This window comes from Ornithorhynchus anatinus, chromosome 2 (assembly GCF_004115215.2).
Source record: "Ornithorhynchus anatinus isolate Pmale09 chromosome 2, mOrnAna1.pri.v4, whole genome shotgun sequence".
Taxonomy (NCBI): Eukaryota; Metazoa; Chordata; class Mammalia; order Monotremata; family Ornithorhynchidae; genus Ornithorhynchus; species Ornithorhynchus anatinus.
Window position 1 is genome coordinate 585190 of NC_041729.1, and position 140285 is coordinate 725474.

Below are 140285 nucleotides of genomic sequence, written 5' to 3' on the forward strand. Positions count from 1 at the left end.
CTTCAACTCCATCTCTATGCGGATGATTTCCAAATCTACCTCTCCAACCTTGACCTCTCTCCTTTTCTGCAGTCTCTCATCTCCTCCTGCCTTCGGGACATCTCTAGTTGGCTGTCCCCCGACACCTCAAATTTAATATGTCCTAAACAACACTCATTCATTCATTCAGTCGTATTTATTGAGCGCTTGCTGTGTGCAGAGCACTGTACTAAGCGCTTGGAATGTACAATTTGGCAACAGATAGAGAAAATCCCTGCCCAAAATGGGCTCACAACACTCCTCACCTTCCCACCCAAACCCTGTCCTCCCCTTCTTTCCCTTAATTGTAGACAATACCACAATCCTCACTATCTCACAAGCCCTTAAGCTTGGTATTATCCTCGACTCATCTCTCTCATTCACCCCACATATCCAATTCATCACAAAATCCTGTAGATTCTACCTTCACAACATCGTTAAAATCCACCCTTTCCTCTACATCCAAACTCTGCCCACCATCAAAGCTTTATGAAAAGAATATCTCCTCCAAGAGGACTTCCCCAACCAAGCCCTCATTTCCTCTTTTCCCACTTCCTTCTGCGTCATCCTGATTTGTTCACCCCTCCCTTGACCCCACAGCACTTGTATACGTATCTGAATTGATTTACTTATATTAATGTCTGTCTCCCCATCTAGACATAAGCTCACTGTGGGCTAGGAACGTGTCTACAACTCTGTAATATTGTACTTTTTCAAGCGATCAATACAGTGCTCTGCACACAGTACGAAATCAGGGAACATACGATTCATTGATTGCTGCTGATCCAAGCACTTATCCTAACCCACTTTGACTATTGCATCAGCCTCCTTGCTGACCTCCCAGCCTCCTTTCTCTCCCCAATTCAGCCCACACTTCACTTTGTTTCCCAAACCATTTTTCTAAAAAAATTCAGTCCACATCTCCCGATTCCTCAAGAACCTCCAGTGGTTGCCCATCCAAATCTGCTTTTAAGAGAAACTCCTTATCATCAATTTTAAAGCACTCAACCGTATCTCCTCCATGAAGCCTTCTCTGATTAACCTCCTTTCCCCACCCTATTCTCTCTCCCTCTGTCACCTATGTACTTAGATCTCTTTCCTTTAAATCCTTAATACTCACCCCACCTTCATCCTGTGGCCCTTCTGTCCATATCCTTATACTCTGTGGCTTCATCTAGCTGTAATTTATTTTAATTATCTGTCTCTCCGACTAGGCTGTAAGATCCTTGAGGGCAGGTACCGTGAATACCAACTCTACTATATTGTACTCGCCCATGTGCTTAGTTTCATGTTTCGCACACACTAAATTCTCAATAAATACCATTGATTGATGGACTGATTGGGAGGACGGGGCCGTGGGGAAAGACCAGAGGGCACTGCTGCTTCGGTTTGGCTGGGACGGTCCGCATTCTCCAAGGCCTTCAATTCCATCACCGCAGAGGGGCAAGGATTTGGGGATGGGGGTGGGAAGTGAGGATTAAACTCCTGCAATGTGCTTTGAGGCCCTCCAGCCCCTTGTTCTCTGTGTTTCCCCACGAGAATCCAGGCTGCCAGCCAAGCAGCCACCTGGACACCAGGGAGCCTTTGAGATCCATTGGTGTCATCCTGGGGCTTCTGGAGGGCTCTGTGCAGACCCTCACGGGTGAGCAGGGACCTTCCCCAAACTGACCACCAGCTGGCCTCACCCAGCCTGGGTTCACCCCCTTCTGTCCCTTGCTTCAATCTCCAGCGCCAGCCTCCTTCGGCCACGTCTCCTGCCATCCGGTCCGAAGGTACCCATGTGGCACCCGGAATCATGGGGCTGGGGGAAGGGGACACAGTAGCTCTGGACCTGGGCTCAGGGAGGGAGGGAAAAATGGAGAAAAGGAGGGTGGAAGTGGAGGTGGGGTGGTTGCACAGTGAAGGACACTCAGCTCTGTAACAGTTCCAAGTAGGAAAGAGGCCTTTTTGTGCTCTGCACATAGTAAGCACTCAATAAATACGATTGAGTGAATGAATGAATTGTCCAGTTCTAGAGAGACCCCACAGCACTTGAGTCCATCTCTGTAATGTATTTTCATATCTGTCTCCCACTCTGGATGGTAAGCTCCTTGTGGGTAGGGAAAGTACCTACCAACCCAGTTATATAGTGCTCTGCATACAGTAAGCGCTCAATAAATACGATTGATTGATTGATTGACTGAGAGGTTCTCTATTCCTTCCAAGCCGGCAAAGGGGCATCGTGTCCACCAGAGTCACCTGGGAGCAAAGATGGCTTCTCCCACACCTGAGCTGGCAGAGGGTGAGGAGGTGGGCACAAGTGTTCCCCGTGACCAGGGGGGGAGAGGGGACCTGAAACCCCAGAGGATGAGAGGAGAGCTGGGAGAGAACACAGGACGGGGGGAGGGAGCAAGGGCTGGAGAGAGAGGGCTGGGAGGACGAGGGATCAATAATAATTGTGATATTTTTTTAAGCGCTCACTGTGCCAGGCCCTGTACTAAGTGCTGGGGTAGATAAAAGCAAATTGGGTTGGACACAGTTTCTGTCCCAGGTGGGGCTCACAGTGTCAATCCCCATTTTACAGATGAGGTAACTGAAGTGTCTTGTCCAAGGTCACACAGCAGACAAAGGAAGGAGACTGGCAGAACGAGGGCATAAAGGTTGCCTAGAGCCACATGAAGCTCAGGCCCTCAGCTTCCCCAGCCTGGGGGCGGGGAAGAAAACATTCCAGAATTTCATTCCCGCCACGCCCGGACCAGTGGGGCGGGGGCCAAAGATCTTTTGGAAAATAAGAAGGATGACTACCCCCGGGCATTCCCAAAGCCCTCGAGTCCTCCCCCCAGTCGCCCAACTCTGAGCGCCCCGCAAGACCCCCCCACCCCTTCTGGGCCCGCGGGCTGGGCGAGCAGACCCCCTGCCCCCAGGCTGGGGAAGCTGAGGGCCTGATCAGCCTGGCCAGAACGACGAGTGGTCATTCCCGGAGGTAGCGGCCCTTCGGGGCTTCCACTAGACCCGGCTCTCCACCCACCCCCACTCCCAGTCTGGGCTGGAGAGATCCAGGGGCAGAGGGCGGAGCCACAGCCCCAACCCAGGCACTGCCATCCACCCCCGAGTGATCACAGGATGATGGAGACCGGTGGGCCCAGGGGCCAGGGGCAGCAGAACCAGGGCTGAGAGTCTCGCACAGAGTCAGGGGAGTCCTCCAGGCAGGGCAGGGGTCCGGGGCCTAGGCCGGGCTCCGGATTCAGAAGTCCAATTTGATCTGTTCACGGTCGGTCAGCTCGATGTGGCTGAAGGGCTCGGGGCGGCTGGAGGGGGAGAGGAGGGGATGTGTATGGAGGTAGGGGCTTTGAGGAGAGGGAGGGGAAGAGGAGAGGGATGAGGGGTGCTCTGGAGAGGAAGGGCTTGTTGGAGGCGGAGAAGAAGGGGGAAAGGAAGGGGGAGGAAGGGAGGAGGGGAAGGGGAAGTGGGTGAGAGGGGAGAGGAGGGGGAGAAGGGCCGAAGAGAGGGGAAGAGGAGGGGCAGGTGGGGGCTCTGGGGAGGAAGGGTATGTGGAGAGCTCTGGGGAAGAGAAGGGGGAGAAGGAGGGAGGGGGAAAGGAGGGGGAAATGGGAGGCTTGGTACGAGAACAGGGGACTGGTGGAAGAAGGGGACATAAAGGTTGGAGGAGAAGAGGGAGAGGAGGGCAAGGGACGGGGGGGAAGGAGGGGGAGGAGGGGGCTGTGGGGAGGAGAGGAGGGGAGGAAGAAGACTGTGGGAGGTGAAGGTGTGAGGCTGTGGGTGGTGAGGGGATCGGGAAGGGTTGGGCAGGGGGCGGGCCGAGAGTCGGGCATGGTTAGTTGGGGTCCCTACCGTCTATGCAGGTAACAAAGGGCTCCCAGTAGCGCGAGGACCAGCAGGCTCCCCAAAACGATGAGACTCGTCTCCCAGGCCCGAAGAGAGGCTGCGGGGCCCCAGCGGGGATGAGCGCCCCCGGACCCCGGACCTCCACCCCGCCCGTCCCCCAGGCCTCCAACGCCCTGAATCCCTGCCCCAGTCCGCCAGCTTCCGCCCCCCCAAACTCCGTCCCCTGCGCCGCCAGGGGTCCCCGTCCCCTGCAGCCCACCCACGCTCCCAGCCCCCCAACTCCCGCACCCCCCGCCCACGGCCCCACACCCGGCCACCCCGCACATACCGCGGCTTGGAGCCCTCTCGGTCCCCAAAGCCACACAGGCAGGGCCCGCGCTGGCCCCGCCCTCAGGCGGGAGCTGGGCAGGGAGGTCGGTGTACCAGCCGGACAGTCGGCCCCGCTGCTCAGGGGAGCGGGCCCACAGCTGACCGGACACGCGCAGGGCGGCCGCCGAGCACGAGAAGTGGGTCTCTGTGGCGGGGAGAGAAATGGGTGGCTGTGGAGGGGGAGAAATGGGCATCTGGGAGGAGAAGTGGGTGTCCTTTGAGGGGAAAAGTGGGTATCTGAGGACGAGAAAGAAGTGGGTGCTTGCTGGGGGGAGAAGTGGGTGTCTGTGGAAGGGGGAGACGAACTCCTAGGGACCGGGCGGGCCGGGGGAGGGAGCAGGCTCTCCCCAGGGTCTCGGCTTACCCCGATCGCCCTTCCCACCCCAGGGTCCACCCTCCGGCCAGTCCCAGCTGACCCTTCCGGGGGCCGGTCCCGGGCACCTGGCGGCCGCTCACCTTGCAGGTAGAACTCGGAGATGCCGCAGGAGCAGTGCTGGTTAACTGCGTTCACAAGAGCGCGCTGCGCGGCCGTCACCGTCGGCGCGGAGGGCTGCGCCTCAGCCAAGCAGTCTGGTGCGAGGAAGGGGGTGAGGGGCGAAGGGGGAGAGGGTGGAGGACAGGTCGTCGGGCAAGGGCCGGTCCCTCCTTCATCCCAGCAGCTCCCCTTTCCCTCCCAGCACCCGCAGCCACCCTCCACGCGTCTTCCACGTGCTCCCCACTCCCCGGCTCACTGGGCGCCGGCAGACACAGGTCCAGGGCGAGGGCGAAGAGGCGGGTGGGGCAGCTGTTGACCGAGCCGGGAGTGGGGTCCGAAGAAGCAAAAGCCAGAGCATCGTAGCCGGGCGGGGAACAGCGGCTCAGGGACCAGAGGCTGAAGGACAGGAGTGGGAGCGGGAAGAAGTCGGCTCCATCCAGCGGGGCCCGGGAGGGGAGTGGGCAGAGAGGGTGACCGCGAGGGGCCCAGGGCCATCTAACGGGGGCTTGGCGAGGAACGGGTGGAGGGTAACCCGGAGGGGCCCCGCGCCACCCAGAGGGTCCGGGAGGGGAGCGGGAGGAGGGTGACCGGGAAGGATTCGGCACCTTCTAGCGGGCCCGAGAGGGGAACGGACGGAGGGGGCCCGAGAGGGGACCCCGGCGTAATACCCCATAATAATAATAATAATAATGGCATCTGTTAAGCACTTACTATCACAACCTTCCCCTCATGGAAGCATTGCAGGAGGGGACTAGATTAGACTTTGAGCCCGTCACTGGGCAGGGATTGTCTCTATCTGTTGCCAAATTGTACATTCCAAGCGCTTAGTACAGTGCTCTGCACAGAGTAAGCGCTCAATAAATACTATTGAATGAATGACACTACTACCAGGGTTGGGCGAGAGGCTCAGTCCCCGGCCTCCTGAGAAATACCTTCAGCTCTGTTCCCTCCTCAAAGCCCCAATCCTCTCCCGTGGCTTCTCCTCTCTCCTTCTCCTCTGCCCCCTCCCCCATCCCAGTTCCAGCGGCTCCGCCAACCAGGCAGCCCCTTACCTTCCTCTCTCACTGGCTAAGAAGTGAGTGGGCCCCAGGAGGGCCAGTGGGCCGGGTTCTGCTCCAGCCTCCCTCCCGAACACCACAGCATCCAGGAGCCCAGCCCGAGGCCTCGTCTGGCCCACAACCACTCTGGCCAAGCGGCTGTCGTACACGGCCAGTGCCCCGGACCGTGGCAGGAGCGCCGAGCCCGGCCACTGCTGGTCTGGAAACGGGGGGCGGAGAGAAGGGAGGAGAAAACTGTGAGCGAGGGGTCAGAACCTCAGGTGACCACCCTGCCGACAGTGGGCTGGGACCCCAGAGAGGTCCCGGGGTGGCTGGGCTTGAGGGAGGGGTCAGCGTGGTGACCAGAACGAGAGCCTCCCCCATCCCCCCGCCCACTCAGCTGTAGACCCTGACCTTACCTGGCAGAGGTTCCCCTTCTTTGGGGGCGACGAGGAAGAAGCCGGGGGTCCGGACAAGGCCGCGCAGCGGGAGGCTGGTCTGCACGATGCCATCTGGCCCCAGCAGCGCCAGGACCAGCCCATCCATCCTGGTTCCAGTCTTTCCCCGCAGCTCCACAAACGGAGTGGAGCTCAGCTCACTGATGACCACGGGGGCCGGGGGCCCAGAGGGGCTGGGGACCACGAGTGGGGGGCAGGCGTTCTCCGAGAGAGGCGTCACGCGAGTTAGCTGGGGGTGAGTGGACAGGGAATGTGTCTGTTTATTGCTCTATTGTACTCTCCCAAGCGCTTAGTACAATGCTCTATATGAAGCAAGCTCTCAATAAATACAGTTGAATGAGTGAATGAGTGGGAGGATTAAGATTAGGGTGCGGGCCTTGAGAGTCCCTGAACCAGGTGACCACTCTGATTGGGACCAGACCCCCTCCTCCATCCCGGGGCCCTGCTTGTGCTGTGGTTCCGACCCTGCGGGAGAGAGAGGTGAGGCCGCGCGGATCGGAGCTAACAAGAATAATAATAATAATGGTATTTGTTAAGCGCTTACTATGTGCCAACCACTTTTCTAAGCGCTGGGGTAGATACAAGGTTATCAGGTTGCCCCACGTAGGGCTCACAGTCTTCATCCCCATTTTACAGATGAGAGAACTGAGGCACGGAGAAGTTAAGTGACTTGCCCAAGGTCACACAGCTGACACGTGGCGGAGCCGAGATTAGAACCCATGACCTCTGACTCCCAAACTTGGGCTCCTTCCACTGAGCCACGCTGCTTCTCATGCTTTATCTTTTTTAATGGTCTTGATTTGACTTCAAAGCTCTCCATCACCTAGCCCCCTCCTACCTCACCTCCCTTCTCTCCTTCTACAGCCCACCGCGTACACTCCGCTCCTCTGCCGCACACCTCTTCGCTGTTCCCTATTCACGCCCGTCCTGCCGTCGACCCCTGACCCACGTCCTACCACTGACCTGGAATGCCCTCCCTCCCCACATCCGCCAAACTAACTTTCTTCCCCTCTTCAAAGCCCTACTGAGATCTCACCTCCTCCAGGAGGCCTTCCCAGACAGAGCTCTCCCTTTCCCTCTGCTCCTCCTCCCCGCCCCATTCCTTCTACTGCCTCCCTCTGCTCTTCCCCTTCCCCTCCCCACAGCCCTTGTGCATATTTGTATATATTATTTATTACTCTATTTATTTTGTTAATGATGTGTTTATATCTATGATTCTATTTATTTGGATGATATTCACCCAGACTACTTGTTTTGTTTTGTTGTCTGTCTCCCCGTTTAGATTGTGAGCCCGTTGTTGGGCAGGGATTGTCTCTGTGGCCGAATTTTACATTCCAAGCGCTTAGTACGGTGCTCTGCACATAGTAAACGCTCAGTAAGTACGATTGAATGAATGAATGCCTGACTACTTGTTTTGTCTTGCTGTCTCCCCCTTTCAGACTGCAAGCCCGTTGTTGGGCAGGGATTGCCTCTAACTGTTGCCAAATTGTACATTCCAAGCGCTTAGTACAGTGTTCTGCACACAGTAAGCGCTCAATAAATACGATTGAATGAATGAAGTGACTTGCCAAAGGTCACACAGCGGACAAGTGACAGAATCGGGATTAGAACCCACGTCCTCTGTGTCCCGAGCCCGTGCTCTTTCCACTAAGCCACGCTGCTCTGGAGGAAGGGGCCTCAGAGAGAAGAGGAAGACAGGGACAGGGAGAGTCAGAGAGCCGGAGCCACGGACAGGTCTAGACTGAACTCCGCTGCGGGTCCCTCTGCCAGACCCCTGCCGGTCCTCCCGCCTTGTCCTCCTCCCGGCCAGCCGCGGGTCCTCACCTGGAAGCTGGCCTGGCTGCGGGGCTGGACGCTGTGACAGCGGCTGAGGGACATGTCCCCGAGGCTCTGCTCCGGGCCCTTCTCCAGCCGCAGCTCCTGCCCGGGGGTCAGGAAGTCCAGCAGGCGCTGGGCCCGCTCTCCGGGCCAGGCCGAGGACACCAGAGCGTCCTGCAGGCCTCGCGCGGTGACCAGCTCCCCCTTCTTAAAGGCCCCCGGGGGCCCCCGGAACAAGGCCACGGCGTCGGCCCCGTTCTGCAGCGAGCTCGGGGGCAGGGTCAGGCCGGGGGTCAGCCTCGCCGAGCCGACCAGGAACAGGCCGGCCGCATCCGTGCGCTGTCCCCGCAGGTCCAGGACGCGGTAGGCCCGCCCGTCCCGCCCGTTGTACAGCACCAGCCAGAAGCCGTCCAGGGCCCGGGGGCCCGCCGGGCTCCACAGCTCCACGAACTCGCCATCCTCGTCCACCCCCGGGCTGTCCGCGTTCACCTCATTGATCAGGAGCTCGGGGACTGGACGGGGATCGCCCCCGCCCGACAGACACGGTCAGCTCCAGATCCGGCCGGCCGGGACGCCACCCTCCCGGGGAAGACGGACCCGGCTAAGGGGCAGCCCCCTCCCCCTGGGGCCTCATCCCCCAGGACAGAGCTCGGCTGGCCAGGGCCGGTGGTCACCTGCCTCCTAATCCAGGAGGCCCTGTCCACCTCCCGCGGGGCTAGCGAAGCAGGGAAGAACGACGGGCCCCTGGTGATCCTCCTCCCAACCCCTCGCCGCCCCTGACCACACCGGCTACCTGGCGAGGGTTCCAAGGAACAGGGCGACGCGAGCGTGGCCTTCTTGTCGGTCCCGGCCCACCACGGCTCCGGAGAAGCCAGGACGCGTTTCAAAGCCAAGTCGAGGCCTTGCTGCTGCTCAGAGGACTTGGCGACCAGGAGCGCAGAGACCATCAGCTTCAGGCCCTGGCACTTCAGAGTCCAATCTGGGGAGGCGGCGAAGGGGGCCGGCCAGAGGCAGGTTACTCTATCGGGCCCTAACTAGCCCATTGGCCCTCCCACAGGAGCTCAGGAAAGTCTGTGAGGGGGACAAACTGGCCCCCACCAAAGCCCCCTCCCTCTTCTAATAATAACGATGGCATTTGTTAAGCGCTTACTATGTGGCCAAGCACTGTTCTAAGCGCTGGGGGAGATACAAGGTAGTCCCACGTTGGGGCTCACAGTCTTCATCTCCCCTTTACAGCCTCGCACCTTTAAGATAGGCAGAGGACACCCCACCTCCCCCCGCCGCCCGGAGTCCCGCACCTTTGAGGTAGACAGCGGTGACACCGCAGTGACACTCGGCCTCCAACCGCAGAGCCAGATTGACCTTCAACGTCGATTCTTCCTTTAGCCACGCCGAGCAGTCTGGGAGGGCGAGGGATGTGCGGGTGTAGGGGAAATCGGTGACCCTCCGCCCCGCAGCTTCGCCCTCCCAAAAGGCCCCGCCCCTCCAAAGTCCCCCCCCCCAAAAAACCCCGAGACTTTGCAGCTCCAGTCCCCTTCTCCCCGCAAAGCTGCCGTACTCTCGGCCCCTCCCCTTCAGTCCTGAAAATCTCCCCCAGCTTCACCTCCTCCTCCACATCCCCAGATAGTAATAATAATAATAATAATAGCGATGCCTGTTTACTTGTATTCATGTCAGTCTCCCTCCACCTTCTAGACTGTGAGCCCGTTGTGGGCAGGGATTGTTTCTCTTTATTACTGCACTGTACTTTCCAAGCGCTTAGTATAGTACTCTGCACGCAATAAGCACTCAATAAATACGATTGAATGACTATTTGTTAAACGCTTACTGTGTGCCAAGCACTGTACTAAGCGCTGGGGTGGATACAAGCAAATCGGATTGGACATAGGTCCTGTCCCACGTGGGGCTCACAGTCTTCAGCCCCATTTTACAGGTGAGGTGACTGAGGCCCAGAGAAGTGAAGTGACATGCCCAAAGTCACCAGCAGCTAAATGGAGGAGCCGGGATCAGAAGCCAAGCCCGAGGTTTTGCCACTGAGCCAGCTGCTTCTTCCAAACGCAGACCTCCCTGCCTCCCCGGCCCGTGTCCCGAGCCCCCGAATTCCTTCTACGTCCCCGGCCCGCTAAGCCCTCCCCCGCCCCCGGTCTCCCTGCTGGCGGGTCGGGTGGGGGTCGGGTGGGAGCTTACTGTGGTCGGGGCAGGATTCGGGACACGTGTGGAGGCAGAAGGCCAGCTGCAGGCCGTGGCGGCGGGAGGGGCAGTCGTTGGGCCGCTCGGGGGTCGGGGTCCCCGCGGCGAACAGCGTGGAGTCGCGGGAGATGGAGCAGCAGCTACAGCGGCTCAGAGAGGTGGCCAGGGCGGCGCCGGACCCTGCGAGCGGGGGGCTGGGGGGCAGCAGGGGGGAGGGGAAGGGGAGGCGCACACTGTTGGGCCGGGCCGGGCAGGGTCGGGCCCAGAGACCACCTCTCCCCCGCTCCCTGCACTCACCCGGGGGTGACCAAGGCCGGACGGCCCGGCGTCAGAGCCTCCAGCAGGGAAGCGGGCACGGTGCCCTCGGGACCGTACACCAGGGCGTCCAGCAGGCCGGCAGAGGGAGGGGGCTTGCCCGGCTCCAACCTCTGCCCCGCTTCCCGGTACAGGGCGACGGCTGCGGGGCCCGGGGCCAGGAGGAGGGGCCCGGGGTCGTCGGGGCGTCTCTGATCTGTTTGGGGAAGGAAGAGGTCATGGCGAGGCCTGTCCATCCGCCCTCTCCCACCCCATCCCGCCCCTCTCTGAGCCTCCGAAACCCCAACTCGGGGCTTCCTTCGGGCCCTCGCCCTGCCTGGTGGAGTCAGCGAGTAGTGGGAACCTGGCCGATTGTCCTGGCCCCGGCTGTTTTTTAAAGCCTGCCTCGGTTTCTCCCGAAGACCTGCCCCGACAGAGCCTGGAGGGTTGAGGGCCGTCAGGGTGGCAAGGGGAGAGAAGTTGTCCTCGTGTGAATCGTCCAGCTTCGAAGTGCAAGTTCGGGCTGGACCCACTTGCTTGGAGCAGAGGCTGGTCACTCAGAGACCCCGGACGAGGCTGGAAAGGCTGGTCAATCAGAGGCCCGGGACCAGGTTGGGAAAGTTGGTCAGTCGGAGGCTCTGGGCAGGGCTAGGAAAGCTGGTCAGTCAGAAACCCTGGACAGGGCTGGGAAGGTTGGTCAGTCGGACGCCCCAGGACGGGGCTGCCCAGTAAGGCTGGTCAGTCGAAGGCCCCTGGACCGGGCTGGGAAGACTAGTAGGCCAAGCGGGGGCAGTAAAACCTGGGCACTGTCACCAGCTGGAGTGTGGGGAAGGGCAGCACAGCCCCCGGGACAACGCCCTGCCCCACTCCCAGCCCAGGACCCGACCCCTTTGGAGGGACTGCTTTGGCCCCAAACCGGGAAACACCACTGAGTATGGAGTGGGAGGGTTGTTAAGTGCTTACTTACTTGCCAAGAACTGTTCTAAGCTCTGGGGTAGATACAAGTTAATCAGGTTGGACACAGTCCCTGTCCCACATGGGACTTGCACTCTTATCCTCATTTTTCCAGATGAGATAACTGAGGCCCAAAGAAGCGAAGTGACTTGCCCAAGGTTACACAGCAGACATGTGGCAGAGCCGGGATTAGAACCCAGGTCCTTCTGACTTCCAGGCCCATACTCTATCCATTAAGCCACGCTCAGTACAGTCCTCTGTACACACTGTAAACTCCCGGAGAGGAGGGATCGTAACTACCAACTCTTTTGCATTCTCTCCATCACCCAACACAGTGCTCTGCGCACAGTAGACCGTAATCTCCTCAGGGCAGGACTAGTGCCTGCTAAGGCTTTTGTACACTCTCCATCACTCAAGACAGTGCTCTGCACACAGTAGACCCTAAACTCCTCGAGGGCAGGGATCGTATCTACCAAGTCTTTTGTACTCTCTCCATCACTCAATACGGTGCTCTGTACACAGTAGACTCCTCGAGGGCAGGGGCTGATTGACCTTGCATCTGAGCAACAGGAGGTGAGGTGAAGCCTGAATCCGAGAAGCTGACCCGGAGGGTTGCATCGGTTGGGGATGGGGGCGGGTGGGGGGCGCTACGTTGGGAGCAGGGAAAAGTTTCAGCTGTCGGGGAGTGGAGGGGAGAGGGTGCGTCCCTGTCGGGGATCGGGGTTCGGGGGCGGGCTGGCACCTGTCCGCAGCACGAAGAAGCCGTGGGCGTCGGTGCTGCCGCTGAGGTTGAGGGAGGAGGCCACGGAGCCGGTGCGCCCGTCCACCAGCACCAGCACGGCGCCCCGGAGCGGGCCGAGCGGCGGCCCCTGCAGCTCCACGAAGCCCGGCGCGGCCCCCGCGGGCGGCAGCACCTCGCTGACCAAGAAGGTGGACCGGTTGAGCTGGGCGTACGGGATGCAGGGGTTCTCTCGGCCGGGGGACGGCTCGGCCACTTGGAAGGTCCAGCTCCCTCCCGGGCCGGGGCAGCGCTCCACGGACTCATCCCCGACGTGGAAGGACGCGTCCTCCAGCAGGGGCTCCCGGCCGGGGGTCAGCACCCGGAGCAGCTCCTCAGGCCGCCGCTCCCGCCGCGACGCGTGGACCCAGGCGTCCACCAAGCCCCGGGAGGTGACCGGTTGGCCCTCGCGGCAGGCCGAGCCCCCGCGGTGCAGGGCGATGGCGTCCGGCCCGTTCTGGATGGTCCCGGGGGGCAGCGGGAGGGCAGGAGGCGGCTGCAGGCCCGTCGAGCCGGCCAGGAAGAAGCCGGCGTCGTCGGTGGCCAGGCCGGTCAGCCGCAGCGCCCGGTAGGCCGTCAGCTTGTGGCCGTCGTAGAAGACGAGGCAATAGTCATCCAGCGAGACCCGCCCCCCGCTGCTGTGCCACAGCTCCACGAACTCGCTCTTGTCCTGCCCGGGGTTGTCCGCGTTGATCTCGTTGATGAGTAGGGATGGGGCGGCCGTGGGGTCGGGTCCGGGGGAGGGGGGCGCGGATTCGGGGCTCGGGGAGAGGGTTAGGGAGGAGAGGCCGGGTAGAGGAGCGGGGGGCGCGGGCCGCGGGGATGGGGACGCGGGCTCGGGGAAGGCCAGTGGGAGCGAACACAGAAACAGGACCGTCAGCGGGGCCGCATTCGCCATGACCAGGCCGTGGCGGAGGTGGCTGCAGGCACGGGGAGCTGCCCGGAGGAGGAGGAGGAGGAGAAGGAGCCCCGCTGCCTCAGTCTGGAGAGGGGAGAGCGAAGGAGTCAGAGTCCGTTCCTATCCCGGCCGCCCGAGGAGACAGTCGGTGGGAGAGTCCTGAGCCTGACCCAACCTGCTTCATGTCCTCCCCTCCTCCCCCATCGCCCCCTCACCTGCCCAACAACCCCCCGTCCCAACCCCCGAGAGCTTGTCCTCACTGTCCGCAGGCCCCCCAGGACGGACTCCCGCCGCTGGGTCCGTCCACTCCACCTCGGCCGGGGCCCCGAGCTGACCGGGTCTCAGAAGGGCGGGGGCGGCCGTGACTCAGTGTGTGTGTGTGTGTGTGTGTGTGTCGGGGGGAGGGGGTGCGTGACCAGCCCCTTCCTGGAAAAAGCCCGGACATCTTTCCGGGTCCCGGCCGCCAGCCGTGGGTGACAGATCAAGCCTGGGCCCTGCGACCCCCGCCCCACGGGTCGACAGGAAAGGCGGCCCTTGCCCCCCTCGCCAGGGTGACCCCTCTGCCCTCCCCTCCGGGGGCTCGGCCCTCGCTAGCTGGACAGCATCTGGACAGCAGCCGGCCTCGCATCCTGACCCAGGCGCCCCCCTCCCCGTTTTTCCCCCGGCCCCCCTCGATCCGTTCGGAGTGCTTCACCCGGCGACTGCGAACCTCCCGAGGGTTTGACGGCTTCTCTTTCTCTCAGCCTTAGGGGACGGAGAAGTGGGGGGCTCACTTCTGCCCCACTGGACGCCGAGGGCAGGGCCTGGGGGGAAGAGGGGCAGAAAGTCGAGGGCGGGGTCAGCCACCCGGATCCTGGATTTCTAGAATGGGGGATGGGGGATGCCATCAACTGTGATTTCTTTAAAGGGCCGGGAGGGTTGGGGACGGGCGACATAGTAACTTTCCATTCTCCCCCGGGGCCCCCAGGAGCCGTTGCTAAATCAGGAAGGAGAAAAAAGAGGGGAAGAGATTTCTGCTGGGAAGTAAGACTCACACTCACTTACTCACTCGCTCAGTGCCAGGGAAGTGCTCAGCAAATAGCATGGGTTGATCGGTTCCTGCTCCCTTTCTGGCTGCACTGCCTGCTCACACGCGGGGCATCTGGCTTCGACACCTCCCCACTTCTCCCGGCAGGACACGGTCACTTCTAGAGGGGTCTTCTGGCCGGTGGGGTGGACAGGGCAGAGGGCCACTTGCCAGGGGAACCTGGGCAGAGCTGAAACTAACTGGACACCCCCACAGGAAGTTGCAGCATCCCAGGGGTGGGGTGAGTCTGGATTTCCTGTTTTTCCCTTGGGGCCCTGCCATCCATCCTTCTTCTGGGCAACTGCTTTCCTATCCCTCCCTTCTCCCCCACCCCCTCACTTCTATTGCTTCTTCTCCAGCCAGGGGCTGGGCACTGACCCAGCCTTAGAGGGGCAAGGGGGGGATGGGACAGATGACTCATATGGAGACCACAGCTCTGACCAGGCCTAGGGGATACTATCCACCAGAGCAAGAGGGACAGGAGCTCCCTGTAGACACTCTAAAGGTCCCCACTCAGACACCCTAAAGGTCCCCACTCCAAATAATCAAGCCATGGCATTTCCTGAGCACCTGTGTGTAACACACAGTACTAAGTGCTTGGGAGAGTAAAATGGAGTTAGTAGACACAACCCCTGGGCTCAAGAGGCTTAGTCTAGTCAGAGACAGTAAAATACACAGACTCCTTCATAGACTATGAAGCCGTGTGGCACAGGAACTGTATCCGACCTGATTATCTACCCCATTATGATGCCTGGCTCAAGGTAAGTGCTAAACAAATATCACAATTGTTATTATAACTGAGGTAGAAGAAACCAAAGTTTAAAGATATGTATAAAAATTCAAGTGAGGGTGGATATCTAAGTGCTTAAGTGATACAGAAGTAGCAATAAGCAGGGAAATATTGCATGGAGATGATAGGTTAGTTAGGGGAGGTCTTATGGAGAAGATAAGTAGGGAGGGTGGTCTGCTGGATATGAAGGGGAAGGGAACTCCAGGCAGGGCGTGAACAAAGGGTCAATGATGAAAGAAATGAGACTGAGGCATGGCAAGAAGGTTGGTGTTAAGAGGAGTGGAATGTAGTGGAAGGGCAAATTTAGGTAGAGAGGAGAGCTGATTGAATAAATGCCTTTAAAAAGATGGTTAGTGTCTGTAGGATATATAGAGAGAAATGGGCAGCCACTGGAAGCTTGGAAAGTGTGTGTGTGTGTGAGGGGGTGGGGGAGAAATACTCCCTGCCACTGAGGCTTCACATTGTGCCATCCCTGTGGCTTTGTCTGACCAGGAAAATAGGAGCCTGACCAGGCTGCAGCAGCCAAGATTCCTGGGGGCAGACCGACTAGGCAGCATTGGGACTGCAGGGTGCCTGTCCCTTATACACTGGGCCTGGGAAATGTGTCTGGGGGTCCATGTGGGTGAGCTCTGCCAGCCCCAAGAATGCCATTCACCCTGTAACTCTTCCAGGGGAACAAACTGCCCCAACCCTAACAGGTCCCCTCCCCAGGAGTGGCATAGAGACTTCGCCTCCCTGCTTCCTTCTACCCTGGCCTATGCCAGGCTATGCAATCTTTGACACCTGGGGCCACAGCAACTGAAGAATGACCAGGGTGGGGTTACCGGTCCCCACCAGAGACCTCGTCTCGACCTACCATCCAATCTTTTGCCTCAAAAACCTGACCACAAGCTTTGATAAAATTGAAACCTCTAGGTGTGACCTCCCTAAAATCTGCCCTGTTCCTCTCCAGTCTCTCCCTCCTCATGTCCCTTTCAACTCTCCCATCTTTCCCCACAGTATCACAAAGAGACCTTTCGATCAATCCCACTCCCTGTCAAAATCCAACCCCTCCAACTGTTTCTGACCCCATTCGTTTTGCATCTTATCAAAACACTTGCCCCCTCCCTTCTTTGCTGTGAGTCAGCCATCCTCAACCATTCACTTTCCAAAGGATTCTCTCCTCCACTGCTTCAAAGATGACCATACATTGCCCATCCTAAAAACAAAAAACAAAAAAAAAACCCTTCCTTGATCCCAGTTACTGCCCCATGGCTCTCCTACCATTCCTCTCCAAATTCCTCAAGCAAGTTGTCTACACCGGCTACCTCCCCTTCCTCTCTTCCAATTCTCTCCTTGACCCCCTCCACTCCACAGAAACTGACCCTTCAAAGGTCACCAATAACCTTCTTCCTCCCAAATCCATCAACCTCTACTCCATTCTAATCCTTCTTTACTTCTCGGCTGCCTTCGACACTATGGACTACCCCCTTCTCCTGGAAACATTATCCAAACTTGGCTTCACTGACACTTTTCTCTCTTGGTTCTCCTCCTATCTCTCTGGCCATTCATTCTCAGTCTCTCTCTTGGGCTTCTCTTCTGTTTCCTAACCTCTAACTCTGGGAGCCCCTCAGAGCTCAGTTCTGCGTTGCCTTCTATTCTCCATCTACACCCACTCCCTTGGAGAACTCTTGTACCCATAGCTTCAACTCCCATCTCTATATTGAAGATTCCCAAATCTACCTCTCCAGCCCCAACCTCTCTGCAGTCTCACAATTCCTCTTTCCTTCAGGACACCTCTACTTGGATGTCTCAGCAACACCTCACACTTAACATGTCCAAAATAGAACTCATCTTCCCACTCAAACCCTGTTCTCCCCTTGATCTTACCATCATCACTAACCTCCATCTCATAAATCCATAACCGCAGCATTATTCTCGGCTCATCTCTCATTCAATCCTCTCACCATTCATTCATTCATTCAATAGTATTTATTGAGCGCTTACTATGTGCAGAGTACTGTACTAAGCGCTTGGAATGTACAAATCGGTAACAGATAAAGACATTCCCTGCCCTTTGACGGGCTTAGTCTAATCAGGGGAGACGGACAGACAAGAACAATAGCAATAAATAGAATCAAGTATCTACTAGAAAAGTCATGAATCGGCCCATCCTCCAGAACTGAAGTCTATTTAGAGTCATGGTCCATGTGATTATTGAAAGGGCAAAATGCAACTGGACTCAGGGCCTCTGGGAGTTCCCCCTCAGCAAGATCCAGCCCCGTCATCTGTCTCTCTGGGCAGGATATGACTCTCCTCTTCCTCTTCTTTGTCCTCCAAGACTTCACTCCACTCACTCGAGTGAATCCTTACTCTTGCCCCTGCAGAAGAGTCTGAGGCTCCCTCACACTTCTTTAGGATCCAGCTGGGGGTGAAGCACAGGTTGACTCCCTACAAGGATGAGGGGAAGTCCTATCAGTTCCAGAGGCCGTATTAGACGAGTGGGTCCCAAACGCCCCACCCCGAACTCCACGGGAGGGACAACCAATCCGGACGGCTGTCGGAACCCTCCCAAGAGATGCCCGTGGCCACCAGTCCGAGGGTTTTAACGCCCCAATAATCTAATGGTTCACCGGAAGCACCCGAGCAGTCACCATGACCTGACTGGGTTTCAAGCCCTGGGTAAAAATCCGCTCCACCGAACTGCAAGCGAGCCCTATCTCCTTGGGTGTGGGCAGGACAGTGATCGTGTAGTTTTCGGTTCTGTCTTCACAACATTGCTAAAAATCTGCCCTTTCTACTCCATCCAAACTGTTACTACACTGATCTAGGATCCTATCCTATCCTGCCTTGAACTGCATTAGCCTCTTCGCTGACCTCCCTGTCTCCTGTCTTTCCACATTCCAGTCCACCCTTCACTTTGCTGCTGGCATCGTTTCTCTAAAAAAATATTAAAAAAATAAAATCCACATCTATCTCACTCCACCTCTGCATCAAACAGAAACTCCTTCAACTCCTTATCATCAACTTTAAAGCACTGACTCATCTCTCCCCTTCCTACCATACCACGTTCATCTCCTACTACCTCCCAGCCCACAAACTTCATTCCTCTAACACCGACCTACTCTCTGTAATGCGATCTCATCTATCTTGCCAATGACCCTTCCCCAAGCCCTCCTTCTGGGTTGGAACTCCCTCTCCCTTCCTTACACAAAAGACCATCACTCTCCCCACCTTCAAATCCTTATTAAAATCCCATCTCCTCCAAGGGGTCTTCTCCAACTAAGCCCTCATTTCCCCTATTCTCTTCTCCCTTCTGCATCACCCTAGTATTTGCATCCATTTAAGCCCTTGATATTCACTCCACCCGCTGTCCCCAGCCCCGCGGTATTTATGTCCATATGAGTAATATATTTATTTCTACTAATGTCCAACTCCTCCTCTAGACTATAAGCTGTTGTGGGCAGGGAACATGTCTTCCAACTCTGTTTTATTGTACTCTCCCAAGCACCCAGTACAATACTCTGCACACAAATACCACTGACCGAGTCTCTCTTGGTCTGTTCTGGGTTCTGCCATCTCTGACCCTCAGGGCTGAGCCACCCCAAGAGAGGTGGAGTGAGGGCAGAAGGAGGGAGTGGGTAAGGGGCCTGTTCCCCTCTCAAGGGCCTCAGCCACACCACCCCCATCTCGGACCCTGCCTGCCCTGCCAGGCCCCGTGCAGCCTCCAAAGAACCTGAAGAGACAGACTCCCACCAAGTCTCACAGTGGCTTTTACTGAGCAGCCCCCCAGAGAGAGGCACACACCACTGGGGAAACTGAGGCACAACAGGGATAGGCAGTGCCCAGAGAGGCAGCTGCAAGGGAATTCATGAGTCCAGCTCCCAGCCCCAGGCTGTAGGGTGGAGATCTTCCCTCGCAGGACTCCAAGCTTGCAGTCAATCCGATGGTCAATGTGGCGGTTCCTTGTCAGATCACGGCTGAGCAGGGCCGGGCTCCGAACCTGATCCTCTCCGCCCCAACGCTCAGTGGGCTGAGCCCTCGGGTAGACAGTCCATGCTGCCAACTAGAAGAAGTTGAAACAAAACTCATCCGGTGAGGTGGAGACAGATATTTCAATGGGGCATCTGGGGCCGGGGCCTTGATGTTTCCAGGCGCTGGGTTCCCCTCGTCGCCGGCACACCTGGCCGCTCCTCCTTCGGGCAGCCGTGTCCACTGCCAGCACCCGGGCTGACTTGGTTGCTGAAGAGATGAAGAGGAGAGAAGGGGCAGAAGATATGGGGCAGAACCAAAGAAAGGGGGAAGCAGGTGGAGGGCAGAGCCCAAGGAGAAATAGGAAGGGGGAGGTGGGGGATGAGGGAGAACAAAGGAAAGGCAGAGACAGTGAGCTCTGGTGACAGAATCCCAAGAACAAGCCTGCATCGTCCCCCTTCACCAGCCAAAGTCCTGACACTGGTTGACCCCCAACCTCTGAGCCCCCCTAGACCGCTCCCTTTCCACACCCCCTTCTCCCTCCTCCATCTCAAGCCCCCAATCTGAGTTGGAGACCAAGAAGCTTCCTTCTGTGCTCCCACCCTCAGGCCAGGGAGACGGAGGGTAACCTCTGGCTCCAGGCCCAGTGGGGCCTAGCAGCCCATTGGGCCCAGGCTGAGGTCCACCCACTCCTCTCCTACCTTCTCTGCTGGGCCAATCCTGCAACTTTATCCACTTGTTGCTTCTGTAACTGCCAGGACTTCTCCTCCTCTCTCCACCTCCCCTGGCTGCCCATACCTGGGACTCTATTAACCCCATCGCCGCCCACCCTAGGGGCTCTAGGAAGCCCTGTCTTCTCAATCACTGCTATATACTGAGCATCTGCTGGGGCAGAGCTCCCAGAGAGCTATTAAACACTCCGGTGGGCAAGTGCAAGAGGTGAGATAAGACACCCACTCCCACTACCATCTGCGTTGCCCTGATTCACGTCCTTTACTCACTGTCCCCTCAGCCCCACAGCACTTACATCCATATCTATAATTTATGTATTTATATTAATGTCTGCCTCCCCCTTCTAGCCTGTAAGCACGGTGTGGGCAGGGATTGTCTCTCTTAACTGCTAAATTGTACTTTCCAAGCGCTTAGTGCAGTGCTCTGCACACAGTAAGCTCTCAATAAATACGACTGAATGAATGAATCTACCAACTCCATTATCCTGTAATCTCCTAAGTGCTTAGTACAGTGTTCTGCACCCAGTAAGTGCTCAATAAATATGATTGTCACTCAATTGCTGTTCTCAGAGAGTTTACAATCCCTACTCTCACTTGCTCCTGCTCCCCTCCCCTTCCTGCTACCATTTTCAATAATAATAATAATAATAATAATAATAATAATAATGGTTTTTGTTAAGTGTTTACTATGTGCCAGGCAGGCACTGTACCGAGCACTGGGGTGGATACAAACAAATTGAGTTGGACACAGTCCCTGTCCCATGTGGGGTTCACAATCTTAATCCTCATTTTACAGATGAGGTAACTGAGGCACAGAGAAGTGAAGTGACTTGCCCAAGGTCACACAGCAGACACATGGCAGAGCCGGGATTAGAATCCATGACCTTCTGGCTCCGAGGCCAGTGTTCTATCCACTATGCCATGCTGCTTCAACATTTCACCCCCTGCTGCCTTCACACATGCTCGAGTCTCTCCCTTGTTCAGAAGCCCCAATCCCAGGCCCACTGCCCCCTTCAGCGATGGCCCTATAGCCCTGCCCCACTCCTACCACCCCACTGCCCCCTCCAGCTACAGCCCCAACCTGACCCCATTCTTGGTCCAACTCCTAGTCCCGGCACTTACATCCTCTGCCCTCACTTCCTCATCCCCTGCGCCACACCGAGGCTGCACTCTCCAAGGTCTCCAAGGGGTAGGCTGATGGGTCCTACCCCTTCCTGCTCCCCCTGGACATCTCAGCCATCCGGCGCCGAGGTCCCACCCCCACCCCGGGAGTCGCTGCCGGGCCTCGTGGTTCTAACCTGGTTCTCCTCCTTCCTCACTGAGTGCTCCCACTCAGCTTCGCTCCTCGGCTCCTTCCTCTTCCCCTGCAGCCCCTAAGCATCAGCGGCCCACAGGGCTCCAGTCTGGATCCTCTGCTCTTGTCGCTCTACACTCCCTCTCTGAAAGTTCAACCCCCTCCATAGCTTCTGAGACCTCCTCTATAAGGACAACTTCCATGTCTACCCTGTTCAGTCCCGGCCTCTCTCTTAACCCGCAAACTTGCACCTCCTCTGTCCTCCAAAACCACTCTGCTCAAACTTGAAAGGTCTAGAACAGATCTATTCCTCTCTAACCGTTAAATCCACTCCTCCCCAGACTTTCCCACGTCAGTTGACGCCACCAACTTCCCTGTCCCAAAAGTCCACAACCTTGGTGTCATCCAACTCCTCACTGCCCTTCGCCTCTCATAGTCAGTCCTCTGCCAAATCCTGCTGGTTTTTCCCACCCACTTCCCCCATCTGGCTTTTTCTAATCAATCGTTTTTACTGAGCATTTATAATGAGCACTGTACTATACAACAGAAAGTACAATACAACAGAATTAGCAGACACGCTTCCTGATCATAACAAGCTTAACTCCAGATGCCTCGTACTACCTTAGTCCATGCTCACATCATATCACAGGTTGGCTATTCAATCAACCTCCTTGGCCCTTCTCCTGCCCAGGCCCTGGCTCTGTCAGACAGACAGACCACCGCTTCCCGCCCCACCACCCCCCCGGCCTAGCCCGGCTCAGCTCCGTACCAGCCTGCATCAGCTGCAGCTGCCGCCTCCGCTCCGCCTCCATCTTGGCCCGGTAGTCGCCGAACAGCGAGCGCATCAGCTGCCGCTTCCGGGCCAGCACAGCCTTGTCACTGCGCAGAATGTGCAGCGCGCGCCGGGCGTCCTCAGCTGCGGGGGGACGGCCAGGATGGGACACGCCGGTCAGGCGCCGGGACCACCCGGCCTCACCGACGTCCCCCAGGACCGTGGCCCCTCTCCTTGGCAGCTGCTGCCACAACCCAAACCCCACCTTTGCCCCCCGCCACGCACACATGCACACACACACATGTGCAGGCACACACACACACACACATTCTGGGTGGTGCACACGCCCCTTCCTGCTTCTTACTTTGCTTTGGAGTCGATTTCTGATTCCTCAGTCCCAGTTCCAGCTGCTCCACACACCAGTCCACCTCCCTCTGCAGCTGCTCCTCCAGCTGAGAGGACAGAGGGGAGAAGGGCACTAGCATTAGTGGGGTGGGGAGGAAGGATTGTACATTACCCTGGGATGGGGAAGGGGTAAAGAAAGGCAGGACAAGGATAGAAATAGCAATAACAATTACTGAGCACCTACTGGGTGCACGGCACTGTCCCAAATCCTTGGGGGAGTATAAGACAAACAACATATTCCCTGTTCACAAGGAGCTTCCACCCTAATGGGGGAGGACACATAAGGAGTAATTCAATTAAACGGCTGAGTAAACTCACATAAATAAGCACAGAGATGAGAATAAATCCATAAGGGTTAGGGAGCCAGAAAGGAAAAGAAGCAGGGCAGGAGAAGAGAGCTTTTCTCCTATTGCAGCCTGGAGATTAGGGTCAAAGTGGAGGTCAGGGGAAGGGTCAGGGATGGAGATGGGGCTCAGAGTTAGAGTAAGTGCTCGGGTGAATGAAATACAATTGAATCAATGTGGAGCTCACGATCTAAGTCGGGGGCAGGGGGTAGGATTTAATTTCCATTTTTTACAGATGAGGTAACTGAGAGACAGAGAAGTTAAATGACTTGCTCGAGGTCACAGAAGAAGCTCCTTGTGGGCTGGGAACAGCTCTACCAACTCCTTTGTCTTTCCCAAGCACTTAATACAGTGCTCTGAACCTGGTAAGTGCTCAATAAATACCAATGCCATACCAGGGGGAGGGGCACCCCCAAGTCCTCTGCTTACCAGACTACCTGTACCTGAGGGTCTGGACACTGTGGAGGGGGTGCTGTCTCCAAGCTTGGCTCCCCATGGCTGGGCTGCTTTGCTGGTCTCCCAGGACTACCCAGCTGATGCGGCTGGGGCGGCTGCCGTGATTGCTGGGGCTTCTGGGGCTGCCGTGACTGCTGGGGCTGCTGGGGCTGCGGTCGCCCCACCTCCTCCTTCTTCTTCTTTTTCTTCTTCTTCTTCTGATTTGAGACAGCCACCTCTTTGAGGCCGCCCCCTGCCCCAGGCAGACCACTCACCCCAGGCTGCAAGGCCCCACATTCACCCAGACCGGGCCGGGCCCCCTCTGGGACGAGGACGCCGGTGACAGCTGGGGTCTGTGGTCTCACCGAGGTCCGAGCAGGGGGATCGCTCTGGGTGAGGGGATCCCTGGCGGCAGCACTGTTCTTTTCAAGTTCTTCCGGACAACCGAGCTGGAAGTCACCATTGGTCGTGGCGGGGCAGCAGCTGGAGGTGAAATCAGAACCTGGAGAGGAAGGCATGGGTCAGGGAAGAGGAGAGCTGCAATCGACAGTTTAGACCACCCCCTTCTCCTGAAAACACTATCCAAACTTGGCTTCACTAACCACTGTCCTCTCCTGGTTCGCCTCCTATCCCTCTGGCTGCTCATTCTCAGGCTCTTTCACAGCCTCCTCCTCTGCCTCCCACCTCCTAGCTGTGCAGGGTTCTTCGAGGTTCAGTTTAGGGTCTTATTTTATGTTTTTGGTTTTACGGTATTTGTTAAGCGCTTACTATGTGCCAGGTACTGTATTAAGCACCAGGGTAGATACAAACTAATCAGGTTGAACAAAGTTTCTGTCCCACTCTAGCCTGTAAGCTCACTGAGGGCAGGGGATGTTGTAAATACTCTCCCAAGCACTTAGTACAGTGATCTGAACACAGTCAGTGCTCGGGTGAATGAAATACAATTGAATCAACATGGGGATCACGATCTAAATCAGGGGCAGGGAGTAGGATTTAATTTCCATTTTTTACAGATGAGGTAACTGAGAGACAGAGAAGTTAAATGACTTGCTCGAGGTCACACAGCAGACCGGTGGCGGAGTTGGGATTAGAACGCAGGCCCTCTGACTCCCAGGCCTGTGCTCTTTCCATTAGGCCATAATGGGTCCCCTTCTAGTCTCCATCCATACTCACTCCATTGGAGAACTCATTCACTCCCACAGCATCAACTCCCATCTCGATGGTGACAATTCCCAGCCTCTCCAGCCCTGATCTCTCTCCTTGTCTGAAGTCTCACAAATCCTCCTGCCTTCAGGACAGCATGACTTAGTGAAACGTGCATGGTTTTGGGAGTCCAAGGACATGGGTTCTAATCCTGGCTCCGCCACTTGTCTGCTAGGTGACCTTTCATTCATTCATTCAATAGTATTTATTGAGCACTTACTATGTGCAGAGCACTGTACTAAGTGCTTGGAATGTACAATTCAGCAACGGATACAGACAATCCCTGCCCATTGATGGGCTTACAGTCTAATCGGGGGAGACAGACGGACAAAAACAAGACAACTTAATCATGATAAATAGACTCAAGGGGATGTACACCTCATGAACCAAATAAATAGGATAATAAAAATATATACAAATGAGCACAGTGCTGGGGGGGGGGGAGGAGCAGAGGGAAAGGGGGGAAAGGGGGCTTAGCTGAGGGGAGGTGAAGGGGGGGCAGAGAGGGAGCAGAGGGAAAAGGGTAAGCTCAGTCTGGGAAGGCCTCTTGGAAGAGGTGAGCTCTCAGTAGGGCTTTGAAGAGGAGAAGAGAATTAGTTTGGGGGATGTGAGGAGGGAGGGCATTCCAGGACAGCAGGAGGACATGGGCCAGGGGTCGACGGCAAGATAGGCGCGAACAGGAGACTGCGAGGAGGTTAGTGGCAGAGGAGCGGAGCGTACGAGGTGGGCAATAGAAAGAGAGAAGGGAGGAGAGGTAGGAGGGGGCAAGAGGATGGAGAGCCTTGAAGGTCAGAGTGAGAAGTTTTTGTTTTGTGCGGAGGTTGATAGGCAACCACTGGAGGATTTTAAGAAGGGGAGTGACAGGCCCAGAGCCTTTCTGTAGGAAGATGATCCAGGCAGAGGAATGAAGAATAGACTGGAGCGGGGAGAGACAGGAGGAAGGGAGATTAGAGAGAAGGCTGACACAATAATCCAGCAGGGATATTATGAGAGCTTGTACCAGCATGATAGCCGTTCGGATGGAGAGGAAAGGGCGGATCTTGGCGATATTGTGAAGGTGAGACCGGCAGGTGTTGGTGATAGATTGAATGTGTGGGGTGAATGAGACAGCTGCGTCAAGGATGACACCAAGGCTGCGGGCCTGAGAGACGGGAAGGATGGTCGTACCACCCACAGTGACAGGGAAGTCAGGAAGAGGACAGGGCTTGGGAGGGAAGACAAGGAGCTCAGTTTTGGACATGTTGAGTTTTAGGTGGCGGGCAGACACGCAGGTGGAGACATCCTGGAGGCAGGAGGAGATACGAGCCTGAAGGGAGGGGGAGAGAACAGGGGAGGACACTTGGCTTCTCTGTGTCTCAGTTGCCTCATCTGTACAATGGGGATTAAGACCATGAGCCCAATGTGGGACAACCTGATTATCTTGTATCCACTCCAGCACTTAGAATAGTGCTTGGCACAAAGTAAGCACTTAACAAATATCACAATAATAATAATTATTATTACTTGGATTTCACACCAATATGAGCAGCAGCACGGCGTAGTGGATAAAGCATGGGCCTGGGAGTCAGAAGGACATGGGTCCTAATCCCAGTTCACCACATGTCTGCTGAAAGATCTTAGGCAAGTCACTTCACTTCTCTAGGCCTTAGTTACCTCATCCGTAAAATGGGGATTGAGACGGTGAGCCCCTTGTGGGACAGGGACTGTGTCCAACATGGTTTGCACTTAGTACAGTGCCTGACACATACATGGTGCTTAATACTATTATTATTATTATCTCAAACTTAACACATCCAAATTGGCCTCCTCATCCTCTCACCCAAACCCTGACCTTCCAATGACTTTCACTTCACTGTAACCACCATCAGCAGCTGTTCTCAACTATCCCACCGTCGCCCCCTGGGCCACACCCTCCTATGGTCCTGGAATGCCCTCCCTCCTCACCTCTGCCAAACTAATTCTCTTCCCCTCTTCAAAACCCTACTTACAGCTCACCTCCTCCAAGAGGCCTTCCCAGACTGAGCTCCGCTTCTCCCTCTACCGCCCCCCTTCACCTCTCCACAGCTAAACCCTCTTTTCCCATTTCCCTCTGCTCCTCCCCCTCTCCCTTCCCATCCCTTCAGCACTGTACTCGTCTGCTCAACTGTATATATTTTCATTACCCTATTTATTTTGTTAATGAGATGTACATCGCCTTGATTCTATTTATTTGCTATTGTTTTAATGAGATGTTCATCCCCTCGATTCTATTTATCGCTATTGTTTTTGTCTGTCCGCCCCCCCCCCCCCCCCAATTAGACTGTAAGCTCGTCAAAGGGCAGGGACTGTCTCTATCTGTTACCAATTTGTACATTCCAAGTGCTTAGTACAGTGCTCTGCACATAGTAAGCGCTCAATAAATACTATTGAATGAATGAATGACAGGGCGGGGCTGGGCTGGGGAGTCACGGAGTGGCGGAAGCAGGATGAGAACCCATGACCTCTGACTCCCCAGCACGGGATCTTTCCAATGATCCATGAGAAAAGTGAGGTGGGTGGCAGAGAGGTTGCTGGAGGGTCTCGGGCTGGGGAGAGAAGCAGTGCAGCTCCGTGGAAAGAGCCCGGGCTGGGGAGTCAGAGGTTGTGGGTTCGAGTACCGGCCCCACCACTAGTCTGCTATGTGACCTGAGGCAAGTCACTTCACTTCTCTGGGCCTCAGTTCCCTCATCTGGAAAATGGGGATTCATAATAATAATAATGTTGGTATTTGTTAAGCGCTTACTATGTGCAGAGCACTGTTCTAAGCACTGGGGGAGATATAGGGTCATCAGGTTATACCACGTGAGGCTCACAGTTAATCCCCATTTTACAGATGAGGTCACTGAGGCCCAGAGAAGTGAAGTGACTTGCCCACAGTCCCACAGCTGACAAGTGGCAGAGCCAGGATTCGAGCCCATGACCTCTGACTTCCCAGCCCGGGCTCTTTCCACTGAGCCATGCGACTTCTCTGAGTCTGTGAGCCCCACGTCGGGCAACCTGACTACCTTGTATCTCCCCCTGTGCTTAGAGCAGTGCTCGGCACATAGTAAGTGCTTAATAAACACCAACATTATTATTATTATTATTGTTAGAGAAGCAGCGTGGCTCAGTGGAAAGAGCCCGGGCTTGAGAGTCAGAGGTCATGGGTATGAATCCCGCCTCTGCCACTTGTCAGCTGTGGGACTATGGGCAAGTCACTTCACTTCTCTGGGCCTCAGTTCCCTCATCTGAGCCTCATGTGGGACAACCTGATAACCCTGTATCTCCCCCAGTGCTTAGAACTGCGCTCTGCACATAGTAAGCGCTTAACAAATACCAACGTTATTATTAAGTCACTTCACTTCTCTGTGCCTCAGTTCCCTCATCTGTAAAATGGGGATGAAGACTGTGAGCTTCACGTGGGACCACCTGATGATCCTGTATTTCCCCCAGCGCTGAGAACAGTGCTCTGCACATAGTAAGCGCTTAACAAATACCAATATTATTATGATTACCTGCGGCGGGGCCGGGCCCGGGCCCCCGCTCCAGCTCCAGCCTTGCGATGCACCGGTGCAGCTGGTCCGGGAAGAGGCCCTGGGCGGCCCCGTCCCGACCCCCGGGGCCTGCCATTCGGGGGTGGGTGGGCGGTCGGGGGCGGGGGGTGGGTCCCGGGACCTCCCGGCCGAGCGCACGTGGCCCCGGCAGCGGCTCCGCCCCGGTGCCTCCGTCCCCTCCTTCCCCAGCCTCGGGAAACCGTCGCCCGCAACAATGTTCCGCCAGGACCCACGGGGCCGGGACCGGACAGACGGACAGCCCTTCATCCATTTATTTATTCAGTCAGTCATTTAATCTATTGATTGAGCGCTTACGCTGTGCAGAGCACTGGACTCACCGCTTGGAATGGACAATTGGGCCACAGATGGAGACTCTCCCTGCCCAACGACGGGCTCACAGTCTAATCGGGGGAGACAGTAAAGCAAAACAGAACAAGACAACATTATCAAGATAAATAGAATCAAGGGGATTCATTCTTTCTATCGTATTTATTGAGCGCTTACTCTGTGCAGAGCACTGGACTCAGCGCTTGGAATGGACAATTGGGCCACAGAGAGAGACCCTCCCTGCCCATTGACGGGCTCACAGTCTAATCGGGGGAGACAGCAAAGCGAAACAGAACAAAACAACATTATTAAGATAAATAGAATCAAGAGGATTCATTCTTTCTATCGTATTTATTGAGCGCTTACTCTGTGCAGAGCGCTTGGAATGGACAATTGGGCCACAGAGAGAGACCCTCCCTGCCCATTGACGGGCTCACAGTCTAATCGGGGGAGATGGCAAAGCGAAACAGAACAAAACAACATTATTAAGATAAATAGAATCAAGAGGATTCATTCTTTCTATCGTATTTATTGAGCGCTTACTCTATGCAGAGCACTGGACTCAGCGCTTGGAATGGACAATTCGGCAACAGATGGAAACCCTCCCTGTCCAGGGACGGGCTCACGGTCTAATCAAGGAGACAGCAAAGCAAAACAGAACAAGACATCATCATCAAGATAGAGGACAGCCCAAAGACGGGCTCACGGACTAAGCGGGAAAGACAGATGGCAAAACAAAACAAAACAAAACAAAACAAGACAACATTATCCAGATAAATAGAATCAAGAGGATTCATTCTTTCAATAGTATTTATTGAGCGCTTACTTTATGCAGAGCACTGGACTTAACGCTTGGAATGGACAGTTTGGCCACAAAAAGAGACCATCTCTGCCCAATGACGGACTCAGAGTTTTGCAAAGCAAAACAGAACAAAACAAAACATTATCAAGATAAATAGAATCAAGGGGATTCATTCCTTCAATAGTATTTATTGAGCGCTTACTCTGTGCAGAGCACTGGACTAAATGCTTGGAATGGGAATGTACAATTGGGCAACAGATAGAGACCCTCCCTGCCCAATGACGGGCTCACAGTCTAATTGGGGGAGACAGCAGAGCAAAAGAGAACAAAACAAAAACAAGACAAAATTATCATGATAAATAGAATCAAGGGGATGTACACCTTATTAACAGAATAAATAGGGTAATAAATAATATATACAAATTAGGACAGTGCTGAGGGGAGGAGGAGGAACAAAGGGTGGAGGGAGGGGAAGCAGAGGGAAAGGGGGCTCAGCTGCAGGGATGGGAAGGGGATGTATACCTCATTAACAAAATAAATAGGGTGATAAAAAATATATACAAATGAGCCCAGTGCTGAGGGAAGGGGGAGGAGCAGAGGGAAAGGGGGAAGGGGTCTTAGTTGAGGGAAGGTGAAGGGGGAAAGGGGAGGAGCAGAGGGCGGAGGGGGAGCAGAGGAAAAGGAGGGGAGCTCAGTCTGGGAAGGCCTCTTGGAGTAGGTGAGCTCTCAGAAGGGCTTTGAAGAGGGGAAGAGAGTGAGTTTGGCAGAGGTGAGGAGGGAGGGCATTCCAGGACAGTGGGAGGAGGTGGGCCGGGGGTCGAGGGCGGGATAGGCATGACCAGGGGACGGTGAGGAGGTGGGCGGCAGAGGAGCGGAGTGTGCGGGGTGGGCAGGAGAAAGAGAGAAGGGAGGAGAGGTAGGAGGAGGCAAGGGGATGGAGAACCTCGAAGCTTCGAGGCCTAGAGTGAGAAGTTTTTGTTTCGTGCAAAGGTTGATAGGCAACCACTGGAGGATTTTAAGGAGGGGAGTGACAGGCCCAGAGCCTTTCTGCAGGAAGATGATCCGGGCAGCGGAATGAAGAATAGACTGGAGCGGGGAGAGACAGGAGGAAGGGAGATCAGAGAGAAGGCTGACACAATAATCCAGCCGGGATATTATGAGAGCTTGTACCAGCACGATAGCCATTTGGATGGAGAGAAAAGGGCGGATCTTGGCGATACTGTAAAGGTCAGAGCGGCAGGCGTTGGTCTTCAGAGCACTGGACTAAGCGCTTGGAATGGACAATAATAATAATGTTGGTATTTGTTAAGCACTTACTATGTGGAGGAAGAGCAGCGTGGCTCAGTGGAAAGAGCAGGGGCTTGGGACCCAGAGGTCATGGGTTCTAATCCCGGTTCTGCCACTTGTCTGCTGTGTGACTTTGGTCAAGTCACTTCATTTCTCTGGGCCTCAGTGACCTCATCTGGAAAATGGGCATCAAGACTGTGAGTTCCAAATGGGACCACCTGATGACCTTGTATCCTCCCCAGCACTTAAAACAGTGCTTTGCACATAGTAAGCACTTAAATGCCATTATTATTATTATTATGTGCCAAGCACTGTTCTAAATACAAGGTAATCAGATTGTCCCATGGGAGGTTCACAATCTTAATCCCCATTTTACAGATGAGGTAACTGAGGCACCGAGAAGTGAAGTGACTTGCCCAAAGTCACACAGCTGACAAGCAGCTGAGCAGTGATTTGAACCCATGACCTCTGACCCCCAAGCCCTGGCTCTTTCCACTGAGCCATGCTGCTTCTCTGCAAAACTCAGCAATAAAGAGAGAACATCCCTGCCCACACAGGGCTTAAGAGAAGCAGCGTGGCTTAGAGGTAAAAGCGCGGGCTTGGGAGACAGAGGTTATGGGTTCTAATCCCAGCTCAGCCGCTTGTCAGCTGCGTGACCTGGGGCAAGTGACTTCACTTCTCTGTGCCTCAGTTACCTCTTCTGTAAAATGGGGATTAAGACTGTGAGCCCTATGTGGGGCAACTTGACTACCTTGTATCAACCCCAGGGCTTAGAACAGTGCTTCACGCATAGTAAGCGCTTAACAAATACCATTATTATTATCAGTGCTAAGAAGTGCTTTGCACATAGTAAGCACTTAAATACCATCATTATTATTACAGTCTAGAAGTTGAGACAGACAACAAAACAAGTAAAAAAATCAATATAAATAGAATTATAGATACATATACAGCAAAACAAGTAAACAGGCATCAATATAAATAAATAGAATTATAGGTAGGAACATATATACACAAGTGCTGTGGTGAGGGGAGAGGGAGGTAGAGCAAAGGGAGGGAGTAGGGGCGATGGGGAGGGGAGGAGGAGCAGAGGAAAAGGGGGGCTGAGTCTGGGAAGGCCTCCTGGAGGAGGTGAGCTCTCAGTAGGGCTTTGAAGAGGAGAAGAGAATTAGTTTGGGGGATGTGAGGAGGGAGGGCATTCCAGGCCAGTGGTAGGATGTGGGCCAGGGGTCGGCGGCAGGAGAGGCGGGAACCAAGCCCAGTGAATATGTGGGGTCTGAGGGCTGGGGATGGGGTTTAATTCCTGTCTGTTCAACGTTCACAACATCACTAAAATCGGCCCTTTCCTTGCCATCCAAACTGCTACCACGTTAATCCAATCACAAGACAAACAGAATTGCCACTTTTTTATTGCTATATTGTACTCCTCCAAGCGCTTAATACTGTCTTCAGTACATAGTAAGTGCTTAATAAATACGATTGAAAAAGTGAATGAATGTATCTTCCCACCTAAACCCTGTCTTTTCCTTTCCCATCACTCTAGACGGCACCATCCTCCTTTCTGCCTCACAAACCTGTAACCTTGGTGTTATCATTGACTCCTCTCTCTCATTCAACCCCCATATTCATGGGTTCAAATCCCAGCTCTGTCACTTGCCAGCTGTGTGACTTTGGGCAAGTCACTTAACTTCTCTGTGTCTCAGTTCCCTCAACTGTAAAATGGGGATTAAGACTGTGAGCCCCACGTGGGACAACCTGATGACCTTGTATCCCCCCCAGCGCTTAGAGCAGTGCTTTGCACACAGTAAGCGCTTAACAAATGCCATCATTATTATTACTAAATCCTGCCGGTCCCACCTTCACAACATCGCCAAGATCCACCCTTTCTTCTCCATCCAAACCGCTACCATGTTAGCACAATCACTTATCCTATCCCTACTGGATTACTGTATCAACCTCCTTTCTGACCTCCCAACCTCCTGTCTCTCCCCACTTCAGTCCATACTTCACTCTGCTACCCAGATTATCTTTCCATGGAAGCAGCGTGGCTCAGTGGAAAAGAACCTGGGCTTCGGAGTCAGAGGTCATGAGTTCGACTCCCGGCTCTGCCCCTTGTCATCTGTGTGACTGTGGGCAAGTCACTTAACTTCTCTGTGCCTCAGTTACCTCATCTGTAAAATGGGGATTAACTGTGAGCCTCACGTGGGACAACCTGATTACCCTGTATCTACCCCAGCACTTAGAACAGTGCTCTGCACATAGTAAGCACTTAACAAATACCAACATTATTTCCATAGAAACGTTCTGTTCATGTCACCCCCCTCCTCAAAAATCCCCAGTGGTTGCCTGTCAACCTCCATATCAAGCAAAAACTCCTATTGACTTCAAAGCTGTCCCTCCCCTTGCCCTCTCTTACCTCACCTCCCTTCTCTCCTTCTCCAGCCCAGCCCTCACACTCCGCTCCTCGCTGCCAGTCACCTCCTCACTGGGCCTCGTTGTCACCTGTCCCGCCGTCGATCCCTGGGCCCACGTCCTACCTCTGTCCTGGAATGTCCTCACTCCTCACATCCACCAAACCACCACACTCCCCCCCTTCCAAGCCCCCTTCATCTCCTCCAGGAGGCCTTCCCAGACCAAGCCCCCCTTTTATCAGCTCCCCCTTCCCCCAACTCACTCCCTTTGCTCTACCCCCCTCCCCTCCCCACAGCACTTGTGTATATATGTACCTATCTATAATTCTTACTATTGCCTGTTTAATATCTACAATTCTATTTATTTGTATTGACGCCTGCTTACTTATTTTGATGTCTTTCTTCCCCCTTCTAGACTATAAGCCCAGTGTGGGCAGGGACTGTCTCTATTGCTGAATTGTACTTCCCAAGCGCTTAGTACAGTGCTCTGCACACAGTAAGCACTCAATAAATAGGATTAAATGAATGATTTATTTTAAGGTTTGTCTCCCCCTTTAGACTGTAAACTGATTGTGGGCAGGGAATGTGTCCGTTAAATTGTTAATAATACTTATAGTACTTGTTAAGCACTTATTATGTGCCAAGCACTGTTCTAAGACTGTTCTCTAGACAATACGCTGGTTATGGGCAGGGACTGTGTCTGCTTGTTGCTGTACTGTACTCTCTTATCACTTAGTACAGTACTTTGTACACAGTAAGCACTCAAATAAAATTGATTGATTCTAAGCATTGGGGTAGATACAAACTAATCAGGTTGGACAAAGTCCTGTCCCACATGGGGCTTAATACCATACATTTAATCTCCATTTTACAGATGAGGGAACTAAGGCACAGAGAAGTTAAGTGACTTGCTCAGGGGCACATAGTAGACAAGTGGCGGAGTCGGCATTAGAACCCAGTTCCTTCTGACTCCCAGGCCTGTGCTCTATCCACTAAGCTACGTTGCTTTTACTCTACCAAGTGCTTAGAATGGTGTTCTGCACACAGTAAGCACTCAATAAATGCTCCTGATTGATTGGAGGTAGGGTCTGGGGGCTGCAGGCGGGTTCTGAGGACCCAAGAAGGGGGCTGGGAGCTGGAGTTGGGGCCTAAGGGCCAGACACAGGTTCTGAAGGTTACAGGCAGGGTCTGGGGACTGCCCCCACAAGTACAGATCCATCTGTAATTTATTTTTATATCCGCCTCCACCTCTACTCTGATAGTTCCTTGTGGGCAGGGATCGTGTCTACATCTGTTGAACTCTCTGGAGCATTTAGAACAGTGCCCTGCACTCAGTTAGTGCTCAATGAATACCACTGATTGTTTGACTGAGCCTTATGGGCCCATCTCTGGCCCCAGCCTTCAGAGGGAGCGCTGCTCAGGCACCAATAGCAGAGAGGGGAAATCAGTGTCCCATCACCAGCACAGCCTGTGCAGGAGTTGTGCTTCCAGCAGTGGGGATGGTTTCCTTGGAGCCAATCCACACTCTCATCCAGTCGGCCAGGTGAACAGGTGCTGCCCCTGTGGCCACTGCTGTCTCTGGTATGATAGCACATCCTCATCCTTCTTTCCACTTTCTAGCTGCCCCCCAGTTGGAGCTCTTCTCTTACCTTTTGTAATTAGTTTCTATCTGCCTCCCCTTCTTCCCCCATTAGACGGTGAACTCCTTGAGAGCAGGCCCTGCACTTTCTACTCAATATTCTCCAGAGCTTAGAACAGTGTTTTGCCCACACTAAGTACCCACTCATTAAAGGCCTCTGACTGATCAATCTCCATGTCTCACCTGACCTGGCCCCAGCAAAGGCAGGACCCCTCCCCACTCCCTCCGCCGACGGCTCTCCCTCCCTGTACACACTCCCAGGTGACTCTGCCTCCTCTGCTCGGCCCAAATTGGAGCCCTGCTTCTGCCGGCCTCTTCTCCGGCCATCCTCCCCCGAGCGACCCCGTCCCCTGGCTAGAGCTGTTTGCTGACCACCCCGCTGCCTCCCGAGCACCCAGTGTTTGCCAGCACTTTGTCTCCACCAAGACACTCTCATCCCCCCTCTCAGTCCCAGCTTCAATAAGGAAGGACAACTGGGCCCCTAACTTCCAATGAAAACAACGAAGCTGGAGATATGTGCCCCAGCACGAAACTGTGGTTTTTCCCATCTTATTTGTTTGATTGGAGGGTCAGACCCGGGCACGGGGAGGGACGGTGCAGAGGGAGAAAGGGGGCCCAGCCCCAGGCTCAGTCCCTGGAGCCCAGTTTTGAGCTGGTGCTGGAGGGAAGGCAGATCCCTCAAGCCCCAACCCAGTGACAAGGAGTTGGGCGGAGGGGGAAGGGCAGCCCTCCCATCTGCCCTCTGGGATGTGGACACTTCTCCCTCCCCGAGTTGAGGGCCGGTTCCAGCCCCAGTCCCGGTGGTCCACAGCGGGAGACTGCCTGCCCAGTGGGGGTGCTGGGAGCCTGCTGCTGGAGGCCAAAAGAGTCTGGCCCTTGGGTGGTTCAGGACGAGGCAGAGGCACTGAGCAGGAGGCAGGGATGGGCGAGCAGTCCTGGGGTGGCGTTGGCTCCAGTTTCCCACTTCCAATCCTGGTTCCCAGTGGCCCGGGCAACTAGGAAAACAGTCCGGCTTGGAACCCGTCATCCAAGCTGTCCTGGGGTCAGAGGGCTTGATGGGACTGGAGAACAGACTAGGGAAGGAAGGATGGACAGACACCTAAGGGGTTTCTGAGAAGGGAAGGAAGACCCATTCACACCAATCAGAAGGGATGGGTGGTTTAGGCTGAAGCCTCTAAACCCATGATCCTCTGAGAGAGGAGGATCGGGTCCCAGCACCTGTGCAATGGAGGCCAGTGATTTCGGGGGAGTGGTCCGGCCACTCAGCGTGTCCTCTCATCACCCCCGATCCTGTGGCGGGTGTGGAGTCACCAGTATGTGTATGTGTGGGTGGAGGGGCAGGAGGAGGGGCAGGGGGCGAGACTTTCTCTACAGCAGCATCACCGAGCAGATTCACCAGCTCTCCAGACCAGTTCCCCGGCAATGTAAGTCGCTTGGACGTGCAGGGAGTCATCCAGCATGACGAAATCTGGGAGGGCAAAATATGGAGGACCGGGGGAGTGATGATGGGCGGCTGGGGGAGTGATGACAGAAGGCCCCTTCGCTGTCCCCCAACACCACTGTAGAGCACATCTCCCACCCGTCCCACCAGTGCCCCTCAATGCCCCCCCACCTCGGGGTCTGCTCCCCTCATCCCACAGCCCCCCGGCTCTACCTGCATCGGCGCCATAGTCCAAGGTCCCTTTTTGCTTCTCGATGCCGAGCAGCTGGGCAGGGTGCAGAGATGCAGCCTCGAGCGCCATCTCCACACTGCAACCTGTGGGGAGGAGGGGAGACCCCGCTGGGCTGGGCTCCTCAGCCCCTGCACCGGCCTGCCCCCAGACCACCCCCGCCACCACACCACTCCTTCCACTCGGCCCAAATCAAGCATTAGTGTGAACTGAGGGCAGAGGATCATGGGTCTGGAACACTGCACTGAGCGAGACTCAGCAGGCGGGGCAGGAGCTCCGAGACGCCTGCCCCTTCCCCAGTTCCCGGAGACGCTCGGCTCACCTGAGGCCTCCCGGAAATGGCGCACGCAGGCATCCATGGTGGCCACGCTGCCGCTCAATGTCTTCGTGCCTGGGGGGTGGGTATGGGTTGGGAGAGGGATCAGGGTAGGGTAGGGTAGCAGGAGGAGGAGGGGAAGTGTGAGGGGGGAAACAGTCCTACTTAAGACTGTGAGCCCTATGTGGGGCAGGGACTATGTTCGATCTGATTAACTTGATTTTAGCTGAGCACTTAGAACAGGGCTTGATATAGAGCAAACGCTTAACAAATACCATTTAAAAAAATTTTAAAACAAAAGTTCAGGACGAGTTATGAGGAGAAAAGGAGGACAAGACTATAGGAGAAGAGACAGGGCCAGTTTCCTCAGGGTACATCACCTGGTCCCCAAAATTCAACAATAATCATCATCACTATGGTATTTGTTAAGCTCTTACTATTTGCCAAGCACTGTACTAAGCGCTGGGATAGATACAAGATAATCGGGTCAGCCCAGCCCCTGTCCCACATGGGCCTCACAGTGCAAGTGGGAGGGAGAATGGGTATTGAACTCCCATTTTACAGATGAAGAAACAGACACAAAGTAGTGACTTGCCAAAGACTGCACAGCAGACAAGTGGCAGAGTTGGAATTAGAAGGCAGGTCTACCAACTGCCAGGCCCATGCTCTTTCCCCTAGGCTGCGCAGCTTCTCCTCTGGACTGTAAACCCGTTGTGGGCAGGGAATGTGTCTATTTATTGTTGCATTGCACTCTCCCAAACGCTTAATAGTGTTCTGCACACAGTAAGCGCTCAATAAATACAACTGACAGAGAGGTGAAGAGGCAGACCAATAGGCCACGGGCCACAAACACCCCCACCTCCCACCACCTGAGGCTGCTGTACTACCGAACCCCATCCCCTTCCTCCCCATCACCCCAGCCTCCTCACCAGCCACAAAGGCGGTCAGTCCATCCACTTCAACCACTTGCTGGCCCAGCGTGTGGCGTCCATTGCCCAGACCCATGGCCTGGATGGCATCTGTCACCAACACCAACCCTGGGTAGGGGACACGCCCGCCCCAGTCAGCAGGTCCCCCGACTGCCCCCGTGCCCTGCCCCCCAGCTCTCCCCCGCCTGGCAGCCGGCCCTCACCCCGGGGGTCAGCACGGTGTGCGATGCGCAGGGCTGCGGGGTTGGTGTGGACTCCATCTGCAATCATGCCGTAGAACACCTGCCTCCCGGCTGGGATCCGCTCACTTGTCAGCAGCCCCACGATGCCGGGGTCTCGGTGGTGGAACTGACACGGAGAGACCCGACAGGCAGGGTTGGGGGGACCCCACGGATGGGAAGGGGGGAGGGACCCAGGGCCAGGGTGGGAGGAGGAGGAGACACCCAGGGGCTTGGGGAAACACCCCAAGACCGGCAGGGAGACGCTGGGGAGGGTAAAGCCCCAACAGACAATCTGGGGTGGGGGCCGGAATGGTCAGCGGAGGTCACTCACGGGCAGCATGGCGTTGAAGAGGTGGGTGATGAAAGAAGCTCCCTGCAGCACAGCCTCCTCTGCCTCACGCAGGTTTGCCACAGAGTGACCTGGGGTTTGGGTTGCGGGGGGTGGGGGCGGGGTGGGGGGACTTTCAGGGAGACAGACAAGTCTGCACTTCCTCCTCCCCCAGCTGGAGAAAATTCAACCCTACCAGCTCCACCACGCATCCTGGGGTTGGTCCTGAGGCCCTGATCCTTCCGCCCCACCTTGCCTTCCAAGAAGGCTCCCATAAAAGGGAAGTGGTCCATGAGGCAGCCTCAGGCACCCCACAAATCGCTACCTGTTACCGAGGGAGATTGGCCCACTCACACCCAGTCCCTGCCCATCAACAAAGGAGATTGACCCACCCCACCCAGTCCCTGCCGGTGGTTACCAAGGGAGACGCAGATTCCACGGGTGGTCAGTGCCCGGATGACCTCTCCGCTGCGGTCGAGCTCGGGGGCCAGGGTGATGATGCGGACCGAATCCAGGTTTCCATAGGTGGCCAGCACATCCTGAAGGGCCCCATGGGTGAAGGAGCGGAGGCAGGACTCGGGGTGCGCGCCTCGCTTTTCCCGGCTGATGAATGGCCCTTCCAGGTGCACTCCTGCGGGAGAGGGGAAGGAGGTGGGACCCCAGAGGGCCGGGCCAGATCCCAGAAGGCCCCACGGGTTCCTCTGGCCAGGCCAGCCTGGCCCCCAAAAGGACAGAGGGATTCCCCCATGTAGACTAGAAAGCACACTGTGGGCAGGGAACATGTCTACCAACTCTCTTGTAGGGTAGTTCCCCAAGCACTTACCACAGTCCCTCTAGACTGTGAGCTCCTTGGAGCTTATTTTATTGTCTGTTTATTGTTCTATTGTACTCTCCCAAGCACTTAGTACAGTGTTCTGCACAGAATAAGCGCTAATAAATACAACTGACTGACTGCAGTGCTCTGCACACATAAGCGCTCAATAAATATGACTGATTGAGGGATATTAGGAGCTGCAGCAGGAGAGAGGGAGGAGCAGAAATGGTATTTATGGAACATCCCCTGTGGATGACACATCTGGGAAAGTTCCATATGAAGAGGAGGAGGGGGCCCCATCCCCAGCCTTCAGGCCACTTGTGCTCTGGAGGAGGAGAATCTACTGATGCCTCTCTACTAGTTTTGTTTTATGGTCTGTCTCCCCCTTCCAGACTGTGATCCCGTTGTTGGGTAGGGATTGTCTCTATCTGTTGCCAAATTGTACTCTCCAAGCACTAAGTACAGTGCTCCGCACACAGTAAGCGCTCAATAAATACGATTGAATGAATGAATGGATCGCCAAAGAGGGAGAAGCGAGAGGGGACTGAGGGAGGAGCAGAAACAGAGGGGGTCGTTACCACTCACCAAGGACCCCTGCCCCGTGGGGGCCGCCGCGTCTCACCTGGATCTGAGGAAGCACCTGGAGGTTGGGGGGCGGGGGGTGGGGGAGGCGACAGGGATGGGCAATTACCACCACCAGGGTCAGCTCCCCTGCCCATGAGCCACCCCCTGCTCCCAGGGGACCTTTGAGAAAGCATCACAGTCTAGCGGAAAGAGCCCGGGCCTGGGAGTCAGATCTGGGTTCTAATCCCGGCTCGGGTGACATTGGACACGTCGCTTCACTGGGCCTGTTTCCTCGTCTATAAAATGGGGATTGAATAATAATAATAATAATGTTGGTATTTGTTAAATGCTTACTATGTGTCAAGCACTGTTCTAAGCTCTGGGGTAGATACAAGGTCATCAGGTTGTCCCACGCTGGGTTCACGGTCTTCATCCACATTTTCCAGATGAGATAACTGAGGCACAGAGAAGCTAAGTGACTTGCCCCAGGTCACACAGCTAACAAGCAGCAGAGCTGGGATTAGAACCCACGACCTCTGACTCCCAAGCCCAGGCTCTTTCCACTGAGCCATGCTGCTTCCCTTAATGTCTTGTTCTCCCTCCTACTTAGATTGTGAGCCCCAGGAGGGATAGGGACTGAGCCTGACCTGGTTAGCTTGTATCTACCCCAGAGCTTAGTACAGTGCTTGAAGCATAGTAAGCACTTAAAATACTTTTGGGCTTGTAGGACATTAGCGCGAAGAGAATCGTGGGAAAGCCCTACTCTGAAGAGGGGGAGCTTGGCCCAACTCCATAATCCCAGAACTGAGAAGTGGCCTGGCCTAATGGAAAGAGCATGGGCCTGGCAGTCTGAGGACCTGGATTCTAACCATTGTTCTGCCTCGTGCCTGTTGTGTGACCTTAGGCAAGTCACTTCACTTCTCTGTGCCTCAGTTCCATCATCGGCAAAATGGGGATTCAATACCTGTTTTCCGTCCTACATAGGCCGTTAACCCGATGTGGGACCTGATTATCCTGTATCTACCCCAGCACTTAGTACAGTGCTTGGCACACAGTAAGCACTTAACAAATACCACAATTTTCATTATTGCTTTTGAGCTCAGTGCTGGGGCAGTTTCAAGGTAATCAGGTTGGACACAGTCCCTGTCTCACGTAGGATTCGCAATTGGAGAAGGACAGAAGTGATCTTTTCCCCATTTCATAGAGGAAGAGACCGAGTTCCAGAGAGGTGCAGTGCCTTGCTTGAATCCGGGAGCAGAGCTGGGACTAGAACCCAGATCACCCGACTCCCAGCCGAGGGATCTTTCCACTAGGCAACATTGCCTCTAGAAAGACCTGAAAGGGGAAAACCCAAAAGAAGGAAACCTGGCCAAATGGCTAGGAATCTGCCAGTAGCAGGCCCAGTGACCACCTACTATGTGTGGAGCACTGAGAGAGCACAGCGGAGGGTAGAGACGTGTTCCCTGCCTTCAAAGAGCTTACGTTCTAGTAGGGAAAACAGAGGGCTGGAAATTATTTTCAGTTCATGGAAATGGGAGGAGAATCAAAGATATACCTGGAGTAATTAATCAATCAATGGTATTTATTGAGCACTTACTATATGCAGAGCACTGTACTAAGCACTTGGGGAAGTACAAGAGTTAGTGGACCTGCTCCCTGCCTATAAGGAGCTTACAATCTAGAGGGGGAGACAGACTTTAAAAGAAATTATGGATATTACCAAGAGTGCTGTAGGGATAGGGTAAATATCAAAGGCTTAAAGGAGTAGCGAGAGTAAGGAAAGAAAGAATCAATAAGGAGAGGGACACAGACATTTATTGGTGCTGAAATACAGTTGAACAATTGATCGATTGAAGAGAGCCTGGTGGCCACCAGTGCTAAGAGGGATGATGGTGTTGGGAGGGCCAAGCCAGGAGTGGTAGAAAACCACCAGGGAACACTTCCTGGAGGAGATGGGCTTTTGGGAAGAAGATGGGAAGGGGATCCAGGACAGAGGCTTCTGGGGTCCCCACATTTAGCAGATGAGGAATGGGGGAGAATCCAGAAAGGAGCTGGAGAAGGTGCAGTTGGTGAAGTAGGAGGAAAGCCTTGTGAGGACTGTGTGGGTGAAACCAAGGCTGGACAGGGTTTTCAAGGGGAAGGGGGCCGAGCGACCAAGGAGGACAGAATGGAGCCCCTTGGACTTGGCTAGGAGACAGTCATCAGAGACCTTGGAGAGGGTGGTGTTGATGGAGCAAAGGGGGCCACAGCTAAAGAGGGGAGCTGGGAGAGAAGTCAGCGAGGCAGAGATAATACATCTCTCCACTCTTCAAAATCCTCCCAAGGTTGTCTCTTAATCATCAATCATCATCATCATCATCATCCATGGTATTTATTGAGCACTGTCTGCAGATCACAGTGCTAAGTGCTTGGGAGAGTACACTATGACAGAGTTGTTAGGCATGTTGTTAGCCTGCCCACAATAAGCTTACAGGCTAGAGGTACAGACAGACATTAATATAAAGAAATAATTTATAATAATATATAAGGTATGTACATAAGTGCTCTGGGGCTCCTCTCTCTATCAAATCAACACTACAGATCTTCAGCTCTAAGGCACTCACTCCTTCAACTCTCTCCCTTACTACACCATAAGTTCCTTGAGGGCAGGACTCAGTTTACTGACACTCTCCCACCTACTTATCAATCAATCATATTTACTGAACTCTTACTATGTGCAGAGTACTGTACTAAGCACTTGAGAGAGCACTACAGAAGAGAATTAGTTGAAACGTTCCCTGCCCATAGCGTGCTTCCAGTCTAGAGGGGGAGGCAGACATTAATATGAGTAAATTATTTATAATACATCATTTAAAGATATGTACATAAGTCCTCTCTTCTCCCAGCAGTCCACTCTGGGCTGTACACTTTACTCCTCTCCAAGCAGCCTAATGTTGGTATTTGTTAAGCGCTTACTATATGCGGAGCAGTGTTCTAAGCGCTGGGGTAGGTACAGGGTAATCAGGTTGTCTCACATGAGGCTCACAGTCTTAATCCCCATTTTACAAATGAGGGAACTGAGGCACAGAGAAGTGAAGTGACTTGCCCAAAGTCATGCAGCTGACAAGTGGCAGAGCCAGGATTCGAACCCACGACCTCTGACTCCCATGCCCGTGCTCTTTCCACTGAGCCACGCTGCTTCTCATAGCCTTCTCAGTATGCCCCATCCTCGTCTCTCCTGTCACACACTACTTGCTCACACCCTACCTTCTGTCTGGAACTCCCTCTCCCTGCACATCCGGCTGACTGCTGCTCTCGCCATCTTTCAAGCCTTCCTGGCATCACATCTCCGGGGCAGGGTGAGTGGAGGGAAGAAGAGAAGGTCTTCCCTGATCAATGCTTAATCTCCTTCCCCCTACCCCTTCACTGCCCACCATCGCTTCAGCACTTTCCTGTCACCTAAACACTCGGTTCTCTCACTTTTGTAATGATAATAATAATAACGTTGGTATTTGTTAAGTGCTTATTATGTGCCAGGCGCTGGGGTGGATACAAGCAAATCGGATTGGACACAGTCCCTGTCCCACATGGCGCTCACAGTCTCGATCCTCTTTTTACAGATAACTGCGGCTCAGAGAAGTTAAGTGACTTGGCCAAGGTCACACAGCAGGCAAGTGGCAGAACCGGGATTAGAACCCATGACCTTCTGACTTCCAGGCCCGTGCTCTATCCACTAGACCATGACGCTTCTATTCAGACTCTGTCACCACTTCCTATCTACAATTGATTTCAATGTCTATCATTCCTACTAGATTGGAAGGTCCTTGAGGACAGGGACCTGTTTTCCTAATTCCGCTTAACTTTCCTCAGCACTTAGTACAGTGTTTTGCTCCTAGTAGATGCTCAATAAATATTACTGATAGATTAGCACATAATCCATTTGAGAAGCTTGGAGAAGCAGCATGGTCTGGCGGAAAGAGCACAGGGCTAGGAATCAGGAGACCTGGGTTCTAATCCCAGCTCTGGCAATTTGTCTGCTGTATGATTCAGGACAGGCCATTTCATTGCTCTGGGCCTGTTTCCTTATCGGAAAAGTGGGGGGTTAAATAGCTTTTTGTTGTTGTTTTTAATGGCATTTGTTAGGAGCTTACTATGTGCCAGGCACTGTACTAAGTGTTGGAGTAGGTACGAACTAATTAGGTTGGACCCAGTCCCTGTCCCACAGGGGGCTCACAGTCTTAATCTCCATTAAATGAGGTAACTAAATCCCAGAGAAGTGAAGTGATTTACCAAGGTCACCCAGCAAGCCAAGGGCAGAGTAGGGATGAGAACCCAAGAGCTCTGACTCCCAGGCCCGGAATTTCCATTAGACCATGTGTCTGATCTGATTCTCTTGTGTCTACCTCTCAGTGTTTAGCAGACAGCACTTAAATACCACAGTTATTGCCATGATTATTATGATTATTTTGACGTGGGGCAGTGAAATGAGGTGATAGCTAGAGGGGCCAGTGGGATCCTGACAGGGCTTGTTGGTGAGGGGAAAGAGGCTTGAAAGAGAACAGTTAAAAATGGTGAGGAATCTGTCTACTATGTTGTTGTGGATAGGGAACACGTCTGCCAACTCTGTTGCACTGTACTCGCCCAGGTGCTTGGTACGGTACTCTGCACACAGTAAGTGCTCAATAAGTACCATTGATAATAATGATTGAAAATAGACAAGCCTCCGTGTTGGGATCTTCAGAACGGAGACCCTACGCGGAGGAGTTAATTCTAGTGCCAGTGACTCGCTCACCTTCTCTCATCCCTGCCTGATGTGCTTCCGCTGGAACCCAGGGGGAAACGGTGACTTTAGTGTCTGTCTCCCCTGCTAGACTGTAAGCTCCCTGAGGTCAGGGTTCATGTGTACTAACTTTACTGTCCTCTCCCGAGTGCTTAGTACAGCGCTCTGCACACAGTAGGTGCTCAGGAAATGCCACTGAATGATCAAGAAGATGAGCAGGAGTGGTTCTACTCGAATTGACCAAACCATTTACGACTTGTTGGATATGCTGGAGGTGTGTATGTGTTGGGGGAGGCGGGAAGGGAAGTTTTGAAAGGCTCCTGGGCCCCAGCCCCATAGGAAGCTGGGCTTTTACGCTCTCTCGGACAGAAGCGTGGGTCAGCGCGGACCTTGTTCTTCTTGCCTGCAGAGCCCCCTCTCCCCCAACTGGTGTTCCCACCTCTTCCCCAGCCCGTGGAAGGTCACAGGTGATCAGCCATTTCCTGGCTCCTCCCCAGCCCCAACCTCACCTTGTGGTAAACTTCTGGTGGAGAAGAGACCAGGGTCGGGCAGAAGGAAGTGACCCCATGGGACAGGATCTTGTGGGCAACCAAGGCAACCCCTGACCCCACATCTTCACTGGCCAGAGAGAAGTCCACCCCAAAGCCACCTGGAAGCAGAGACAAGAAGTGACCTCGTACTCCTCAGAACCTCCCCTTCCTTTGGGGCGCCTGAGCCCCCATGCCATACCCTGCTTCTCCCCTGCCCCAGTGCCCAGCCACCCCTCCCCACCAGTGCCCAGCCAACCCCTCCGCCCAGTGCCCAGGTGCCTCCTCCCCCCCAGTGCCCAACCACCTCCTCCCCCCCAAGTGCCCAACCACCTCCTCCCCCCCAAGTGCCCAGCCACCTCCTCCCCCCCAGTGCCCAGCCACCTCCTCCCCCCCATAGTGCCCAGCCACCCCCTCCCCCCAGTGCCCAGCCACCCGCTCCCCCCCCAGTGCCCAGCCACCCCCTCCCCCCCAATGCCCAGCCACCCCCTCCCCCCCAGTGCCCAGCCACCCCCTCCCCCCCAGTGCCCAGCCACCCCCTCCCCCCAGTGCCCAGCCACCCCCTCTCCCCCAGTGCCCAGCCACCCCCTCTCCCCCAGTGCCCAGGTACCCCCTCTCCCCCAATGCCCAGGTACCCCCTCCCCCCAATGCCCAGGTATCTCCTCCCCCCCAGTGCCCAGCCACCCCCTCTCCCTCCCCGCCCCCGATCACCATTGATCTGCACATCGATGAATCCGGGGGCCAGGATGCCGCCCTCACAATCGAGCCGCCGGTCGGCCGAGGCCTTCTCCTCGAAGAAGAGCTTCTCGGGATCCAGGATCCGGCCATCCCGCACCCACAGGTCCTCCCTGCAAGGCAGAGCTCGGCCAGGACCGGCCCTCCCTCCCCGCCCCGGCCCCGGGGCCCCCGCGGATGCCCTCCGGCTGCGCCCCCCGGCCGGACCTGAGCAACGCGTGGTCCCGCAGGATCCTGCAGTTGGTGAACTGGATGATGTGGGAGCCGGAGCCGGGGCCGGAGCCGGGCTGGGGGGAAGGCATCCTGCGGAGGGGGGAGGGAGAGGGGGAGGGAGAGGGGGAGGGGCGCGGCCGGGCAGGCGCAGTCACGTGGCTCCCTCTCCACCTCCCCCTTCCACCCCCGTCACCTGACCAGGGCGGGGCCCCCGACACGTGACCCGGGCCGGATTAAGCCCCGCCCCCTTCGGCGCGGCCCAATGAGCACCCGGAAAGGGGCGGGGACACGGGGCGGGGACATGGCGGGGGATGGCCAGGAGGGGGCGCCAGGAAGGGGGCGGGAGGGGCCGGTAGCTGACGAGAACATTTTGTTAGTGAGGTGTACATTCATTCATTCATTCAATCGTATTTATTGAGCGCTTACTATGTGCAGAGCACTGGACTAAGCGCTTGGAATGGACAAATCGGGAACAGAGACAGTCCCTGCCCTTTGACGGGCTTTATTGTTCTTGTCTGTCCGTCTCCCCCGATTAGACCGTAAGCCCGTCAAACGGCAGGGACCGTCTCTATCTGTTGCCGACTTGTTCATCCCAAGCGCTTAGTCCAGTGCTCTGCACATAGGAAGCGCTCAATAAATACGATTGAATGAATGAATGAATTCTGCTCCCCCGCCCCACCCCCTGCTCCTACTGAGACCTCACCTCCTCCAAGAGGCCTTCCCAGACGGAGCTTCCCCTTTTCCCTCTGCTCCCTCCCCCTCCCCTCAGCTAAATCCCCTTTCCCTCTGCTCCTCCCCCTTCCCCTCAGCACTGTGCTCATTTGTATAGATTTTTATTACCCTATTTATTTTGTTAACGAGGTGTCCATCCCTTTGATTCTATTTACTGCTATTAAGTTGTCTTGTTCCTGTCCGTCTGTCTCCCCCGATTAGACTGTGAGCCCGTCACTGGGCAGGGATGGTCTCTATCTGTTGCCCAATTGTCCATTTCGAGCGCTTAGTCCAGTGCTCTGCCCATAGTAAGCGCTCAATAAATACTATTGAATGAATGAATGAATGAATGCTCCTCCCCTCAGCATAGTGCTCATTTGTATATATTATTTATTACCCTATTTATTTTGTTAATGAGGGATGTACACATCCCCTTCCCCTCCCCTCAGCAGAGCCCCCTTTCCCTCTGCTCCCCCTCCCCACCTTCTGCTCCTCCCCCTTCCCCTCAGCACTGTGCTCATTTATATATATATATTATTACCCTATTTATTTTGTTAATGAGGTGTACATCCCCTTCCCCTCCCCTCAGCTGAGCCCCCATTCCCTCTGCTCTCCCTCCCCACCTTCTGCTCCTCCCCCTTCCCCTCCTCTCAGCACGGTGCTCATTTGTATATATTATTTATTACCCTATTTACTTTGTTAATGAGGTGTACATCCCCTTGATTCTATCTATCGTGATAATGTTCTCTTGTTTTTGTTTTGTTCAGTTTGGCTCTGCCGTCTGTCTCCTCCGATTAGACCGTGAGCCCTTCATTGGGCAGGGATAGTCCCTATCTGTGACTGAACTGTCCATTCCAAGCGCTTAGTCCAGTGCTCTGCACAGAGTAAGCGCTCATTAAATACGATTGAATGAATGAATCCTCTTGATTCTATTTATTTTGATAATGTTGTCTTGTTTTGTTCTGTTTTGCTTTGCTGTCTGCCTCCCCCAATTAGACTGAGCCCATCGTTGGGCAGGGAGGATCTCTATCTGTGGCCCAATTGTTCATTCCAAGCGCTTAGTCCAGTGCTCTGCACCGAGTAAGTGCTCAATAAATACGATTGAATGAATCCCCTTGATTCTATTTATCTTGATAATGTTGTCTTCTTTTGTTCTGTTTTGCCTTGCTGTCTGTCTCCCCAGATTAGACTGTGAGCACTGGGCAGGGAGGGTCTCTATCTGTGGCCCAATTGTCCATTCCAAGCGCTTAGCCCAGTGCTCTGCACAGAGTAAGCATTCAATCAATACTATTGAATGAATGAATGAGGGGATGGGCGGGGGGCGCCGGGAAGGTGACAAGAGGGTCCCCAGGGTCCAGGGGCGGGGGTCGCCGGGAGGTGTTCCCGGAAAGCCCCGAGGCAAGGAGCTGGGGGAGCTGAGCTGGACCGGACAGGACCGGACTTGTCAGCTGTGTGACTGTGGGTAAGTCACTTCACTTCTCTGTGCCTCAATTCCCTCATCTGTAAAATGGGGATGAAGACTGTGAGCCTCAAGAGGGACAACCTGATGACCCTGTATCTCCCCCAGCGCTTAGAACGGTGCTCTGCACATAGTAGGGGCTTAACAAATACCAACATTATCATTAAGAGGGGTCTGGGGGGCGCTTCTTGGGGCTCCAGGGAAGTGGAGGTGGGTGTGGGGTCCGCACGGCTGGGGAGCGTGGGGGCTCTAAGGGGACCGGCCTCCCCGCCCCCGCCCCTTCCCCCCAGGACCTGCGTTTGAAGGTCGCGGATGGGGATTGTCCCCCGCCCGCTCCCATCCCATCCCGTCCTATCCCGTCCCATCCCATCCCGGGCCGGGCCGGCGAGGCCCCGGTACCTGGGCCGGAGCGCTGCAGGGGTCCGAGGGCCGGGAGAAGGGGGTCCGGGAGCCGGGGTCCGAGGGCCGGGAGCAGGGGACAGGGAGGGCAGAGGCCACAGCCGATAAGACTGCGGGAAGGGCAGGGCTGCAGGGCGGTTAAGACGAGTAAAATGCTAATGACCGTGCTATTTTGCGTGAATGTACAACCCGGGCTTGGAGTTTCAGAGTGCGAGGCAATAAAGTTTAATGGGAGGAGGGCGGAGGGCCGGGCCCCTGGAACCAGCGCGAGGGGGTGGGAGGGCAGGAGGAGGAGGAGGAGGAGTTTGGAGAGGCCGAATCCTGTGCCCGGGGGACCTGCCCGACCTTTTCCAGGTCACCCTCCCACCTCCCCCCCAGTCCAGCGCCCCTGGATTTCCCCGAATCACTTCCCAGGACCCTGGACTGTGGCATCCCTTCAGCCACTCGAGCCTTTTAGCTGCTGTGCGACCTTGGACGTGTCACTTCACTTCTCCGCGTCTCCAAAATGATCGACGGATTTAAACCGGAGCACCACCCTCCCCACCTTCCAAGCATTATTAAGATCACACTTCCTCCAAGGGGCCTTCCAGATTAAGCTCTCTTAATCCCAGCGCGCTCTCCCTTCTGTGTCATCTATGCACTTTTATCTATGACCTTTGGGCATTTGATATTTGCCCCAGCTGCACGGGACTTATGTAATAATTATGGTATTTGTTAAGTGCTTACTATGTGCCAGTCACTATACTGTACGTATCTTTAAATGACAAGTTATACTTATTTATATTAATGTTTGACTCCCCCTCTACAGTCTAAGCTCATCTGGGGCAGGAACATGTCTGCTACTTGTTGTACTGTACTCTCCCAAGCATATAGTACACTGCTCTACATGTAACATGCACTGAATAAATACCCTTGATAGGTTGAGCACTTAGTCTGTGCAGAGCACTGGACTAAGCCCATGGGAAAGTGTATTAATTGGTAGACGTGATCCCTGCCTACAAGGAGTTTACAGTCTACAGGGGGACATTTATTCATTCAATCTCACTTATTGAGTGCTTACTGTGTGCAGAGCACTGTACTAAACACTTGGAATGTACAAATCGGCAACAGAGACAATCCCTGTCCAACAACGGGCTCAGGGACACAAACATTAAAGTAGAGATAGGGTATTTACATAAATGCTGTGGGTTTGGAGGTGAGTATTGACACAAAGCCAAATGCATAGGTGATTGCTGGGGGGTAGATAGGGGAATTGAGGGTTTAGTCAGGGAAGGTCTTTTGAAGATGTGATTTTATGAGGGTTTTGAATGTGGGGAGAGTGGTGGACTGTCTGTGAAGGGGGAGGGAGTAAATAGGGTTTAAATACCTATTCTCCCTCAGGCTGTGAACCCTATTTGGGATAGGATCTGATCTGATTATAGTATATCTAGTCCAGTACTCAGAGGTTTTGGCACAGTGTAAGCATTTAAATACCACAATTATTATGCACTTATTTACACCATCCTCAGCACTCTCATATACATATATATACTCTTTTTATTTGTGACCACCCTAATTGTACATGTTTTTATACCGGTCTCCCCAGAATGTAAACTCCTTGTGGACAGGAAACATGTCACTTTCTACTTCCTGAATGCCTACTGAAGGCACCATACTAAGTAGGTACTCAAATACTATTGCTGTGTATATTATATAACTGTCTTTTTTATTTGAAGACACTACAACTACTGACCATGAACTTCACTTATGAGGGCACAATAGTGGTGGTAATGGTATTTATTAAGTGCTTACTAAGCACTACAGAGCACCACATTAGGGGCTGGGAAAGGACATACGACCCCTCCCTTGCAGGGTTCACAATCTATTCTTCATTCAGTTGCTCGGATCATCTTTCTACAGAAACGCTCTGGGCATGACTCTCCCCTCCTCAAAAACCTCCAGTGGCTGCCTATCGACCTAACTCTTCACTCTTGGCTTCAAAGCTCTCCATCCCCTTGCCCCTTCCCACCTCACCTCCCTTCTCTTTCTGCTACCCACCCTGTACCCTCCACTCCTCTGCTGCTCACCTCCTTACCGTCCCCCATTCACGCCTGTCCTGCCGTCGACCCCTGGCCCAAGTCCTACCGCTGTCCTGGCATGCCCTCCCTCACCTCTGCCAGACTCTCTTCCCCTCTTCAGAGCCTTACTGAGAGGTCACCTCCTTCAGGAGGCCTTCCCAGCCTGAGCCGCCCCTTTCCCACTGCTCCTCCTCCCCTACCCACTCTCCCCTCTGCTCTTCCCCCCTCCCTTCAGCACTGTGCATGTTTGTATATATTAATCATCCTATTTATTTTAATGATGTGCATATCTCTATGATTCTATTTATCTTGATGATGTTCTTTTCTTTTGTTCTGTTTTGCTTTGCTGTCTTCACCGTTTAGACTGTGAGCCCGTTACTGGGAAGGGATCGTCTCTGTTGCCAAATTGTAAATTCCAAGCACTTAGTACAGTGCTCTGCACATAGAAAGTGCTCAACAAATACTATTGAATGAATGCATCGAAAAATAAAAATGGGGAGAAGGGATTGGCCACAGACACACAGGAAGAGGTGAAACTAAACACTAAGAAAACAAAGACAAAAACAAAGACAGGTAGAATCCTGGAGCTAGAGAAGAAACCAGGGTCCCCAAAGGTGAAGACCAAACTGGAATGCACAGAACCAGCCACACTGAGCACACAAAAAGGCTGACTTGCTGTCTTCCAACTGGGACACAACACTCTTGCAGCCTTCGTTTGACCGTGGTCTTGAAGCACTTTCTCCACTCCCCTGGGTCAGCCCCAGCCTGATGCCTCCTCAGTGCCTGACCACCTGCTTGAACTGATGAATCTGGAGTGCCAACTTCTCTGCTCTGGGAACCCTCTGGCTAGGGCTTAACCACCAGCCCCATCTCTCAAATCCTGTTCAGGGAGGGCAGGTTGGGAGGCTGGCACCTCCACCGGCCCCACTCACAGGCAGAGATGATCGGTGGCACTTTAATAATGATGGTATTTGTTAAGAGCTTACTATGTGGGAGCAGCATGGCTTAATGAAAAGAAAAAAACAGGTTTGGGAGTCACAGGTCTAGGTTCTAATCCCAGTTCCGCCATTTATCAGCTGTGTGACTTTGGGCAAGTCACTTAACTTTTCTGCACATCTGTAAAAAGGGGGATTAAGATTGTGAGTCCCACATGGGAGAACCCCATTACCTTGTACCTACCCCAGCGCTTAGAATGGTCCTTGGCACATAGTAACCACTTAACAAATACCATCACCATCACCACCATGCGCCAAGTACTGTTCTAAGCACTTTCCATCCAGGCAGGTCCTTGCCACTGCCCTCAGCTTCCCAAGTGAGCCGGACCCAGAGGTGTACGAGAGCAGGGCAGACCAGGTCCTGGGGCCGAGAGGGGCTACCCAGATTGGAGCCAGAGAACGAGCACAACAGTGAGCTTATGAGTGGCCATTCCACAGGCCACTGGCAGGGAGCAGTCTTGGTTTGCTGGTCTGCTCTCTAGCCCCTGACTACCCCAGTTTTCTCAGGCCCCCACGGCAGGATGCATCAGCCATGGGTGTCCCATACAGTGCCTGGCTCTGACCAGGCACATGACCAGATGGGGCAGCAGAGAAAACCCCCAAGTCTTTTCCCTATCTTCCAAGGCCACCCCAACTCCAAAACAGACTCCCAACTCTGCCCCAGCTCTCCCCACTCTCGGGTGGCACAATGCCGTTGGCCCATCACTGTCTTCCCCCGACACTCACCACTAGCCTCCAGCAGGCACCCTGGAAGGTGTAGGGGCCAAATGCCCCAGGGTACAATCTGATTCAGCCCCCACCCCTGAAAAAAAAAACACAACAGAAAGCTCCTCCAACCCTCAGCAGTCTCCCTTCCAAGTGGAAGTGTCTGCACCCAGGATCAGGCTGCTGCTTGGCAGGGCCCAATCCCACTCCTGGCCCCTGGCCTGAGGGGTCGCCCCAGCTCCCCTAGAAGGCTCAGGCTGGACATGTTTGTCACCAGGGCTTCTGGCAGCTTTCTTTGCTCTCCTCCCGGACTCACAAGCCTCCCAGTTGGGGAGGGAGGGGCCGGTTTGGTCCCTCTGGCCAGGCCCCAGACAAAGCAAGGGACAGTCCCGCCCCTGAAGCCCACTGGCAAACATACTCACCTGTACCCCACACCCCCATAACAGGGGCCATCCTGCCCCTCCACCTGCCGCGCAGCTCAGCATCCTGCTGTGGCCACGGGGGGATGACTGACCCCCACGCCGACAAACGCCGAGACCTGCCCCGAAGACCCATGACTGTGCCTGGGCCCCCTGCTGCAAAGGACCCCATGGGGAAGGAGAGTGAGGGGTGCCCCTCGACAGATTGAGGCGTGACATCAGCTGCTCCGGTAATTTAGTGGAGACCTTTATTTGCAAACGTGTTCACGGAGCGGGCTGACGCACTGCACTCCTGGAAATACACACATGAGTGCCCGTACCTTTGCCAGCCAACACCCCCACAGACATGTCCATGCGCAGACACATGCACACATGTGTACGCGCATACTCACACACACACACACACACACACACACTTTTCTTACTCCAACACCAAGACACGACAGCCATCTGGAGTTTCAAATTATTACATCCACGGACTTCTCGGCACTGTACACATCTGTCACCCCACAGCGGAGTAGTCATCTACCTCTAGAGACGGGTAATACAGAGCACGGGAGGGGGACGATCTGGGCTCCATAGGTATATGAACATGGCAAATCTTTATAAATAAACATCCAGTGAAGAGAAAAAAGTGACACTTCTAATTTATCTTTATACATAGAGTACTCGATCGGCAGAATTGGGGGTGAAGGATGCATGACGGCTCGGGCTCCCTGCCCTAGCCCCAAGCAGGCCAAGAAGGGGCGGGACGGGGTGTTGGGATGGAGGGGTGGGGGAGGAGGGACCCTCCCCCACCCCACCTGGGTTTGCATCGGGCTACACAGAGGAGGACGAGTCACTATTGTACACTGCACATTTACGAGAGATTAGCTACCACACTGCCACAACTCTACACATCGTGGAGGCCATTTCCATTCCGGGGGGGGGGGGGGCCGCAAGGGGGGGCGTTCGGATGGGGGTGGGGCAAGTGTGATTCTGGTGGGGGTCGGGGGATGCCCTCTGGTCCGGCGGGGAGGGTTGCAGGTTACTTTGTGGAGAGGATCAGGGCCACGATGAGGCCGTAGAGACCCAGCACTTCGGCGAAGATCAGGATGAGGATCATTCCGACGAACAGCCGGGGCTGCTGCGCCGTCCCCCGGACCCCGGCGTCGCCCACGATGCCGATGGCGAAGCCGGCCGCCAGGCCGCTCAGACCCACGCTCAACCCAGCGCCCAGCTGAAGAAAGCTCCTACAGAGACGCGGGGCGGGGGCAGGGGGAGTCAGGGCCGGAGCGGACAAGGTGGAGGAGGGCCGCTCGTCCCTGGGGGCCCCCGCTGCCAACCCCAGCCGGACCGGGCCCATCCTGCCTTAGAGCCTGACCCTCTATGCTCAGGGTGGGCCCGGGAGGCCCTTGAGGGTCTCTGATGTGGGGGTACGACTGGCCCGGGACTACCAACCTGAGGGGGCTGACTGCGGGGCCAAGCCCAGCGCGGGTCACGGGGAGGAGCCCTCAATTGTTTCCAGGAGTGACTCTGGACACCAGACACCAGGGATCCCGTTACCTTTGTGCTCCCCACCGGGGCCATGGGAAGGAATCCTGAATTATTCAGCCACCATAGCCGTGGGAACGGCAGGCCGGCACCTAGGCAGGTGGGTGGACAGGGCCACTACCCCATCCTGCCCGTGTGAGAGTTAGGTACCTCCACAGGGACACCGCCACTATGGGTGGAAGCCTGCCCAACCGCAAGCTCGGAGAGGCCCTGGCAGAGCCAGCGTCGCCCCACCATCCACCACATGACCACACCCTGGGCAGCCGCTCCCCCGCCGGCCAAGAACACTGTCCGTTCCTGGAATGGATGTCCCGGAGTGCGGTCACCAACAGCTCCCCCGGGCTCCGGGGCCGCTGTGCCCGGGGGTTTGGACGGATCGCCTGCCCACCCGCGTCCCCAGGGACTTACTTGAAGAGAGTGATGTTAGATGTGAGAGAGTTGGCGATGAGGACTGCCACGACTAAGCCGTAGATGGCGATGATACCCGCCATGACCACGGGAATGATGGACTTCATTATCAGCTCGGGCCGCATGACCGACATTGCCGCGATGCCTGTGCCACTCTTGGCTGTACCATAGGCTGCTCCCAAGGCTGTGGAGACAGAAATGGAGAGCCCGGACGGTCAACTTGGATATGACCCCCTTGTACCGCAAGCACGTCAAACTGTGACCCTCCCTGGACCCCCTGTCAACGGGGCAGATGTCCCTCCCTCACCTCCAGTTCCCCTACCTCAGGGGCATTCACACCCCACCCCAGCGGACTCTTACCTCTGACCTCGGTGGCAGCTCCTGGAAGCCATCCTGGCCAGGAGACTCCCCCCGCCAGGACCACCTGCACTCTACACTGACGGGCCATTCGCTGATGCCCGGGAGCGCAAGACACACATTTCCTGCCCTCAAGGGGCTGAGGGTCCAGAGGGGGGATGGACCGACAGGCCAACAGAAAGGGCAGTATCAAGCACAAGGACAGTCCAGGGATGGCCCGGGTAGGTCAGGATTCATTCACTGCATCCTATTTATTGAACACTTACGGTGTGCGAAGAACTGCACTAAGCATTTGAATGCAAAGGCTGAACTGAGTGAGCAAATCTAGTTAAGAGAAAGTGCAACCCGAGAGGGCCCCTGTGGGTCGATTCTCTGCCAGCCCTGATGGAGGAGATGGGGCCGGCTGAGGATGAGGGCTTCCCCCTCCCCGCCCCCTGCTACACCCACTGAAGGACCCCCGGTTCCCTCCCCCAGGGCACAGAGCCCAGTGGCCAGGTCTTGGCCAGGCCACGCGGAAAGGTCTGGACCCTTCAGGAAACCACTGGGCCGAGCTCTGCCCCCGATGCCACCGATACCTGTGCGCTGGCGGCCACGGTGCCCGGGGACCCCCACCCCTGTGGGGAGGGACCGGGGCAAGGGAAGCGAGGTGGAGGTCGCTGAGCACGGTGGGGGTTTGGCAGAAAGACACGCAGAGTCAGAGCTGGGTCAGGACCACCCAGATCACAAGCCCAGACAGACCACAGGTGCCGCCAGAGGCTCCCGGGACCCCGAGGTCACGGACAACGCACCCTGTCTCCAAGGGGCCAGGGTAGCCGCAGTCGGGTCAGTCCAGGCCGAGCACAGGGCTGGGTACCCCAGCCTCTGACCACAAACCACTCCACTCCCCCTCCGGCCCCCTCCGCTACCACCCTGCCCCTCCCTGGACCAAGTTCCACCTCCACCTCATCCTGGGAACTTTGGGCACCGGCAGTTCCCAGGCCCATGGTGCCCCTTCGCCAGGGCAACCACAAAAATGGTAGCTGCTTGATCCGCTGGTCCATAGGAGCAGTGGGTCACCCCAGAGAGTCCCGCCCCCCCCCCCCCCCCGCACACACATTAGCCACACACACACATTAGAGAAGCAGCGTGGCTCAGTGGAAAGAGCATGGGCTTTGGAGTCAGAGGTCGTGAGTTCGAATCCCACTCTGCCACTTGTCAGCTGTGTGACTGTGGGCAAGTCACTTAACTTCTCTGTGCCTCAGTTACCTCATCTGTAAAATGGGGATTAAGACTGTGAGCCCCACGTGGGACATCCTGATTCCCCTGTGTCTACCCCAGCGCTTAGAACAGTGCTCTGCACGTAGTAAGCGCTTAACAAATACCAACATTATTATTATTAGCCCGTTCTTTCCAGGAGGCACAGCGCGTCCTGGCCTCAGCTTACCCCCAGTACCACGGTAGTTATCCACTGACCCATCATTGATTAGATTATCAATCAATGACTATTAACTCGTCGCAATTAAACATTGCTTCAGCACGGCCGACTTGGCCACCTTCCAGCCGGGACGTACCTAAGCCGGCAGCCGTTAAAGAAGCAGCGTGGCGCAGTGGAAAGAGCACGGGCTTTGGAGTCAGGGCTCATGAGTTCGAATCCCCGCTCTGCCACTTGTCAGCTGTGTGACTGTGGGCAAGTCACTTAACTTCTCTGTGCCTCAGTTCCCTCATCTGTAAAATGGGGATTAAGACTGTGAGCCCCACGTGGGACAACCTGATTCCCCTGTGTTTACCCCAGCGCTTAGAACAGTGCTCTGCACATAGTAAGCGCTTAACAAATACCAACATTATTATTGTTCTAGGGAAAGTCTGGGCAGGGAGAGACAACCCACAGGGGAATGCCCTTATTGAAACAGGTCAGCCACCCCCTCAGGTATTTCCCCCATCACCCCTGTCTCCGCTGGGTGGATCCTGACTCCAAGAGGGAGTCAGAGAGAGTCAGAGGTGGCAGGGTCCCACCCAGTCCACGGTCCTGAGCAGCAATGCCAGGCGAGGGGCCTGAGGAGCCACATCCTCTCCTGTTGCCCCCTTCCTGAGAGTAGCGCTGAGGGGAGGCAGCGACCATCCTGGGACCACCCCCCCAGCAAGTCAGGTGGACAGCCAATTCAGCTTCATGCTCCAGCTCCCCACCAACACATCCCTGGGCCACCTCACGGTCACCACGCCCTCAGGGAGGGGGCCCAGAACCAGACTGGCAGGATACCGGCCAGCGGCAGGCACTAGCTGCCAGAAGGCAGGAGAGTTCCGGTGCCGCAGTTTGCGCAGCAGCACTGCCAGGGTCGGCAGAGTCACAAGCGAGACCCCGGTTGATGGGTGGGAGAGGGGGGTGCCCATGGCCAGACCCCAGACCTCCCGCACGATGCCCCGGAGCCCAGAATGGCCCCACCATGGGTCAGCAGGTTTCCCAGCATGTTCTTCCACGTCAGGCACTTCACCTGGTCTCCGTGGAGCGCACAGAGCAGATTGAGTCGGGCCTGGCTCTGAGGCTTCTGGTTCTGTTCGGGCGGCAGGGACAGGCCCGGCTGATGCTCAAAAACCCACTTGGGTTCTGTAGGGCAGGTGAGCTCATTCATTCACTCCCTTACTCATTCATTGGGATTTACTGAGCGCCCCCAGGGGACAATGCACTACACTGAGAAGTTGGGAGGGCCCAAAAGCCGGAAGCGTGGCCCACCCTCAGGGAGCTGCCCCAGGGATGCCCGGGCCCCTCCTTCCTCCTTCCCCAGGGCCCTACACCCAACACCCTCAAATTCCCTCCAGAAACCCAGCACCGCGTGCGGGTCCAGCATGGCTTTGACCAATATTTCAAGCCGACCACAGCTGTAATGTGAGCGTCCCTGGATCCTCGGGTTGTGCAAAGCACTGGGGAAAGAGAAGATACCTCCCGTGGAGCTCAAACCAACAAACACCACTCAGGGACCGGCAACAGGTCCCCGGCCCCAGCGGCTTCCCACTTGGATTAATCCATCGCCTTCTGCTTCCCCAACCGTGCCCCGGCTGCACCTGTGCCACCCCTTCTCCTCCACTGTCCACTCCTCATCCGCCCTCTCTAGACCAGGGAGAATTTGGCAGCAGGGTCCCTGACCTCTCCCACCACCAATGTCGGGGTCGAGGGTGCCCCTACTCCACATCACCCCGGGAGTTCAGCTCCTGGTCCGGACCGCAGGAGCAGGGTGGTGGGACGGGTTCCGTGGCATCAGATTTTAGGGCGGGGGGGCACGACTTGGGCATTCTGGTCACCCCAACCCCCAAACTCCAGGGTCCCGGAGCTCTGACAGGGCTTTTAACCCTTGGGATCCTGCTGTCAGCCTCCTTCACCTCCCAACCCACCCCTGGGGCCAAGGACTCCTTGTCTACCCTACACTGCTCCCTCCCCAGCAGGCAGCACAGTACTCTGTCCCTAGGGAAGCAGTGTGGCCTAGTGGAGAGTCTGAGGAACTGAGGCCCTGGGTTCTAATCCCAACTCTGCCATTTGCCTGTCGTAACCTTGACTAAATCACTTCGCTCCTTGGTGCCTGTTTCCTCAACTGCAAAATGGTGATTCAATACCGGTTCTCCCTCCTACCTAGACCGTGAGCCCCATGTGGGACAGGGACTGATGCCAGCTTGACTAACTCGTATCTACCCCCGCGATTAGAACAGTGCTTGATACCCACTAAGTGCTGAACATATACCATGAAAGCCAACCCCCCACCCCGCCCCTGTGGGGGCTCAGCAAACGACTGCGAAAGAAGGAAGGAACCGGCACGACTGTCGAGGCAGGAGGCAGCGAGTCTGGGCACCGGCGTAGCCGGTCCGGTGACGCCCACAGCAGTTGGGTGGGGCCACCAGGGCCCGGGCAGCTGTGGGAAGACGGCGTGCCCGCCCGGCACCCATGTTGCCAGAGGCACCTAGATGGTAGTCTGCCCCGCCAGAACCTCTCTGCAGCCAGGCAGGGCCGCAAGCCTGGGGAAGGAGACGACTGCACAGGGGGTGGGGAGCAGGTCTCTACCCGCCTGCAGCCCTGGCAGGGGCCCAAGGATGGAAAGGCCACCCCCTACCCGGGCTGTCAGACACAGGGTGGGGACGCCAGCCCAGAGGGGCTCCAGCCAACATCAAACTGCCTGCAGCCCGCCCAAATTCACCCTCGCTCAGTGATGCAGCGGTCAGTGGCCTGGACTGGCCAGGAGTCAGAGTGGATGCCACCTGATGACCAACATCGGAAGCTGGAGTTTGTGGCGATACGCCAAATGGCTCCCCGATCCCGTGCCACCAGGGGGGTCCCACAAATAGTCCCTTGCGACGGCTGGGGACACACACAGCTGGTTCGTGAGACCAAATACCCCCATCCCCAAGATAGCCCGGTCATGCCAGAGATCACCGATCCAACACTGCCCAGCTGGACCCGGGGGCAGTGCAGGGGCTCAGGTTTCCTCCTCTAAAGTGGGGATGAGATGGTTGCTCTCCTCACAGGGGACAGGGCTGGTGTGTGCCCCATGCACCGGGCATCGCGTCAGCCACCAAGTCAACCCAGCCAGATGCCATTGAGGCTCGCAGGGCCCCACAGGCACCGCCACTGCCCCTGCGAGGCGGCAGCCCCCTATCCCACGGCCCCAGGCCCTGGGCAGTTCATTGGGACAGAGGGCAACCAGGTTGGGGGTCAGGACACGCCACGGGGGACTTCACAGCGCTGGTCGAGCAACCTCCTACCGGGAGCCAGACCCACCCTGTTGGGTGGAGTGGTCAGTCACACAAGGGACGGAGCCTCCAGAAGCTCGAAGGGCGCTGGTCGGGCTAGGGGGAGGGAGAGTCACATGCCTTTCCCCAGGAGCTGGGAAGGGGACTGCCCCATGAGGCCCGAGGCGGGGAAAGGCCTCAAGTTCACCTAAGCATCCAGCACACCAGGTCAGCCCCTTGACACAGAGCCCCGAGGGGGAGGTCCCCCGGCATTCATTCATTCAACTGCATTTACTGAGCGCTTACTGTGTGCAGAGCACTGTACTAAGAGCTTGGAGAGCAGGAAGCTGACCGTATTTTGGAGCCAGCAGCGAGGGGGGGGGGGGGGCCTAGGACTGAGCTCAGCAGCCCCACACCCCTCGGCTCTGGGCTACACCTTGGTTCAATTACACAGCCAACGCCTCCTACTCTGCAAATCTACCGAAGACAATGGTAGTTGGCGGTGGGAGTGTATTTACCCTGCATCCACCCCAGCGCTTAGTTCAGGTCTGGGGGCATGGTAGGAACTTGATAATCACATCAGATTCAGGCCCTGCCCCCATAGGACAGAGCAGGGAGCTAATTCCCATTTTACAGATGAGGCAACAGGCCCAGAGGTTAAACTCCTTGGTCAAGGTCACCGTGCAGGCCATGGGCAGACCTGGGCCTAGAACCAGGGTCTCTAGACTGCCAGCCCCAGGCTCTCACCACCCAGCCTGCTGCCTCTAGTCAGTACATGCTCATAGGTCTACTGCCCACATTTGAGTGGAAGCCCCCCGTAGCCAGGGAAAGTGAAAAATGTCTCCATGGGACTCATCCAGGGACTTAATCCAGCGCATCGCTCCCAGGGGTTGCTCAGTACATGTCAAAAAGCAGCATGGCCTAGTGGATAGAGCACGGGCCTCGGAGTCAGGACCTGGGTTCTAGTTCTGGCTCTACTACTTGTCTATGTGACCTTAGGCAAGTCAATTTCTCTATGCCTCAGTCACCTCATCTGTACTATGGGGATTAAGTCTGCGAGCCCCATGTGGGACAGGGTCTGTGTCCAACCTGATAAGTTTGTATCTACCCAGGGTACAGTACCTGGCACACAAGGAGTGTTTACCAAATACTGTAACAAACCAAAAAAAAAAGGGGGGTGGGCATCATGGGTGTTGCTCTACCACTAGGCCCATACTTGGGGTCACTACAGCATGGTGCTCAGTCCTTAAGGAGGGCAGGATCATGTCTGATTCTGTGATTGCTTCCCCCTTCTGTGGGTGGAGGAAGAGACCTAACTCACATGCTAGGACTCAAGATGGGATGTTGAGTCACAATGCAGTGGGGGAGGAGGCGGGCAGAGGAGGAGAGACGGGGCCAGGGTATATATCTGTTGGGGGGAGGAGGAGGGGTTTCCCTGGTCCCACAGTCCAGGGTAAGCAATCAATCACTTTCTCCCCCACCTATTCTTCCTCCTCAGACACCGACCTGCTCCCTGTCTCTCGTCATCAACCCCTCCTGCCTAGATCTCCCTCCCCCTTCAGTCAACAGACCAGATTCTACAAATCTCATCCCTCTTATTCTCCTATAACGACTGTGGAACTTGTTAGGCCCTTACTATGTGCCAAGTACTGTACTAAGTGCTGGGGCAGATACACGCTAATCAGGTTCCACATGGGGCTCACAGGCCAAGCAGGAGGGAGAATGGATATTGAATCTTCGTTTTGCAGTTGAGGGAACTGAGGTTCCTCCCAAAAGTTAAGCGATTTGCCCAAGGTCACAGAGCAGGTTAGTGGCAGAGCTAGAATTAGAACCCAGGTCCTTCTCTATTAATAATGGTATTTGTTAAGTGCTTACTATGTGCCAAGCACTCTTCTGACTCCCAGGCCGTTCTCTTTCCAGTAGATGACACTATACTTCCCCCTAATTTTACTGTCCATCTACACTAAACTGTCAACTCCTTGAGGGCAGGGATTGTGTCTATAGCAGTAAGCGCTCAAATACAATTGGTACTGTACTCTCAGGTGCTCAGAAAAGTGTTCTGCACACAGTAGCCTGCAAGCTCCTTGAGGGCAGAGTCTGAGTCTATCAACTCCTTTGTACTCTGCTAAATGCTTTGCACACAATAAGCTTTCAGACTTAACTGGCTGGCTGGTTGTGACTGAAAACTTCTGAATGAATATCTTGTCGATCTCCCGGGGTGGGGGAGACTGACCACCAGCCGGGGAAAGTGCAAGAGAGAAGAGGGATAAAGCAGGAAGCAAGACAGACAAGTCTGGACTGCACAGCAAATCCACGTTTGAACTTTAATGAGTCCCTGTGCACAAGACCTGGTGTCGGGGGGAGGGAGGAATGTTGGGAACTAGCCCCGGAGGGCTTCCTGGTGGAAGCAGGCTTTCAGGAAGGTTCCGGTCAGGAGGGATTTGGGGATGGAGAGGGGCGCACGGGTCAAAGGACTAGGCGATCCAGGAGAGGTTTGAGAGTGGATTCTGGGGGTGCAGACACCCCTCGGGGTCAGAATCCCCCCGAGTCGGTGGAAGGAGGACCCCACTCCCAATCCCCCTCCCCCCACCCCCCGCCGCTCCGGGGCGTGTCTGCACGTTCCTAGTCGTTCATTCAATCGTATTTATTGAGCAGTTACTATGGGCAGAACACTGTACTAATCGCTTGGAAAACACAATAGAGCGGTAAAGACAGTTATTCCCTGCCCACAAAGGGCTTACAGCCTTGAGGCTGGGCTGCCTCGGCTCCCAGGGAAGAGGCTCCAACCTCCCTCAGAGGGGGGGGGAAGGAAAGGGGGGGAAGGAAAGGGGGAAGGAAGGGGGGAAGGAAAGGGGGGAAGGAAAGGGGGGGAAGGAAAGGGGGGGAAGGAAAGGGGGGGAAGGAAAGGGGGGAAGGAAAGGGGGGAAGGAAAGGGGGGGAAGGAAAGGGGGGGAAGGAAAGGGGGGAAGGAAAGGGGGGAAGGAAAGGGGGGGAAGGAAAGGGGGGGAAGGAAAGGGGGGAAGGAAAGGGGGGAAGGAAAGGGGGAAGGAAAGGGGGGAGAAAGAGGGAAGGGAAGGGGGGGAGAAAGAGGGAAGGGAAGGGGGGGGAGAAAGAGGGAAGGGAGGGGGGGGAGAAAGAGGGAAGGGAAGGGGGGGAGAAAGAGGGAAGGGAAGGGGGGGAGAAAGAGGGAAGGAAGGGGGGGGAGAAAGAGGGAAGGGAAGGGGGGGAGAAAGAGGGAAGGGAAGGGGGGAGAAAGAGGGAAGGGAAGGGGGGGGAGAAAGAGGGAAGGGAAGGGGGGGAGAAAGAGGGAAGGGAAGGGGGGGGAGAAAGAGGGAAGGGAAGGGGGGGGAGAAAGAGGGAAGGGAAGGGGGGGAGAAAGAGGGAAGGAAGGGGGGGGAAAAGAGGGAAGGGAAGGGGGGGGGGGGGGAGAAAGAGGGAAGGGAAGGGGGGGGAGAAAGAGGGAAGGGAAGGGGGGGAGAGGAAGGGGGTCCTCAGGGCCGGGCCCAGGCCCCGGAGCCGCCGCCCCCCTGAAGGTGACCCCTCGGACAGCTCGGCCTCGTTGGAGCACCCTGGAGGCGGCCCTCCCTCCCTCCCTCCCTCCCTCCCTCTCCCACCCCCCGGGGCAGGCAGGCAGGCAGGCAGGCAGGCAGAGAGGCGGGCGGACAGACAGACCGATGGCCGGAGGGAGGACGGGCGGGGGGCGGGGGGCAGACCTGGGGGAGCCCCCCCGGCCCCGAGGCCTCCCCTCCTTTCCCCGCTGCTTCAGGTGAGCCACCGTCAGCCTGACGGCCCCTCCCTCGCCTCTCCCTCCATAATCCTATTTCTTTATTTCTCTGGATCCCTCCTGATTTGCCTCGACGCCTGTCCCGTGCCCCCGGCGAGGCCGGGATGGTGCCTTTATTGCTGCATTGCACTGCCCAAGCGCTCAGCGCAGCGCTCCGCACACCGCCAGCGCCCCACAAATACGACTGAACGGATGAATGAACGGAGGCCTCCCGACCCCCTCCCCGACCCCCCCACCCTTCCCCGCAGTCACGTGACGGGCGCCGGGGGGGGGGGGCGCACCAGCTGGAGCGCACGTCACCCTGTGACGTCACGGCCCCCGAAGCCCGGATGGAACCGCCCCGGGACGCCCTGCCCCCCCCTTCCCCTCCCCCCTCCAGCGCGGGAGCGCGCCCCGATGACAGCGCGCGCTCGTGCCCGCCCCCGCCTTACCGCTGAAGACCATAGCGGCCGAGGCGCCCATGACGGCGAAGAAGGAGGCGTACTCGGGGTTGTTGGGCTCGGCCATGGCGGAGCGGGGCTGCGGGAGGACGGGCAGGACCGGACCGGGCGGCGTCGGTGACGAGCGGGATCCCGTCAGTGGTCCGGCGCGGCGCGGGGCTGCGCGCTAAATATGAGCACCGCAGAACAAAATGGCGGCCGACGCGGCGTCACATGACCCGAGGGCCCCGCCCCCCGGACGGCACCACCTCACCTCCGGGGGGGACCGACCTCTTCCCGGCCGGCGGCCTCCCCCACCGGGCGCCCCTCCGGCTGCGCATCCGCCGAGCCGGACTTTTCCGTCCTTATTCCGTATCCGCGATTTTCTCGATCCGTCCCTCCCGCCGGCGCGTGGCCGGTGCCGTCCGACGGGCCCCCCCGCGCTTCGGGCTCGGTGGACTCGTCCGGACCCGTCTCCGGGTGGGGCCGGGCGACGGCCTCCGAGCGACGCGATTGGCTGCGGCGGAGGGGAGGGGGCGTGTCCAGGCGGCTCGGGCCCCGCCCTCCAAGCGACGCGATTGGCTGCCGCGGAGAGGAGGGGCGTGTCTATCCCGCTCAGGCCCCGCCTCCCGCCCCGGGCCCCGCCCGCGTTGCAGGGCTGGGCCGCCGGCCGGCTGGTCTACCTCGATCTCCATAATAGTAATATTGGTACTTGTTAAGCGCTTACTCTGTGCAGAGCACTGTTCTAAGCGCTGGGGGAGATACAGGGTCATCAGGTGGTCCCACGTGAGGCTCACAGTCTTAATCAAATCATTAATAATTAATAGTTATTATTAATCCCCATTTTACAGATGAGGGAACTGAGGCCCAGAGAAGTGAAGTGACAATAATAATGTTGGTATTTGTTAAGCGCTTACTATGTGCGGAGCACTGTTCTAAGCGCTGGGGGAGATACAGGGTCATGAGAAGCAGTGTGGCTCCGTGGAAAGAGCCCTGGCTTGGGAGTCAGAGGTCGTGGGTTCGAATCCAGACTCCGCCACTCGTCAGCTGTGTGACTGTGGGCAAGTCACTTCACTTCTCTGGGCCTCAGTTCCCTCATCTGTAAAATGGGGATGAGGACTGTGAGCCTCACGTGGGACAACCTGATGACCCTGAATCTCCCCCAGCGCTTAGAACGGTGCCCTGCACATAGTAAGCACTTAACAAATACCAACATTATTATTATCGGGTTGTCCCTCGTGAGGCTCACAATCTTCATCCCCATTTTCCAGATGAGGTCACTGATGCACAGAGAAGTGAAGTGACTTGCTCCCAGTCACACAGATGACAAGTGGCAGAGGTGGGATTCGAACCCATGACCTCTGACTCCCAAGCCCGGGCTCTTTCCACTGAGCCATATAACCCCCTTCCCCTCCCCTCAGCTGGGCCCCTTTTCCCTCTGCTCTTCCCTCTTCCCCTCAGCACTGTGCTCATTTATATATATTATTAGCCTATTTATTTTGTTAATGCGGTGTACATCCCCTTCCCTTCCCCTCAACTGAGCCCCCTTTCCCTCTGCTCTCCCTCCCCACCTTCTGCTCCTCCCCCTTCCCCTCCCCTCAGCACTGTGCTCATTTGTATATATTATTTATTACCCTATTTATTCTGTTAATGAGGTGTACATCCCCTTGATTCTATCTATCATGATAATGTCTTGTTTTTGTTTGCTTCTCTTTTACTTTGCTGTCTGTCTCCCCCCTTTAGACTGTGAGCCCATCGTTGGACAGGGATGGTCTCTATCTGTTGCCCAGTTGTCCATTCCAAGCGCTTAGTCCAGTGCTCTGCACATAGTAAACACTCAATAAATAATAATAATGACGATGGCATTTGTTAAGTGCTTACTGTGTGCCAAGCACTGTCTAAGTACTGGGGGGATACAACGTGATCAGGTTGTCCCATGTGGGGCTCACAGTTTTAACCCCCATTTGACAGATGAGGTCACCGAGGCACCAAGAAGTGAAGTGACTTACCCAAAGTCACACAGTTGGCAAGCAGTAGAGGTGGGATTAGAACCCATGACCTCTGACACCCAAGCCCATGCTCTTTGCACTGAGCCATGCTGCTTCTCTAATACTATTGAATGAATATTGAAGATTTCTTTTCCAGCCGTGGGAATCTCCCAAGCTCCCTCAGCCCTCCCTCCTCAAATCCTACAGACTTCCCCGACCCTTCAAAGCCTTCTCGAAGGCCCATCTCCTCCAAGAGGCCTTCCCTTCCTTTCTCCTTCTCCCACTCCCTTCTCTGTCACCATGACTTGCTCCCTTTATTCATACCCCCTCTCAGCCCCACAATGCTTATGTCATTCGTTTATTCATTCAATAGTATTTATTGAGCCCTTACTATGTGCAGAACACTGTACTAAGCGCTTGGAATGTACAATTCAGCAACGGAGACAATCTTCTGTTGCTGAATTGTACATTCCAAGCACTTAGTACAGTGCTCTGCAAATAATAATGGTGGTATTTGTTAAGCACTTACTGTGTGCAAAGCACTGTTCTAAGTGCTGGGGGAATACCAGGTGATCAGGTTGTCCCACATGGGGTTCACAGTTTTAATCCCCATTTGACAGATGAGGTAACTGAGAAGTGAAGTGACTTGCCCAAAGTCACACAGCTGGCAAGTGGCAGAGCGAGGATTAGAACCCATGACCTCTGACTCCCAAGCCGACTCTTTCCACTAAGCCACGCTGCTTCTCTATAGTAAGCATGCAATAAATACTATTGCATGAATATCTGCAATTTATTCATTTATATTAATATCTGTCCCCCCTCTAGAATGAAAGCTTAGTGTGGATAGATTAGACTGTGGATAGATTAGTCCGATTAGACTGTGAGCCCGTCATTGGGCAGGGATTGTTTCTATCTGTTGCCAAATTGTACATTCCAAGTGCTTAGTACAGTGCTGTGCACATAGTAAGCGCTCAATAAATACTATTGAATGAATTAATAGGGAACGTGTCTGTTTATTGTTGTACTCTCCCAAGCGTTTAGTACAGTGTTCTCTGCACACAGTAAGTACTCAATAAGTATGATTGAATGAATAAATATTCAATGGGATTTATTGAACACTTACTGCGTGCAGAGCACCGTACTTTGTCAGCTGTGTGACTTTGGGCAAGTCACTTCACTTCTCTGTGCCTCAGTTACCTCATCTGTAAAATGGGGATTGACTGTGAGCCCCACGTGGGACAACCTGATCACCTTGTATCCTCTCCAGCGCTTAGAACAGTGTTTTGCACATAGTAAGCGCTTAACAAACGCCATTACTATTATTATTAGTTACAGTACAGTACTTAGTACAGTACCTTAGAGCGCTTGGGGGAGTACGATACGAGCAGAGTAGAAATTTAATTCTAGGCTTATTAGCTACAAGTAAATATCGTAGTGCAGCCCAGATTAGATCCATTCCCATGATCAGCAGCAGGATCCTTCTGGGGACACAGCCTTGCACTGTGTCCTGCCTGGGCTAGGGGCGGCGTCTCCTCCAGCGATATGTAGGCCTGGCCCCCCGCGAAGAAAGCACAGACCTGGAGCTGGGTGGGCGACGCCACTGCTCACTGCAGGCCATAATCACTGCCTGTGTCTTCTTCAGAAGACCCTGTTTCAGGCCCAGACCTCCTGACCAGAGACAGAGGTTGTGAAAGAGCAGAGGACTGTGAGACAGGAGACAGGGGTCTTAATCAATCAATGGTATTTATTGAATGCTTAGCATATACAAAGCACTGGACTACATATTCATTCATTCAATAGTATTTATTGAGTGCTTACTATGTGCAGAGCACTGGACTAAGTGCTTGGAATGGACAATTGGGCAACAGATGGAGACCATCCCTGCCCAATGATGGGCTCACAGTCTAATCGGGGGAGGCAGACAGCAGAGCAAAAGAAAACAAAAACAAGCAACACTATCGCAATAAATAGAATCAAGGGGATGTATATCTTATTAACAGAATAAATAGGGTAATAAATAATACATACAAATGAGGACAGTACTGCGGGAAGGGGGAGGGGGAGGAGCAGAGGGTGGGGTGGGCGGGGGGGGGAGCAGAGGGGAAGGGGGGAGCTCAGTCTGGGAAGGCCTCTTGGAGGAGGTGAGCTCTAGATATCAGGCGCTTAGTATAGTGCTCTGCACACAGTAAGTGCTCAATAAATGCGACTGAATGAATGAATTGAATATTTTAGGAGAGGACGATATAACAGAGTTGGTAGACACGTTGCCTGCCCACAACAACCTACAGTCTAGAGGGGGAGAATCCCTGCTCCACCATTTGTCTGCCGTGTGACCTTGGCCTAATCACTTCACTTCAGCATGCCTCCATTTCCTCAACTGTAAAATGAGGACTGAACACCGGTTCTTCTCCGTCTTGAACTATGAGCCCCATGAAGGGCAAGGACTACGACACTCTGATTAACTCGTATCTGCCCCAGCTCTTAATACAATGGTTGGCGTATAGTAAGCACCTAACAAATACCACAACTGTTATTAGAAAGGAAGCCAGAGACACAGGCCAGAGGCTGGGCCAGAGACCAGACACCTCCCTCTGGGCTTTGAGGTCCTTGACATTCTACCTACACTCCTGCCCAGCCGTAGCCCAGCCCAGAATCCCAGTCGGTCGCCCAGATTTGTGCTGCTCCCTCTTGCCCCAGTGTCAGCTTGACTCCCTTGAGTCCCCACCCCACCACCCTTCCTCACCCCTCCCACACATTCAGGGACCTTGCAATTTCCTTCCTAGTCAAGATGAACAAAGATTTGCTCTGCTCCCCCTCCTGTCCTTCCTTCCTTCCTTCCTCTTCTCCCCCCACCCCCCCGTCTCCCTCCAGACCTGGACCCATGGGGCTGCAGCTCTAAACACTGGCCTGCCCTGCCTCCCCCCTCTCCAATAACTGCTCTTCTCCCTTCCTCTGCCTCAGACCCCTCCCACCTCCTCTTCTATTTCTCTTTTCGGAGCTTGAAATTGGTCCCACCCAGAAGTTGCAATAACAGCCGTAGCAGTAGCAATCAAATACTGTACTAAGCACTCAAGAGAGTACAATACCACAGAGTGTGGAAAACAGAAGCAGCACGGCCTAGTGGATAAAGCACAGGCCTGGGAGTCAGAAGGATCTGTGTTCTAATGCCGACTCTGCCACTTGTCTGCTGGGTGACCTCGAGCAAGTCACTTAACTTCTTTCTGCCTCAGTTACCTACTCTGCAAAATGGGGATTAAGACTGTGAGCCCCATGTGGGACAGGGACTCTATACAGCACGATTTGCTTGTACCTACTCCAGGGCTCAGTACAGTGCTTGGCACACTGTAAACATTTAACGAATGCCCCAATTATTATTATAATTATTATTACAATTGTCATCCCTGTCCTCAAGGAGCTTCCAGTCTAAAGAGGGAAACAGACATTAAAATAAACTACAGGTAGGAAAAATGGCAGAGTGTAAAATTGGGCATGTAAGTGCTGTGAGGCTGGGGATGGGGTGAAGAGCAAAGTGCTTAAGGGGGAGATCCAATTGAAGAGGGGTCACACAAAGGAAGGCAAATAGGGGAAAGGAGGTTTTGTCAGGAAAGGAAGGCCTTTGGAGGAGATGCGATTTTAGTAGGGCTTTGAAGATGGTGAGAGTAGTGGTGGGGCAGTAATAGTAATCATAATAGCATTTGATTACCTACTGAGGACTAGGCACATTATTAAAGACTTGGAAAAGAACAAAAGCATGAGACGTTCCCTGCCCAAAAGGAGCTTCCACTCTAACAGGGAGCCAACATAGAAATGAAACTTCTCCCCCTTTAGATCATAAGCTTGTTGCGGGCATGGAATATGTCTGCCAACTCAGTTGTGTTGTACTCTCCCAAGAAGTGCTTAGTTCAGTGCTCTGTACATAATAAATGCTCAGCTGACTGACTGACTGATGTTCCCCATCATTCCAGCTTCCAACTCAATCCTTCTCCCCATCTCTTCCCTCCAGAATCTACCTGGGATATCTAGGCGGGGGGCAGTGGGAGAGAAGCTGCCTCTGGGAGTGAGGGGGATGATGGGGAGAGGAGGGCAGACTGGTCCCTCTAAGGTAGGTGACCCCACCTCAGGTGGGGAAATTGTGGCACAAAATGGGGACCAGACCCCTTGCTCCCAGCAGGGCAGAACTGAAGTGGAAACCCAGAAAAACAGGTCCCAGGCTGCCGGCCCTTTCAGCCTCGATGGGACCTGGATTGGTGATGATAGCGGTATTTGTTAAGTGCTTACTATGTGTCAAGCACTGTTCCAAGGACTGGATAGGAGCAGGACAGAGAGCGGTTGAGAGAGCAGACCCTCATCTGGGATTGTTGCACAATGAGTGGTAGCCATCAGTGTGCTGCTCGGATTCCCACTTCCTCCATTCTCTGCGGAGTGGGTTGGGGGGGTGGAGGGGCCTGCCCAGAGCTGGGAGAGGAGGGGGGGAGGGGTGCAGGGGAGAAGTGACTGGGCAGCTCGAGGCTTGTAAGTGGTGAGGACGGGTAGGAGGAGCAGTGCAGCCTCTTGGAAAGGGCCCGGGCCTGGGAGTCAGAGGACCTGAGGTCTAAACCCAGCTTGGCCACTTGCCTGCTGTGTGACTTCAGGCACTAATTTCTCTGTGCCTCTGTTTTCTCATCTGTGAAATGAGGGTTAAATACCTGTTCTCCCTCCTCTTTAATAATAATAATAGTATTTGTTAAGCGCTTACTATGTACTGTACAAAGCACTGGGGTGGATGCAAGCAAATAATAATAATAATGATAATGTTGGTATTTGTTAAGCGCTTACTATGTGCAGAGCACTGTTCTAAGTGCAGGGGTAGATACAGGATAATCAGATTGTCCCACGTGAGGCTCACAGTCTTAATCCCCATTTTACAGATGGGCTAACTGAAGCCCAGAGAAGTGGAGTTGCCCACAGTCACACAGCTGACAAGTGGCAGAGCTGGGATATCTTCATTACCCTATTTATTTTGTTAATGAGATGTACATCACCCTGATTCTATTTATTTGCTATTGTTTTAATGAGATACTCTTCCCCTCGATTCTATTTATTGCCATTGTTCTTGTCTGTCTGTCTCCCCCGATTAGACTGTAAGCCCGTCAAAGGGCAGGGACTGTCTCTATCTGTTACCGATTTGTACATTCCAAGCGCTTAGTACAGTGCTCTGCACATAGTAAGTGCTCAATAAATACTATTGAATGAATGAATGAATGAACCCATGACCTCAGACTCCCAAGCCTGTGCTCTTTCCACTGAGCCAGGCTGCTTCCCATAAATGAGGTTGGAAGTAGTCCCTGTCCCACATGGGGCTCGCACTCTCAATCCCCATTTTACAGATGAGTTTACTGAGGTTCAGAGAAGTGAAGTGAATCGTCCAAGGTCACACAGCAGACAAGTGGCGGAGTAGGGATTAGAACCCATGACCTTCTGAATCCCAGGCCCATGCTCTAACCACTACGTCACGCTGTTTCTCCTTAGACTGTGAACCCTGAACGGGGCAGAGACTGTCTGACCTGCCTTATACGGTAACCACCCAGCACTCAGTAAAATAGAGCACTGCTCTAGAATCCATCCCTTCCTTTCCGTCCAAACTTCTACCACACTGATCCAAGCACTTATCCTATCCTGCCTTGATTACTGCCTCTGCCTCTTCGCTGACCTCCCTGCCTCCTCCCTCTCCCACTCCAGTTCATACTTCACTCTGCTGCCAGAGAAAAAATTACTAAAAACCGCTTCATTCCTCAAGAACTTCCAGTGATTGCCATTTACCTCCGCATCAAACAGAAATTCCTTACCAGCATCTTTAAAGCAATCTCCTCGCCCCTGCCTACCTTACCTCCTTGATAATAATAATAATAATAATAATAATGTTGGTATTTGTTAAGCACTTACTATGTGCAGAGCACTGTTCTAAGCGCTGGGGTAGACACAGGGTAAGCAGGTTGTCCCACGCGAGGCTCACAGTCTTCATCCCCATTTTACAGATGAGGTAACTGAGGCACAGAGAAGTTAAGTGACTTGCCCACGGTCACACAGCTGACAAGCGGCAGAGGTGCGATTCGAACCCATGACCTCTGACTCCCAAGCCTGTGCTCTTTCCACTGAGCCACATTGCTTCTGATCTTCTACTATAACTTGGACTGCACGTTTCTCTCCTCTAATGCCACTTTGCTCACTGAACCTTGATCTCATCTGTCTTGTCACGGACCCCTCGCTCTTCTGGCCTGGAATGCCCTCCCCCTTCATATCCAACAGTCTGCCACTCTCTCCACCTTCACAGGCCTGGGAGTTAGAAGGTCATGGGTTCTAATCCCAGCTCTGCCACTTGTCTGCTCTGTGACCCTGGGCAAGTCACTTCACTCTCTGTGACTCAGTTACCTCATCTCTAAAATGGGATTGAGACCATGAGCCCCCCGTGGGGCAGGGGCTGTGCCCAATCTGATTTGCTTGTATCCACCCCAGCGCTTAGTACAGGGCCTGGAACAGAGTAAGCACTTAACAAATGCCATAATTGTTATTATTACTCAAAGCCCTACTAAAATCGCATCTCTTCCAAGAGGCCTTCCCTGACTAAACCTTCATTTCCCCACCCTATTCACCCTCCTACGGCCACTGCTTTTGAGTCTGTATCCCTTAGGCACTTAGGTACTCACGCCCCCCCCAGCCCCATTGTAGTAGTCGTCGTAATAGTATTTATTAAGCACCTCCTGTGAGCAGAACACTGTATTAAACACTGGGGAAGAATACACAGGTGGGAATTAGACAGAGTCCCCATCTCCCAGGGGGCTCACAATCTAAAACACAATCTGCCTGACACATAGTAAGTGCTTAATAAACACCATAATAATAATTATTATAATTGTAAGTCCATATCCAAATATTCTCTCACTTCCTCATCTGTAATTCATTGTAATGCCTGTCTCTCCCTCCATTCATTCATTCAGTAGTATTTACTGAGCACTTACTATGTGCAGATTGTAAGCTCCTTATGGGCTAGGATTGTGCTAACTGACTCTATTGGACTGTACTCTCCTCCACACTTAGGACAGTCCTCTGCACACACTAAGTGCTCAATAAACACCACTGACTGATTTACACATAGTAAGCATTTAACAAGTACCACCATTATTATTAAATACAGGTTTCTCTTTATATCACTTATATGCTTGCTCCCATCTGTAGCTCTTTTTTACAGATTTCTAGTTGTCTTTTGAATTTCAAGAAGACATCACTGAAGGTCAAATTCACCTATGGGTGCCTGTGTAGCCCCGGCCACACTGTGCACACAAAATAGCCTTTGTTGTAGACCCGCTTTTAAAGCTTGCAGCTCCTGGCACTGTTTTCTCTTTTGCCTCCTTGTCTTTCTTTCCTTACGAAGCTTTTGCTCAGAGAGCTGCTCTTTTCTTGATGGCAATATACCAGGCAGGTCTGTCCTCAGCTCTTGGCTCCCAGTTTTCAGTTTTCAGAGTCCCACCCAGCACAGCTGAATTGAGGTGAGTCTAACTATATTCACTTTTGTACTTTAATCAGAACACATCAGCACACCCTCTTACATAGCACAGCGCCTATGTACATAGCTGGAATTTATTTATTCTGTGAATGTTCGTACTGCCCTCTAGACTGTAAGCTCACTGGGGCCAGAGAACGTGTTTACCAACTCTGTTCTACTGTAATCTCCCAAGCTCTTAGTGCAGTGCTCTGCACTCAGTAAATGCTTAATAAATAAATGCAATTGATCAATTCACTGTTATCCCTTTGCTTTCTCCCTCCTACTTCTAATTTATTTTAGTATCTGTCTCCTCCGTTAGACTGAAATTCCTTGAGGGCAGGGATTGCGGCTGCTAATGCGAATGTGTTCTCCCAAGCACTTGGTACTGTGCTCTGCACAAAGTAGAGACTCAATAGACACAGTAGATACTCAATAGATACTACTGGCTGACTGACTGGTTACTCAAATTGAAAGCTCAGTGAAACTTCTCTATTTATCCAAGAGCTGAGGGCTCAGGGTGTAAACAAATGCATAAGTTCTAGAGGCAGAAAACTGGGTGACAGGAGAGCAAGAAGAGCTGTAGCCCAGCCTGGTGGCCAGCTTGAGCCCCCCACCCTGACCCCCCGACCTCGAGGCCCATCTCGGGCAGGCCCTGGATGAAGAGCCTGATACTGCTCTGGGTTGCAGAAGGAATAAGTTCAAAGAGGGCAAGTAAGGTGACTACCAACTCTGTAATACTGTACTCTCCCAAGTTCTTAGTTCAGTGCTCTGCACATAGTAAGCACTCAATAAATAAGATTGATTAATCTGACCCTTCAGAGGAACTTTGGACCACGAGGCGGAGAGACTGAATCAGCCTGAGGAATTCTGAGAGAATTCTGGGAGCCCTGATTGCTCCCTGAGGAAGTCTGAGCCCATCTCAAGGGCTAGGATTTCCCCCCACCACATATCTCCATCCGTGGGGGCTCTGCCTATATCCTGGGGCCCCTCGGTTTTGTTTGGCTGGATGGTGACTGGCAGGACTTCAGGGCCTGCCCTGGCCCCGAGGAGAGGGGCAGGAGAGGTGAGGTGGGGGGGTGTAGGAGAGTGCTCATGGCCTCAGCCCAGAGGTAGAGCCCCCTGGTTCTGGGTGGATGTCAAAGTGACTATGTCCCTGCCTGCCCCCTGCAGATCCCACCAGGGTGGGCCAGCTGGGGGGCTGACCAGCTGGACAATGGTGGCCAGGGCCTGTGACCACAGGAACTGGGACACTATTGTAACAGTAATTATGACTATGGCATTTATTAAGATTTACTGTGTGCTAAGCACTGCAGCAGATACAAGCACTGGGGCAGGGTAGACACAGTCCCTGTCCCCCACAGGCCTCAGAGTCCAAGAGGGAGAGAGAGCAAGGATCCTAGCCCCACTTTACAGAGAAGGAAACTGAGGTCGGAAGAGCATAAGGTACTAGTCTGTAAACTCCTTGTGGGAAGGGATCAACTCTACCAACTCTTCTATGGTACTGTACTTTCCCATGCATTTAGTACAGTGTTCTGCACAGTAAGGTCTCAACCAGTACCACTGACGATTGATAAGTGATTTACCCAAGGTCACCCAGAAGGCCGGTGGCAGAACCCAGAACTTGAGTGCCCCATCACCCAGCCCCAGGCTCTCTATCCCCTAGGCCGGACTGTGTCCCTGGGCTTGGTTGGGTATGAGGGCAGGGGCAGGGGCAGGGGCGGAGGGCACAGGACCTCCCCTGCCGCCCCCACCCCGAGGCCCAGCCTCCCTCAGGGTGCCAGGGCTTGTGAGCCTCGGCCCAGAGGGGGGAGAACGGAGGGCACGGACCGGGCCTAGGGCGGGCCTGGGCCGGGCCGGGCCGGGCCGGACCGGAGAACGCAGTGCTGCGGCGGTGACGGCATCTGCGAGAGACGCAGCTGCAGGCCCAGGGAGGGACCGGGATGGAGAGGCGGTTGCTATGGGAACAGCAACTAGGAATTTCCTGACGTCACATCTCCGATTCGATTCTCCTCGGGTTGCTGCATGTGGGCAGCAAGGCGGCGGTGGCCGCAGACCTGGGGAACAGACCCACGCCATACATATACACAGACATGCACACTTATGGTATACACACTCCTACATGCACACGTACTTCCCCCAAACACCCATCCTTTTGCCGTGCACACTCACGCACGCACACACAACCCTGTGCATTGCCCTGCCGGGCTGGGCCGGGCCAGACAGGAACGGACCGGGCCTGGCCCTTAACCAGCACTACATCTTCTCCAAGCCAGGAGCCGGGGGCTAGGGGGTGCTGGGGTGGTGAAGGCTCCAGGCCAGGGTGGAAAGGGTGGGAAGGGCGAGGGTGGGCTATGCCAGGCCCAGGTGGGACCAGCAGGGAGGAGAGAAGGGCTGAGGCCCGAACTGTCCCCCCATCCCCATCTCTTTCCCAATCCCTCCTTCCTCTTCTTCCTCCTCCTCCTCCTGGATCTCTCTCTCCTTCCTCCTGGGATTGAGGGAACAGGTTGAGGAGGAGGCCTTAGGGACCGACGCCCAATCCCAAATTGGGAGAAAAAGCGTAGGCAAGGGCAGACTCAGCGATCGTCCAGCATCGGGCCCCACAGCCCATATCCCCACTGAAGGACCTGTGTGGAATACAGCTGGCGAGGGGGTGGGGGGTTGTGTGTGTGTGCCCGTGCCTGTGCCCGCCCTTGCCCGGGGGGGCAGTGCTATTGCTCTCAGTAGGCTATTGTCCCTGCCCTCAACCCCCATTTTGGACCATAGTAAGGGCTTAACAAATACTATCATCATCATTATTATTATTATTATTTGGGTCAGTCTTGGGACCATCGGGCATGGGGAGAGTCGGGGGGGTGGTTGGGACAGGTGACCCACTAGCCAAGACACTCTAACCCTTCCCTTCCCCCACTTCCCGTAGACCCTCCCTCCTCACCCCTCCCAACTCTACACATTCTCCTGCCGCTGCCTCCTCTTCCTCCTCCCACTAGCTTCCTCTTCCCAACCCCAGCCTGGCAGTCACGAGGCTTTTCACGGGATGGGCTAGGCTAGGGCACATGACTCTACAGGGAGGGCAGAATAAAGGGACGCCCCTCACCGCAGAGCCCCTGGGAAGAAATCCCGGCTCCCAACCCTGTCTTGGCCCGGAGGGCTGGGGGCCAGAACCCCTGGGTTCCCCTTTGGACTCTGTCCTGCGGGTGGGGGGAGGGCCTGAGCCATTCCTGAGACCTGCAGGGTGGGACCTAGTTGGTGGTGTGTCACACACACGCACGCCCATGTGCATATTTACATGTGTACAAATATGCACACAAACATTCATTCAATAGTATTTATTGAGCGCTTACTATGTGCAGAACACTGTACTAAGCGCTTGGAGTGTACAAGTCGGCAACAGATACAGTCCCTGCCCTTTGATGGGCTTACAGTCACCTACACGTGTTCATATACACATGTACATGGCATGGCGTAATGGATAGAGCACGGGCCTGGGAGTCAGAAGATCACAGGTTCTAGTTCCGTCTCCACCACTCGTCTGCTGTGTGTCCCTGGGTAAGTCACTTCTTTATGCCTCAGTTACCTTACGGTAAAATGGAGATTAAGACTGACTGTGAGTCCCTTGTAGGACAGGGACGGTGTCCAACCGGATTTGCTTGTAACTACCATATCGTTTAGTACAGTGCCCGGCATATAGTAAGCGCTTAACAAATACCACGATTATTATTATTATATTATAATTATTATATTAAACGTCTACGAGTGCACCGGTCACTGTTCCGGGATCTGGCGCTCTGGATCCAGTGCAGGATCTGCTCCTTGCTGCCCAGCAGCTCAGCTAGAGTCAATCGAGATTAGTCCCCTAGGGTCAACTGCCCCCAGCAGGAACCAGCCCAGCTCCCTCCCCCGGCCTCACCGGCCCCTCCTCCCCCACCCCCTCAAACACTCTGCCTCTCTCATTCTGGCTCTGGTCCAGCCCCCAACCCCCCACTTCCCACGGGGCTGGAATCAGTTTCCTGGGGTAGGTCTGGGAAGACCCGCCCTCCACTATTGCTCCTCCGTGCCTGAAGGGACGCAGGAGACCGGGGAAGGGAGGCTGGGAGATGATAGGAAAGGGGGAGAGGGCTGCTTTTTTGGGACCAGCCCAACCCGGCTGGGATCACCCTCCATCCTGAGTCCCTCTCTTCAGCCCCCACTTTCTGGAAGCCTGCCTGGGTCTGGCTGGGAGCCGGAGGGGGGAGAGGGCGGGGGGGTGGGTGGGGGTGATTGTCCATTGCTCTGGTCGGGTCCCTAGAATAGACTGGGCTCAGCCAGTTTGGGGTGGGGGAAGAAGGGGAGTAAGGGGTGGGTGGGGGTGCCCAGACATTTTCATTCTTCTCCCTGGTGGGGGTGGGGGAAGTTTTGGGTAAACAACTCCACCCCAGCCCCTCTCCCAGGGCAAGGGAGGTGCTAGTACCCTCATGAAAAGGGGTAAGGCCCCCAGACTGAGGTCACTTGGAGGAGTCGTGGTCCCGTGACCCCCACCAACCCCACCTTGCCCGGTGTGGATGCACGCGCCTCCCAAGGAGGCAGGACGCAGGGGCTAAGGTTGGAGAGGCAAAGATGGCAGGGGCAGCAGCCCCCTGTTGTTTCACCTCTGGGCTCCTCTCCCTGGGACTTCTGATTCCATAGCTACCAGGGAGTATGGGGAGAATGGGAGGCAGGGAATGGAGGAGGAAGTCCCACCAGGTTCCCCATTGCCCCCCTTTACCCCAAATTCTCCCAGACCCAGCAGGCTGCTCCCTCCTCTATGCCTTCATCTCCCCCCACCTCAGCTTTTTGGCAGCCCCCGCCTTCTTCACCCCCTCCCCCGCTTATCTCCTTGCCACCATCCAGCCTGGGCCCCATCTCTCCTCCCCACCCTTCTCCCTCCCGGCTTTGTTTGGGATTCCAGTCGTGTGTACAGAAAGCAAAGAGCAGAGCCCAGTCTGCCTTAGAGCTGCTAGGACCGGCTGGCCCCACCAGGGTCCTGTCTCAGCCCCCCTTGGGCTTCCTCCTCTCTTCCCTCCCCCTGCCCCTCCCAAGGCCAGGTTCAGGTCCTTCAGGGAAACCAGCTCTGGCCCCCTTGAGCCCTGCCTGCTCTGCTCTGGTTTTCAGTCAAGCAAGCAGTGGCATTTACCAAGCACTGCCAGGGTGCAGGAGCATTGTACTGAGTGCTGGGGAGAGCAATGATATAGGTAGATACAATCCCTGCCTTATCCTTGCTGGGCCTGGGGTCTCCCTCCTATCTCAGGGAATGGGGGGAGGGAAGGAAGGGCATCACTGGGGGTCCTAGCTGGTAAAGGGGCTGGATCCACAGGGTCCTCTATGGCCTCTGCCCTGAGATAGCCCAGACCTCTGCCCTGCCCCCTACATGGAGACGGCCCAGATCCCAATCCAATCCCAATTGAGTCAATCCACTAAGGCACAAGCTTCCATCCCTCCACCCCATCCTAATTTAGGTCCAGCCCAATCCAAAAAAAGGGTTCAGACCAGGATCAACACCCTGCGATCTCCCCGCCCCCCGACCCACAACCCCCCACCGAGTTCAGCAGGCTAGTGGGGAGCCCATGATCTCCCCTGGGCCAGGATCCTGCTCCTCCACCCCAGTGGCCACCCTCCTTCCAACTCTGCCAGCAGACTAGTGGAGAGTCCGAGATCTTCCCTAAGCCAGAACCTTGCTCCCGAGGCTGAGTCTCCAAGGGTGTTAATGTCCCTGTGCAGGGAGAGTGGGCAGGGAGAGCTTGCCAGATCAGGGCTTTGCCCACCTCGCCCTTCCAAACAGGCCCCACGGAGGGTGAGGGGAGCCCGGCCCAGCTGTCAGCTCAGCGCATTGCTCTCAGTGGGGGCTCGATTGAACCCATTACCACTACCACCACCACCGGCAGAGCCCTTCCCTTCTGGGAGTCAGGAGTCCTGGGCCCCAGGCCACTCCTTGGCCCTGTCCCAAGGCCCCCCAAATGAAGCTCCATGTGCTGGGCTTTGCTGCTTAGCTCAGACTGGGGACTAGTGAATGGGGGTTGGGTGGGGCAGGGCATGGTCCTGACGTGGGGAAGCTAGGGGCAGGAAGATGTGAAATTGAGGGTGGGGGAACCGGAGGAACTCTCAGCCTTGGGCTTCAGGGTGGGACATGGACAGGGTCAGAATTGGGCTCAGGAGGAGGGAGGGGTGGGGGACAGGGAGCCAGATCAGAATTCCCCCTCCTGCCTCCCTCCCAGGGCTGACCCACATTCCCCCACCCCATCCCCCAACTGCCTTGGTAGAGGTGGGGAGGGAAGGAGGGAGGAGAGCTGTCTGATACGGAAGGGGGTTGGGGGCTGTCAGACTTCCTAAGAGTCCTTTGGCCAGGGCTATGGGTAGCCCTGCACCGTTAAGGGTGGGGGAAGGGGAAACAGTTGAATGCACCAGCCCAGAGCTGGTCCCAGACACACCTAGTTCCCTTTGGGTTGGAAAGGGTCAGTCTGGGGTTTATAGTAATAATAATAATTACAGTATTTTTTAAATGCTTACTATGTGCCAAGCATTGTTCTAAGCGCTGGGGTAGATACAAGATAGGTTGTCCCACATAGAACTCACAGTATTAATCTCCACTTTATAGATGAAGTAACTGAGGCACAGAGAAGTTAAGTGGCTAGCCCAAGGTCACAAAGCAGACAAGTGGCAGAGTCGGAATTAGAACTCATGACCTCTGACTCCCAAGCCCTTGCTCCTTCCACTAAGCCATGCTGCTTCTCTGGATTCTGAGTTTCTGGAGGGTTTCCGGAGGTGTGTCCTGTGGGCAGAGCCCCCGAGTATTTCAGACCAGCCCTGAGGGGCCCCTTCCCCCACCCCTCCTTCCCTCACAGGCCAGGCCCTGGGGAAGGGGCCAGCAGGCTTGGGCGTTGGAGAACCTGATTCAGAGGCTCAGGGGCCAGGACACTCAGGAGCGGCTGACTGCCGGGATGGGATCGTGGCAGGCCCCAAATAGCTCAGGAGGAAGCTCGGCGTGCGCCCGCCCTTGGGGGAGGGGAAGGAGGAGAAGGGGCCGGGAGGGAATCCCCTCAAGAGAGACAGGCGGGGCGCCTCGTGGCGTCAGAGTCTTGCGGCCCTGGCTACGGGCAGCAGGCCCAGAATCCAGCTTCGTCCCCCCATACCCACAGGTGGATTTCTGTCCCCTTCCCTCCACCCAGACCACCTTCTCCAAGGTCACCAATGACCTCCTGGTAGCCAAGGCCAACGGACTCCATTCCATCTAATCTTCCTCCATCTCTCAGCCACTTTAAACTCTGTGGACCACCACCCCCTTCTCCTGGAAACACATTAAATTTGGCTTCAGTGTCACTGTCCTTTCATTCATTCATTCAATAGTATTTATTGAGCGCTTACTATGTGCAGAGCACTGTACTAAGCGCTTGGGATGAACAAGTCGGCAACAGATAGAGACAGTCCCTGCCGTTTGACGGGCTTACAGTCTAATCGGGGGAGACGGACAGACAAGAACAATGGCACTAAACAGCGTCAAGGGGAAGAACATCTCATAAAAACAATGGCAACTAAATAGAATCAAGGCGATGTACAATTCATTAACAAAATAAATAGGGTAACGAAAATATATACAGTTGAGCGGACGGGTACGGTGCTGTGGGGATGGGAAGGGAGAGGTGGAGGAGCAGAGGGAAAAGGGGAAAATGAGGCTTTAGCTGCGGAGAGGTAAAGGGGGGATGGCAGAGGGAGTAGAGGGGGAAGAGGAGCTCAGTCTGGGAAGGCCTCTTGGAGGAGGTGATTTTTAAGTAAGGTTTTGAAGAGGGAAAGAGAATCAGTTTGGCGGAGGTGAGGAGGGAGGGCGTTCCAGGACCGCGGGAGGACGTGACCCAGGGGTCGACGGCGGGATGGGCGAGACCGAGGGACGGCGAGGAGGTGGGCGGCGGAGGAGCGGAGCGTGCGGGGTGGGCGGTAGAAAGAGAGAAGGGAGGAGAGGTAGGAAGGGGCAAGGTGATGGAGAGCCTTGAAGCCTAGAGTGAGGAGTTTTTGTTTGGAGCGGAGGTCGATAGGCAACCACTGGAGTTGTTTAAGAAGGGGAGTGACATGCCCAGATCGTTTCTGCAGGAAGATGAGCCGGGCAGCGGAGTGAAGAATAGACCGGAGCGGGGCGAGAGAGGAGGAAGGGAGGTCAGAGAGAAGGCTGACACAGTAGTCTAGCCGGGATATAACGAGAGCCCGTAATAGTAAGGTAGCCGTTTGGGTGGAGAGGAAAGGGCGGATCTTGGCGATATTGTAGAGGTGAAACCGGCAGGTCTTGGTAACGGATAGGATGTGTGGGGTGAACGAGAGGGACGAGTCAAGGATGACACCGAGATTGCGGGCCTGCGGGACGGGAAGGATGGTCGTGCCATCCACGGTGATGGAGAAGTCTGGGAGCGGACCGGGCTTGGGAGGGAAGATGAGGAGCTCAGTCTCGCTCATGTTGAGTTTTAGGTGGCGGGCCGACATCCAGGCGGAGACGTCCCGGAGGCAGGAGGAGATGCGAGCCTGAAGGGAGGGGGAGAGGACGGGGCGGAGATGTAGATCCGCGTGTCATCTGCGTAGAGATGGTAGTCAAAGCCGTGAGAGCGGATGAGTTCACCGAGGGAGTGAGTGTAAATGGAGAACAGAAGAGGGCCAAGAACTGACCCTTGAGGAACTCCAACAGTTAAAGGATGGGAGGGGGAGGAGGCTCCAGCGTAGGAGACCGAGAATGATCGGCCAGAGAGGTAAGAGGAGAACCAGGAGAGGACAGAGTCCGTGAAGCCAAGGTGAGATAAGGTATGGAGGAGGAGGGGATGGTCGACAGTGTCAAAGGCAGCAGAGAGGTCAAGGAGGATCAGAATGGAGTAGGAGCCATTGGAGTAGGAGTCCTCTCCTGCTTCTCCTCCCACCTTTATTGCTGCTCCTTCTTCACCTCTTTTGTGGGCTCTGCCTCTGCCTCTCACCCCTGTGAGGGTTCCCCAAGGCTCAGTTCTGGATCCCCTTCAAGTCTCAATAAACACCCACTCCTTTGGGCAGCTTATTCACTCCCATAGCTTCAACTACCACCTGTATGCAGATGACTCCCTCCCTAGCTTCAAAGCCCTCCTGAAATCACATCTCCTCCAAGAGGCCTTCCCTTACTAAGCCTTCATCTCCCCTACTTCCTCACCCTTCTGTGTCACCTACATACTTGGATCTGAGCCCTTTAAGCACTTGAGGTTTACTCCACCCTCAGCCCCAAAGCACCCATGTACATACCCTGACATTTTCCCCATCTGTACTGTCATTTCCCTTATTGTAATTTATTTCACCATTTTTCTTCCACTCGACTAAGTTTCTTGAGGACAGGGATCGTGTTTGCCAACTCAATCAATCAATTGTATTTTTGAGGGCTGTGTGTAGAGCACTGTACTAAGCACTTGGGAGAGTTCAATATCCCTGCCCTCGTTGAGCTTACTGTCTAGAGGGGGAGACAGACATTAATATAAATAAATAAACTTTATGGTATTGTATTCTCCCAAGGGCTTGGTACAGTGTTCCACACACAGTAAGCACTCAATAATTATCACTGATCGATCGACTCCCAAATCTGCTTCACCAGCCCAAACTTCTCACCCAACCTGCAATCCTATATCTCCATCTCTTCTTGCCTCCAAGGATGTATCCACTTGGATGTCCTCAGAACTAACTCCCCTTATCTAAAATACAACTACTTATCTTCCTTCTTAAATCCTCTCCTCCTCCCAAGTTTTCCACCTCCATCGTTGACATTACCATCCTCCCCAACCCAGAATCTTACAACCTAAGGATCTCAAGTGCTTAGGACAGGGCTCTGTATACAGTAGATGCTCAATATATAAGATTGATGGACTGATTGACTGATTGACTGCCTCCTCACTGCCTTTCCACTCTCTCATTCGATCAACTACGAAATCCTCTCGATTTTTCCTACACAACATCTCTCAGATCTGCCCCTTGTTCTCCACCCGAACAATATCCTGGGACGAACTCTGCTTATAGCTCAGCTAGACTTTTGCAGCAGCCTTCTCACTGGTCTCCCTGACTCCAGGCTCTCCTTGCTCCACTCTGTTCTCCTCACTCCACTCTTCCACCTCCGTCCCTTCACTCACCCTGTTTCTTCCCTAAATCCAACAGGCTGCATCTCTCCTCCTACCTGTCTTCATAGCTCTTCTAAATCCCACCTTCTCCAACAAGCCTTCCATCATCATTTTCACCATCTTCAATGGTATTTACTGAGCACTTATTGTGTACAGAGAACTGTACTAAGCATTTGAGGGAGTTTTACTACAGAGTTGGTAGGCATGCTCCCTGTCTATGACGAGCTTACAGTCTAGTCTTGCCGAACACCCAAGTTCATTTGATCGTATTTTTTTAACGCTTACTGTGTGCAGAACACTGTACTAAGCTTGATTCTTGATTCTATTTAGTTGCCATTTTTACGAAATGTTCTTCCCCTTGACTCTATTTATTGCCATTGTTCTTGTCTGTCCGTCTCCCCCGATTAGACTGTAAGCCCATCAAACGGCAGGGACTGTCTCTATCTGTTGCCGACTTGTTCATTCCAAGCACTTAGTACAGTGCTCTGCACATAGTAAGCGCAGAATAAATACTATTGATTGAATGAATGAATGAATGAATAAGCTCTTGAATAGTACAATTGGGCAACAGATAGAGACAATTCCTACCCAACAACAGGCTCACAGTCTAGAAGGGGAAGACAGACAACAAAACTAAACAAGTAGACAGACATCAATAGCAATGAGATAGATAAATGGAATTACAGATATATACACATCATTAATAAAATAGAATAATAAATATGTACAAATATACACAAGTGCTGTGGTGCGGGGAGTGCGTAGAGCAGAGGGAGGGAGTAGTGGTGATGGGGAGGGGAGGAGGAGCAGAGAAAAAGGGGAGCTCAGTCTGGGAAGGCCTCCTGGAGAAGGTGGGCTCTCAGTAGGGCTTTGAAAGGGGGAAGAGAGCTAGTTTGGCGGCTGTGAGGAGAGAGGGCATTCCAGGACAGCGAGAGGACGTGGGCCAGGGGTCGACGGCGGGATGGGGAGAACTAGGCACAGTGAGGAGGTTAGCGGCACCAGAGGAGTGGAATGTGTGGGATGGGCTGGAGAAGGCGAGAAGGAAGGTGAGATAGGAGGGGGCAAGGTGATGGAGAGCTATGAAGCCAAGAGTGAGGAGTTTTTGCTTCATGCGAAGGTTGATAGGCAACCACTGGAGGTTTTTGAGAAGGGGGGTGACATGCCCAGTGCGTTTCTGTAGTATCAACCTACATGTCACCACTAGCACTCAATGCATTCGTTTATATCCAGCCTCCGCACTTGTGTACACATTACCTCAATTGTATATGCATGCATGCAAACAGAATAGGGTAGTATTTAATTGCTCTATTTTCAATAACTCCATATTTGTCTGGAGTTATTAGGCTGCAAGCTCTGTGAGGGCAGGGAACATACATTTTGTTTGGCCTTTCTTTCCCAAGTGCTTAGTATTCATTCATTCAATGACATTTAGATTCAGAGTGTTGTTGCACTCAGTAAAGTGAGAAGCAGCATGGCTCAGTGGAAAGACCATGGGCTTTGGAGTCAGAGGTCATGAGTTAGAATCCCAGCTCTGCCACTTGTCAGCTGTGTGACTGTGGGCAAGTCACTTAACTTCTCTGTGCCTCAGTTCCCTCATCTGTAAAATGGGGATTAAGACTGTGAGCCCCACGTGGGACAACCTGATTCCCCTCTTTCTACCCCAGTGCTTAGAACAGTGCTCTGCACATAGTAATCACTTAACAAATACCAACATTATTATTAAATATTATTATTACGACTGTAAAGACCCAGCTTTTTCACATGTATTCTACGTGAACATTCCATTTATTCTAATTATGCTATTTGTAAATAACATCCATCAGCCTGCTTCCCTCAGTGGATAATAATAATGGTGATATTAGTTAGATGCTTACTTTGTGCCAACCACTGAATTAAGTCCTGGAGAAGATACAATATAAGCAATCAAGAGTATTCATTGAGTACTTACTGAGTGCAGAATGCTTTACTAAGCATGGAATTTAAGAAGATTGGACAGTGCCTGTCCCTTATGAGGCTCACAGTCTAAGTAGGAGGAGGAACAGGTATTGATTCCCCATTTTACAGATGAGAAAACAGGTATAGAGAAATGAATAGACTTGCTCAAGGTCACACAACAGGCAAGTGGCAGAGCCGGGATTCGAGCCCAGTACCTCTGACTCCCTGGCCTGGGCCCTTTCCCCAAGGCAAAACTATAAGCGCTTAGTACAGTGCTCTGTACATAATAAGCACTCAGTAAGTATAATTGACTGTCTCCACTTCTAGACTGTAACCTCATCGTGGGTAGGGAATATCACTACTTCTTGCTGAATAGCACTTTCTAATCACTTAGTACAGTGCCCTGCACACAGTAAGTATTCAGTAAATATGACTGAGTGAATGAATGTCTGTTAATTGTTGTACTGTACTCTCCCAAGTGCTTTGTACAGTGCTCTGCACACAGTAAGTGCTCAATAAATACAATCGACTAACTACTTCTATAAGCCTGGGGACGGTAGGGAATGTGTCTCTTCTCTCTGCTGCACTTTCCCAAGGGCAGTACATATTACAGGCGCTTGATAAATTCCGTTACTCTGCTGGGGTTCCACCCCTGACATGGCTGGGAGCCAAATGGACGGGGAGCAAGTTGCCGGGGGTGAGTTTGGCTCCAGGGTGGGCCCTGGGTTGGGGAATATTGAAGGGCCTGTGAGGGTATATATCCCCTGCTGGGACAACCACCTCTTCCCAAGATTGTACCTAGCAGTTGACTCTTGAACATTTGTGGCTTCACTCTCCCTCAGCACTTCCTTTTCCTAGGACTTAAGTGACCTCTCAGGTCCAGTTCCCCCTTCCTTCTTCCCCATCTGTAAATGGTGTCCACTAGACTAACCTCTTCCAAGGCAGGGATCATGTCTACTAACCCTCCTTTCCCCTCCCCAGCACTCATTACAGTGCTCCACACACTCTAGTACAGTAGTAGGCTGTAAGCTCCTCTGCTGCCCAGATGATTTTTCTACTAAAACATTCAGTCCACGTTTCCCCGCTCCTCAAGAACCTCCAGTGGTTGCTATTCCACCTCTGCATCAATCAGAAACTCGTTACCAGCAGTTTTGAAGCACTCAATCACCTTATCCCCTCCTACCTTACCTCCCTAGCTTTCTACTACAGCCCAGCCCACACATTTTGCTCTCTAATGCCAACTTACTCATTGTACCTCAACCTCCTCTACCTTGCCGCCAACCTCTCACTCAAGTTCTACCACTGGTCTGGATCACCCTTCCTCATCATATCCAACAGGCGATTACTCTCCCCACCTTCAAAGCCTTATTAAAAGCACACTCCAAGAGGTCTTCTCCACCTAAGCCCTCAAGCATCGTGGCTTAGTGGAAAGAGCCCTGGCTTGGGAGTCAGGGGTCGTGACCCCTAATCCTGAAACTGCCACTTGGCAGCTGTGACTTTGGGCAAGTCACTTAACTTCTCTGTGCCTCAGTTACCTCATCTGTAAAATGGGGATCATGATTGTGAGCCCCACGTGGGACACTCTGATTACCTTGTATCTACCCCAGCGATTAGAACAGTGCTTGGTACATAGTAAGCGCTTAACATGTACCATCATTATTATTTCAACTTCTCCCACTCCCTTCTGCATCAACCTTGCACTTGGATTTTCACCCTTCATTCAGCCCTCCCTCAGCCCCACTGCACTTATGTATGTACCCGTATATTTTGTTTAATATTAATGTCGGTCTCTCCCCCTCTAGACTATAAACTCACTGTAGGTATGGAACGTGTCTACCAACTCAATTATATTGTACTCTCCCAAGCATTTAGTACAGAGGTCTGCACACAGTAAACACTCATATTATTGAAGGCAAGCATCATGTCTACTAACCCTATTATCGTCCATCCAGCCCCCTCCCCCCCGCCCCCAACCCAGTGTTTAGTACAGTGCTTTGCACACGAAAGACTGTAAGTTCCTCAAGGGCAGAGGTCATGTTCACTACACTGGTCCCTTTCCCAGTGCTCAGTACAGTCGTCCACTGGTAGTAGGGTGTAAGCTCCTGGACGGTAGGGATTGTTGTCTATTAATTACTGTCCCTTCCCCAGTGCTCAGTACAGTGCATGCTTACCAGACAATCGATTGATTGATTTAGAGGGGCGACGATTACAGGTAGGGGAGAATTTGGGTATTTCAGCGCTCTCAGTCACAGAACAAACTGCAGAGGCCGGCAGGGTGGCGGAAAGCATGGTTGCCCCCGGCCTGTTTCTAAGTCTCCGAGGAGAAGGGGTCGTGGCTTAGACTGTGAGCCCGTCATTGGAAAGGGATGGTCTCTATCTGTTGCCGAATTGTACATTCCAAGCGCTCAGTCCAGTGCTTTGCACATAGTAGGCGCTCAGTAAATACTATTGAGTGAATGAATGGTCGAGGCCTGGAAGGCTCCTGGGACTTCTCCAGGGACTCAGGCCCAGCTCGACAGCAGCCTCTAGTGGCCCGCGACGGTCCCGCAGGTCCCCGGGAGCAATCACGGGACCAGCGAGCAATTAAAGGCGTTTATTGAACGCTTAATGAACACGATACTAAACGCTTATGTTGGTATTTGTTAAGCGCTTACTATGTGCAGAGCACTGTTCTAAGCGCTGGGGTAGATACAGGGTAATCAGGTTGTCCCACGCGAGGCTCACAATCTTCATCCCCATTTTACAGATGAGGTAACTGAAGCACAGAGAATTTAAGTGACTTGCCCACAGTCACATGGATGACAAGTGGCAGAGTCAGGATTCAAACCCATGACCTCTGACTCCCAAGCCCGGGCTCTTTCCACTGAGCCATGCTGCTTCTCCAATATAATAGAGTTGGAACATACTAAATCCAGCACACAAGAAGCTTACAGTCAACAGATGGGAGATGGACATTAAAATAAATTACAGCAATGGGTTGCTCACACCCCTCCCCTTCAACAACTCCATTTATTGAGTGCTTAGTTTCTTCTCAGCGCTTAATACAGTTCTTGGTACATGATAAGTGCTTAACAAATACCATCATTATTATTATTATTCTCAATGCTTAGTACAGTCCTGACACATAGTATTCACTTAACAAATCTTCTTCTCCTTCCACTTATGGTGTGCCAGGCACTGTTCTAAGCCCTGGGGGTAGATACAAAATCATCAGGATGGACACAGTCCACTTCCCGCATGAGGCTCACCAGCTTAATCCCCATTTTACAGATGAGGGAACTGAGGCACAGAGAAGTGAAGTGATTTGCCCAAGGTCACCCAGCAGATAAGTGGTGGAGCCAGAATTAGGACCCAGTTCCTTCTGACTCACAGGCCTGTCCTTTACCCACTAAGATGTGCTGCTTCTCAGTGGCCTAACTGGGACTAGAATCTGTTCTGTAGTTCTTGCTCATTCCACTAGACTCCAGTGCTCCACTAATGCAAGACAGCTACGAGTTAAATGAAAGGGGGAAAAAATAGACTGATTTTATACACAAGGGGCAAACATGGAAGAAGGTAAAAATTAATCTTTAAGTTCATTAAGATGTTGGAATCTTCTGAAGGGCTCTAGTCAGGGGGCCAAGGATCAGATTACATATTCCTTCAGTTGGACTCTTTTTGATCTATATACAGAGTGTAGCAGAAGGTTTTAAATAAGAGGATGGTTCTCTAAATGAAAAGACATTTAGATTAGTGAGGCATTGATATAAACACAAAGGAATGAAAGTAGTCAGTGTGAATAGTTTGCATGGCTTCAACAACCACCTCTATGCGGATGATTAGTAAATCTACATCTCCAGCCCTGATCTCTCTCCTTCTCTGAAGCCTTGCATTTCTTCCTGCCATCAAGACATCTCTATTTGGATTTCCTGCCCTCAGCTCAAACTTAACATGTCAAAAACAGAACTCTTTATCTTCCCAACCAAACCCTGTACTTCCTCTGACTTTCCCATCACAGTAGACAGCACCGCCATCCTTCTTGTCTCACAAGCCCATAACCTTGGCATTATCCTTGACACTCCTCTCTTTCATTCAACCCACATATTCAATCTATCACCAAATTCTGTCAGATCAACCTCCAAACCATCACTAAAATCCATCCTTTCCTCTCCATCCAAACTGCTATCATGTTAATTCAAGCATTTTCTCTATCAGGCCTCAGTTACTGTATCAGCCTCCTTGCTGACCTCCTTGCCTCTTGGGTCTCCTCCCTCCAGTCCATAATTCACAGTGCTCCCCAGATCATTATCTACAAAAATGTAAAGTTCATGTTTTCCCACTCCTCAAGAACCTCCAGGGCTCCCCATCTGCCTCCAGAGCACTGTACTAAATGCTTGGGAAGGTGCAGTAGAGTTAGGTTTTCCTCTCATTACACCTTGGGCTGCACACTTGGTTCTACTAACACTGACCTTGGGCAAGCCACTTAACTTCTCTTTGTCTCAGTCACCTCATTTGTAAAATGGGGGTTTAAACCATGAGCCCCACATGGGACAACCTGATTACCTTGCATCTAACCCAGTGCTTAGAACAGTGCTTGGTACATAGTAAATGCTTAACAAATATCAAATACTATAGGTTACTGTTTCTCTCTCTCATACTTACTCACACCCTCTCCCCTGCCTGCAGCTCCCTTTCCCTTCATATCCAATAAACCACAGTTTCCCCATCAATCAAAACCTTCCCTGACTAGCCTCCCATTTTTCCACCCTATTATTCCTCCCTACAGCATCTCCTATGCACTTAAATTGACAACTTTGCCTGTAATCCTTAAACTTGTTTCCCCCCCCCCCACTCTATTCTCCTTGACCCCCTCCAATCTGGCTTCTGCCCCCTTCATTCCATGGAAACCACCCTCTCAAAGGTCACTAGTGATCATCTTGCTAAATCCAACGACCTCTACTCCATTCTAGTCCTCCTTGATCTCTCAACTTCCTTCAACACTTGTCTGCTGTGTGAATTTGGGCAAGCCACTTAAATTCTCTGTGCCTCAGTTAACTCATTTGTAAAATGGGGATTTAAACTGCAAGCCCTAAATGGGGCAACCTGATTACCCTGTATCTACCCCAGCATTTAGATCAGTGCTTGGCACATAGTAAGCACTTAACAAGTACTACCATTATTATACAATCTAGTTGGGGGAGGACTTTGAAAGTGGGAGAGTGATGGCCTGCCTGCTGTGAAGGGGGAGGGAGCCCCATGTGGGACATAGCCTGGGAAGATGAGGACCACCCCTTCTCCTGGAAACCTTATCTAACCTTGACTTCACTAACAGAATCCTCTTCTGGTTCTTCTATCTCTCTGGCTGCTCCTCCTCAATTTCTTTCACAGGCTCCTCCTTTGCCTCCTACCCCTTAACTGTGGGAGTCCCTCAAGCCTTAGTTCTGGGTCCACTTCTATTTCCCATCTACACCCACTCCCTTGGAGAACTCATTTCTGGGTCCCCATCTATACCCACTCCCTTGGGGAACTCATTTGCTTGCATGATTTCAACTACCATTTCTATGTAGATGATTCCCAAATCTCTATCTCCATCCCTGACCTGACTCATTCTCTGCAGATTCACATTTCCTCCTGCCTTCAGGACCACTCTATTGGATGTCCCACCACCTCAAACATAATGTGTTATTTAATTATATTTATTGCATGCTGTGTGCAAAGCACTGATCTAAGCACTTGGGAGAGTACAGACACATCCCTTGCTCATAATGAGCTTGTAAGTCTAGAGGACTTTAACAGAACTCCAATGCCCAAACAGAACTCCTCATCTTCCCAGTCTATGTCCCACATGGGGCTCCCTCCCCCTTCACAGCTGGTAGGCCATCACTCTTCCACTTTCAAAGTCTTCCTCCACTAGATTGTATAATAATGATAGTATCTGTTAAGCACTTACTACTAGTAATAATAATAATGTTGGCATTTGTTAAGCGCTTACTATGTGCAGAGCACTGTTCTAAGCGCTGGGGTAGACACAGGGGAATCAGGTTGTCCCACGTGGGGCTCACAGTCTTAATCCCCATTTTACAGATGAGGGAACTGAGGCACAGAGAAGTTAAGTGACTTGCCCACAGTCACACAGCTGACAAATGGCAGAGCTGGGATTCAAACTCATGAGCCCTGACTCCAAAGCCCATGCTCTTTCCACTGCGCCACGCTGCTTCACTTGGCACTATGTGCCAAGCACTGTTTGAAGCACTAGGGTAGATACAGGGTAATCAGGTTGCCCCATGTGGGGCTTACAGTTTAAATCCCCATTTCACAGATGAGTTAACTGAGGCACAGAGAAGTTAAGGGGTTTGCCCAAGTTCACACAGCAGACAAGTGGGGGAGCAGGGATTAGAACACACGTGACTGTAGATTGTATCTAGTATACAATCTCAAACACCTCATTTAAAGCTCTGCACAGAGAAGGCATTCAAGAAGTGACAGTGATTGGTATGTTCAGCACTTACTATATGCCAAGCACTGTGGTAGATACTAGGATAGATACACGATAATCAAGTCAGACAATTCTTTTCAACACTGGGCTTAATTTGTACAAAATGGCTGGCAGGGGGACTACCCAAAAGTTTAGGTGATGAGGAAGTGGTGAAATGGCAGCAGGGAGGGGAAATAGGCTGGGAAGAGGGACTGATCCAGTGATCAAGCTGGGATATGACGCATGCCTGCACCCAGGTAGTGGCTGCGTGAAGGAGGAGGAGGAACAGGTGGATTTCAGAGATGTGAAGAAAGAAATCAACAGGATTTGGCAACAGATGGAATATGAGGGGTTACAAGGGCAAGCAGGGTATGGAAGGAAGAGAAGGAGCCAGGGATAAGGTCAAGGTCACTGAAGGGTCAAACCAGGTCAATTGCCCCCCCCCCCTCGCTGGCCCACCTTCTCTGACCTATTGGTTTGTTGGGTTTTTTTTATAAAGTAGTATTTGTTAAGCACTTACAGTGCCTAGGACATAGTATCAATCAAGCAATTGTATTTATTGAGCACTTAGTATACAGAGAGCACTGTACTAAGTGCTTGGGAAATTACAGTATAGCAGAGTTGGTGGACCCATTCCCTGCCCACAGTGAGCTGTCTAGAAGGGGAGACAAATATTAATGCAGATTAGGGTTATGTACATAATTGCTGTGGGGCTGAGGGAGGAGTGAATAAAAGGAGCAAGCCAAGGCAATGTAGAAGGCAGTGGGAGAAAAGGCCTGTACTCTTTGCCCTAGGCCACATTGTATTCTTTCAAGCACAAGAGCAGGCCACCCACCAGCTTGCTGCTCCTTCCCATTGGGAAGGGGAAGAAAGTGTGACACAGCAGGGAAAAGGCCTTTCAGGATGGGGGTGCTGGCCTGGGAAAGCTTCAAAGGGCTTAGTCAGTTCTGGGATTTGCTGGTGTCATCCCTCTGCTTTGACACACACCTCTCTCTCTTCCCATAATACCCATTCTCCAAAGGAACAGGCTGCAGTAGCCTCCTCAAGCATTTAAGTCTGCGTGTTCTAGAGGAAAGAGTCCAGACCTGGGACTCAGAGGACCTGGATTCTAATCCTAGCTCCACAATTTACCTGCTATGTGATCTTGGGCAAGGCACTTCACTATGTCTCAGTTCCCTCATCTGCAAAGTGACATTTCAACACTTGCTCTCCCTCCTACTTAGACTGTGAGCCCCATTTGGGATCTGATTACCTTGTATCTACACCAGCAGTTACTACAGTGTTGGGCACATAGTAAGATAATGATGATAATAATGAAAATAATGATAATTGTATTTGTTAAACCTGACCAACCTGAGAGTTTCTAGTTGGGGCTGAAAAGACCCAGGACATTGGCATTCCAGCCCTCTTCTCAGCTGCATCCTTATAAAGCATCCGGTGCCTTGTTTGTGCCAGATGGAGGAGACCAGCTGGATGGTAACTGCCATGTGAAACTGAATAAAAGCCATCCACCAAGTATCTCACATTCTGCATTTTATTCATTCAATTTCTTTTGCACAGGGGCAAATACATGGTCAGCTGCCCAGCAGGGCAGGCTCCACTGGTGAGGCAGGCGATACAGCACAGACAAGGAATAGGAGGAGGAAGAGCACCTTCTGACCACCCAGAAAATGGGGGCTGTGTGGTGGTCCCCTGGATCTGGGGAGGAGGGGAGGAATGACTCCCATGCTGGTTTCACACCCCAGATGTAGGGGTAGATATGTGGGTCCCACCCAACCCTGGCACCCCACGAGGAGCCGCCCTGGACTGACACCAGGAAGCAGCAGAGTCCACACAGTGGGACCGCACCCTACGCCACTCAGCAGCGGCACAGCTGGGCACGGGGCACCGGCCGGGACAAGATAGAGCAGAGAGAGGACCTGGCCAACTCAGCCCTGGGGCAGTGGCAGGGCAATCCTGGGGCACAGACAGGCCAACACGAGCCCAAACGCCATCCCTGTGGAAGATGGGGCACCCCACCATTGGAGCTGGGGACATGAGTGGCACAGCCAGGGGGCGAGATGCAGCCTGGAGGCTCAGCCTCCCCAACCCCCGCCACCACGAAACCCTGGGCTTCGGAACTAGTGGTGGGGGTGAGGCCCCCTCACCTCCAGCTGGGGCTCAGATCAGGCAGCGTCCACCCACCCTCACATCAGGGCAAGAAGGCGCAGAGAACAATCCCACGAAAGCTCCCCCAGTGGGGTAGGTGCAGGGCACATGTTCTGAAGCCACTTGCCTCCTCCCGGCCCAGCAGAATACAGGCTGCCCAGGGAGAGAGGGGAGGGGAAGGAAGGGGAGGCTGGTACCTGTGCCGGCTGCTTGTCAGCCCAGGGTCAGGGTTACATTCATGGAGATCAACATCTGAGAAATGCCAACAGCACCTGTGTGGGGTGGGATGGGAGGATGGAAGGGGAGAAGGAGGGAAGGGTCCCTATGCTAATGCTGGCAGGCAGCACCTGGGCAATTACAGAGAAACATGAAGGCTCCAGTTCAGACCCCTGTTCCGTTTCTCAGTATTTTGGCAAGGGTGGACCAGTGGCCTGTGACCAGTGCTTACGCTAGTGGTCAGGACAGGCACGGGGATGGGCCCCAGTACCCACGGCAGCGACGCTGGTCTGGGCCGGTTGCTGAGGGTTTGAGGAGGTTAATCTGCCTGGGTAGCATTCAACTTGTGGACGGCTGGGGACGTTGGCCAGTTACCAGCCAGAGGTGGAGTTTGAAACTCTCCTGAGGAGCCTGTGCTGGCCTCTCTCCTCCCTGCCAGGCTGCAGCTTGGGGAGGGAGGACTGGGTTATCACTGACTGCCCTGTCTTCTCAGAGCTGGGCCCCAAGACTCAGCTGTCAGCCATCTGGTCTGGGTGCCAGAGGTGGGTGGGGCCACACCTGGTGTGCAGCAGCCCCCCCCTTCTCTTATCCCCCCAGGGAGAGGGGAATGAAACTGAAATAAGGAAGTGGGTTGGTCCTTGAGGGACAGGGCTTGGGGTTCACAGTATCACGGAGGCTACACAGCTCCTGAGCATCACCAAAAACCTGACATGAACAGGGCAGACACTAGGGCCCAAGAGCTCGTCCTCCCACAAACCAAGTACCACCCACAAGACAGACAAGTGGCTGATGTAGCCACACCATGTCCAGGCTGACTACCGGACCACGGATGAAGCCGGCTGGAGCCGCCAGCCTTGGCTATTGCACTGGCTGGGTGGCAGGGCGGTCTCTTCCTCGTTGAGCTTGGGGGAGTTGGGGAAATCCCCAAAACAGAGTCATTACTGTGTTCCCTGTGTGACGAAGTCTTTGAAGCCCCACACTTCCATCACGGCAACCTTGAAACTCTCGGAGCACAGGGGTTGATTGTTGAAGGTGTCACAGTGGCTGGTCGTGCCGTGGTTCAGGTCTCCATCGATGTACAAGGCCTGGCCACCGCCACCCCCTGGGTAGAGAGTCCAAAAGGCATCACCACCCCCAGCCAAACAGGAACAATGCCCATTTGCCAGCTGGGGGTGGTGGAGCTGACCCTTCTTACCTCCACACCGGCCCCAGCCAGGTCAGGGTTGTTCTGGGTCCTTAAGTGTGACCACCCCTCTAAGTGTGGGCCCCCTGGATGGTTTGGAGCCCCACCGCCAGAGATCTCTGGAATATAGGGAGAGGCCAATCATCTCAAGGTCCCACCACTGACAGCAGTGTCTCCCTGTGGACGAGCCACTGGCTAGTTTGGCTTCCAACGTTTGGGTCCCTGTTGGGGAGGGGCTGCCTGATGCCCCACATGCCCCCGGGGCCCTGAAAGCTAATGAGAAACTTCTGTCCGGGACATTGAACCAGGCCCAACGGAGGCTGACCTCTCTGGCCCGAGGGTTGGGGACACTCACCCACGATGAGGCAGTCATTGCCGCCAGCCATAAACATGGACTCTGTCTTGGATGGCAGGTTGAAGTGCCGAGTGGCCAAGAAGGGTGACAGGCGGTCTGAGGGATCGAGCCCAGAGGCAGCAGGGAGCTGAGGCGCCGACGCCCCCGGCTCAGATTCGGTGGCTCTGGTCAGCTCGGGGTGCGTGATCACCACCCACTCGTAACGCTGCACCTCTGGCTGCAGCTGTGAGGGAGGAAGGATAGAAAAGGGTGGTGGGAAACAGGGACTCATCACCATGACTTGCTGCCTGGTTCAGGGCCCCATACTGGCAGCCAGAGTAAGAGATGTCATCTCTGCCACGGGGAGCTAGATGGCTAGTGGAGAAGGCTGGACAGAACACAAAAACACCCTGCTTGGAGAAAGAGCCTGGACTAGAGATTTAATTGTAAATTCAGTCAAACATGTCTGTGGTGGGCCAGCATAAGTGCTAAGGGCAACTGTTGGATGGACTAAGCTTGGGAAGGGGGAGCTTTTGTGGGGAGGATATTTGGAGAAAGTGAGATTTCAAAAGGGCCTGGGGGGTGTCTCTCAATGATCTGAGTGTCCCAACTGATTACTGCAGTTTTAGAGAGGACTTGTACTAAGTCATGTACTTGAGGTGTTTGGGTGCTGGGGGGAGGGGGTGTTCTATTCTGGATGAGGTTTCCATTTAGGGGACCCCTGACAATTTGGGGTAGCAGGGAGAGGGGTAGACAGCCCTAGTTCCTTCTGGACCCCTAGAGGTCCCCAGGGTCAGAGAGAGCCAGGGTTCCCTGGCACTCCAGCGGGCAGGACCAGGGCCGCCTCGGCAAGGTTAATGGATCTGTCTGGCCAGCGGCATCTAGGGTGCTAGGGGCATTCAGCTATTGATTCCAACACTTTGGCCTGGAGCATCTGCTCTGCATCCCCACAGGCCACCCCCAGTAGACTATCAGATCCTTGAGGGCAGGGGACAGGCACCTGGCTGCCGGTGTATTTTACCTACTCACAGTCCTTTGCCTCATACTCCGTCAAAACCACAAATCTGCAAAGGCACATGTTCAATCAATCAATAGCTGAGGGAAAAGGCGGGTTGGAGGGGAGGAGGGTACTGTGGGAAAGCTCTGCTACCCTGGAATTCTCCTGTTGCACTACAGTCCCCCCAAAACACCCAATTTTCTGCATCCAGCCCAGGTAGAGCACAGGCCTGAGAGTCAGAAGGATCTGGATTCCAATCCTGACTCTGCCATATGTCTGCTCTGAGACCTAGGGTAAGTCACTTCACTTCTCTGTGCCTCAGTCTTCATCCCCATTTTACAGATGAGGTAACTGAGTCCCACGTGGGATATGGACTGTGTCCCACGTGATTATCTTGTATTTACCCCAGCACCTAGTACAGTGCCTGGCACATACTAAGCACTTTACAAATACCAGTTATTACTGTCATTATTAGCTGGGCAACAGATTTAGTGCCTGTGCCACTGTAGGTAGTGGGGTCATGGAATCAGAGTTGGGGTCCACTCAGAGCACTTGCTCAGTGATGGTCACCTTCACCGTGGCAGAACACCAGTGGTTCCCAGACCCAAGCAGGCCCCCCTGCTTCAGTGGCACGGTCCCATCCGGCCCCTGGGGCAGTCCGGTAGCCAGGAGTACTGCTTGGGGCAGGCTCCCTGCTGTGGGCAGGAGAGGCCGAGGCCACAGTCTCTGCTCTGCCCCCTTTCCCTGCCTTGTGTCCCCAGGGTGTATCAATCACTGCCTGGGACAGGGGAAGGTGCCCCACAGGTCAGGTCAGCTATAATCGGTTTCCCTGCTCACCCATTCCTCCCAAGGTGGCCATTCCCCCGCTCCCCACCGGAGGCTTACTCTGAACACGAAGCATTCTCCAGTGCCAAAGAAGCTCAGTTTTCCCCCAGACTTGTTGCGCTCGCTCCAGTCTGTTGACAAGTAGGCCCCGCACACCTGAGAAGGGAAGGTAGGGTTTGGTCTTGAGGTGGTGGCCCCCAGCCGCTGCCTCTGCCCAGTTCTGGGGCCACTGCCTGAACCATGCAATCAGGGCGCCACGGGGGAGGGAGGCAGCAGATGCAGGAAGGGCCATGCCCTGCTCTGTCACATTAAGATGGCCAGGGTGCTGCAATACAGATTTGGCAGATGCTTAGGGCGATGACTGGCCACTTTGGCTCCTTCAGGCCTCTGCAGGGACGATAGCGCGTGCCTGGACTTCTGTCTGAATGGGTGTCCCGTCCTACCTGACCAAGATTACAGAGCCTTCTCTTGGAGGAGAGCCCATCCTCTTACCCTCATGGCCAGGCTGCCCAGGGGAAGGCCAGGGAGAGCAGGGGCTCAAGCCCTCCTTTCCCATGACACTCCCTCCCCTTACCCTCCACTTACCTCTTTCTCCGTGGTCTTGATGAGCAGCAGGGTTGGCTCATGGCCATCACACTGGAAATAGAATCTGAGGGAAAGATCAACTGTTGGTTAGTGGGGTCTGCTACACCAGTCGCCCCACCCCACCCCTTGGGATTCATCTGACCCACCTCAGCACTAAAGAACAACCCTCTCTCATCAGTTCTCTTAAGGTCAGGTGGACAACTTCCAAGAGGGAGAGAGGGAGGGCACAGCCAAGTCTAACTTTTCCAACAGCCCTTCAAGGTGTTTCATCCCTCCCCAACTCTGGCTGGGAGGGGAGAAGGCCATAAGACCAAACACACCAGTAAGTGTGTCAAGTTTAGGGTAGCGAGGTAGGTTTCCCAGCATGCTGAGCAGTCTGAGAAGGGTCCCCCATGTGATCCAAGTCACAACACTGGGGGAAAAACCGTTTGTCTGGCACTACTTGCGTCTCCATAGCCACATCCTTGCCCAAGCAGAGGAGTAACCAGGTTGGAGGCTGAAGGCCCAGCAGGACTGGTTACTTTTGCACCCAGAGCTAAAGCCAAGTTTTAAGCAGCTATAACCAAGTGCTCCCACCAGCGTGGCACAGGCTGGCAGAAATGGCAGCCCAGCTCCAAGATGTATGGTCCATAGCGATGGAGAGCCGCCGGTTGTGGGAGCATCCAAAGGCTGGCCTCTTCCTGCTGGGCACCTGAGTGAGGCGGGTTGAGACTAATACTCTCTCACCAGCAGACCTGGATTTGGAGCTGGCAAGTCGGATGAGTTTGGGCCACAGGTAACACTGCCAACCTGACAGAACTCTTGACTGGTGGCACAAAAGTGGAGGCTTGAGAGAGTCCTTGGCAGACAGTGGGTCAGGGCGAAGAGGCAGGCTTGGATTGTAAACTCCTCAAAGGCAGTGAACAAGTCTTCCCTCTCTGCCAAACCTTCCCAGGTGCTTAGCACAAGTCCAGCCCCATTGGTTTGGGGGTTATCCTACCCCCTCCCCGGGGCTCATGCTCCACTGGCAGCACCCCAGCAAGGTCCCGGAACTGGGTCCAGGCCCCCTGACCTCCCTCACTGCCAGACAGGTCCGGCAACCCAAGGTTTTCCTGGCAGTGCCAGGCACCCAGTCCTCAGAAGTCCTGCCCTGAGCTTTCCTCCTCCAGATGGACCCCCCCACTCTGCTTGGAGGCACCAATGTTGGGCAACTATGGAGGGGCTGGGGGTGGGGTAATTCCGGATGGTCACTAAGACTTGTTTTCCCGGGTTTGTCTCGCCTGGGTCCCCGGAGCCTGCCACATTCCAGAGGCAAGGAATCTCCTGGAGTGGAGGAGACGGCGGCGGCAACTTTACAAGAGGCTGGCGGCAGAAGACGGATCCGCAAATTCTTCGTGGATTAGACGTGCCATGGACGACTGGCCAGAGAGCAGTGTTTAGATTCCACCGCTGGAGCCATGGTGATCTTTAGCTACTGCAGCTGGGCTGGAAGGGTGAGGGGAGCGGGGAATGGGCAGGCCCAGAGAAACACGAGCCTTCAACTGACCCAGAGAGCCTCTGGACCTAGCTGGGGGTGACCGGGCAGCTCCCCTACGTTGCAGGGAGCCAGAATGAAAGGCAGAATGGCTCAGGCCCCTGCTCAGCTGGCAATCTGCAGCAGAGTCTAAGGCTGAGATGGGACGTAGGCATCCTAGTGTGCCTGAGGCTGCCTTGGCTCAAGAAAAGCATGATCTAGTGGATACAGAATGGGATGTCAGAAGGACATGGGTTCTAATCCTGGCTCTTCCACTTGTCTGCTTCATAATCTCTGGCAAGTCACTTATTTGCCTCAGTTACCTCAACTGTAAAATGGGCATTAAGTTTGTAAGCCCCACTCAGGAGAGAGACTATGTCCAAACTGGCTACCTTGCATCTTCCCCAGCTCTTAGAACAGTGCTTGGCACTGAATAAGTGCTTAAATACCATAAAAAAAGTGTGGGAACAGTGGGGGGCTTGCACCTGGCCCACCCCAACCTCTACTTGTGGGAGCAGAGCACAAACCTGAGAAGGTGATGTAATGATGGTAGTTAAGCACTTACTATGTGCTGATCACTGTTCTAAGTGCTGAGCACTGTTCTAAGTGCTGGGGTAGATACAAGGTTCTCAGATTGTCCCATGTGGGATTCACAATCTCCATTTTACAGATGAAGTAACAGGCAGAAGTGAAGCAACTTGCCCAAAGTCACACAGCGGACAAGAGGCAGATCCGGTATTAGAACCCATGACCTGACTCCCAAACTCGGGCTCTTTCCACTAAGCCACGCTGCTTCTTGTGCTATCAGTTTATCGGTGGGTGGGTGGACTGGCAGGGAACGTGAATACCAACTCTGTTGTACTGTACTCTTCAAGCACTTAGTACAGTGCACTGCACACAGTAAACACTCAATAAATACCACTAATTGATATCAGCAGGACCACCTTCAGGAGTCCACTGCCCCATGTGGCCCTGGGGTGTCGGAGGTACTGACACGACCACCCAGGCCCTGCTACCTCAGCAAGCTCTCAATTCATGATTGACTATGTGCAGAGCACTGTACTAAGTGCTTGGGAGAATACAACAATAGACATTCCCTGCCCACAATGAGCTTACGGGCTAAAGAGGGAGACAGACACTGATATAAGTTACAGATATGAATGTAAATACTGTGGGGCTGGGATTGGGGAGATGAATAAAGGGAGCAAGGTCAAGGTGACAGAAGGGAGCAGAAGAAAGGAGGGCTTAGTCACGGCATTACCTGGTCAGACTGTAGCCGTGCTGCAGGCTGGAGAAGAGCAGCATGGGTTGACACAATGCGAAGCGCTCAGGCAGCCAGGACCAGATATCTCGCATCTCCTTCACGCTGACGATCTCTGACTGGAAGTTCTCTGCGTGGACAGCCAAGTGCACGAACTGCCTACAGGGCAGAGATGCAGGCATGAGAATGAAACCCCGGCTGGAGGGGAATGGGCTGATGGTTACGAGGAGCGTACGGGCATGCTGCTGCCAGTGCCTGGGGACCGCGCTCAGCCCACGTAAGAGGGGACAGACAGGCCACGCGAGCTGTGTGCATGCTGGCACGAGTGTCGGTGCTCAGCCCATGCGGGGGTGAGCGGATGGATGGGCCACGTGGGCATGCCGGTCGGAATGTGGGTGCTTGGCCAACGCGGGGTTGCGGGAAGGGAAGGACAAGGTCCTGGGAGGGGCTGGATCAGCCGGCAGCAATCTCGGCCATGCTACACTTGGGTGCGGTTATCAGCTGACGAGGGTTGGCGTGACTTGGGCATGGCCAGCCAGCACCATCCTTATCCCAGCCACAGGAGCTGGAGTGATATTCCCACAGCATCTGTGCCTGCCAGCTCTGGATGCAGGAAGTGCTCAAAAGACACCTCTAACTGATAGACTGTGAAGACCTGGGGCTCCACCCCCGGCAGCACACTAACCTATTAAGGGAGGTGGGAAGAGAGGAGAAAATCTGCTTTTCTCTGTGGGAAACCTAGTACCAAGTCAGAGGACGAGCTGCTGCCCATGAACAGAACACACCGGACAAGCAGCTCCACGTAGCGGGACCTGGAGGAGGAATTCCAAGCATCCTGGCTGCAATGGGGGCGGGGAGTGGGGCACGACCATCTGGGCACCCAATCAGCCATGAAGTCCCTTCTCTGAGGTGGCCGTTGGCAGCTTGGCAGAGAGGTCCTTGGCCAGGCCCTCAGTGACCAGAGGGACCAGAGTTGGGGGGCGGGGGTGGCTGCTGTCCATGATCGCTACTGGAATGGGAGAGGTGGAGGAGGTGGGTATTTTTCATGGTATTTAGTAGATGCCAGGCACCACATTTGGCACTGGGGTTGATCCAAGAGAACTGGATCAGTCCCAGTCCCTTGTTCCACCTAGAACTCAATGACAGAGGGAGGGGGTGGGGCAGCGGGGATCTCACCCCCATTGTACAGACAGGAAAATGGGAGCCCAGAGGCATTAAAGGGACCTGCCCAAGGTCACAGAGAATGCAGGAGTACAGCGATGATTAGATCTCTCTAGATCATAAGCTCACTGTGGACAGGGAATGTCACTGTTTACTGTTGTATTGTACTTTCCCAAGCACTTAGTACAGTGCTATGCACACAGTAAGCGCTCAAATACGAATGAAGGAATGAGTCCAGGCCGCTGCTCCTCTTATTAGGCCACAGTGCCTCTCCTGCAAGGGAGGGATGTTGCAAAGGCTACGGCTCCCTTAAAGGGAGGTAGGGGTGCGTGTGTGTTGGAGTTGGGAGGTGGGGTGCATGCAGAGGATAAAGAGGAGCCTGCAAGCTGTGAGATGGAACCAAGGGGTTTCAGATAAGAGATGAGAGGGAGCCCCCAAACAAGGGCTGGCCCTCTCAGTACTTTTCCAAGTGCTTAATTCAGTGCTCAGTAAATACTATTGATTGACACAGTGTCCTCTCCCTGGAAGGAGGAGATTCCAGCTCTGAGCCTCCAGCTCCTCTGAGTTCCAGCCCCATCTTGGGTGGATCTGATATCTGGTCACCTTCTTTGGGCTGACCAGCCAACCTTCGCCCAGAAGAGGATCTGTAGCAGCAGCTGGGATCTGTGGCTATCTTGATGGACACTCACTCAACCCTGGGTTGACCGGCCACCCCCCAGTCGCTCACTTAGTTCTCTCCCTGCCTGATGAGTGGGCTCAGGGCAAAAAGGGGTGCAGGTTTGGAGGGAAATGTCAGACACCCAGGTGTTAGCATTGGGTCTGCATGCCCCTGCCAGACACACCCCAGCCAAGACCGCCCCCCTCCCCCAGACCCTCAGGGTCTCAAGCTGTGCAAGGTAAGGAGGCGAGTGGCAGATGGGATGCAGCCTGAGCCCACTGTTTGTTGCCAGGTGTACTGCTGGCACAAGTATCATGGCCTAGAGGATACAGCACAGGTCTAGGTTCAGAAGGACCTGGGTTCTAATCTCAGCTGGGCCACTTGACTGCTGTGTGGCTTTGAGCAAGTCACTTCACTTCCCTGTGCCTCAGTTCCCTCATCTGTAAAATAGGATTAGACTGTGAGCCCTATTATTTTATATCTACACCAGTGTTTAGAACAGTGCCTGGCACATAGTAAGGGCTTAACAAATACCACGATTATTATTATTGTTGCTCTGGGAGTATTTGCCCAGGAGCTCCCAGAGGGCGTGGTGTTGTGGATTTTCTAGGGTTGGGGGGGGAGGAGGAGAGGGGCGTGACTTGTCCCTGCACCATTCTAGACTGGGAGCACTCGAAGGGTGGGAATCTGTCTACCTCACTCCTCCTAATGTTCTGCACAGTGCCCTGGGTCAATAAGTAAGGGATCCATAGGGGATGCTCACGGGATCTGTGGCATTGGTGGTTCAGGGAGGAAGTCCTTCTCTGGGACAGCCCCAAGACCTCCCCCAGCCCTGCCTGGGAAGAGTGGGTCTCCCTGTGGCACACCAGGCACCCCAAGCTTCTTCTCCTTCCCATTAGGACCGTGCTGGCCCTCCCACAGGAGCGTGACCATGTGAAGAAAGCTGACCGGCCAGAAGGGGTAGACGGGCCAGCGTTCGTGCGTTCGTGTTTAGTACTCGGACCCACCTACCTTCTGTAAAGGGACACACTGTAGACAGGAGGGAGCAGTGGGCAGGGAGTGGGCAGAGGCAGCAGAGAAAGAGAGAGACAGGAAAAGAGGTTGGTGAAAGCAGCTTTTACATCTCCATGCCCACCCCTGGAGACAGGAACCAGAACCAGAAGGCCTCACCTCATTCAGCGCACGCTACCTGCACCGTCTGGCTGCTGCGGCCACGAAGCATCTGGCCCCTGACTGCTTGAGACTTACCGGTGTGCGCCTCTGCCGCCCACGCTACCAGGCTCTCTGGGGGACCACGGCCCTTGATAAGGTCCAGGTGGCCAGCACCTCTCCCAGTTGGGGTTACTGAGGGCCAGACCTGCCGCCACATTCTTAGCAGGAGGTAGAGAAAGGAAGGCACAGAAATCCGAGACACACACACAGATACATCCATCCCTGGGGGTCAGCACTTACATACAATTGAGTTCATTTCCTGCTTTCTCCTAGGCCACCCTAAGGGCATTGCGGGTTCATTATTGGGGGGACTCCCAACCTCCAGGCCATGTCTAAAGGACTCAGCCCTACCCTAATTCAGCTACCTTGAACACTGTGGACCACCCCTTTCTCCTAGAAACATTAATATTGGCTTCAGACACTCTCCTCTCCTGGTTCTCCTATCTTCCTGGCCATCTTTCTCAGCCTCACAGACTCCTCCCATGCCTCCCACTCCCCTAACTGCGGGAGTTCCTGAAGGCTTAATTCTGGGTCCCTTTCTGTTCTCTACCTAAAACTGCTCCCATGGCTTTGACAGCTATCTCTGTGCCAATGACTCCCAACCCTCAACCTCTCTCCAAATCTCACATTTCCTTCTGCCTCCAAGATCTCTGCTTGGATGTCCCACCACATGACAAACATAACATGTATAAAACTGAACCCCTCTTCTCTCCCGAATACTTGCCTCCACTTAATATTCTGATCAGAAGACACCAATATCATCCCCGTCTCTCAAACCTACAAGTTGACATTATCGTCAACTCCTCTTTTTCAACCTCCACATTCAGGCAGTCACCATATCGTGTTAAGTTTTCCTTCTCAACAACTCCAGAATCTCCATCCAAACTGTTCCCATACTGGTCTAGCTACCTGGCATCTCCCAAGTAGATCACTGCATCAGCCACCTCAAAGACTTTCCCATCTCCTTCCTCTCCAGGAGTGGATACACTCCACTCTGCTGCCTGGATCATTTTTTTTTTAAACCTCTAGTCCTCTGCACATCAAGCAGGAACTCCTGACCATCAGCTTCAAGGTATTCAATCAGCACTCTCCCCATGATCTATCCATCCTTCTGTCCTGCTGTCTCCCAGTTTGCACACTACTTCTCAATTCAGCATACTCACTGTGCCTTATTCTCTCTCGCCACTAGCCCCTCACCTACACCCTCTCCTGACGAACTCCCTCCCCATCCACACCCAGCAGACGACTGCTCTCTCCATCTTCAGCAGCCCTTTGAAGTCACATTTTTTTGTGGGCAGGGAACATGTCTTAATTCTGTTGTATTATACTCTCCCAAACTCAGAGTACAGTATTCTGTACCCAGTGAGCACTAGACATGACTTGGCTCACTTCCTCACTGTCTCCACGCACCACATAGCCATTTCAGCACTTGCACATTACCCAAATACTTGGGTTCTCACCCCACCTTTGCACTTTATATCCTGTTACTTCATGGTCTTATTTTAGCTTGTCTCCACTAGACTGTAAGGTTCCTTGAGAGCAGAGATAGTGTCTAACTTTTCTCCTGAGCTCTCAGTACAGTGCTCTGCACACAGCAGGTGCTCAGTAAACCCTGATGAATTGATCTAGGAGGAGACAGTGACAAATGGCAAGAGGCAGATTCTGAGAACAGCTAGAGAACTCCAGGGCTGCAGCTACCAATGGGACAGGGCCGAGGGGCCCGTGGGGAGGGGACGAGCTCAGGGCCCAGCTGTTTTAGGTGGGGGTCAGGGAGCGAGTGCCGAGGCGGGCAGGGTCGGGGATGCCTGGCCTCACCTCTTCTGCTTGACGGTGATGCCCTTCTGCTTCAGGGCCTTCTCGTTGGCCATGTGCAGCAGCTGGATCTCCTTGCGGGAGAAGAGGCGGATAGCGAAGGCCTTCTCCAAGAGCTTCTCGGGCGACACGGTCTTACCAATGTCCCTGACGAAGGCCCGGATGTCCTGCTGCACGCGGCCCGGGGCCGCGGCGGTGCCCCCTGCCGGCCCCCCGGCCTTGTGGAAGAACTTGAGGAGTGCCAGGGCCACCCGGTACAGCACTTTGTAGCCCTCCACCAGGAAGACATCAAAGACGCGGGCCACATAGCTGAGGGGCAGCTCCCCAAAAAGCCAGCGCTGCCAGTCCGAGTACACCTGCAGCACGTCCTCGGACAGGGCCACCAGCAGCTTATGGGCCGCCTGGCAGTACTTGTTGACCAGGTCGCCGAAGGTCAGGCAGGACGACTCAAAGGCCAGAAAGCTCTGGTCCAGCAGGCGCCGGCTGGGGTCGTTGCAGGCCAGGATGCGGCTGGCCTGCTCAAAGCAGTCCGCCTCGTCCGTGCTGTAGTGCAGGAGCAAGGCCACCACAGCTGGCAGCGCCGGGCAGAAGGAGATGTCGGGGAACTGGTTGGCTAGGCACAGCAGGATCTTGCGCACAGCTTCGGCGCCCTCGGTCGTCAGGCAGTAGCTGGGCACCAGGCTGCTCTCCACGAACTCGGGCAGGGGGAGGGTGCCGGGGCCGTGCTGGCCCACTATCTTACCCACAATGTCACTGTACACGCTGGCGTCCGGGGTCACCGTGCGGCAGGGGATGGCCCGGATCAGCTTCCGGTATACCTCAGCCCGCAGGCTGTGGCTCTTGGCCCAGTAGCCCTGGCGGGCCAGCTGCTTCAGCTCTGGGAATTCGGTGCTCGCCAGCTCCCTGGGGCCCAGGTCAGGCATCTCGGCCTTCATCTTGGTGTGGTCGACGAAGCGGCTGTAGGCCGGCTCGGCCATGGTGGGTGGGACGAGGCAGGCTCTGCCTCTGTATGGGAAGGAAAAAGATAAGGTAGTAATCATGGCAAGAATGAATGAATGATTGAAGGACTTGGGAAATGCTTTTCATGTGCTGAGTCCTGGGGTGGAGACGAGATTGGGTGGGACGCTGTCCCTGCCCCTTCAACAGGGGACTTACAATCTAAACTGGAGGGAGAGCTGGAACTTAGCCACCATTTTCCAGAAGGGGTAACTGAGGCCCAGAGAAGTCGAGAGACTGGCCTGAGATCACACAGCAAGCAAGGATGTGCTCTGCACACAGTAAGCGCTCAGTAAATACGACTGAAGGATGGACATCCTGTTAGAAAGATGAACCCCTGGGGCTCAGCATTGACAAGCCAACTGGCTCCAGCCTGCCCCTTTAGTAAGCAGGGGCTGGTGATGTCACCACCCAGCACCAAAGGCCAGGTGACTGGGAACTCCTGACCACCCCCACAACCCCAGGGTTGGGGGCTTCAGGAATTCTTAAGGACATCCTAGAACATGCACATGTGGGTGGTCTCAGGTGTCTCTTTGGCTGGCCCCAACCCTGTGGGATCCCTGCACCACTCTGATTTCCAGGCAGCTGCAGGGCATTCCCAGGGTCCAGCTGGACTCGCTCCCCATTCCCACCCACTCCAACAGGAAACAAGTCCACTCTGCAATGACCCTTCCCACCCTCGGTCTGGCTTCGGCTGCTGCCCAGGTGGTCGGCTGACACTTGGGGTCCATATTCCACAGGAAGCACCCACTGTCCTTCAAATCAGGTACTCCCAGTGGCAATGGTATGTACTGAACACGTGGTGCATAAGACCTGCTCCTTGCCCTCAAAGAGTTTCCATGCTAGGGATGTGTGTCCACATTCTCTCTCTCACTCTCACACACACACACACACACACACGATATATAGTGTGAACCTCTCACACATCACTCCATCAGCCTCAGCTAGACAAGCCTCAGAGCAACGCCTACTTACTTGCCCAGTGCACTCTTCCGCCTCCCCCACTCCCCGACACCTTCTCACAAACCCAAAGGAGATGAAGAGCACAGGCTTGGGAGTCAGAGGATGAGGATTCTAATCCCAGCTCCACTAGTCTACTGTGTGACCTTCTCAACTTCTCTGTGCCTCAGTTACCTCATCTGTAAAATGGGGATTAAAAGTGTGAGCCCCACGTGGGACAAACTCATTACCCTGAACAGTGCTTGGCACATAGAAAGTGCTTAACAAATACCATCATTTTTATTATTATTCTCTGGGGGGAAGATTCCACGATGCTGAGGCTCATCTCTCAAACTCCTGCATAGCCGCTGCACACAAAGGGAATCTCCCAACTCTCTTCAGCCCCTGGTGGGGCTCCACTTAGACTCAAATGAAACCTGAGCCATTGAGGCTGGTGCTCTTGACTTCCCTCCATCCGTCAGCTGCCCCTGCAACCCCTTGTCTGATGGCCCCCAGCTTGGTCTTGACCTGAACTCGTTTCTCCCGTCTGTTGCCAAGGCTCCAACAGGTCATGGTCCACCCAGCCGGCACTCTAGTTCTGGAGCCAGGCCCAGACTTTCCATTTCTGCCAGCATTCCCGAGGCTCTAGCCTGCCTCCTCCCAGAGTATCAGGGCTCAGACACCTCAGTCCCAGACAAGCCTCTGCCCCAACACATGGACACATTAGAGAAGCAGCGTAGCCTCGTGGATAGAGCACAGGCCTGGGAATCAGAAGGACCTGGGTTCTAATCCTGGCTCCGCTACATGTCTGCTGTGTGACCTGACTCAGTTACCTCAATTGTAAAATAGGGATTAATAACAATGGTATTTAAACGTTCACTATGTGCCAAGCACTTTAAGTGCTGGGGTAGATACAAGGTAGTCAGATCGTCCCACATGAGAAGCAGCGTGGCTCAGTGGAAAGAGCGTGGGCTTGGGAGTCAGAGGTTATGAGTTCTAATTCCGGCTCCGCCACTTGTCAGCTGTGTGACCTTGGGCAAGCCGCTTAACTTCTCTGTGCCTCAGTTACCTCATCTGTCAAATGGGGATTAAAACTGTGAGCCCCACGTGGGACTTGATCATGTTGCATCCCCCAGCGCTTAGAACAGTGCTTTGCACATAGTATGCGCTTAACAAATACCACAGTTTATTTAATCTCCATTTTACAGATGAGGTAACAGGCACAGAGAAGTTGAGTATGAGACCCCTATGGAACAGGGACTGTGCCCAATCTGATGAAGTTGTATCAACCCCAGTGCTTGGCACATAGTAAGCACTTAACAAGTACCATTATTATCATGGATCCCAGAACCCTAAAGGCCAGAGTCAAAGGATAAAAGACACTGAACATTCAAGCTCTTCCACCCCTTGGGATGAGCAGCAGGAAGCAGTTCAGTGATTTCTACCCCCTAACTCTAAGTCACCTCCCATCCTCAAAGGTCCCCACAGACATTTCCTGCCAATAGAAAGCATAGTCTCTAGAGTAGGGGAGACAGACATCAATAAATTACAGATATGTACATAAGTGGCGTGAGTCTAGGGGATGGGATGAACAAAAGGAGTAAGTCGGGGGATCCAGAAAGGAGTGGGAGAAGAGGAAAGATGGGCTTAGTCAAGGAAGGCCTCTTTGAGAAGTGTCCTCAAGAAGGCTTTGAAGGGGAGAGGGTTGGTAATTGTCCATCAGATTTGAAGAGAAAGGGCATTCCAGGCCAGAGGCAGGACCTGAGTAAGGGGTCAGCAGTGAGATATACTAGATTGAGGCAGTATACTAGGTGAGAAGATTAGTACCGTGCCTGGCACATAGTAAGTCCTTAAATTCTATTATTTTATAATTTATTGAGCACTTAATGTGCAGAGCACTGTACTAAGCACTTAGGAGAGTACAACTGACATTCCCTGCCCACGAGGTTACAGACTAGAAGGGGGAGAGACAGACATTAATATAAATAACTTGTATGTACTTACTGCTGTGGGTGGAGGGAGAGTACAAGGGGAGCATGGGTGTCAGGTGGCACAGAAGGGAGTGGGAGAAGAAGAAAGGGTGGCTCAGTCAGGGAAGGATTATTATTATCATCATCCCATTAATCCTTTCTAACCCAGAAGTGGGGCTGAACCATGGACTATGTCACTGCAAACAAGGGGGATTCCAAGACCCTGGCACTATAGAGTCCATGAACCCAGTGGGGGTGACAACTCTTTACCTTCCACCTTCCTCTCCCCATGTCATCCCCCAGAAACTTGGTGTGCGTCAGCCACAGCAACTACCAGGCAGTTGCGGAACTCAGAGACACAAACCGACCTGGCCACCCTGGAGAGGCAGAGCAGCTTCATCCCCACAACCTATGCCGTCCACCTGGGCACAGCTATTCCTTCCTGCCCGAATCTCCTCCCATCCTCCCAAGACCAGCCAGGGCCAGTGGGGAGGACAGTGTCTGAGGTTTCTGGAAGGTAGGGAAGAGGTGTGCTAGCATAATTAAGGACCTGGGACCGTGAGCCCTGCTCTTTCAGGAGGTCGACTGTCCCCAAAACCCAGCAATCCCAAGGACCCAGTCAGGTTGTGGGGCAAGGAGTGAGGGGTGCTGGTTGGGTGGTGTGAGCCAAGTCTGAAGGGAAATGTGGGGCCTAGGTGCCCCCCCACCCCCATTTTCTCCCCTCTGATCACGTTACAAGGAATCAAAGAATCAGCACCTGCTTGTTATGTGCACACATCCCAACAAAGGCCATCTTCAAGGCCAATCACCCCACCCGTATATAACCTGGGCTACCTGCTCTGGGGATGGAAGGGACTGGAGCCAGATCTGAGGAGCCAAGGCGGTAAGTGCCCAGCACCTCAAGACCAGGCAGAAGGCAGCCAATCGTGACCCAAACTCAGATTCCCCATCTGTAAAATGGGTGTCAGTCAGATCCCCAAACTCTCTCCCTTCCAGTCCGGGCCCGGGTGAGAACTACATCTGATCCGACTTGCCGCAGAGGACCCTGGTTGGTTGGAAAGACTCCCTCCCCCACTACCTGTGCCCCCACGCTTCCTGGTTCTGATCACTGATGATATTTCCTCCACTCTGTGTGTTGAGTGCTGGGTGGATACTGTAAACATTTTGAGGTCAGGGACTGTGTTTGCCAACTCTATTGTATCGTACTCTCCCAAGCCGCTTAGTGCAATGCTCTGCACACAGTAAGCGCTCAAGGAACACTACTGAGCAGTGTTACCTAGTGGAAGGAACATGGGGCTGGGGTATAGAGGATCTAGATTCTCATCCTGAATATGCCACTTACCTGCTCTGTGCCCTTGGGCAAGTCACTTAGATCCTCGTGCTTCACTTTCCTCATCTGTAAAGTGGGGATTAAGTTTTACTCCCTCCAATTTAGACTGTGAGCCCCATGTGGATAGAGACCGTACCCATCCTAACGGGAAGCAGCGTGGCTCAGTGGAAAGAGTCTGGGCTTGGGAGTCAGAGATCATGGGTTTGAATACCAGCTCTGCCGCTTGTCAGCTGTGTGACTGTGGACAAGTCACTTCACTTCTCTGTGCTTCAGTTACCTCATCTGTAAAGTGGGGATTAAGACTGTGAGCCTCACGTGGGACAACCTGATTACCCTGTATCTACCCGAGCGCTTAGAACAGTGCTCTGCACATAGTAAGAGCTTAACAAATGCCAACATTATTATTATTACTTCTCTGTGCCTCAGTTACCTCATCTGTAACACAGGGATTAAAACTGTGAGCCTTATGTAATAATAATGGTATTTGTTAAGGGCTTACTTTTTGCAAAGCACTGTTCTAAGCACTGGGGTAGATACAGGGTCATCAGGTTGTCCCACATGAGGTTCACAGTCTTCATCCCCATTTTACAGATGAGGGAACTGAGGCCCAGAGAGGTTAAGTGACTTGCCCACAGTCACACAGCTGACAAGTGGCAGAGCTGGGATTTGAACCGATCACCTCTGACTCCCAAGCCCGGGCTCTTTCCACTGAGCCACGGGACAACCTGATTACCCTGTATCTCCCCCAGCGCTTAGAACAGTGCTCTGCACATAGTAAGTGCTTAACCAATACCAACATTATTAATCTTTTATCTACCCCAGTGCTTGGCACATAGTAAGCACTCAAGTAATAATCATGTTGGTATTTAAGCGCTATGTGCAGAGCACTGTTCTAAGCGCTAGGGGAGATACAGGGTAATCAGGTCGTCCCACGTGAGGCTCACAGTAAATCCCCATTTTACAGATGAGGTCACTGAGGCACAGAGAAGTGAAGTGACTTGCCCACAGTCACACAGCTGACAAGCGGCAGGGCCGGGAGTCGAACCCTCCGAAGCCCAGGCTCTTTCCACTGAGCCGTGCTGCTGACTGGTTACAGAAGAATCTGATAGGATAAAGACCCAGGGCTCCCAGTCAAGAGGGAGGTGGGACAGGCTTCTCACCCCCATCTTACAGAGGAGGAAACGGGCCCAGAGGGGAGCCACGACTTGTCCGACTGGGACAGAGTGGGGCGGAGGGAGGACCAGAGGCTGGGTCTCCCTGCTCCCTGCCTCGCGCTTGCTGTCCACTAGGCGGCGCTGCCCGCCCATGCTGCCTTCGCTTAACCCAGCACAGCCACCAATCTCTCCTCTCCTTGGCTACTTTGGGGGCCACCTTGAACTGGACTGAGCTACACACCCCCACGTGGACCCCACCCCCCCCAGACAGGCGGCTGCGCTACCCCAGCTCCCAAGTCTCCTACGGTCAGGGAATAATAATAATGGCATTCGTTAAGCACTTATTTGGCAGCTGTGTGACTATGGACAAGTCACTTCAGTGCCTCAGTTCCTTCCCTCATCTGTAAAATGGGGATGAAGACTGAGCCTCACGTGGGACAACCTGATGCCCCTGGATCTACCCCAGCGCTTAGGACAGTGCTCTGCACCTAGTAAGCGCTTCACAAATACCAACATTATGTGCTAGACATTTTAATAATAATAAATAATGTTGGTATTTGTGAAGCACTTACTAGGTGCAGAGTGCTGCTGGGGGCGATACAGGGTCATCAGATTGTCCTACGTGAGGCTCACAGTTAATCCTCATCTTACAGATGAGGTAACTGAGGCACAGAGAAGTTAAGTTTCAAACAGAAGAAGTTTGTGCCCACAGTCACAAAGCTGACAAGTGGCAGAGCCGGGATTCAAACCCATGAATTCTGACTCCCAAACCCGGGCTCTTTCCACTAATATGCGCTGGGGAGGAGAGAGAAGCAAATAGGGTTGGACACGATCAGGGAAGTGGAGAAGGGTAGAATAATAATGTTGGTATTTGTTAAGCGCTTACTATGTGCCGAGCACTGTTCTAAGCGCTGGGGTAGACACAAGGGAATCAGGTTGTCCCACGTGGGGCTCACAGTCTTAATCCCCATTTTACAGATGAGGTAACTGAGGCACCGAGAAGTTAAGTGACTTGCCCAAAGTCACACAGCTGACAACTGCCAAGCCGGGATTTGAACCCATGATCTCTGACTCCAAAGTCCATGCTCTTTCCACTGAGCCATGCTGTAAGGGGGAAATACAGAATGACTTGGACCTACAGGAGGAGCTCAATAAACAGCAACTGGAAGGAGCGGTTGTTCGCAGGTGAGGGGTGTCTGTCGAGGCGGGACATGGCTCTGCCTCCGGCCCTCTGCTCGACCGCTCCGGACAGGCTGGTAGGTGCCTGTGCTGCTACAAGTTTTCCCGTATCCCAAAGCATAAATAGCAGCGAGGTCACCTGTCCCTCCTGCCGGATATTCCGTCATCGTCGCCAGCCTGACGATAACAAGGTGAAGACGGACAGGCCAGATAAGAGACCAGTTCCCCCATGCCTCGCTCTCCCAGGCGGGTGTAAGACATTAAGCTCGTTGTGGGCAGGAAATCTGTCTCATACTATACTCCCCCAAGTGCTTAGTGCAGTGCTCCACACACAGTGAGCACTCAAATACGATTGATTGGATGGCCCCAAGCAACAATATCCTTCCTTCTCTGGTAGAAGCCTCTCTGATACGAGCCCCCACTCCGTGACAGCATCACTGGGACACGACAGCTCCAGAGCTGGGGACTCACCTCTGGGGCTGATCTAGGCTTGCACAGATGTGCCTCAGACGGCTCTGCAGGTCACATTACCCGCAGCCAATTAATTGTATTTGAGTACTTACTGTGTGCAAGAGCACTTTACAAAGTGCTTGGAAGAGTACAATATAACAATTGGTAGAGACATTCCCTGCCCACCCCCAGTGAGCTTCCGATCTAGAGGGAAACAGACATCAATATAAATTAATTACGGATATGGACATAAGAGCTGTGGGGCTGAGGGAGAGGTGAATAAAGGAAGCAAATCAGAGTGACGTGGAAGGGAATGGGAGAAGAGGAAATGAGGGCCTAGTCAGAGAAGGCCTCTTGGAGAAGTGACTTCAATAAGGCTTTAAAGGGTGTGGGAGAGTAACTGTCTGTCGGATATGTAGCTGACATCTACAGGGGCCCTCCCTGGCCCCATTTCCAGCCTCCACCCCACCCAGCTGAGGGGCTCATGGCCAGCTCCCACTTAGCAGCATTTTGTTTTGAAGGGAAAGAAGGAACTTCAAGAGGGTCACGGTGCGATGAGTGTGCCAAGCCCACTGCATCGAGTCAGTCAACTGTATTTACTGAATGCATACTGTGTGCAGAGCACTGTACTAAGTGCTTGGGAGAGCCCAATATATAACAATCTGTGGTATTTTCTGGGTGCTTGATTATACTATAACAGTATAACCAAACACCTGGAAAGTACCACAAATGCTCATGGTTGGTTCCCTGTCCACCAGAAGCTTCTGCCCCAAACTGTTCCTTGACTGGTGGCCACTTGCCAGCTCAAGGCTCCCCTGATGCCCTCCCATGGGCCATCCTACCCTCTGCTGGCCTCTTGCTGCCAGGTCTGAGCCACCCATGGTCAGGCCCACTGACTGAGGCCCATCGCGGCTCAGTGTATGGGGGGGCGGGGAGGACAACTGCCTTCCTTGAAAGGTACACCAGAGGGAGGACCCCAAGGATCTCTGGACCCTTGAGAGATTCTGAGTCCACAGCAGGAGGCCCCCAGTGCTTGGGCATCGTTAGCAGGGGACCTAAGCCACCATGAGCACATACATACAAGGATCATTTTTCTACAAAACCATTCAGTCCACGTCTCTTCACTCCTCAGGAACCTCCAGTGGTTGGCCATCCACCTCCACAACAGAAACTCCTTGACATCGGCTTTAGAACACTCAGTCATCTTGCCCCCTCCTACCTTACTTCCCTAGATTCCCCACTACAACCCAGCCCACACACTTTGCTCTAATATCAGCCTACTCACTGTACTGTGATCTTCTATCTTGCTATTGACCTCTGGCCCACATCCTCTAATGCCCTCCCTCTTCATATCTAGAGGATCACTCTCGCCACCTTCAAAGCCTATTTAAAAGTACATCTCCAAGAGCCCTTCCCCGACTAAGCTGTCTTTCCTCTTTGTCCACTCCCTTCTGCGTCACCCTCGCACCCTTTACTCACTTCTCCCTCAACCCCATAACACTTATGTATTTATATTACTATCTGTCTCCCCTTCTAGAAAGAAAGCTCAGTGTGGGAAGGGAATGTGACTAATAATAATAATTATAGTATTTGATACGCGCTTACTTTGTGCCAAGTACTGTTCTAAGCAGTGGGGTAGATACAAGGTAATCAGGTTGTTCCACGTGGGGCTCACAATCTTAATCCCCATTTTACAGATGAGGTAACTGAGGCACAGAGAAGAAGTGACTTGCCCAAGGTCACACAGACAAGTGCAGAGCTGAGATTAGAACCCACGTCCTCTGACTCCCAAGCCAGCGCTCTTGCCACGAGGCCATACAGCTTCTAAAGTTGCTGCCTACCAATTCTGTTGTACTTTACTCTCCCAAGGGCTTAGTATAGTGCTCTGACCACAATAAATGCTCAATAAATAACTATGATTGATTCTAGGGTGTCGCATGCAGGGCTATAAACATCTCTGGGCTCTGGACCAAGAGGAAGTTGTGACAACCTTCTGCAGACCCAGGCCTGAAGCCAAACTGGCAATTTCTAGGCTCCTTAGGGGCATCTTCCCTGATGGTGGAAGCTGCTTGTGGGCAAGAGACATGTCACTTGACTTTTCCTAGTGACTGGGGTAGTATATCACTCCCAGTGGACGCTCATGTCTACAACTGTCGCCAAAGCTGACTCCTGAACAGGAGGAGGTCTGCCCGGCGAAGTAGTCTGAATGGGAGAGTTATAGGAATCAAGCAGTGGTATTTATCGAACAGAGCACTGTACTTATGTGCCAAACACTGTACCAAGTGCTTGGGAGGGTACAATACGACAGATACGCTCCCTGCCCACAGTGATCTTAGAATCTAAGGGATCCGATGGCCTACGGCAGAGGAAGATGTTTTGACTCAGACCCATGGGTTCCAAATTCCAGGTCCACCATTTGCTTGCTGTGTGACCCCTTGCAAGTCTCTTACCTTCTCTGTGTCTTAGTTCCCTCCCCTGTAAAATGAGGATTAGATACATGTACAGCCTACCCTGAACAGTTCTTGGCACATAGTAAGCGCTTTACAAATACCGTCATTATTATGACCCTTTAAGCTGTGAACTCCATGTGGGACTGTACCCAAGTGCTGGGAACACAGTAAGTGAGCACCACAAGTGTCAGCAGAACAAGTCAGTATGCCCTTCTCTGTGCCCCTTTAGACCCCCAGCTCCAGTATGGGTTGCCAAAGCCAGGAGTCAGCACCACTGCCACTGCTCCCTTGAATATGTGGGTTGAATGAGAGAGATGAGTTGAGGACAATACTTGTGAGGCAGGGAGGATAGTGGAGTTGTCTACAGTGAGCCCTACTGAGAGCTCAGCTTCTCTCTCAGGCCTTGCCAAACTGAACCTCACTTTCTCTCTGCTCCCCCTCCCCTCCCCCACCCTCTGCTCTTCCTCCTTCCCCTCAGCACTGTGCTCATTTGTATATATTATTTATTACTCTATTTTGTTAATGAGGTATATATCGCCTTGATTCTGTTTATCTTGATATTGTCTTGCTTTGTTCTGTTTTGCTTTGCTGTCTGTCTCCCCCGTTTATACTGTGAGCCCGTCACTGGGCAGGGATGGTCTCATCTGTTGCCAAATTGTACATTCCAAGTACTTAGTACAGTGCTCTGCATATAGTAAGCACTCAATAAATACTATTGAATGAATGAATGCATTCAGTGATGGGCAAGACAGTGATGGTGGGTCTGGCTTGGCCAACAGGGACTGATACTGCACTGGGCTCATCCCAGGAATGAGCCTCCTGAAGCTACTGCCCACCTTCTGCCTCCCTGTGTGTGGATCTGCAGCAGCTCCCCTTGACCAATTGGGCAACCGGACAAGAGGAGCTGCAGCAACGGATTAGCCAAGGTGGCCCAGTTTGCCAATGTCCTGATGTACCTTCCTTGCATAGTCCAGGGGAGAGTTTGGCAACCTCCTGACTGCAGTTGACTCCTTGTCAAATCCCGGGGGGGTGGGGGAGAACAACTGTCATCCACTAGTCAGGTCCCCCCTCAGGCACTCTGAGGATCATTCATTAGTATTTGAGATCTTACTGTGTGCAGAGCACTGAACTAATAATGATGGCATTTAAGTGCTTACTAAGTACCAAGTCCTGTTCCTAAGTGCTGGAGTAGATACGGAAGTAATCAGGTTGTCCCACATGGGCAGGTGTGGTGGTAGTTAATCCCCTTTTTTCAGATGAGGTAAGTGAGGCCCAGACAAGTGAAGCGACTCCCCCAAGGTCACCCAGCAGACAAGTGGCAGAGCTGGGATTAGAATTCATGTCCTCTGATTCCCAAGCCCACACTCTTGCCACTAGGCCATGCTGCTTCAGAACTAAGTGCTTGGGAGAGTACAACAATAAACAGACACATTCCCTGACCACAATGAGCTTATAAGCTAGAAAGGGAGACAGACATTAATATAAACTACAGCTATGGACATTAAGTGCTTTGGAGCTGGGGATGGGGGCACAATGAATAAAGGGAGCAAGTCAGGGTGACGCAGAAGGGAATGGGAGAAGAGGAAAGGAGGGCTTAGTCGGGGAAGGACCTGCCTCCAGGTCAGCAGTGCATGCAACCCCCCCATCTTCTATCCTCACAGCCAGGCCTAAACCCTTACGCCACTCTCGGGGGAAGGAGGAGGAGGAACTTCCAGTTTAGCAAAGAGAGCCCAGTGACAGGTTGAAGCAGCCCAAGATGGAGCCACAAGTCTGGTCAAAAACACAGTCACTCCAGGATGAAGACCAGTACCTGTGGAGCCTGGCTTGAGCCCCCTCTCTCCGCCTACCCCCCAACCCACCACATACTGCTTTCCCTTTGGCCCCCTACCCCTTGCTAAAGCAGCATGACTGCCCACCCCCATCAGTAATATTAGAGTGCCTACTCTTTGCAGAGCACTCAAGTATATGGGTTAGCCAGGTCATGACTTGCCCCTTCAGCCAAATCACCACCACACTGGCCCAAGCACCACTAAAGTCCGGTCTCAATACTGCATCAGTCTCCTCCTGACCTCCCTACCGCCAGCCTCTCCCCCTTCCAATCTATACTTCACTCTGCTGCCTGGATCATTTTTTCCTCAATCATTCTGGACAGATCTCCCCTCTCCTTTAAAAGCTTCCAATGGTTGCCCTTCCATCTCCACACTGGGTAGAAACTCCTCTCCATCAGCTTGAAGGCAGTCAGCTCTTCTCACTAAAGCATCTTTGTTCTCCTCTCACTATATCCAGCCACACACTTTGCTCCTTTAATATCAGCCCTCCCTCTTGTCTCTCAAAGACCCCCTTGCCCATACCCTCCCTCTTGCCTGGAACTCCCTCCCTCTTCCTAACAGAGCCATGCTCCACCCAACAACAAAGTCTCCCCACTGCACCGCCCCCCGCAAAATAAGTGGCCTCCAGGAAGCCTTCCCTAACTAACCTCACCTAGGTTTCCCTCCTTACTGCATCATTTATTCACTTACGTGCAGTGGTGATGGTGGGAGAACTTATGTACACAACCTTATTCTCTGTTGCTTCTCCTACTTATAGTTTATTTTAGCTCCTACCTCCCTTGCTAGACTGTAAGATCCTTGAGGGCAGGGATTGTGTCTTATTCTACCATACTCTCAAGAGCCTCGTCCAGTGATCTGCACACAGCTAGCCCCCAATACATACCACTGGCCAAATGTTCAGACGTTGTTGACACCATCACCGGCTGTCCCTGCGGCTCCTCCTCAGCAGCTACCCGCCACACACTCCACTGCCTCCATTCAGGCGGCAATGGTGGGTGAGCCCATGCTCTGCCAAGCCACTAGCCTGGCATTCTCCCCTGTCCCCTCCCTGCTTCCCCAGCCCATTCCAATGACTCATTTAAGCCATACTTTCCGTGTGTGTGTATGGGTACCCACATGTGCGTTTCTGCCAGGACACTAGGGGTGGCAGAGACGACGGTGAGGAGGCTCCAGGAGAACCTGAGGCAGAGACGTCCCTGGTCTCATGTTTCAGTGGTTTGGGCACCAGAGGCGGAGGTGCCCAGGGCACCTCAGAACAGCCTGTGAGAACACACCCAGCCTTGGCCAAGGTCCTGCCTTAACAAGACAGGGGGATGGGGCAGCTTGGACACGACTGGTAGGTGACTGTCATCCTTTGCCCACAGTGCCACGAGTTGCTCCCTTGGCCTCAAGCAGTCCCTCCAGATTCATGGGCGCGCAGAGCCTGGTGCTGGCTCCAGGACTGAACAGAGAAGCCCAGGGTCAGGAGAGGGAAGAGCTGAAGCATGCTGGGCTGTCTGGGCAAGAAGGGAGCTCAGGGACCAGGCTGCTGGGGCACAAACAGGGCCAACATCTGCTTTCCCGTGCCAAAGCCTCAGAAATTCTGATCAATGCTTTGTCATCTCAGATGAATTTCATACTTCTTACATACTCTCCTACATCGTCACATCTCCTATTATCTGCTGGTCTGTCCCACTAGACAATAAGCTTAAGGGCAGAGGGTGTGTTTAAACTACTGTATTCTTCGAAGGGCCTCTACAGCACTTGGCAAACACTTGATTAATAATGATGGTTATTTAAACACTTACCGAGACAATCACCATGTAGATGCAATTTTAAACAACAACAACAACAAAAAAACCCCAACAAATAGTCCCTCTCCCATACAGGAATCTCAGTCCAAGAGGGAGGGAGAGCCCTGATCTTATCACCATTTTTACAGAGGAGGAAACTGACCCAGAGTTTAAGTGGCTTGCCCAAGATCACACACCAGACTAAGAGCAGATCCGAGTTTAATTCCTAACCTTGTGCTTTTCCCCTAGTCCACCCTGCCTCCAATGAACTCCAAGAGTTCTTTGGAAGACCACGGAGTACAAATGGAATTTGTCCCGAGGCCTTTGAGGAGAGACACTTCCCAAGTTTCCTCCAAGCTTTTCCAGGCTGGAGAAAACTATTTTTCACCACAACAATAATTCCACTGAAAGGAGACTCCAAGCAGCCTCATGGATCTGGTTTCTCCCCAGTCCCGTCGCCTCTCCCGGAGGCCCGGGGCTAGCTCGAGGAGGCTCAGAGAGGACTGGCCACAAGCTTCACCAGGACAAGAAGAGCCCGGCTAGGTGCTCCCAGGGACTAGAGAACCCCTCCCCACAGAGAGGCCCGAGCAAGTGAGAGACCGGGGCCTCTACAGATAACAGGGACAGGAGGAGACGAAGGGCTTGGCCGAACGGTCCACTTGCCGCAGCTCTGCGGTGAGCATCATGTGGGGTAGCAGCCCTGGCCAGAAAATTTTCACACAGACAGCTGGAAGGGTGCACTCGGACAGCCAGGAGGAGATTGTTACCCCATAATCGATCCCTCAGCTCCACTTGAGGATGCGGTAGAGGAGGATGCCAGCCAGAACTGTCGACCAGGAATCAGTCCTAGGGCCCCGAGAGGGCATGCTGGCTGGCATGCCTTTAGGGCAGGAGGATTCATTCAATCCAATTGTATTTGAGCGCTTACTGTGTGCAGAGCACTGTACTAAGCACTTGGGCGAGTGTAATACAATAAACCGTCACATTCCCTGCCCACAATGAGTTCACAGTCTAATGGAAAATTCAGTGGCCCGTATGGTGAACGAATCTGCGACCTGGGAGGTGGCGCTGGGGACTGGTTGCCACCGGATTAACAGCAGACAACCAGAGGGACCTGAGGCACTGTGCTGGGCACAGGTGCTAATACCCCCAAAACCAGCCACACCTTGGGTCTGCCAAGTTTTGGGTGGGGGCTGGGGGGAGAATTGCACACTTCCAACCAGATCCTAGGGTCTCCCAAATGGAAGAACTGGAGCCAAGGAGGCACCCTTTCTCAAAGAGGGAGCACTGGTCTGGTGGGGATTAAGGGTGTCAATTGGACCCCAATCTTAGTTGGCCCTGTCTCCACTCTTCAAGCCAACTTTCTGGTTATGCTTCATCCTCACCTCTCCCACTGCATATTACTCACACCCTCCTCCACTTCCTATCCAGTAGACCACCACCACCACTCTCCCCATCATCACCATTCAGAGCTCACATCTCCTCCAGGAGGCTATGTCCCATATTGATTTCTCTCTTCTGGCTTCTCTCCTTCCCCACCAACTGCCATCGCCCCCCAAACACTTGGCTAACTGCGATTGTCAGACTCCCGTGCAGATCTGATACACCCCATTTCCTAAACACTAGCTGAGGTACTCATCTCCTTTTCCTTCTTCATATTTAGACTGTAAACGCAAGGAGGGAAAGGACAAGGTCTAGCTCTGCCCCCAAGAAATGTTCAATCACATTTATTGAGCGCTTAATGGGGTGCAGAGCATTGTACTAAGCACTTGGGAGAGTACAGTATAACAACAGACACAAAACACGGGCCTAGGAGTCAGAAGTACCTGGGTTCTAATCCCGGGTCTGCCACATTTCTGCTGTGTGACCTTGGGCAAGTTGCTTCACTTCTCTGGGCCTCAGTTACCTCATCTGGAAAATGGGGATTAAGACTGTGAGCACTATGTGGGACAGGGACTGTGTCCAATTCAATTACCTTGCAATCATTTAGTGGTATTTATTGAGCACTTAATGTGTGCAGAGCACTTGGGAGAGTATAATATAACAAACATTCCCTGCCCACAGTGATAGTCTTGCATCTACCCCAGCCCTTAGTACACTGCCTGGCACACAGTAAGTGCTTAATATAATTATTATTAGAGGGTTCAGTCAATGCAATGGGTGGACTGACTGGAGGACCCTTCCCACTTCTGGCAGACCCTTACAGGTGGTCAGCTAGACAGGAGATCACACTCTCCAAGCAGCTGCACCCTGCTCTCCTCCATTAGAGCAGGGGCTCTTTGAGGGGGCAGGAAACCGGTATGGTGGTCCCATCCAATTCTGCCAGCATCCAGCCCAGCCCCTGGCGTTCAGGACATACTACGGCTTTCTGGCGGAGAGCAGGGCACAGTCGTCTGCAGGCTCCAGGGCTCCCACCTGACTTCGGGGAAGGAAGGTCACTGTCCCAGAGTCTCCGATTCATTCTTCCCCAACCCCACATGAGCATTTTGCGGTGCTGAGGTATTAAGGCATAATAAGGTCGTGAGGAAGTTGCAACATGTTCACCAATTAGTGGTCTAAGGCTTTCCGTAACTTGGCGCCGAGTCACCTCTGACTCAGCGCGATCCGACTGGAGGCTGCAGATACCAGTCTGATCTCAGCTGTGAGCCCTCACCTCCACTTATCACCTTCTCAATCTACTCCACGTGGGGGAAGCCGAGGAAGGGGGCGGGGTGGCCATCCAGCCTCCCAAAGAGGTCACTGCGGGCAGCATTGGGCTTCCAGGTTGTGGCCTAGCAGGAAGATCTAGTGGAGCCCATCTTCAGACTGTAAGCTCATCCTGGGCAGGGAATGTTTGTTTATTGCTGTACTCTCCCAAAAGCTTAATACAGTGCTCTGCACAGAGTAAGTGCCTAATAAAAACAACTGCAAGTCACAACTTCTCTGTGCCAGTCACCTCATCTGTGTTAAAAAAAAAAAAAAAAATGGGGATTAAGAATGTGAGCCCAAGGTGGGGCACCAACTGTCCAAATGGGGATTAAGAATGGGAGCCCAAGGTGGGGCACCAACTGTCCATCTTGATTAACTTGTATCTACCCCAAAGCATAGAACAGTTCCTGGCACATAGTAAATGCTTAAAAAGTACTATAATTATTAATTCATTAACTGACTCAGAGTGGGGGAGGGAGAGAAGTGAAGCCTTGGAGCTACATGTCTTCCCCTCTTCTGCCTCTGAGGCAAAGCAAATGAGCCTTCAGAAGTCACCATCAAGCTCTCAGGCTAGTAGTGGTGTCTACCAATCAGTGGAATTCAATAATAAAAGTAATAATGGTATTTGTTAAGTCCCTACCATCTGCCGAGCTCCGTTCTACGCTCCGGAGGAAGACAGAAGATAATTGGGTTGGACACAGTCCCTTTCCCACACAGAGCTCCCAGTCTTAATTTTTCTTTGACTCAGTTCCCTCATCTGGAAAATGGGGATTAAGTGACTTGCCCAAGGTCACACAGATAAGGGGCAGAGCTGGCTAAGAACCCAGGTCCTTCTGATTCCCAGGCCTATGCTCTATCCACTAGGCCATGCTGTTTCGATGAGTGCTTACTGTGTGCAGAGCACTGAATTAAGCACTTGGGAAAATGCATTAACATAGGTAGACATGTTCCCTACCTACAAGGGGCTTGCAGTCTAGAGAGCAGCTACTACTGAGTGCAAACCCTGGAGTGAGCACAATGGAGGAGAAAAGTTTCCTGCAATCCAGGAGCTCACCCATCTCACACTGCCCCACAGCACTCACGTCCACATCTATAGTCTGGTTATTTAATAATAATGATGTTGGTATTTAAGCGCTTACTAGGTGCCGAGACTGTTTTAAGTGCTGGGGGAGATTCAGGGTAATCAGGTTGTCCCACGTGGGGCTCACACACTTTTAATCCCCATTTTACAGATGAGGGAACTGAGGCCCAGAGAAGTGAAGTGACTTGCCCAGTCACCCAGCTGACAAGTGGCAGAGCCAGGAGTCGAACTCATGACCTCTGACTCCGAAGCCCAGGCTCTTTCCACTGAGCCACGCTGCTTCTCACCCATTAATGTCTGTCTCCTCCTCTGGACTGTAAACTCATTGTGAGCAGGGAATCTGTTATATATTTATAGTGTACTCTCCCAAGTGCACGGTACAACGTTCTGCACACAATAAGCACTCAAGTACCAAGTGGCTTGGTTTCATCAGAAGTTTCCAGAAGAGGATGTCAAGCTGGTATCAGTCTCTCCGTGGGCCTCGTCTCCCGGCTCCATGTTCCTGCTGGCATCTGGCCGCTGACCAACCCCAGCCGAGGAGCCAACCTGGGAATTTTACCCAGATCACCACATCTTGGTTGCCATGGGGGGGGACCGGCAGTCTGAACACGAGGCCTCGGATCTGTTGCTCAACCTGCTGTGTGTGCATACTCTTCTCACCCTTGCCAGTGTCTGTGGGGTTGGGGGGTGGGGGGAGGGGGGTGCAGACTTGGAGGCTGCCATCCCAGGAGAACTTGGAAGAAGTGAGGGATCCACAGAGAATACAGATTTCCCCACTCCCCCTTTAGGAGTAGTGCCGGGCAGCTCATCTGGCAGATAGAGCATCTGCTGTGAGGGGGCCGGCACTACCCCGGGACCCATCACAGAGCCAATGGGTGAGCAGAATAATAGTGAGAGACTACTAATTTATTTACTGAGAAGAAGCCTGGCCTAGTGGAAATAGCCAGGGCCTGGGAGTCGGAGGTCATGGGTTCTAAACCTGGTTCTGCCACTTGCCAGCTGTGTGACCTTGGGCAAGTCGGTTCACTTGGGGCCTTGGTTACCTCACCTTTAAAATGGGGATTAAGACCTACAGCCCCATCTGGGACAACCTGATAACCTTGTATCTCCCCCAGCGCTTAGAACAGTGCTAGGCACATAGTAAGCAATTACATGCCATTATTATTACCACCTCATCTGTAAAATGGGGATGAAGCTCTTGTTCTCACTTCCACTTGTATTGTGAGCTTCATGGGGACAGGGATTGTGTCCAACCTGCTTAACTTGTACCTAACCCAGGTTTTGGAACAGTTCTTAATAGTAAGCACTTAAATGCTATTACTGTTATTATTAGATCACTTACTCTATGCCAACCACTGCATTGAAGGGTGGGGTAGGCACAGAATAATGAGGTCAGCACAGTCTCTATTCCACATGGGCTTCCGGTATAAAAAAGAGGAAGGCAGGGAAAGCAGGGGTTTTATCTGCTTTATAGAGCAGCAGACTGAGGTCCAGAAAGCTCCAGGAACTTGCCCGTCATCCAGCTAATTGGTGACAGATCCAGGACTAGAAGCTGAGTCTCCCGAACAGTCCCAGGCTTACTCTCCTAGGCTCCCCAAAGACTAGCAACAGTAAGAAGAATGGACAGGGAGGGGTTCAGAAGGACTGTGCCCAGGTGATGGAATAATAATAATAATGGTATTTGTTAAGTGCTTACTATGTGTTATGCACTGGTATAGATACAAGATAATTGGGTTGGACATGGTCCCTGTCCTGCAGTCTAAGTAGAGAGAACCTTACTGTCAACTTTAAAGCACTCAATCACCTTACCTCCCCGATTTCTTATTCCAACTCAGTCTGCTCACTTTGTTTCTTTAATGCCAACCTACTCACTGTTCCTCGATCTCCTACATTTCTCATTGCCGTCCTCTCGCCCACATCCTGCCTCTGGCCTGGGGCATCCTCCCTCTTCATATCTTACACTCTCCCTACCTTTAAACCCTTATTCAAGGCATCTCTCCAAGAGGCCTTCCCTGACTGGATCCTCATTTCCATAATTATTTATGTCTGTCTCCCACTCTAGACTAAACTCACTGTGGGCAGGGAATGTATCTATCAACTCTTATTTGGAACTCCCAAGCACTTAGTAAAAGCACTCCGCACACAATTAGTGCTCAATATAATCGAGCAGGAGTTAAACTCCATTTTACAGATGAGGAAACTAAGGAGCAGAAAAGTTAAGTGATTTGCCCAAGGTCACCCACAGGCAAGTGGCAAGAGCCAAGTTTAGAGCCCACATCCTGGCTCCAGGGTCAGTGTTCTTTCCACTAGGCCACACTGGTTCCCTGGGAACCAAACCAGGGCCCCCAGGTGGAAACATGTCGACAGACGAGCCAAGCCTCGGAGAGGGCAACCTGGAGCCTCTTTGGATCAGATGTTCCCTGCAGAAGAGAAGGTGAGAAGAGGACAGATGGAGACAGAAGAGGGAAGCTCAGAAGATTTGTGCTGCTCAGGGCAGACAAGGCCCTGAGGCTACTCCTATTCAGTCTTCCTTCCCCTCTTTGACGTTCTAGAGAGGAGATTGCAGAGTCTCTCACCTACTAGACACTCAGTTCCCGGAGGGCAAGGAGTGTATCTAAGACATCTATTGCACTTTCCCCAAGCAGTCAATATAGTGCTCTGCATACGGTGCTCAATAAAATCCACTGATTGAAATTCTGCACAGTCAAGCAACCCAGAAGAGTTGACCCCTTTTCTCTGAGTCACAGGGTCAATTAGATTCAGGTTTAGATTTAAGAAGGTTTTCAAACTTCCCTATTCCCCCATGTCCCTCATCAAGTTGGCCTGGGGCTATTTTTTTGTTTTTCAGAGGAAAGAACTCCAATCCTGCAATGATGCTATCACCCTAGCAACCCATGGAGGATTAAAAAATAGGGGTGTCACAGCCCACTCCTCCCAGCCATAGCAGAAGAGGGCACAGCTACTCCAAAGGGATGCAGGAAGAGAGTCGCAAGCTGCAAAATCTGGAATTTGAGAGATGACCCAAAGCTGAGACAACAGGTGGTGGTGTCTTCCCCCTTGCCCCAACCTCTGGTTTGAGACAGTCACAGAGGGGACACTGGAGCAAGTCACTTCCTGGGCCAGCACTTAGTTGAGAGCTAAACAGACCAAAGTGGCCTCAATGAGAAGTTCATGCTTGAGAGTCACAGAGCAGCTGTTTGAGAGCTTTGCACCTGTTCAAGTCAAAGCTAGAAAGAGCACAGAGGAGCACAGAGGCTAAGCCACACAGGCACATGCACAGCCCAGGGCTTTCCAGAGCACCGAGAAATTCAAGTCTCGGCAATCCCACCGTATGCAGTCCCAGTATGGAGTCAGATCTGAAGCACCTCATGCCTGGTCTAATCAATCATACTTATTGAGCAAAGCACTGTACAAAGGGCTTGGGAGAGTACAATGAAGCAGAATTAGCAGACATCCCCTGCCCATATGAGTTTACAGTCTATAAGACTGTATTCCAGCTCATTGTGGGAATGTGACAGTTATATTATCCTCTATTAAGTGTTTATTACACTGCTCTGCACACAGTAAGCATATGATTGACTGGCTTGGCTGGGATCTGCCAAGGGGCAAGTAAGGAAGTTTCAGTAAGAAAGGCTATGGAGGAGCTGGATGAGTCACTGTTTAAGTTCACCCTGCTCCCATACCTGGTCATCCCCTCATGAACTGAAGTTTACTGTTCCACCTGTTGATTGTTTCCTTCCGCCCCTTTCATTAATGTCTTTCTCTTGAGATTGGAGACCTCAGGGGCAGCTAGTCCCCAGGTGAGGGCTCCACAGCCCCTGTCAGTCAACTGGGCTGCTGAGGGCTGCAGAATCCGTCCCCAGACCACTTGTTCTGCTTATCCCATGCCTCCTTGACCCATAGGCTCCTCTAAAGGAAAGTGATGATGGTGGTTTTTAAAGTAGCACATACTCTGTGCCAAGCATTGTACTAAGATACAGGTTAGATAGAAGATAATCAGATTGGACACATCCGCAACCCACACTGGGCTCAGAGTGTGAGGGAGGGAAAGTAGGTATTTTACAGAGAGGAAAAGAGTCTTTGAGAGGATAAGTGACTTGCTCCAGGTCACAGCAGGCCAGGGGCAAAATTGGGACTAGAATATTTAGTGACTCCCAGTTCCATGGTCTCTCCACCTCTTAAACTCCTCTCACCATCTCCCCAAGAATGTTTCAAGAGGTTATGCTTTTCCAGCTTTGAGAAAAATTTTCAACTGAAGTTAGCAAAAGTGGTCTTATCCGCTATCAGGTCTACTGAACATTACCATACCTATTCAGAATTTTAGTTTACGTAGATTTTTTGGTTAATGCTGCTTTTAAAGCAAAGTGAGCCCATACCACAATTACTAGAGGAAGGAATCACTCAATAATAGGGCTTGAATAGCTAGCTCTTGAACTATGTAATTGGTAGAATGCTATATAGAATGGGGGGTACTGAGCTAGGGAATGTCAGTAAGCTTCCTGAGCATGGGAAGCTCATCTAACTATTGTATTCTCCCAAAACCTTAGTACACAGCTCTGCCCACAGTAGGTACTTGGTCAATATGATTGGCGGGGGGGGGGGGGGGGCACACAGCACAGAAAAGGAGCAGGGGAAATGGCCTAACCCTTTGATTGCCCCAAAATGGAGCCAAGCCAGATATCTGACTGGAGGCACTAGCTGCTGGAAATATAATGATTATAGTATTTAAGCACTTACTATGTGCCAAGCAATGTTCTAAGCGCTGGGGTAGATACACAGTAATCACGTTGTCCCACATGGGGCTCAGTCTTAATCCCCATTTTACAGATGAGGTCACTGAGGCACAGAGAAGTTAAGTGGCCTGTCCAAGGTCACACAGCAGACTAGCGGCAGAGCTGGGATTAGAACTGACAACTTCTGACTCCCAAGCCTGTGCTCTTTCCATTAAGCCACGTTGCCTCTAAGCGAGTCCTGGCCCAGGGAGTTGCAGAGCAAGCTTCGGTTTGAGCCTCTCTTATCTTGACCCAGCACAGAACACTCTCCAGTTAGTGATCGGAGTCTTTCAGGAAGACACTGCAGGCCGGTCTTGTAGGTTTCGTGGAGGAAAGTCCGCAGCTAGGCTCAAAGTGCACAAGAGCACATGAGGTGGACATGAAATGCGCATGCAGGTGGGGCATGAACTGGAGGAGAAACTCACCCCCCCGCCCCAGTCTGTGGACCAGGGCGTGTATGGGTGTGTGTGTTTGCGTGTGCATGGGGGGGGTGGGGGGGGGGGGGAAGAGAGAAGGAGAGAGACAGGGAGCCAAACCCACTCTCAACCTCCAAAGGGAGCAATTCACAGCAAAGCTCCTGCTCCATAGGGCTCACGGGGATTGGGCTCTCTGTTCCCATATGTGCCATTTTAGATCTCTCCCCAACCCCCAAACAGTTTTTCAGTAAAACAAGAGCTCAGTCAATGGGACACCACAGGAACCATAGCTAAGTCTTGACTAAGGTGTGGACTTTGAAGATGGGCTACTGGACTTCCTGGCCACTAAATGCTCCTGTCTTGAATCACAGTCTCCTGAGTCAGAAGCCCGTGGAGCCTCGAGGAAGTAGCGAGATGGAAGCCCTGGGTGTGCGACTGCTAGTCAGGTTTTGGTGATTAACAGCTGCCACTTGCTTGTTTGCTTTGAGCAAACTTAGAGCTCACAGCTGTGTGTATGCCTGCCACGGCAGGTGGTCATCCCCGGGACAGACAACACTCTCAGATTCAGATAGGTTGTTAAGTCCTGAACAGTTATTTCACATTGCTAGAACCTTTTCCCATTTGGCCAATTAAACCCAACACATGCTATAAACATCCAGGTATTTGAACATCAAGCCCTTGCTTGTCATGTGTGTTTCCCCAACAGCCGCTCTAACCGTTAACAATTCATAGTATTTTGACAACATCTGAACCATTTGACCACCAATCCAACAGTTAACAGCAGGAGCTGCCATCCCCACCCCTGGCTAGAGAGGACAGCGAGACCAGTGTACTCTTGTCCCTCTCCCTCCTTCCTGGCCTCTAGGCCATTCACCACACAGTCCACCCACCCTAACACTATCGCACCATATCTGTCTGCTCCGCCCCCCCCCCCCATCCCCTTTATACTATAAGCAGCATGGCTCAGTGGAAAGAGCCCAGGCTGGGGAGTTAGAGGTCATGGGTTCTAATCCCCACTCTGCCACTTGTCAGCTGTGTTACTTTGGGAAAATCACTTCACTTCTCTGCACCTCAGTGACCTCATCTGTAAAATGAGGGTTAAGACTGTGAGCCTCATGTGGGACAACCTGATTACCCTGTATACCCCAGCGCTTAGAACAGTGCTCTGCACATAGTAAGTGCATAATACCAACATTATTATTATTATTAAAATGGGGGTTAAGACTATGAGCCCCATGGGGGACAACCTCATCACCTTGTATCCCCTCAGCACTTAGAACTGTGCTTTGCACCTACTAAGTGCTCAACAAATACCATCATTATTATTATAAGCTAATTGCCAGCAGGGAATGTATCTATTTTACTGTACTTTCCCAAGCACTTAGAACAGGGTTCTGCACACAGTAAGTGTTCAGTTAATGACTGATTGACAGATCCTTCTAGTTCCCTAATTTACCCCTGGCTACCTTCACCACCACTCCTCCCCCGCACACACCAGTCACCCCCCAGGGCCCAATATTCATTCAGTAGTATTTATTGAGCACTTACTATGTGCAGAGCCCTGGACCAAGCGCTTGGAAGGTACAATACCCCTCTGAACATCACCCTCTCCCAGGTCCTCACTGCCCCACAAGCAGCACCCCACCTGTCCCCCTTAAGAGCCCCCCTCCCCTCCCACTTCAGACCACCAGAGCCCCCACCGCCCCCAGGCTCCTCAAACCCTTCCACCCCCCTGCCACCCCCAAGTCCCTCCTCTGCAAACTCAGTTTCCCCCTCTCCCCAAGTCTCCCATCATCACCCCCCAAACTCCCCCAGGCTCTGCCCCTCCCTGACCTCCCTTAGGTGACCCCCCCAGGTCCTGAGCTAGCCCCCTACACCAATGCCTGTCAGCCCCTCCTCCCAGGACCTGCAGCCCCCTGCCTCCCGACGGGGTGGGCGTGAGAGCACCCCAGGGGGGCGGCCTGCAGACCCCCCTGCCCCCCTCACCTGGTCCGGCCCGGCCTGGACGGTCAGGACGCTGCAGCGCAGGCTGGTCAGCAGCCTGACAGGCCGCGCAGGCGCACTACTTAACTGGCGCCACCGCCCCCCCCCCCTCCCGCGCGCCACGCACGCGCCGGGCCGCCCAGCCCCGCCCCTCCCCTCCTCTCCTCTCCCCTCCCCGCCCAGCCCCGCCCCTCGCCTTATCCCACACGCAAACGAGGCTCTGCTCGGAGCCCGACCCCCGGCCGCCGGCTCCCGCGCATGCGCCGTCCGGGACCTCTCGGGGCCGGGGCTGGGAGCTTGGGAGCATGCGCAGGGAGCCCAGCCACCTGCTGCGGGGAGACCCCCCGATCCAGCAGAGAGCGGCGCTGCAGCCCATTCATTCATTCATTCATTCATTCATTCATTCATTCATTCATTCATTCATTCATTCATTCACTCACTCAGTCACTCACTCATTCACACACTCATTCACACACTCACTCACTCACTCGTCTTTAGAGGAGCAGCACGGCCTAGTGGAAAGAGCCCAGGCTGGGGGGTCAAAAGTCATGGGTTCCAATCCCGGCCACGCCACCGATCAGCTGTGTGACTTTGGGCAGGTGTCTGAGCCTCAGTTCCCTCATCTGTTAAATGGGGATGAATAATAATAATAATGATGATATTTGTTAAGCGATTACTATCACTGTTCGAAGCACTGGGGGGACTACAAGGTGATCAGGTTGTCCCCCATGGGGCTCACAGTCTTAACCCCCATTTTGCAGATGAGGTCACTGAGGTGCAGGGAATAATAATAACGTTAGTATTTGTTAAGCACTTACTACGTGCAGAGCACTGTTCTTAGCGCTGGGGTAGACACAGGGGAAGCAGGTTGTCCCACGTGGGGCTCACAGTCTTCACCCCCATTTTACAGATGAGGTCACTGAGGCCCAGAGAAGTGAAGTGACTTGCCCACAGTCACACAGCTGACAAGCGGGAAGTAAAGTCACTTGCCCAAAGTCACACAGCTGACAAGTGGTGGAGTGGGGATTAGAGCCCATGACCTCTGACTCCCAAGCCCGGGCTCTTTCCGCTGAGCCACACTGGTTACAGTGTAGTGTAGTATAGCCTTATAGTGTAGACTGCTCACAGACTTAATCTCCATTTTACAGATGAGGTAACTGAGGGCCAGAGAAGTGAAGTGACTTGCCCCAAGTCACACAGCTGACAAGTGGTGGAGGTGGGATTCGAACTCATGACCTCTGACTCCCAAGCCCGGGCTCTTTCCATTGAGCCACACTGCTTCTCGTGATGATGAAGGATGAAGACTGAGGATGAAGTCTCATGATGATGAAGGATGAAGACTGTGAGCCCCACGAGGGACAGTCTGATTACCTTGTATCTACCCCAGCGCTTATAACAGTGCTTGGCACATAATAAGCACTTAACAAATGCCATCATTATTATTATTATTATTGTTATTGAGCACTTACTGTGTGCAGAGCACTGTATTAATCGCTTCGAAAGTACAACTAGAGAAGCAGCATGGCTCAGTGGAAAGAGCGCGGGCTTGGGAGTCAGAGGTCGTGGGTTTGAATCCCGGCTCCGCCATTCGTCAGCTCTGTGACTTGGGACAAGTCACTTCATTTCATTCATTCAATAGTATTTATTGAACGCTTACTATGGGCAGAGCACTGGACTAAGCACTTAGAATGTACAAATCGGCAACAGATGGAGACCATCCCTGCCTAACAACGGGGTCACAGTCTAAATGGGGGAGACAGACATCAAAGCAAAAGAGAACAAAACAAAAACAACATCATTACGATAAATAGAATCAAGAAGATGTATACCTCATTAACAAAATTAATAGGGTAATAAATAATATATACAAATGAGCACAGTGCTGAGGGGAGGGGAAGGGGGAAGAGGAGAGGGTGGGAGGGGAGCTCATTCATTCCTTCAATCGTATTTATTGAGCGCTTACTATGTGCAGAGCACTGTACTAAGCACTTCCAAAGTACATTTGGAGAAGCAGCATGCCTCAGTGGAAAGAGTGAGGGCTTGGGAGTCAGAGGTCCTAGTTTGAATCCCGGCTTTGCCACTTGTCAGCTGTGTGACTTGGGGCAAGTCACTTCACTTCTCTGGGCCTCAGTTCCCTCATCTGTAAAATGGGGATTAAGGCTGTGAGCCCCATGGGGGGACAACCTGATCACCTTGTATCTACCTTAGTGCTTAGAACAGTGCTTGGCACATAGTAACCACTTAACAAATACCATCAGTATTATTGCAATTCAGCAACAGAGACGATCCCTGCCCACAATAGGCTGTGACTAAGAGTGCTTCATTTCTCGCTTCAAAAATAACCCACCAATTTTCGTGTTAATATGTAAAACAATATCCAAATGCACCGATTTTCATCCCAGATCCTTCGGCCCCTGTTTATTAATAATACTAACAATAATAATAACAACAGTAATTAATAATTGTTCATTCATTTCAATTCGATTCAATCGTATTTATTGAGCGCTTTATTGAGCGTATTTATTGAGCTGTGTGCAAAGCACTGTAGTAAGTGCTTGGAAAGTACAATTCGGCAACAAATAGAGTCAATTCCTACCCAACAACAGGCTCACAGTCTAGAGGGGGGAGACAGACAACGAAACAAAACAAATAGACAGGCATCAATAGCATAATATAATAGCATCATATCAGACAGATAAGTGCTCTTCCTCACTTCAAAACCTTATTGAAGGCACAACTCCTCCAAGAAGCCTTCCCTGGCTAAGCCCTCCTCTCCTCCCACTTCCTTCTGCGCCACTCTGACTTGCTCCTTCATTCATCCTCCCTCCCATCCCCACAGCACATATGTATATATCTGTAATTTATTTATTTATATTAATGTCTGTCTTGCCCATTAGACTGTGAGCTAGCTGTGGGTGGAATGTGTCTGTTTATTGTTATATTGTAGTATCCCAAATGTTTAGTACAGTGCTTTGCACATAGTAAGCACTCAATAAAGACGATTGAACGAATGAACGAACTTGGGTTAAGGCTGTGGTCAGAACAGATAGGGCAGGAAGAACTGTCCGCAACCTGCCACTCATCTCGGGGGTGTCCAGACGGTCTGTCCCCTGCCTGGGATGGACATGGCGCACAACTGTAAGCTCACTGTGGGCAGAGAATGCGCTGTTATATTGTATATCATACTCTCCCAAGTGCTTAGTACATTGTTCTTCACACAGCAAGCGCTCAATAAATACTATTGAGTTGAACTGTAGCTGGTGTTTTGATCTCCAGAGTCCAGCCTCCCTCTGCCACCAAGTCCAGTAGCACTGCCGTGTAGTCCATGTTCAGAGGGCCTGGGGAGGGTTTGGGTTACACTCTAGACTTGAATGATCTAGGACTGACTTCTATCAAACTGCAAGTGTGATGTCATCCACAATTTGACACCACTGATGCCTGTTAACTTATTTTGTTGTCTGTCTCCCCCTTCTAGACTGTGAGCCCAATATTGGTGGGTAGGGATTATCTCTATCTGCTGCCAAATTGTATTTCCCAAGAGCTTAGTACAGTGTTCTGCACACACTAAGTGCTCAGTCATGCTCCACTGCATTTCCGCTGAAAACTGGAGGGAATCGTTGAGGCAGACCTGCATGCATGGCGTCATGAAGGGAGTGGCCCAGGAAGTGAGTAGCTTTCCTTGAGCAAAAGATTCACATGGAAAAAGCAGAAGCAATGTGGCCTAGTGGATAAAGCATGGACCCAGGAAAGGGCAGAACCTAGATTTCAATCCCGTCTCTGTCATGTATCTGCTGTGTGACCTTGGGCAAGTCAAAAACTCCTCACTTTTGGCTTCAAAGCTCTCCATCACTTTACCTCTTCTTACCTCACCTCCCTTCTCTCCTTCTACATCCCAGCCCGCACACTCTGCTCCTCTGGTGCTAACTTTCTCACTGTCCCTCATTCTCACCTGTCCCACCGTCAACCCCTGGCCCATGTCCTACATCTGGCCTGAAATGCACTCCTTCTTCAAATCAGCCAAATAATCATGCTTCTCCCCTTCAAAGTCCTATTCACCTCCTCCAAGAGGCCTGCCAAGACTAAACCCCCCTTATCCTCAACTCTCCCTCCCCTTTGCATCGCCTTAACTCACTCCCTTTGCTCTACTCCACCTCCCCACCCCATATCTATAATTCTATTTATTTATATTGATTCCTGTTTACTTGTTTTGATGTCTGTCTCCCCGATTCTAGCCTGTAAACCTGGTGTGGGCAGGGATTGTCTCTCTTTATTGCTGAATTGTACTTTCGAAGCGTTTAGTATAGTGCTCTGCACACAGTAAATGCTCAATAAATACAATTGAATGAATGAGAAGCAGCGTGGCTCAGTGGAAAGAGCACGGGCTTTGGAGTCAGGGCTCATGAGTTCGAATCCCAGCTCTGCCACTTGTCGGCTGTGTGACTGTGGGCAAGTCACTTAACTTCTCTGTGCCTCAGTTCCCTCATCTGTAAAATGGGGATTAAGACTGTGAGCCCCACGTGGGACAACCTGATTCCCCTATGTCTACCCCAGCGCTTAGAACAGTGCTCGGCACATAGTAAGTGCTTAACAAATACCAACATTATTATTATTATTTTAATGAATTGAACTTCTCTGTGTCTCAGTTCCCCATCTGTAAAATGGGGATTAAGACTGTGAGCCCCCTGTGGGACAGGGACTGTGTCCAACCTGATTGTCTTGTATCCACCCCAGAGCTTAGTACAGAGTCTAGCACAAAGTAAGTGCTTAACAAGCACCATAATAATAATAATCGTTATTATTGTGTCTACCCCAATACTTAGTATCCATTCATTCATTCAATAGTTTTTATTGAGCGCTTACTATTTGCAGAGCACTGTACTAAGCACTTGGAATATACAATTCGGCAGCAGACAGAGACAATCCCTGCCCAATGAAGGGGCTTACAGTCTAACTGGGGGAGACAGATGGACAAAAACAAGACAACATAATCACGATACATCGAATCAGGGGAATGTACACCTCATTAACAAAATAAATAGGGTAGTAAAAATATATACAAATGAGCACAGTGCTGAGGGGAGGTGAAGGGAGAGGGGGAGGAGCAGAGGGAAAGGGGGCTTAGCTGAGGGGAGGTGAAGGGGGGAAGGGGGAGGGAGCAGAGGGTGGAGGGGAAGCAGAGAGGGCGCAGAGGGAAAAGGGGAAGCTCAATCTGGGAAGGCCTCTTGGTGGAGGTGAGCTCTCAGTAGGGCTTTGAAGAGGGGAAGAGAGTTAGTTTGGCAGAGGTAAGGAGGGAGGGCATTCCAGGACAGCGGTAGGACGTGGGCCAGAGGTTGTCGGCGGGATAGGCGTGAACATGGGAGGGTGAGGAGGTGAGTGGCAGAGGAGCGGAGAGTGCAGGGTGGGCAGTAGAAAGAGAGAAGGGAGGAGAGGTAGGAGGGGTGAAGGTGATGGAGAGCCTTGAAGCCCAGAGTGAGAAGTTTTTGTTTCGTGTGGAGGTTGATGGGCAACCACTGGAGGTTTTTAAGAAGGGGAGTGACAGACCCAGAGTGTTTCTGCAGGAAGATGATCCAGGCAGCGAAATGAAGAATAGACTGGAGTGGGGAGAGACAGGAAGAAGGGAGGTCAGAGAGAAGGCTAACAATAATCCAGCCGGGATATTATGACAGCTTGTACCCGTAGGATAGCAATTTGGATGGAGAGGAAAGGGCGGATCTTGGCGATATTGTAAAGGTGAAATCGGCAGGCATTGGTGACAGATTGGATGTGTGGGGTTAATTAGAGAGTGGAGTCAAGGATGACACCAAGGTTGCGGGCTTGAGAGACAGGAAGGATGATTGTACCGTCCACAGTGACAGGGAAGTCAGGAAGAGGACAGGGTTTGGGAGGGAAGATAAGGAGCTCAGTTTTGGACATTTCCTTGGAGTTCACCAAAGAAGTGAGTATAGATGGAGATATGAAATGACTTGCCCTAAGACACACAGCAGACAATTGGCAGAGCTGGGACTGGAACCCAGGCTCTCTGACTGCCAGGCCCATGCTGTACCCACTAGGCAACACTGCTTCTCAATCCTCTTGGGTGCACTCTGTGGATGGAACTGTGGATCCTACATTGCCCTTTTCAGCTATACATGCTCTCACAGCTGAACTTCACTGACAGTGGCTTCTTTTTCAAAAACTAAGGACAACTATACATATAAATCCGCATGCCCGCTGGCTTGCATTGGATGTCACATGTGTCTGCATGTCCAGTGACTATGAGAGCCAACACCGACACCCCAAAACTGTCCAGTAATAATAATAATACTAATGTTGGTATTTGTTGAGCCCTTATTATGTGCCGAGCACTGTTCTAAGCGCTGGGGTAGATACAGGGTAATCAGGTTGTCCCACGTGAGGCTCACAGTCTTAATCCCCATTTTACAGATGAAGTAACTGAGGCACCAAGAAGTTAAGTGACTTGCCCAAAGTCACACAGCTGACAGGTGGCAGAGCTGGGATTAGAACCCATGACCTCTGGCTCCCAAGCCCATGCTCTTTCCACTGAACCACGCGGATGGGCTGAAAGGAATCTGGCTATATACAGGACCATATTTCTCTAGAGAAATAAAAATTCATGTACATAAAAAAACTGTACAACACCCCTAAAGGTTCATGAAATTTGCCCTATGGCCTCTTTATCCTTGTTGAGAGAGGATAGGAACTCTTTAGCCTGTAAGCTCATTGTGGGCAGGGAATGTGTATTATATTGCTACATCGTCTTCTCCCAAGAGTTAGTACAGTGCTCTGCACTCAGTAATATGATTAATAATAATGGTATTTGAAGCAGCATGCCCTAGTGGCAAGAGGATGGGTTTGGGAGACAACGGACCTGGGTTCTAATCCCAGTTCCACCACATGTCTGCTGTGTGACCTTGGGTAAGTCACACAGCTTGGAGAAGCAGCGTGGCTCAGTGGGAAGAGCAAGGGCTTGGGACTCAGAGATCATGGGTTCGAACTCCGGCTCTGCCGCTTGTCAGCTGTGTGACTGTGGGCAAGTCACTTCACTTCTCTGGGCCTCAGTTCCCTCATCTGTAAAATGGGGATTAAGACTGTGAGCCTCATGTGGGACAACCTGATTACCCTGTATCTACCCCAGCGCTTAGAACAGTGCTCTGCACATAGTAAGTGCTTAACAAATTCCAACATTATTATTAAGTCACTTAACTTCTCTGTGCCTCAGTTACCTCATCCATAAAATAGGAATTAAGAGTATGAGCCCCATGTGGGGCAGGGACTGTGGCAACCTGATTACCTTTGATCTACCCCAGTGTTTAGAACAGTACTTGTCATATAGTAAGTGTTATTTCTATTGTTCTTGTCTGTCCGTCTCCCCCGATTAGACCGTAAGCCTGTCAAAGGGCAGGGACCGTCTCTATCTGTTACCGATCTGTACATTCCAAGCGCTTAGTACAGTGCTCTGCACATAGTAAGCGCTCAATAAATACTATTGAATGAATGAATGAACAAACCATAATAATTATTATGTGCCAGGCCCGTACTAAGTGCTGGGCAGGTACAGGTAAATCAGGTGGACCACAGTCCACGTGGGGCTCACAGTCTCAATCCCTATTTTAGAGATGAGATAACTGAGGACCAGAGAAGTGAAGTGACTTGCCCAAGATGACACAGCAGACAAGTGACGGAGGTAGCATTAGAACCCATGACCTTTTGACTCCCATGCCTGTGCTCGATTCACTGACCCATGTTGAACGACTCACGGACTGACACGGACTGAAATGTTTCTTGTTTTAGGTCCCCTTGGGACTCGCGAGTTCTGGCCAGTGGGAGGGGGATGGGGTGCGGGGGCCCAGCTGCTGGGCGAAGCGCTGAGAGGCAGCTTCAACGGGGAGGGCCGAGGACGCCCCCCAGCTACGCGGACCGCCTCCCCCACCCACCCAGCTGGGGAGGAGTCGGAACCCGAGCCCACCCCCACCCCTTCCCCCGCCAGGCCCGGCCGACCACACATGGAGAAGTCCCACACTCCAAACTGCGCAGATTCTTTAAAAAATATTTTCACGTTGGAAAAAAAAAGTTTCCGAGAATTAAATAACACGAAAGTGCATGAAATACGATGTAGAAAATCCCCCACCCGCCTCGGCCCCCGCCTCTCTGCAGTCCCATCTGAAGTTAATTTGGGTCCGGAGCTGGACGGGCTTTCGCAGGGCGGGTAAACATTGGCGGGAAGAGTGTAAATAGCGTTCTCAGACAAAGCGGCAGTTCAAAGAGAATTGTCCCTGGGCAAGGAGCCCCGGGTGGGAAGGCCTTGGGGCAGTGCAGGCTGCCCCGGGAGCGGCTGGTCCCGGAGGGGAACCGGCTAGGGAAGGTGGTAGCCAGACCGGTGGGTGGTAGCCGGTCAGTGAGGAGGATGGGCTGGGGTGGGTGGCAGCCGGACAGGGTGGATGGTACCAGTCAGGGTGGTATCCGGGAAGGGGTGAGTGGTAGCCAATCAGGAAAATGGGCTGGGGTGGACGGTAGCCAGACAGGGGCGAGTGGTAGCGGGTCAGTGAAGGGATGAGTGGTAGATGATCAGTGAGGAGGATGGGCTGGGGTGGGTGGTAGCTGAACAGGGTGGGTGGTACCAGTCAGGGTGGTAACCCGGAAGGGGTGAATGGAAGACAATCAGCGAGGAGGATGGGCTGGAGATCTGGTCAGTCAGGGGTGGGTTGGAGGGGCTGGAGGAGTGTGCCCACCCCACAGTGAGAGGCGAGTCCCCAGGTCTGTCCGCCCAGACCTCACCAAGAGGCCGGACCGACGGCCAGCCTCCCGCTGGCGACTCAGAACAGCCGGCCTCCCACCCTGCTTGGAAGTCCGTTTTCCCCTCCCCGAGGCCTCGGTTTCCCCAGGTCTGACCCTCGGATTGCAAGGCTGAGAACCCTCCTCCCCTCCGAGCCCCCTGGCTCAGCCCCCTCCACCGGAGTGGCCGGAGTCTCGACTCCAAGACCTGCAGCGGCTCTGCTCCCCGCTGGGCCCCTGCTCTGCCCTGCCTCTGGCCTCCCCACCGAGGCTCACCGCATGGGCCTAGGCAGCTGGCATCGAGCCTGAGCTCTCCCCTCGGGCCAGGAGTGGCCACTTGTCTCCTGGAACGTCAGACCGGCAAGGAGGCCTGGTTGCCTTATTCCCTTTCCCCAGGGGTGGTGGGGGGAAGATGATTCTCCAACCCGGTGCCGTAACAGGCCGGGGCTCCCCTCCGCCCCCAACCCAGCAGCCTTCTCCTCCCCCACAACCATCCATCCTTCCCACGTCAGACCCTTCGTCCTTCTCTCCTGAGGAGTCAACTGGCAGGGCGAGAAGCAGACCCCCGGGAGGGGAGGGTGAATGGCCAGGACCGGATGCCAACTTTACTGCTGTGCCCGCCCCACACATGTGTCTGCACGCGTGTGTCTGCACGAGTGTGTGTGGGGGGGGGAGGAGTGGGAAGGGGGTGGCCCTGGAGGGCTGGGCGGCCTCCCAAGGCCCTGGCTGCATAGCTCCTGGAACACGTGACGGTTGTCCTGGCAACGCGGCACATTGGGGAATCACAGCCTTGATGCCACTTGTGTAAACGATTACCAGGGGGTCAGAGGTCAAGCGCAGCACATGTGTGGCATCAATTAGCAGCGCAGGGAGGTGGGGGGAGAGGGGTTTGGTAGAGTCTCTGCCCCAATCACATTTAACCTCTTAGCTGCTGGAAGCAGCTTGGGCGGGGGGCTGAGGGGGGGCGGCGGTGGGGAACGGGATGGCCCGATGAGGCCTACTCTCTGCCTAGAATCCCCAGCCGGCAACAGCTCCTCCCACCCCTCTTCTCCCATTCAGGATGGATCCAACCCAGATGGCTGCCACAGTCAGGACCCAGGTCTCTGGTTCCCGGAAGCTTCTCTCACTGTTTGCCAGGGCCACCAGTCTGGCTCAATAGTGGGGCTGTCATAGATTCAGAGAGATTCCCCAAGTGACGGCAGGGGTAATGACTCGAAACTCTTCAGTGTGCTGAGTCAGTACTATTAGTTGGTATCATGGAGATCAGATTGGGGCCTATCTCAGTCAGTCAATTGTATTTACTGAGCGCTCACTACGTGCAGAGCACTATACTAAGCACTTGGAGAGTACAATATAAGAATAAACAGACATAATCCCTGCTCAAAATGAGCTTACAGTTTAGAGGACTATCACCACATTTCAGACCACACTGCCCTGGGCTCCCCACTACAGATAGAGAGTGTGTACAGCAAGTGTGTA

The 140285-nt window shown here is 53.4% G+C and overlaps 5 protein-coding genes across 12 annotated transcripts; all 5 read right to left on the reverse strand.

Moving 5' to 3' along the window:
- Window positions 1-2730: 2730 nt before the first annotated feature.
- On the reverse strand, window positions 2731-14357 carry LOC114806082. Of its 6 annotated transcripts, none has more exons than XM_039915118.1 (15): window positions 14163-14357; window positions 13809-13917; window positions 12181-13198; window positions 10488-10701; window positions 10188-10384; window positions 9299-9400; window positions 8794-8979; window positions 8007-8512; window positions 6144-6411; window positions 5740-5944; window positions 4944-5083; window positions 4669-4782; window positions 4172-4357; window positions 3850-3940; window positions 2731-3305 (listed from the first exon to the last, which is right to left on the reverse strand). In XM_039915118.1, the coding sequence occupies exons 3-15, from the start codon at window positions 13112-13114 to the stop codon at window positions 3242-3244; spliced, it is 3207 nt and encodes a 1068-aa protein (XP_039771052.1). In that variant the 5' UTR covers window positions 13115-13198; window positions 13809-13917; window positions 14163-14357; the 3' UTR covers window positions 2731-3241. The 6 variants fall into 6 exon arrangements, with proteins under 6 accessions (XP_039771052.1, XP_039771054.1, XP_039771051.1 ...); XM_039915120.1 differs by having other exon boundaries at window positions 13824-13917; window positions 14159-14357; XM_039915117.1 differs by having other exon boundaries at window positions 14159-14357.
- A 4347-nt stretch (window positions 14358-18704) lies between these two features.
- On the reverse strand, window positions 18705-27743 carry C2H8orf33 (chromosome 2 C8orf33 homolog). Of its 2 annotated transcripts, none has more exons than XM_029049278.1 (5): window positions 27618-27743; window positions 22911-23404; window positions 22083-22170; window positions 21716-21862; window positions 18705-19191 (listed from the first exon to the last, which is right to left on the reverse strand). In XM_029049278.1, the coding sequence occupies exons 1-5, from the start codon at window positions 27730-27732 to the stop codon at window positions 19016-19018; spliced, it is 1020 nt and encodes a 339-aa protein (XP_028905111.1). In that variant the 5' UTR covers window positions 27733-27743; the 3' UTR covers window positions 18705-19015. The 2 variants fall into 2 exon arrangements, with proteins under 2 accessions (XP_028905111.1, XP_028905104.1); XM_029049271.1 differs by having other exon boundaries at window positions 22905-23404.
- Window positions 27744-34629: 6886 nt separating this feature from the next.
- Window positions 34630-45295, reverse strand: AMDHD2 (amidohydrolase domain containing 2). Its single transcript, XM_029049246.2, has 11 exons — window positions 45193-45295; window positions 44962-45098; window positions 44233-44372; window positions 38986-39040; window positions 38005-38217; window positions 37590-37678; window positions 37241-37385; window positions 37038-37145; window positions 36115-36183; window positions 35777-35878; window positions 34630-35590 (listed from the first exon to the last, which is right to left on the reverse strand). Exons 1-11 carry the CDS (start codon window positions 45285-45287, stop codon window positions 35502-35504), a joined length of 1242 nt encoding a protein of 413 aa, XP_028905079.1. The 5' UTR covers window positions 45288-45295; the 3' UTR covers window positions 34630-35501.
- A 6874-nt stretch (window positions 45296-52169) lies between these two features.
- Window positions 52170-63343, reverse strand: ATP6V0C (ATPase H+ transporting V0 subunit c). The gene is made up of 3 exons (XM_029049349.2): window positions 63146-63343; window positions 53885-54068; window positions 52170-53175 (listed from the first exon to the last, which is right to left on the reverse strand). The coding sequence occupies exons 1-3, from the start codon at window positions 63219-63221 to the stop codon at window positions 52971-52973; spliced, it is 465 nt and encodes a 154-aa protein (XP_028905182.1). The 5' UTR covers window positions 63222-63343; the 3' UTR covers window positions 52170-52970.
- A 29314-nt stretch (window positions 63344-92657) lies between these two features.
- TBC1D24 (TBC1 domain family member 24) lies at window positions 92658-130113 on the reverse strand. 2 transcript variants are annotated; one of them, XM_029049184.2, is made up of 8 exons: window positions 130038-130113; window positions 105029-106030; window positions 103013-103030; window positions 100183-100341; window positions 97430-97493; window positions 96905-97000; window positions 95044-95266; window positions 92658-94607 (listed from the first exon to the last, which is right to left on the reverse strand). In XM_029049184.2, exons 2-8 carry the CDS (start codon window positions 106000-106002, stop codon window positions 94444-94446), a joined length of 1698 nt encoding a protein of 565 aa, XP_028905017.1. In that variant the 5' UTR covers window positions 106003-106030; window positions 130038-130113; the 3' UTR covers window positions 92658-94443. The 2 variants fall into 2 exon arrangements, with proteins under 2 accessions (XP_028905017.1, XP_028905023.1); XM_029049190.2 differs by lacking the exon at window positions 103013-103030.
- Window positions 130114-140285: the final 10172 nt, after the last annotated feature.

Bases quoted from the DNA above. Each gene is read 5' to 3' on its own strand.
- LOC114806082 (XM_039915118.1), bottom strand. From the start codon at position 13,114: ATGGCGAATGCGGCCCCGCTGACGGTCCTGTTTCTGTGTTCGCTCCCA. The intron at 5,945-6,143 runs GTAAGGTCAGGG...CCCCGTTTCCAG, and splicing joins AGAAGGGGAACCTCTGCCAG to ACCAGCAGTGGCCGGGCTCG. The intron at 4,783-4,943 runs GTGAGCCGGGGA...TCCTCGCACCAG, and splicing joins CCTGTGTCTGCCGGCGCCCA to ACTGCTTGGCTGAGGCGCAG.
- C2H8orf33 (XM_029049271.1), bottom strand. From the start codon at position 27,732: ATGGCAGGCCCCGGGGGTCGGGACGGGGCCGCCCAGGGCCTCTTCCCG. The intron at 23,405-27,617 runs GTAATCATAATA...CTTCCTCTCCAG, and splicing joins CGGGCCCGGCCCCGCCGCAG to GTTCTGATTTCACCTCCAGC. The intron at 19,192-21,715 runs GTACGGAGCTGA...TCATCTCTTCAG, and splicing joins GCTGCAGCTGATGCAGGCTG to CAACCAAGTCAGCCCGGGTG.
- AMDHD2 (XM_029049246.2), bottom strand. From the start codon at position 45,287: ATGCCTTCCCCCCAGCCCGGCTCCGGCCCCGGCTCCGGCTCCCACATC. The intron at 39,041-44,232 runs GTGAGGTTGGGG...CCCAACCTCCAG, and splicing joins CACCAGAAGTTTACCACAAG to GTGCTTCCTCAGATCCAGGT. The intron at 37,386-37,589 runs GTGAGTGACCTC...TCTCCGTGTCAG, and splicing joins TCTTCAACGCCATGCTGCCC to TTCCACCACCGAGACCCCGG.
- ATP6V0C (XM_029049349.2), bottom strand. From the start codon at position 63,221: ATGGCCGAGCCCAACAACCCCGAGTACGCCTCCTTCTTCGCCGTCATG. The intron at 54,069-63,145 runs GTAAGGCGGGGG...CTGTCTCCACAG, and splicing joins GGCCGCTATGGTCTTCAGCG to CCTTGGGAGCAGCCTATGGT. The intron at 53,176-53,884 runs GTAAGTCCCTGG...GCGTCTCTGTAG, and splicing joins TCTAACATCACTCTCTTCAA to GAGCTTTCTTCAGCTGGGCG.
- TBC1D24 (XM_029049184.2), bottom strand. From the start codon at position 106,002: ATGGCCGAGCCGGCCTACAGCCGCTTCGTCGACCACACCAAGATGAAG. The intron at 97,494-100,182 runs GTAATGCCGTGA...TCTTTCCCTCAG, and splicing joins CACGGCTACAGTCTGACCAG to ATTCTATTTCCAGTGTGATG. The intron at 97,001-97,429 runs GTAAGTGGAGGG...TTCCCTTCTCAG, and splicing joins TCAAGACCACGGAGAAAGAG to GTGTGCGGGGCCTACTTGTC.